Raw genomic sequence first — 144,179 nt, 5'->3', positions numbered from 1 at the left:
CTTCAAAGAGGGCAGGGGTACCACTCAACTCTGTTTGTGGTTCCGAAACCGGACGGTTCGGTCAGACCCATTTTAAATGTAAAATCCCTGAACCTTTTTGTAAAATGGTTCAAGTTCAAGATGGAATCACTCAGGGCGGTCATCGCCAGCCTAGAAGGGGGAGATTTTTTGGTATCTCTGGACATAAAGGATGCATACCTGCATGTCCCCATATATACTCCTCATCAGGCGTACCTGAGATTGGCAGTACAGGATTGTCATTACCAATGTCAGACGTTGCTGTTTGGGCTTTCCACGGCCCTGAGAATTTTCATCAAGGTAATGGCGGAAATGACGGTGCTCCTGCGCTAGCAGGGTGTCACAATTATCCCGTACTTGGATGATCTCCTCATAAAAGCGAGATCACGGGTGAAGTTGCTGAGCAGCGTATCACTTTCACTGGATGTGTTACAGCGACACGGCTGGTTTCTCGATATTCCAAAGTCGCAGCTGAATCCTACAACTCGTCTGCCCTTCTTGAGCATGATTCTGGACACAGACCAGAAAAGGGTTTTTCTTCCGAAGGAAAAAGCGCAGGAACTCATGACTCTAGTCATGAACTTGTTGAAACCACAACAAGTGTCAGTACATCATGGCACTTAAGTTCTGGGAAAGATGGTGGCAACATACGAAGCCATTCCATACGTCAGATTCCATGCAAGGGCCTTCCAATAGGACCTATTGGCCAAATGGTCCGGGTCGTATCTGCAATTGCATCAGCAGATCACCATGTCCCCCAGGGCCAAGGTATCTCTCCTGTGGTGGCTAAACAGTGCTCACCTTCTAGAGGGCTGCAGGTTCGGCAGTCAGGACAAGATCCTCGTGACCACGGACGCGAGCCTCTGAGGTTGGGGAGCGGTCACACAGGGAAGAAATTTCCAAGGACTTTGGTCAATTCAAGAGACTTGTCTTCACATCAACCTCCTGGAACTAAGGGCCATATACAATGCCCTATGTCAAGCGGAGATATTACTTTGCAATCGACCAGTTCTGATCCAGTCAGACAACATCACCGCAGTAGCTCATGTAAACCGCCAAGGCGACACAAGGAGCAGAGTGGCAATGGCGGAATCCACCAGAGTTCTTCGCTGGCCGGAGAATCATGTAACCGATCTGTCAGCAGTGTTCATTCTGGGAATGGACAAATGTGAAGCAGATTTCCTCAGCAGACACGATCTGCATCCGTGAGAGTGGGGACTTCATCAGGAAGTCTTCGCGCAGATTGCATGTCAGTGGGGGCTACCCCAAATAGACATGATGGCATCCCGTCTCCACAAAAAGCTACAAAGGTATTGCGCCAGGTCAAGAGACCCTCCTACGGTAGCTGTGGATGCCCTAGTGACACCATGGGTGTTCCAGTCGGTATATGTGTTTCCTCCTCTTCCTCTCATACCCAAGGTGTTGAGGATAATAAGAAAATGAGGAGTGAGAACAATTCTCATTGTTCCAGATTGGCCACGAAGGACCTGGTATCCGGATCTGCAAGAAATGCTCACAGAAGATCTGTGGCCTCTTCCTCTAAGGCAGGACTTGTTACAACAAGGTCCCTGTCTGTTCCAAGATTTACCGTGGCTGCGTTTGACGGCATGGCGGTTGAACGCCGGATTCTAGCGGAAAAAGGTATTCTGGATGAGGTCATTCCTACGCTAATAAAGGCTAGGAAGGACGTGACATCTAAACATTATCACCGAATATGGAAAAAATATGTTTCTTGGTGTGAGGCCAGGAATGCTCCTATGGAAGAATTCCACCTGGCCGTTTTCTTCACTTCCTACAAGCTGGAGTGAATTTGGGCCTAAAATTAGGCTCCATTAAAACTTCAGATTTCGGCCTTATCCATTTTCTTTCAAAAAGAATTGGCCTCATTACCTGAAGTTGAACCACTTAAGACAGTGGAGTGGAAATATCTCACCTGGAAGGTGGTCATGTTGTTAGCCTTGGCTTCGGCTAGGCGAGTTTCGGAATTGGCGGCTTTATCACATAAAAGCCCCTATCTGGTTTTCCATATCGATAGAGCGGAATTGCGGACCCGTCCTCAATTCCTGCCTAAGGGGGTCTCATCCTTTCATATGAACACGTGACTTGAAGGATTCCGAGTCCCTTGATGTGGTCAGGGCTTTGAAAATGTACGTAGCTAGGACGGCTAGGATCAAAAAAACAGAAGCACGGTTTGTCCTGTATGCAGCCAACAAAGTTGGCGGCCCTGCTTCAAAGCAGACTATTGCTCGCTGGATCTGTAACATGATTCAGCAGGCGCATTCTACGGCAGGATTGCCGTTACCAAAATCGGTTAAGGCCCATTCCACTAGGTAGGTGGGCTCTTCTTGGGCGGCTGCCCGAGGGGTCTCGACACTACAACTATGCCGAGCTGATACTTGGTCGGGGTCAAACACCTTTGCAAAGTTCTATAAGTTTGATACCGTGGCTGAGGAGGACCTTGAGTTGCTCAATCGGTGCTGCAGAGTCATCCGCACTCTCCCGCCCGTTTGGGAGCTTTGGTATAATCTCCATGGTCCTTTCGGAGTCCCCAGCATCCACTAGGACGTCAGAGAAAATAAGATTTTACTTACCGGTAAATCTATTTCTCGTAGTCCGTAGAGGATGCTGGGCGCCCGTCCCAAGTGCGGACTTCTTCTGCAAGACTTGTATATAGTTATTGTTTACATAAGGGTTATGTTATGGTTTCATCGGTTTGAACCGAGACTATGTCGTTGTTCATGCTGTTAACTGGGTAGTTTATCACAAGTTATACGGTGTGATTGGTGTGGGCTGGTATGAATCTTGCCATTGGATTAACTAAAATCCTTTCCTCGTATTGTCCGTCTCCTCTGGGCACAGTTTCCCTAACTGAGGTCTGGAGGAGGGGCATAGAGGGAGGAGCCAGTGCACACCCAGAGTCAAAGTCTTTCTTAAAGTGCCCATGTCTCCTGTGGAGCCCGTCTATACCCCATGGTCCTTACGGAGTCCCCAGCATCCTCTACGGACTACGAGAAATAGATTTACCCAGAGCCGGCCCTAACCAATATGATGCCCTAGGCAAGATTTTGGCTGGTGCCCCCTAGCACCACTGCTGGTTCCATCTCTGACCTTGCACCTCTTTCCCAGCACCATCACCCCTCACCCATAGCAGTCCTTATTTTGGTGTTTGTACATAGGAACAGTTTGCACATTTGGAGCACAGCCCAAAAAGGGGTGTGTTTTTGCTGGCAAGGGGCATGGCCACACAGTAGTAACCCCAATTCCAATTACGCCACACAGTATTGGAACTTTATTCACATTTGATCATGCGATAGTGTCCATAATTGATATTACATCCCACAGTAGTATCACTTTACCTTATAAACATTACTCCTCACAGTAGAGCCCCTTATTTATTCACAATACATCACACTTAATTGCTCCTTATTCACATTACACCACACACTATTGCTCTTTATTCACATTAGATGACACAGTAGTGCCTTTTCTATATGCAACTCCACATAGTAAAGCACCTTATACACATAATGCCACACATTAATAATGCATTTATACATATAATTCCACACAGTAATGCCCCTTACACATATGAGACACATTAACGTCTCATAATGCGCCTTACACATGACAACCTTTCTTAATTCCCTTTTACACATAATGTACCTTACACATATGCAGCACATTATTAATGCCCTTATACACATAATGACACACATAGTGCCCCCTACACATTTGCTGCACCTTAATAGTGCCCCTATACACATAATGACACACATACAGTAGTACCCTTTTACACATATGCTGCACATTATTAATGCCCTTATACACATAATGACACGCATAGTGCCCCTTACACATATTCCGAACAATACTGCACAACCAACCCACTCACATGCACACAGCAATCACACTGCCATTAACACTGTGACCTCTGCCTCTGCTTGGATACAGATGTGTCTCAATGCAACGTCTGGCACCTTTTTTTAATCAAAATGCATCTTATTTGCATTGCTATGTGGCTAGGATGCACAAGCAGCTTCTGCTGATTAAAATTATATGCAGCATGCCTATATACTGTGTGAGACTGTGGCTGTATCTGCATATGAAATGCTACACACAAAATATAGACATGCCGCATATCATTTTAATCAGCAGAAGCTGCTGATGCCCCTAGGCATATGAAATGCCCTAGGCAATTGCCTAGTTTGCCTATACCTATGGCCGGCCCTGGATTTACCGGTAAGTCAAATCTTATTTTTCCCTGTATCAGACTTACATATTGCACATTATGGGGTCACATACAGGGTGTGTAAGATCAGTATTCTCTCTCACTATATGTAACATAACCTGTCATTCTAATGATTACATTTCTCACAGGCTGCGGCTCCTTCATGACGAGCAGATGGTTAACATCAAAGCTCAGTGTTTATTTCCCGAGGGACCTTCCAGTAATGTCTTTCTGCTGTAATTCCTGTTATACTTCTTATTCTGCAGATCTACTACTGTATAATTACACTGACCTCATGGTCTTACCACTGTAATTATGTACCTGGAGCAGAGCAACCAGGTGAGACATTGATATGGATAGATGCTGAGGTGTAACCCCAGGAGAATAAGTGGAGGGTGAGGGAACGCCCCACACACATCACATAACATTATGTTGTATTATTCACATCTAATCTGTATGAGACTCAGTCCCACTAGTTCCACACACCGGAGACCAGACGTAAAGGGCAAATGTCACTGATACATTGATCCTGCATCACAGATAAAAGTTATTGATTTTATTTATCAGTGATATCATGGCAGCTTCCAGCATTATCATATACAGTAATAAAATGAGTTACGTGACACACAAGTACGGTGTAACGTGCTAAACATTGTGCACATACAGTGACACATAGGGCTTAGGGGTAATTCAGAGTTTATCACAGCAGCAAATTTGTTAGCAGTTGGGCAAAACCATGGGGGTTATTCCGACCCGTTCGCACGCAGCGATTTATCACTGCGGTGCGAACGGGTCTGGAATGCGCATGATTGGCGGCCGCAGTGCGCATGCACGACGTTGCCCGGTGACAGGGGTCACCGGGTTACATCGCGTCTAACGAAGGAAGCAGTCCGCAGAGCCGACCGCAAAGAAGATTGATAGGAAGAAGGCGTTCCAGGGCGAATCCGGACCGTTTGGAGACATTTTCGGGAAGCGGTGAATAAAACGCAGGCGTGTCCAGGAGAACAGAGGGCGGATGTCTGACGTCAAAGCCGGCTCCAGCATCGCAGAGAACGTCGCACAGGGTAAGTATGTGCAGGGCTAGTCATCTTCTGCTTGAAACTTTTTTAGCTTAGCAGGACTGCACAAGTGATCACACCCTGCTAAGCTACAATACACTCCCCCGTAGGCGTGGACTAATGATCGCACCCTGCTAAGCTAAAATACCCCCCCCCATAGGCGTGGACTAATGATCGCACCCTACTAAGCTACAATACACTCCCCATAGGCGTGGACTAATGATCGCACCCTACTAAGCTACAATACACTCCCCATAGGCGTGGACTAATGATCGTACCCTGCTAAGCTAAAATACCCCCCCCCATAGGCGTGGACTAATGATCGCACCCTGCTAAGCTAAAATACCCCCCCCCCATAGGCGTGGACTAATAATCGCACCCTGCTAAGCTAAAATACCCCCCCCATAGGCGTGGACTAATGATCGCACCCTACTAAGCTACATTACACTCCCCATAGGCGTGGACTAATGATCGCACCCTGCTAAGCTAAAATACCCCCCCCCCCATAGGCGTGGACTAATGATCGCACCCTACTAAGCTACAATACACTCCCCATAGGCGTGGACTAATGATCGCACCCTGCTAAGCTAAAATACCCCCCCCCCATAGGCGTGGACTAATGATCGCACACTGCTAAGCTACAATACACTCCCCATAGGTGTGGACTAATGATCGCACCCTGCTAAGCTAAAATACCCCCCCCCCATAGGCGTGGACTAATGATCGCACCCTGCTAAGCTACAATACACTCCCCATAGGCGTGGACTAATGATCGCACCCTACTAAGCTACAATACACTCCCCATAGGCGTGGACTAATGATCGTACCCTGCTAAGCTAAAATACCCCCCCCCATAGGCGTGGACTAATGATCGCACCCTACTAAGCTACAATACACTCCCCATAGGCGTGGACTAATGATCGTACCCTGCTAAGCTAAAATACCCCCCCCCCATAGGCGTGGACTAATGATCGCACCCTGCTAAGCTACAATACACTCCCCCCATAGGTGTGGACTAATGATCGCAGCAGCAGCCAAAAGTTGCTGGCTGCGATCAACTCGGAATGTCCACCCATGTGCACTGCAGGGGGGGGGGGGCAGATGTAACATGTGCAGTGCAGGTGGGGCAGATATAAAATGTGCAGAGAGAGTTAGATTTGGGTGGGTTATATTGTTTCTGTGCAGGGTAAATACTGGCTGCTTTATTTTTACACTGCAATTTAAATTTCAGCTTGAACACACCCCACCCAAATATAACTCTCTTTGCACATGTTACATCTGCCTCCACCCTGCAATGCAAAGCCGGCCCTATCCAATATGATGCCCTAGGCAAGATTTTGGCTGATGCCCCCTAGCACCACTGCTAATTCCACCTCCACTTTCCAGGCACCATCTCCCCTCACCCATAGCAGTCCTCATTTTGGTGCTCCTACCGCCTATATTTTAAATAAGAACAGTGCACACATTTGGCGAACAGCTCAAAAAGCTACATGTTCTTGCTGGGAAGGGGCATGGCCACACAATGGCACCCCAATTCAAATTACGCCACACAGTAGTACAACTTTAATCACATTTTATCATGCAATAGTGTCCCTTATTCACATTACATCACACAGTAGTACAACTTTATTCACATTTTATCATGCAATAGTGTCCCTTATTCACATTACATCACACAGTAGTACTACTTTACCTTATATACGTTATTCCTCACAGTAGTGCCCCTTATTCACACTTATATCACACTGAATTGCTCCTTATTCACATTACACCACACCATATTGTTCTTTATTCACATTAGACCACACAGTAGTGTCCTTTCTATACGTTACGCCACACAGCAGAGCACCTTATACATATCATGCCACACATTAGTAATGCATTTATACACATAATACCACACAGTAATGCCCCTTACACATATGACACACATCGTTAATGTCCTTATTAGTGATGAGCGGATTCGGTTCCTAGGGATCCGAACCCCCCCGAACTTCACCCATTTTACATGGTTCCGAGGCAGCCTCGGAACTTCCTGCCTTGCTCGGTTAACCCGAGCACGCCCAACATCATCATCCGGATTCTCGTGAGATTCGTATTCTATATAAGGAGCCGCGCGTCGCCGCCATTTTCACTCGTGCGTTGGAGATGATAGCGAGAGGACGTGCAGTGTTCTCTCAGTTTCTGTGTTCAGTGTGCTGCAAATATCTGTGCTCAGTGTGCTGCAAATATCTGTGCTCAGTGTGCTGCAAATATCTGTGCTCAGTGTGCTGAAAATATCTGTGCTCAGTGTGCTGAAAATATCTACGTTCTCTGCCTGAAAAACGCTCCATATCTGTGCTGCATTGTAGTATATAGTAGGAGGACAGTGCATCATTTTGCTGACCACCAGTATATATATAGCAGTACGGTACAGTAGTCCACTGTCCTACCTCTGTGTTGTCAAGTATACTATGCATCCATACCTGTGCTGCATTTTAGTTGTGCGCAGTATATAGTAGGAGGGGACAGTGCAGAATGTTGCTGTGACCACCAGTATATATATAGCAGTACGGTACAGTAGTCCACTGCTCTACCTCTGTGTCGTCAAGTATACTATGCATCCTTACCTGTGCTGCATTTTAGTTGTGCACAGTATATAGTAGGAGGGGACAGTGCAGAATGTTGCTGTGACCACCAATATATATATAGCAGTACGGTACAGTAGCCCACTGTCCTACCTCTGTGTCATCAAGTATACTATGCATCCATACCTATGCTGCATTTTAGTTGTGCGCAGTATATATAGTAGGAGGACAGTGCAGAATGTTGCTGTGACCACCAGTATATATATAGCAGTACGGTAGAGTAGTCCATTGCTCTACCTGTGTCATCAAGTATACTATGCATCCATACCTGTGCTTAATTTTAGTTGTGCGCAGTATATAGTAGGAGGGGACAGTGCAGAATGTTGCTGTGACCACCAGTATATATATATATATATATATATATATATATATATATAGCAATACGGTACAGTAGTCCACTGCTCTACCTCTGTGTCGTCAAGTATACTACAAAAGTTCAGTAAAATGACCCAAAAATCTAAATTAAAAGCGTCTGATGAGAAGCATAAACTTGCCAATATGCCATTTACGAATCGGAGTGGCAAGGAACGGCTTAAGCCCTGGCCTATGTTCATGGCTAGTGGTTCAGATTAACATGAGGATGGAAGCACTCATCCTCTCGCTAGAAAACTGCAGTGCCACTCCTAGATGGGCCAGGTGTTTGTGTCGGCCACTTGGGTCGCTTAGGTTAGCCATGCTGCGACCTTGGTGCACCTCTTTTTTTCTTTGCATCATGTGCTGTTTGTGGACATTTTTTTTGAAGTGCCATCCTGTCTGACACTGCAGTGCCACTCCTAGATGGGCCAGGTGTTTGTGTCGGCCACTTGTGTCGCTTAGCTTAGTCACACAGTGACCTTGGTGCACCTCTTTTTTTCTTTGCATCATGTGCTGTTTAGGGACTTTTTTTTGAAGTGCCATCCTGTCTGACACTGCAGTGCCACTCCTAGATGGGCCAGGTGTTTGTGTCGCCCACTTGGGTCGCTTAGCTTAGTCACACAGCTACCTCATTGCACCTCTTTTTTTCTTTGCATCATGTGCTGTTTGGGGACTATTTTTTAAATCTGCCATCCTGTCTGACACTGCAGTGCCACTCCTAGATGGGCCAGGTGTTTGTGTCGGCCACTTGGGTCGCTTAGCTTAGCCATCCAGCGACCTTGGTGCAAATTTTAGGACTAAAAATAATATTGTGAGGTGTGAGGTGTTCAGAATAGACTGTAAATGAGTGGAAATTATGGTTATTGAGGTTAATAATACTATGGGATCAAAATTACCCCCAAATTCTGTGATTTAATTTGTTTTTGAGGGTTTTTTGTAAAAAAACACCCGAATCCAAAACACACCCGAATCCGATTAAAAATTTTTCAGGGAGGTTTTGGCAAAACGCGTCCGAATCCAAAACAAGGCCGCGGAACCGAATCCAAAACCAAAACACAAAACCCGAAAATTTTTCGCTGCACATCACTAGTCCTTATAAACATAATGCGTCTTGCACATCATGCCAAACTTTATTAATGCCCTTATACAATTCCGAGTTGTTCACTCGCTAGCTGCTTTTAGCAGCATTGCAAACGCTAAGCCGCCGCCTACTGGGAGTGTATCATAGCATAGCAGAATTGCGAACGAAAGCTTCGCTAATTTTCTCGTAACGATTACCCCGCAGTTTCTGAGTAGCTCGGGACTTACTCTGCCATTGCGACCAGCTCAGTCCTTTTCGTTCCTGGTTTGACGTCACAAACACACCCAGCGTTTGCCCAGCCATTCCCCCATTTCTCCAGACACTCCCGCGCTTTGGAACTCGAACGCCTGCGTTTTTCCGCACACTCCCATAAAACGGCCAGTTTCCGCCCAGAAACACCCACTTCCTGTCAATCACACTACGATCACCACAGCGATGAAAAAGCTTCGTAATGCCGTGAGTAAAATACCTAACTTTTGTGTAAAATAACTAAGCGCATGCGCTCTGCGTACCTTGCGCATGCACAGTAAGCAACTAATCGCAGCATAGCAAAAATCGGCAACGAGCGAACAACGCGGAATGACCCCCATAATGTCCTTTACACATATGCCGAACACTACTGCACAACCAACGCACCCGCACAAAACACTCACATGGCCGCTAACACTGTGACCTCTGCCTCTGCTTGGATACAGATGAGTCTTCATACATCTTGCCTCAATACGCCATGCAGCAGGAGAGACCTGGCGTGAGTCAGCTGGCAGCTCTGTGCCTTTTTGACAAAAATGCATCTTATTTGCATTACTTTGTGGCTAGGATGCACTAACAGCTTCTAACAGCTTCTGCTGATTAAAATGATATGCAGCATGCCTATATTCTGTGTGCGACTGTGGCTGTATCTGCATACGGAATGCTACGTTACAGTGTAAGTAATAGGATATGAGGCATGCCTATATTCTGTGTGTGACTGCGGCTGTATCTACATATGGAATGCTACATTAAAGTGTCAGTAATAGGATATGCAGCATGCCTATATTCTGTGTGTGACTGCGGCTGTATCTGCATACGAAATGCTACGTTACAGTGTCAGTAATAGGATATGCAGCATGCCTATATTCTGTGTGTGACTGCGGCTGTATCTGCATACGAAATGCTACGTTACAGTGTCAGTAATAGGATATGAGGCATGCCTATATTCTGTGTGCAACTGTGGCTGTATCTGCATACGGAATGCTAAGTTACAGTGTCAGTAATAGGATATGAGGCATGCCTATATTCTGTGTGCGACTGTGGCTGTATCTGCATACGAAATGCTACGTTACAGTGTAAGTAATAGGATATGAGGCATGCCTATATTCTGTGTGTGACTGCGGCTGTATCTGCATATGGAATGCTACGTTACAGTGTCAGTAATAGGATATGCAGCATGCCTATATTCTGTGTGCGACTGTGGCTGTATCTGCATACGGAATGCTACGTTACAGTGTCAGTAATAGGATATGCAGTATGCCTATATTCTGTGTGCGACTGTGGCTGTATCTGCATACGGAATGCTACGTTACAGTGTCAGTAATAGGATATGAGGCATGCCTATATTCTGTGTGTGACTGCGGCTGTATCTGCATACGGAATGCTACGTTACAGTGTCAGTAATAGGATATGCAGCATGCCTATAGTCTGTGTGCGACTTTGGCTGTATCTGCTGTGACAAGAACACTGAAATAGTGTTTGATGGCAGGTATGTTTGCCCCAGGTTCTTGTCTTACCTGTATTAGGAAAATGTTTTGTTTTGTCAGAACCTTTTCAGTTTGCTAAAAAAGCTGGATAAGGGCCCTGAAAGAGAGATAGGGCAAGTTCCAGACGTTGGTCCCAGTTCGGGTCTTTGGCCTCACAGAGGGCTAATCAGGCTTTCAGCTGTGTAAGAGTCTTATAGGGCTTCTAGCCTGATTGATGTGTGCAGACTGCCTGGGAAGACAGCAGGATCTCTGTGAGAGAAATACGCTTCCTTATACATGTGAGCCGTACAGTGTTGACTGGAAAACTCTGTGTTTTGTTTAGAGACAGTTAGGAACGTCTTGTCTTTAGTTAGTGCCGGACAGGCAAGGTATTTTCTTTTTATGTTTGTTTTGTTTTCTGCCTAATAAAACTGGTCGTGGACAGTTGCACTACACACTGGACTTGTGTGATTCCTCAGCTGCTGCTTGTTTACATTTACCCCACAAAATGGCACCTTGTTCCCTTACAGTGTTACACTGCATACAAAATGCGACGTTACAGTGATTTCCAGGAATGCACTGTAACGCAGCATTTCATATGCAGATACAGTCGCACACTGAATATATTCTGCATATCATTTTAATCAGCAGAAGCTGCTTGTGACCCTGGGCATACCAAATACCCTAGGCATTTGCCTAGTTTGCCTATGCCTTGGGCCGGCTATGCTGCACTGCATATGGTTTTGCCCAACTGCTAACAAATTTGCTGCTGTGATAAACTATGAATTAGGCCCTTAATTCAGAGCTGATCGAAGATGTGCAAATCCCCCAGCACGCCCCGCAGAAGTGCTATAGCGGAGGCATGCGGCTATCCACCATGTTTTTGGTTGCAGCGGCTGCGTGTGATGTCACGCAGCCACCGTGTCCCGCCTCAGCAATAGTCCGGACATGCTTGCATTGTCCTGACCACGCCCCTTAAATGGAGAGCCAATGCCCACAAAATGAAGTGTCGACACCCCGTTCCCACCCCCTCCAGGTCTTAGACTGTGTTCTGTAGAGAACGCAGTTTAGGACCTTGCACATGTACGTGCATGCGCAGATGAGCAATAATCACTACCTAGCAATTTCCATTCATCAGCAACAGGGTCTGAATTACCCCCATAGCACAGATATCAGATTGATTTAGAAATCCATGTAAACTAATATAATCTAACATACAGTATTTACATGTGATTTATCTAACTTCATTTATAAACCCTCTTTCTTCACCTCATCCTGCAGACCTCGTGAACAGGGTTAGACTAAGGTTTCCATATGTACTAACCTAATATACTGGGTAGAAGGAAAGTACAGAATAGGACAGGAGAGGGTGAAACCCCTCAGACCACCAGTGTTTATTATCCTTTGGGGTCAGACGGTAGAGGTTGTCCCTGATTTGTATGGAGATGCGGTCAAGATCCCGCCGGACAGAATCCTGGTGGTCGGAATACCGACACAGGGTTCCCGACCGGCACAATCCTGACATATTCTCCCTCTGTGGGTGTCAATGACACCCATAGAGGGAGAATAAATGAGTGTGCCGAGCGTAGCGATGCACCATGCCCGCAGCGTGGCCAGCGCAGCGAGCCCGCAAGGGGCTGCGTCGTGTTCGCCCCCCCTGTCGGGATTGTGCCTGTCGGGATTCCAGTGTCAGTATTCCGACCGCCGGGATTGCGTCCGGCGTGATTATGTACTGATCCCTTTGTATGAAGGAGCTGGCAGCTAGGTCAGCCTCTTTTCTAGAAGCTTTTGATCAGGTGGGGTTACTGTATTCTGCTGTGTGAGTAATTATGCTTATTTGCAGGTATATATTAAGCCCATCTATATTGACCCCTCTCAGCAGCTCATTGGCTACTGTATAGCGAGCATGCCCCACTCGCAGCGTTCCCCCAAGACCCCAGCACGTTACCCGTCTGAGGAGGCCAGCGCTCTGGTCCATGAGGCGCTGGCTGTTGTGCCTCCCTCTGATGGCTGCGGTGGTCGGCGGCAGGGATGCATGTTAGAGCGGCTTCCCGCTGCTGCCTCTCCCTTGCCCCATGTGACGAATCCCCTCCTCGGATGTATAGCGTGCAGCGGTGGAGGTTGTTGGTGGGGTCTGGTGTGACGAGTCTATGGCCTGCTCACACTCAGCCCTTACTGGCAGTGGCGGCAGCGGGAGCACATGGCCGGATGGGCGCTAGCAAGGGTGTCCCTCTGTCTGGTGGAGGTGGTCAGCGGGGATCTGATGCGGTGGATTTACGGACCACTCGCACTCAGCCCTCACTGGTGGCAGCTGCGGTGGGAGTGTGCAGCCAGATGGACGCTAGCATGAAACTCCCTCTGCTTTCTCAGCTGGTGCGGGGTGCTGTCCCCGGTCTGCTGTTACATACTGATATGGAAAGCCGTGGAACGGATGCTGCTGCCTGTGTTGAAGGTGGTGGCGCTCCGTTTTTGGTGGTGGGTCCACAGAGAGTGGGACCTGGTGGGTAGCCGGTTGCCTGCGGGAGGTCCTCCGAGGGGCTCGGTTGGCGGGAATTAGCGGTTGGGGGGCTTGTGGTTGTTTAGGCCAAGCTGTTGGAGGGCATGAGCCTGCTGTTCCCCCAGTTGTGAGGGGGGTTTCCAGGCACAGAAATGCTGATATCCGCCCTGGTAGGCAGGCTGCCACTGGGTGGGCAGGTGGGCAGAGCAGTCATGAAGGGTTCAGGGCTGACATTTCTGCCGACTCAGGGTGGATTGTGCCAGGTGACTCTGTGGTTCCACCAATGCCCAGTGTTGACTCCTCAGTGTTGGCATCGGATATGACGGCAATGGCCTCTGCTCTGTCTCTGACAGGGGCGGCCATGGCACCGGATAGGTCGCCCACTTCCGCCAGCTCCAGCACGGCCACTCGCTCCGGTGCTTCTGGAGAGCCTGTGGCTCAGTTGCTTAGAGCCTTCTGGGACATCGATGCGGCTGCAGCAATTCTTGGTTCTGGGGCGCCTTTGGCTGTGCCGATTGATGAAGGTACTGCTGTTTTATCTAACCCATTGTTTTCTGCGAGTGGAGCTTCGGCCCCGGTATTTTTCTCATCTATTGCTGGTGATTTGGTCAGTGACGGCATGGATGCTGAGGAAGATGCGCTCCTTTCAGCCGTGTCCGGGGCGACACACAATTATCCCCCTGGGGGTCGACTGGTGAGTCTATTGCAGAATCTGTTACTAGCCGGGGTTAATCGGGGTCCAGTCATTCTTCCAGTAGATCTTCGTTGACTGCATTGTCGTCTTTGTCGATTGCGTCTGGCAGTAGTGTGACTAGGGCCAAGAAGTGGGCGATGCAGTATGCACGATGTGAGGCCTACAGGAGAGATGGCAAGCAGTGGCGTTTGTCCTCTAGTGCGAAACGGGATAGGATGTAGCGCAACTTGGTAGGCGTGGTACATTGTGACTACACGGCGGTCTCCGTAGGTTTCATGAAATGTGTCGGAAGCGAATCCGTAGTGGGGAGTATGTAGACATGTTCACTCTTACTGACACAGCGAAGGAGTTTTGCGCATCTAAGGCAAAGAGTGGTATTGGGATTGAAGCCTTCCGGTCGTATGATAATTGACTAGCGTACTCACGGCTGGCTGTGGCCGGAGAGACCAACCAGCCACACGTGTAATGGCGGCACTGAAGGTGTTAACCCTCGTGCCCAGCGCCAGATTAAGGGACAATGGGCGCTGGGCGTCACTGTTAAACGTACTTACGGCGCTGGGCTCGGACTGTTTAAAAGTTTGTTTAATGATGTGTTTTAACATGTCATATGTAGTGCTCTATGCACAATTGCAGGATTGCATGTTTAACTATATTTATTTTATATTCAAGATGTGGTCATCTGTATATTTAAAGAGGAAAATGCACTTACTCTTATAGATGTCTGAATAATCATCTCTTATCCTCTGGGAATAGGAGACAGGGCCATTAGCATGCCACTTCCTAGCAGAGAGGTGTGAAGGACAATACCTTTTGATGTGTAAGAGATGCTAATCACTGGGTCTATGGGCTTGGAACTTGTTTCATGTACCTGACATACAAACGACCGATGCAGGAAGGAAGACTGTTTGTTTGTATTGTAGCCTTCCTGTTGTAATCTCAAACACTGGGTTTGCCTGGAGATGTGAATGAGACAGAAACATTGTATTTTGAAGCTATGTGATAAATTTATCAATAGTGAATGTTAATCTGATACCAAACGTCTGTGTCACAGGAAGGAGGATATTGTTTTATTGCACTTATATCCTTGTAAAATGTGATTTATTGGTATTTTGTAAAATAACCTGATTGGTTGGAGAAGACAGGGAGGGCTTACCCCCCTGTGGTACTGTGTGGAAAACTGACATAAAAAGGAGACCTGCGTGCCTCCAGAGTTGTAGTTGTACCATCTTTATTCTGCTGAAACATCTGATTGTATGCTGTTGCCCCTAGCAATAGGGAAGGGTTCTCTTTAGAACTATTGAGCAATAAAACATCATTGCCTCAAGAAGACTGCTTCATCTTGTGACCAACAGGGTTAGGCCAAACCTAGCCCCGTCCTCCGGCTGTCCAGGGAAACACCTAACGTCTCCAAGTTCGCCTTCTGCCAGCTACCGGTAGAGGCCTAGCAAGTGGCTACTGGGGATTCGTCGACACCACACAGGTGTGGTAAAGCAGTGCGTCGGCACATACAGAGCAGAACCGTGGTTCCAAACGCCACGGCAGGTTAGGAGTTTGGTGGTGGCAGCATAAACCCGCCCCCAGCGCAGTGGGTGGAGTCAGTAACAGGCGGTTACTGACGGTAAGCGGGAATCCCCTATGTGGTCAGGCCTCGTGCGGCTTGACCTTCCAGTCTGTGCGCAGTCAACGGGACGCGAAAGCGGCGAATGCTTTCATACGGTACCGTCCTGTCACACTTTCTATTTGGAGGATCGGGGAAATGGTCCAAAATTGCACACCCTCCAGTAATGAAAGGTGCTATGCTGCTGAGAATAAAGTAGTATACACAGACAAAGGGGGTGCAGATGCACTAAACGATCATTACAGTATAATAAAATATAATATGTCATAAGAGGTTGTTGGTCGGATGGATATTTGAATATTATTCGTTATATCCCTTTAGTACATGAGATGCAGTGCAAGTATAAGGGTACTGAATGGAGAGTATATGATGAGGCGCTTAGGCGGAAGCAGGATTGCTTGGTGGTGATGGACTTCAGCCGCAAGAACGTAAAAGTCTGGTTGGATATTTTGAGGTCGGCGCAGGGAAGTAAAGAGGTGCCTTTGGCGGCAACTGAAACGCGTCAGTAATCCTCAGGCGCATCACATTCGCTATCTGAGAATCTTCCGAAACAGCGTTCCAGTGGTGCAACGCAATCAGTTTTTCTGGCGATGGTGAATGGGAAGTGTTATGGCTATAACAATTCTTCTTGCCCCCTGGGGCAGCAGTGTCGGTTTCAACACCTCTGCTTGCATTGTAACGGGGTCCATCCCACTTCCAATTGCTTCTGATCGGGTAAGTGGGGATCCAAGCCCGGTTGTGGGCAGAACCCAAGCAGGCAAGCAGCATTGTCCCTAAATAGGGCTCCCGCCATGGTCCATTTGGCAGCTATGGCCAAATGGTTAAGTTGGTATCTAAACCGGCTTAATACCAAATTTTTGTTTTCTGGTTTTTGTTTTTGTTTTCACCTTCCAGTTGAAATGGAGGTAGTATTTAGTTGCCCCAAGAATTTACAGTCACCTCGAGTTTTTCCTGAGGCTATTCAGAAAAAAGTTGAGCTGGAGGTTAGGCTAGGAAGGATGGCGGGCCCCTTATCACATGCTCCTTTGGAGAATTTGATTGTCTCCCACATGAGGGTTGTTCCCAATAAAACTACTGACAAATTTTGGCTGATTCAGCGCCTGTCTTATTCATCGGGGTCCTCTGTTAATGATGTGATACCTCCAGGGCATTGCTCGGTGGGGTATCAGTCATTTGATGAGTGTCACGATCCGGGTATCTGGACGCCATTACCTGCCGTTTAGGTGTCTTCTGAGACTGGCCCAGCGTTCCAAGTCCGGATCTCATCTGTGTCAACACTCTGCACATCCCTTCTGTCATTCTAAGACACTACCACAGCGGCGCCATGTTTGAATCCAACATGGCGTCTCCCGTCCTCCGCGGCCTCCACCGCCGTTCCTGTGTTATTGCTGCAGGTTCTCAGAATCGTGTATCATGCCTGCCGCAGCCTCTGCTGCCCTACAAGTGTCTCGGCATGTAACTGTCATATGGCGTCTCCTGTCCTCCGCGGCCGGCGCCGCCATTATCACTATGTTTGCACATTCCATTTCAAACCAGTTTTCCCTCCAGGTTTCAGCATGGGCGCAGCCATGTTGGATTTGATCACATGCTCCAATTCCTCCAATCCACCGTCTCTGGAATCTGCATAATTGCCCAGCCAATGCCTGCATAGCTGCAGGTATAAGTATCCTGTGTCTGGGCCAGATAGATGTCAGTGCTTTGAATGTCATACCTTGTTCCAGTCTCTCTTTCCTGTGGCTTGTTTCTCCAGGTTCCAGTTCCTGTCTCCAGCATCCACAAAGAGACCTGCACCTGCTTTCCATCCTGCGGTGCAGCCTGACTCTACAGTCCTCCGTGGCTGTCCAGTTTCCAGCTATCTACTATCTGCTTCCAGCAGCCAGCTTTCAACAGATTCCAGCTTCTACTAAACACCGGTGCAGATCCAGCGGATCCTATCTTACCAGCAGTATCCACTACCACCGGTAATCATCTATCAGCTAATCTGTTTCTACGCTCCCAAGCATCTCACATCATCCACTCTGTGTTTCATCACCTGGATGGTCCCATCCAGCATCCACTCCGTGACTTCAGTACCTGGCTGATTCCATTCAGCATCCACTCCGTGTCTTACCACCTGGCTGGTTTCATCCAGCTGATACAGCAGCTTACTCAAGTTACCAGTTTCACCTGTTACAACTACTGGCATGTTCCTCGGCTATCTCCACTACTACAACCAGGCCTGGTAAGGTTATTTCATCAAAGGACTATAACATCTGTTCTGAACCTACCAGTGCTCTGTGATACCTTCCATGATTATGTGTTCCAGGAACTGTATTATTTGCCACTGTCATTGCTAACCTTGAATGCTGCTTGTCATTACACGGAGTCTGTTAATAAACTTTTATTTTTAATTTTAAACTGGTTGTCATGGTCACACCTTCGGGTAATCATTCTGCACTTACATGTCCAGGGGTCTGATTAATCCTCCCAAGTTTAATTTCATCTCAGCCCCTACAACTGAGGCTTCCTCCCGTCAGCCTAAACCCTCAGCTGTGACAGTAAGCACTGACCATATGAATCCAGCCGGAGACCAGGATCAAGCGGCCTATGCAAGAACTGGCAGCCAGACTCGAACATCAGGAGGCTGCACAAGGTCACATCATCCGCTGTCTCCAGGATCTCTCTACTCGGCTGGATGGGATTCAGACGACCCTCCGTGGACCTGGCACGTCTGGTGCGCCCACCACAGTGACTCCAGCTGTAACCCCACCCACCTTACCCATTTCCATACCACGTCTTCATCTTCCAACGCCAGCAAAATTTGACGGATCTCCAAAGTTCTGCAGGGGATTTCTCAACCAATGCGAAATCCATTTTGAGCTTCAACCTGGCAACTTCCCCAGTGACCGTATCAAAGTTGCTTATATTATTTCTCTTCTCAGTGGCTCAGCCCTTGATTGGGCATCACCGTTATGGGAGAAATCTGATCCCCTGCTGTCCTCCTATACTGACTTTGTAGCATCATTCAGGCGCATCTTCAACGAGCCAGGCCGGGTATCCTCTGCTTCATCTGAGATTCTCCGTCTATGCCAGGGAACACGTACTGTGGGACAGTATCTTATACAGTTCAAAATCCTGGAATCTGAACTGGTCTGGAACGACGAGGCCCTGTATGCTGCATTCTGGCATGGCTTGTCAGAATGCATTAAAGATGAGTTAGCTACCAGAGACTTGCCTTCTAAGTTGGATGAGCTAATTTCACTATGCACGAAGGTTGATCTACGGTTCAGAGAGAGAGCAACCGAGCGAGGAAGATCATCCGTTCCTAAATCTTCTGCTCCTCCTCCTCGTCAACCATCTCCATCCAAGGATGAGCCTATGCAAATTGGCCGTTCACGTCTATCTCCCGCTGAGCGCCGAAGACGCCTCTCCGAGTCTCTATGTCTCTACTGTACAGCTCCGTCGCACACTATCAACGCCTGTCTCAAACGTTCGGGAAACTCCTCTCCATCGCCTCATGATTGTAACCTCCCAGTGTCGCTCCAAATTGCTCAACGTTACAGGAACGTCATTGCCCTCCTTGATTCCAGAGCAGCTGGGAATTTCATAACCAAAGCTTATGTTAAATGGTGGTCCCTACCCACCGAGAGACTGTCCTCGTCCATCTCTTTGACTGCCGTGGATGGCAGCAAGATTTTTGACGCAGTCATTTCCTTAAGGACTCTTCCAGTTCGTCTGAGAGTGGGAGTTCTTCATTCTGAGAATATTTCTTTTCTAGTGATTCCAAGAGCCACACATCCAGTGGTTTTAGGCCTTCCATGGCTCCGTCTCCACAACCCATCGATTGACTGGACGACTATGCAAATACTGGCATGGGGTCCCTCCTGTGCTGAGACTTGTTTAGCCAAAGTTCTTCCTGTTTGTTCTTCCTTCCCCAGGTCATCTGATGTTCCACCTCCTCCATATCAAGACTTCACGGACGTGTTCAGTAAAGCCTCTGCTGATATTCTTCCTCCTCATAGAGAATGGGACTGCCCAATCGACCTCATTCCAGGGAAGGTTCCACCGCGAGGCCGAACTTATCCGTTGTCTCTGCCTGAGACACACTCCATGGAAGAGTACATCAAAGAGAACCTGGCGAAGGGTTTCATCCGACCATCTTCTTCTCCAGCCGGCGCAAGCTTCTTCTTCGTTAAGAAGAAAGACGGTGGTCTGCGTCCGTGCATCGACTACAGAGGTCTGAACGACATTACCGTCAAGAACCGATACCCTTTACCCCTGATTACAGAGCTCTTCGATAGAGTTAGTGGTGCAACCATTTTCACAAAGCTGGACTTGAGGGGTGCCTACAATCTCATCCGGATCCGTGAGGGTGACGAGTGGAAGACCGCCTTTAACACCCGTGACGGACATTATGAGTACCTCGTCATGCCCTTCGGATTTAGCAACGCTCCAGCTGTCTTCCAGCACTTCGTGAATGAGATCTTCAGGGACATCTTATACCGCCATGTTGTGGTTTATCTAGATGATATCCTCATCTTTGCTAATAATCTAGAAGATCATCGTTTCTGGGTAAAGGAGGTTCTTTCCCGTCTCCGTGTCAATCACCTCTATAGCAAATTGGAGAAGTGTGTGTTTGAAGTTAAAACCATTCCGTTTCTAGGTTACATTGTGTCCGGTTCCGGACTAGAGATGGATCATGAGAAACTCTAAGCAATCCAGAATTGGCCTATACCCTTAACCCTCAAAGGGGTCCAGAGGTTCTTAGGGTTCGCCAATTATTATAGAAAGTCTATACGAGATTTTTCCACCATTGTGGCGCCTATCACTGCATTAACCAAGAAAGGTGCTAATCCGTCCAAGTGGTACGAAGAAGATACGCAGGCATTTCACCTTCTGAAGCAACGGTTCATCTCTGCACCAGTTCTGAAACAGCCCGACACCGTCTCTCCGTTCATCTTAGAGGTGGATGCCTCCTCCATGGGAGTAGGAGTGGTGTTATCCCAGAGGGCCAAAAATGGTCATCTACATCCTTGCAGTTTCTTCTCCCGGAAGTTCTCCCCAGCTGAGCGCAACTATGCCATTGGCGATCAGGAGTTGCTAGCCATCAAGCTCGCTCTGGAGGAGTGGAGATACCTGTTGGAGGGAGCTTCTCATTCAATCACCATACTTACCGACCACAAGAATCTTTTATATCTCAAAGGCGCACAATGTCTGAACCCTCGTCAGGCCAGATGGGCACTTTTCTTCTCTAGGTTTGACTTTAAACTCCAATTCTGTCCGGGTTCTCAGAATCGTAAGGCCGATGCCCTTTCCCACTCATGGGAACAAGAAAATGAGTCCGAGTCTGCAGACAAGCATTCTATTATTAATCCGTTGGCATTCTCCACGGTAGGGATGGACTCTACGCCCCCGCCAGGGAAAAGTTGTGCTAAGCCAGTTCTAAGGAAGAAGGTCATGCATTGGGCCCTCGCTTCCCGTTTTGCTGGACATACAGGCATTCAGAAAATCCTGGAGTTTATCTCTAGGTCCTACTGGTAGCCAACTCTGAAGAAGGACGTTATGGAATTTATTGCCTCCTGCCCAAAGTGTGCCCAACACAAAGTCTCCCGCCAGTCGCCTGCGGGGCAACTGGTTCCATTATCTGTTCCCCGTCGACCATGGACCCATTTGTCGATGGACTTTGTTACTGATCTACCTATGTGCAACAAGTTTAATACCATCTGGGTGGTAGTTGACCGGTTCACCAAGATGGCACATTTCATCCCTCTCACCGGTCTTCCGTCAACTTCCAAGTTGGCTCAAGTGTTTATACAAGAGATCTTCCGACTTCACGGTCTTCCTGAAGAGATCATCTCGGATCATGGAGTACAATTTGTAGCCAAATTTTGGCGAAGTTTGTGTCAAACCCTCCAAGTCAAGTTAAAGTTTTCCACAGCTTACCATCCTCAGACCAATGATCAAACCGAGAGGGTGAATCAGGACTTGGAGGCCTTCCTCCGTATATATGTGTCTTCCTCTCAAAATGACTGGGTTCAACTCCTTCCTTGGGCCGAGTTCAGCCACAACAATCAATACCATTCCTCATCTTCTTCGACACCATTCTTCATCAATTATGGATTCCACCCTAAAGTCCCATAATTCCAACCGCTTCCCGCAACTTCTGTTCCAGCAGTGGATGTCACCTTGCATCAGTTTTCAAATAACTGGAAGAACGTCCGCGCAGCCCTGCTTAAAGCCTCATTCAGGTATAAGAAGTTTGCCGATAGGAAACGTAGAGCGGTTCCTGCTCTCAAGGTGGGTGATTGAGTGTGGTTGTCCACGAAGAATTTGAGGTTGAGAGTTCCCAGCATGAAATTTGCACCTCGCTACATCGGTCCCTTCAAGATTGAACAAGTCATCAATCCTGTTGCCTACAGATTACAGTTACCACCCTTCTTGAAAATACCCAGGACATTTCATGTTTCCTTGTTGAAACCGCTGATCCTGAATCGGTTTCATTCCGCACTTCCTCCAGCTCCCAAAGTTCAGACTCAATGGAGAGTCGAGTACGAGGTGGCCAAGATTTTGGACTCACGTTTCCGTTACGGTCAGTTACAGTACCTCATTGACTGGAAGGGCTATGGTCCTGAAGAACGTTCTTGGACCAATGCCTCAGACGTCCATGCTCCTGCCTTGGTCCGAAATTTCCACTCAAAATTTCCTTTAAAGCCTAAGAAGTGTCCTGGGGCCACTCCAAAAGGGGGGGGGGGTGCTGTCACGATCCGGGTATCTGGACGCCATTACCTGCCGTTTAGGTGTCTTCTGAGACTGGCCCAGCGTTCCAAGTCCGGATCTCATCTGTGTCAACACTCTGCACATCCCTCCTGTCATTCTAAGACACTACCACAGCGGCGCCATGTTTGAATCCAACATGGCGTCTCCCGTCCTCAGCGGCCTCCGCCGCCGTTCCTGTGTTATTGCTGCAGGTTCTCAGAATCATGTATCATGCCTGCCGCAGCCTCTGCTGCCCTCCAAGTGTCTCGGCATGTAACTGTCATATGGCGTCTCCTGTCCTACGCGGCCGGCGCCGCCATTATCACTATGTTTGCACATTCCATTTCAAACCAGTTTTCCCTCCAGGTTCCAGCATGGGCGCAGCCATGTTGGATTTGATCACATGCTCCAATTCCTCCAATCCACCGTCTCTGGAATCTGCATAATTGCCCAGCCAATGCCTGCATAGCTGCAGGTATAAGTATCCTGTGTCTGGGCCAGATAGATGTCAGTGCTTTGAATGTCATACCTTGTTCCAGTCTCTCTCTCCTGTGGCTTGTTTCTCCAGGTTCCAGTTCCTGTCTCCAGCATCCACAAAGAGACCCGCACCTGCTTTCCATCCTGCGGTACAGCCTGACTCTACAGTCCTCCGTGGCTGTCCAGTTTCCAGCTATCTACTATCTGCTTCCAGCAGCCAGCTTTCAACAGATTCCAGCTTCTACTAAACACCGGTGCAGATCCAGCGGATCCTATCTTACCAGCAGTATCCACTACCACCGGTAATCATCTATCAGCTAATCTGTTTCTACGCTCCCAAGCATCTCATATCATCAGTACCTGGCTGATTCCATTCAGCATCCACTCCGTGTCTTACCACCTGGCTAGTTTCATCCAGCTGATACAGCAGCTTACTCAAGTTACCAGTTTCACCTGTTACAACTACTGGCATGTTCCTCGGCTATCTCCACAACCAGGCCTGGTAAGGTTATTTCATCAAAGGACTATAACATCTGTTCTGAACCTACCAGTGCTCGGTGATACCTTCTATGGTTACGTGTTCCAGGAACTGTATTATTTGCCACTGTCATTGCTAACCTTGAATGCTGCTTGTCATTACACGGAGTCTGTTAATAAACTTTTATTTTGAATTTTAAACTGGTTGTCATGGTCACACCTTCGGGTAATCATTTTGCACTTACATGTCCAGGGTTCTGATTAATACTCCCAAGTTTAATTTCATCTCAGCCCCTACAACTGAGGCTTCCTCCCGTCAGCCTAAACCCTCAGTTGTGACAATGAGACTCTTTGCTTGGTGCGGGCACATGGCCCTGGGGCCCTGATGGCTTAGATAGATGAGGAGTCCACTTTCCAATTGCTTCCTTTGTACCTGGATTCATTTAGGTATCTTGGTTTCCAAGTGGGCAGGGAATATTTTGTCGACCAAATGCTTGCCAACGGGAGGCTCAATTTCATGCTCATTTTTTGAACGTTGCATCACTTTCTACACTGGTGTGTGGAGTTTTCCTGTGGGGGGTTGTGGGATAGTTCACTACCTCGACGATTCTCTTTGTGTGGGCCCTGTGGGTTCTATGCTTTGCAGCACTTTCTACACTGGTGTGTGGAGTTTTCCTGTGGGGGTCGTGGGATAGTTCACTACCTCAACGATTCTCTTTGTGTAGGCCCTGCGGGTTCTATACTTTGCAGCACTTTACTACACTGGTGTGTTGAGTTTTCCTGCGGGGGTTGTGGGATAGTTCACTACCGCGACAATTCTCTTTGTGTGGGCCCTGTGAGTTCTATACTTTGCAGCAGACTGTTGTTTTCCTTGCAAAATGGATATCGAAATCAATACTGTTGCCAGGGTTTGTCATTTGCCACGGGACAAGGTGACGAAGCTTTGCGATGTGATTGCTCTGTGCTCTGGTAGGTCAAAGGTGATGCTTTGGCAGGCCCAATCTCTGTTGGGTCTGTTGAACTTTGCCTGTCACGTTATTCCCATGGGGATGGTGTTTTGCAGCAATCTCGAGCGGGCCAAGCTGTATCATTTTGTCCGCCTTTTCTGAGATTCGGAGGTACCTGTTTAAGTTTCATTTTTTGGGGATATTAATGGTGTTAGAATTTGGTTGGCCCCATCCGTCGACAACTATGAGATGCAGCCTTTCACAGATGCTGTGGGATCTTCAGGTTTCGGATGTTATCTGAATGGTTCCTGGTGTGTTGCTCCTTGGCCTGCAAGTGGGCAGCAGAGAGGTCTCACGAAGGACCTCTTGCTGCTCGAGTTATTCCCTATCTTGGTGGCTTTGCATTAACAATCAGCGGGCTAAGGCTTTGCTGGTGCTTTGGGTACTTGCGCGAGTTGTGTTGATTTGCATGTGGTGAAATGTGTTGTTTCGGCCTCTGCATGTTCCCAGTGTCAATAACACAATTGGCGATGCCCTATCTAGGGGTCAATGTGAGAGGTCTAGTACGCTTGCTCTGGAGGCTGATTCAGTCAGTTTTCCTGCCTCTCTTCTGTTTGACAAGTGATCAAGCCTGATTAGAAGGGTCAGCTGAAAATGTGCTTGCCCCTGCCACTTTACATGTGTACCAATGGGCCTGGACGGAGTGGAAAGAGTTTTCCTGTGACCAAGGGCCTCGAGGTGAGACCAGTTGTTTGCTTTTGCTGTCATTTGTTTGGAAACTCTTTGTGGATAGTCGGTCGAGAGCAGCGGTTTCTCGGTACCTTACCAGGATTTAATTTTTCTCCAAACTGTGATGTATTCCGGACTACACCAAAAGTCAATGAGGGGCTGGGTGAGCCTGGCACCAGTTCCTCCTGATAAAAGGTGTCCCATTGATGTCTCCCTCCTATCTTTGGGAGCAGTTGCAGATGTGGCAGTGTCCAGTTTTGAGGTACTTTTATTCCATTTGGCCTTTTTCGTGGCATATCATGGAGAAATTTGGGTGTCGGAATTGGTGGCTTCATCTTACGGATGAATGTGACTATTTTGCATGCGGATGTTGTTAGAGGAGAGAGGTCTTTGCTATGCAGACTGCTTCGGTCCAAAATGGACCAATTGGGTCAGGGTCATTAGGTCACGATGACCCTGACCCAATTGGTCCATTGGGTGTCCTCGGGGGATGACTGAGTATGTCCGGTGGCTTTGGTCAATTGGTATGTCGGAGTACGCCTATCCCCCGTGGGGTCACGGATTCTTCATGCAGATGGTGACTAAATATCAGTTTGGTTGGATGCTCCGGCGCTGTCTTGCTGGTTTGGGCTTTTCCCCTGGAGACTTCAGCATGCACTCATTTAGGATTGGAGCTCTCACCTATGCTGCATTTGCAGGCCCCTCAGTGGACAATATTAAGGCTTTGGGCTGATGGTGGTCGGACAGTTATAAGTATTACATTTGGCCACTCCCTCAGTAGTTGTGCTGTTTTGTTTTTTTCTGGTTAATGTTCATGTAACTGGTTTTGCCTGTTTTGTCTGTGGTGTTAACATCTTGTTAGTCTACCCTGTCCATACTTTCCATTGCCTATGCTTTGATCCATATTTGTACCCCAAATTTTTAACTTTAATTTTATTTTCCCGTCAATTTTAGATAGGCTAATTGATGGTTTGGAGGTCTGGGTGGACGGACACTCTGTTGTTTATTGGTCAGCTGAATTGATGTCTTCAGATGGGACTCTGTCTTTGGTTGGACACACAGGTGTGCATTGTATTGGTGTATGGGTATGTTTTGGCAGGATTTGAAGCCCACCAATCAATGGCCAGACAGAATGCATTAATCATGGCCTGGAACAATATCTATGAATATATTCAAACTTTCTGCAAAACAATTGGGTAGAGTTTCTCACTTTCGCTGAGTTTGCTCAGTTTTCATTCATCTAGTTTTTATTCATCACCTAAAAAAAGTCCACTGTATTTGAAAAAGTTTCCAAAAATTACATAACAAATTAGAGTAAAAAAACCACTCGTCATTAATCTTCAAGATGCTCAGCAAAAATGTAAGGACCAAGGCAGATAAACATAAGACAGCTCTGTATTATTATGGTATTCAGAGTAAAATATGTCCATCAAATATCGTCAAAAGTGTTATATCATTTCAATGGTCCTCTCCCTGTTTCAATTTCACCAAAGTCCACTACCGCAATATTGATGTTACATCAACAGTTGGATTAAAACCTAAAGATACTGTAGATCCAACTTGATTAACAGCAACTTACAGAAAGCCTTGAGAAAAATGGCATAAACCTGTCTGATACTATAGAGCCGGGGTGGCCAACTAGTCAAAGGCAAAGAGCCAAAAAATATCTGTAATAAAGCCAAAGAGCCAGTATCATGTGCTCTGGCAAAAATGGGGTGTGGCCTGACTGTCACAAGGCCACACCGCTTTTTACACACCCACCTTCAGTATGACGTTTGTAGGAGCATGACCATGTGTCACACCCTCATTTTTAGGTACACTGCGGGTGAGAAACAGTGAAACATTTTACACATTACGGCAGATAGAGTCCCCTTTTACAGTGAGAGAAAGAGAGAAAGAGAGTGCATTATACTTACATTTGAAGCGGCATCCACCGGCCAGCCGTCCTCCTGCTTCTCACCCTATGCTGTGGCTCTTCGCAGTGCAGGGCACTGTGGGTGGGCTGGGGGTGGCTGGGAGTAACAGACAGAAGTGGAGAGAAGGGGGAGCAGGGAGGCTGCCATGCTCATGGATGGCTGTGGTGGCCATCCTCTGTAAGTGTAGAAAATGGAGATAAAGCTCTCTCCATCTCTCCATCAGGGGGTGTTTTGCTGCCGGTGTCAGGGAGGTGGAGGCAGGAGCTGTAGCTCAGTAAAGAAAGAGCCATAGGTGGTTTGAGAGCCACGGGTTGGCCACCGCAGCTATAGAGCATGGGCAGAAATTACATTTGTAGGTTTACTGAAGAAAAATCATTGCAGTTTAAAGAACACTGAGGAGTTTCTTACAGGGATGAAATGACCCATTCTAGTGACTCTATCTACTACTGTATGAGGAAGCCCTGAGATAAAGTTCATAGGAATATCACTTAAGGGACCGGTGGGACTAGGTGAAAGCTGTAGCAATATGTGGAGTTTAATGTCATGTACATGTAGGCTATAAAATAGGTTGACTAAGACTAGTGTATTTTGAACTCCCAGATGACCAGCTGTGGTAGCATCATGGAGCGATCACGCATACACTTCAAATTAATTGCTTTCTGTGAGAAAAGCTTGTGTTGAAAACACACAAGTATTACACACCAGCTAGATACTGTAGACAGTAATAAGGTTTGCTTTACTTTTGATCAAGTCTGACACATAAATTATTCTCTGAACATCAGAAGTACAAGAGAAAGTAAAGTGTAAAAAGATCTAGTGTGTCTAGCTCCCTCTGTTTCTGCTGTCACACCATCTTGTATTACTGCAACGACAGATGGAAGACCAGAGGGGACTACTGGAGTGGAGAGACAGTACAAGAGGGAACTTCTGCTGTCAGTATTTTTACAGCTGCTGTGTCCTGATATCTAGAAACTTTGCATGAAGTGGTTTAGCAATCTATAATGAGAGGGTGCCTGAGATTGAAAAACCTTGCCCTAGTAGATCATTTTTTCCAAGGAGAGAAGCTGGTAGTCTGGGACCACATGTGCCATCAGCACCTGTTGCACACCCCGCAATGATGTACGTTTCACCTTACATGGGCTGCAAGGTGACCAAGCTATCAAGATATCATATGCTATGCTTTATCCTGCACACCTTCAAATTGTTGATGCAGGTGCTACTACCTACATTGCCTAGGAATGCAGAAGATTTGCTTGAGCATAGTCCTCAGGCCTATCATTGATTGATTTTAGGAGTACCATAAGATGTGTTTTTATAATGTTTCCATTATACTTTCATTTTGTTTATGTTTAGCATCAGATTGTAATTATATTTTTACTCCACTTTTGTGGTATAAGGGGTTCTAATTTACATGTAGAGATGCATACTCATACATCTAGCCTCTTTACAGCAGCCAGCATGAGATGCCGGATATGAATAAGCCGCCAGGTCCTGCGCAACTCTGCTAACATTGTCCATCATTTAATATATGTATTAGTCACAACATAATGTAACTAGGATCCATAAGGAGACTGTGATGATTAATTTGAGACTGTTTTTATCACCTGTATATTGTGTGTAATGTAGTCTGTATATGGAACATAACAGAACTTGTATTGTAAAAAGCTGCAGCTGAAACATTGTAGCACTTCATACACAGATACTCGGTCACACACTGATATACAAGTGTCATATACCAATTAATTCAGCAGTCTCCTCATGCATCCTAGTTGCACTGTATTGTGACCGATGTATTTTTGACAAAAATGACCACCACCACCAGAAGATTCTCACTCGACCTTGTGTGTAGTGAGGGGCTGTAGGCATGACTGCATCAAAGATGTATGAGGACATATCTGTATAATAGTTTTCTGCTTGATATAGTCTTATTGTATAGCTCTCTCCTCTCTGGTTATACCTAAGTTGTGTTTTAGTAATTTACATCATTCTGGTGATTGGAAGTATTGAAATCTAATGGAAAGAAGGAGTCATTCAAGGACTACAAGGAATGGAATAAAAGATGCAAAAAAGCAATAAGAGCAGCTAAAATTGATAACAGAACGCAAATCGATTTGGAGAGCAAAACCAATCCTAAAAGGTTTTTTAAATACATAAACAGTAAAAGGTTAAAAAAGGAGAATGTAGGTTCAATAAAAGATGAATTTGGAGTATTGATAAATGATGATGAAACAAAAGAGGAAATACTGAACACATTTTTTTCATCAGTGTTCACCACAGAAGAACCGACGGTGGGAATAGAGCATAACGATAGTGGCAGCAATGATTTGTGGCAAGATACTTGTTCAAGTTAAGTAATAGTCTGGGAGAGACTAAGAAAAATGATGATTAATAAATCACGTGGCACAGATGGATTTGACCCAAGGGTTCTTATGGAGCTTAGGTCACAACTAGCAAGACTCCTATACTTGATTTTCAATAGTTCAGTTCAATCATATGGATTGACGTATAGCCGAGGTAGTGCCATTATTTAAAAAGGGATATAAAAATCATCCAGGTAACTACAGACCAGTTAGTTTGACATCTACAGTGGGGGAAATTTTGGAAGTAATTTTAAGGGATAGCATACAGGAGTATCTGTATACCGCTAAGATTATTAGCAAGCATGGGTTTGTGAGAGAAAGATCATGTCAAACTTAGTTAACTTCTATGGAAAATTAGTGGATGTGGTCTATATAGATTTTGCAAAAGCCTTAGATACAGTGCCTCACAGGAGACTAATCATCAAATTAAAGGAGCTTGGCCTAGGAAAAACTACTTGCACATGGATAAGTAACTGGCTGTATAGCAGGGTACAGTGAGTAGTGGTCTATGGGATGTTCTCCAGCTGGGCACCAGTAGTCAGCAGAATACCACAAGGGACCATACTCAGGCCACTACTGTTCAACGTATATATCAATGACCTAGAAAAAGGCCTTGTAAGCACAGTGTCAATCTTTGCAGATGATACTAAGCTGTGTAGGGTAATTAATTCAGAAATAGATGTGGAATCTCTACAGAATGACTTATCTAAACTTGAAATCTGGGCGTCTAAATGGAGAATGAGGTTCAATATAGAAAAATGCAAAGTTATGCATTTTGGGACTAAAAACAAACTTACAACCTACATATTAAATCGGGAAAATCTAGGGGTAACAGTATTGTAAAAATATTTGGGGGTACTCATTGATGATAGGCTTAATAACTGTATACAATGTCAAAGTGCAGTAAAGAAGGCAAGTAAGGTGCTGGCGTGCATAAAACGGGGAATTGAGACAAGGGACAAGAGTGTAATCCTGCCGCTGTACAAATCATTAGTACGTCCGCACCTGGAATATTGTGTTCAGTTTTGGGCACCTCATTATAAAAAAGATATCTGTGAGCTCAAAAGTGTTCAAAGGCGTGCTACTAAATTGATTAAAGTGCTAGAGGGACTGGAGTATGAGGAAAGGCTTACTAGGTTGAACATGTATACACTGGAAAAGAGGCATCTAAGAGGAGATGTTATTAATATCTTCAAATATGTAAAGGGACATTATAAAGAATTATCAGAGGAATTGTTTATTGAAAGAACTCTGTATAGGAAACAAGGTCACTCGCTGAGGTTAGAGGAGAAATAATTCCTTACACAACATAGGAAAGGGTTCTTCACTGTTAGGGCAATAAGGATTTGGAATTCCATGCCAGAAAAGGTGGTAATGACGGACACTGTATATGCATTTAAAAATAGATTGGATACATTTCTGACTGAAAAAGATATCCAAGGTTATAGCATTTAAAATATGGACATTGGTAATCTGGAAGGAACATGATTTACAGTGGTTAACTAGACATAAAACATTATTTCAACAGGGAAAATTATAATGAACTCAGCTTAATACAGAATACAGGTTGATCACGATGGGCATTTTGCCTCTTTTCAACATCAATAACGTTGTGACTATGTTACTGCTTGTGGTGTTGTGGTGCTAGCGGGGATTGTGCAGGAGCTTTGTTTTTTAATATAATGCTGATATAATTTGCCTTGTAGAGACCACATTATACTGTTGTCAGGTTCTTGCTCTTAAAAAACCCAGGCTGGGTGTACCATTCTATAATGAAAAAATCCACAGGTAAATAGCGCTCAATGTAGTTTCACATATAACAATAAGCAATGAATACTTAGAGTCCAAATAAAGATCAAATCAATCCCGCAGATTGGGAAATCCTGTTTTATGATCCTCAGATTATGTTCCCACAAGAAAGACCTCTGTCTCCAGTAGTCGCTCAAAATGATATAAAAAGAAAGCAATGAAAGATCATGGTGCAATACGTCCCAAACTTCTTTCAAGCAACAACAGATACAGATGTTACGAATCCAATGCGTACCCCACTCACAGTGTATAAGGTGTTTGTCCACACATAAAGGTATCTTTATCGTGATAATGGTGTGATTAATCTCTGTCAGATATTGCGTACCATACTCACTTCTCCACAAGCAAGGACCCTCGCATCAAGGTTTCTTTCGACGCTCCGAACCAAATTCCTCCTCAATAATGGAAATATAAATACTGATAAAAAAGGATTTTATTTTAAAAAAGGGCAATTTCCATTCATGAATATCCTCAACTGAAAATTATGCTTTTTGAACAGGTAAAAGCCGTTGGCCAATTACAGCAATTCCCTGCCTGGTGTTATTAACATCAATGACAGAATGAGAGACAATAATGGATAAGCCTCAAGCACTCTTCCAACGAGTTTCTACCCTCTGGGGGTCTTTAGCAAGGAACAAGAGTGTTCATACAACAGCCTTATTTAAAGCCAAACACAGGAAATTGAAACAATTAAAATTCCCCATTCAGAAAATGGGTTGCCATGGTAACGCTTTTCCACGTGTACCCAGCATTCCCAGCAATCTTTGTGATTTCCTGCTAAAAGGGATATCTTTTATTTTGCACCACAATTATTTCAATTTTGATGGGGACTTCTATAATCAGGAGGTCGGTACCGCCATGGGGACCAGGTTCGCCCCCAGTTATGCAAACATCTTTGTGTCCAGATGGGAAGATGCCACTGTCTGGATTGAGCATGACTGGTGGGCGAGCCTGGTCTCGGTACATTGACGATGTCCTCTTCATATGGAAGGGAGACTCAGATGCCTTAAATTGTTTCTGTACATATCTCAATAGCAACAATTTGGGCATCAATCTGAATTTGGATCAGAGCAAATTTAGTGTTCATTTTTTGGATCTGTGTATATATCAGGTGGAGGACCGAGTTGAATCCACGGTATATATTAAACCTACGGATTCAAATACTTACATCAGTACACGTAGTAACCATTTACCTCAGTGGCTGAGGAATGTCCCTGAAGGACAATTCACCCATATTAGGCGCAATTGCACCGACAAAGAGAAGTACATTAAAAAGGCTGAGGTTTAAAGAAGAAATTAAGTCAGAAGGGGTATAAACCTTTGTCTCTGCAGAAATCTTTGGAGAAAATTGCAGAAACAGATAGAGAAAAGTTGCTATGTAGTAGACAGGACAGAGTAGCATCAGTTGAGCAACCAAACTTGGCCTTCATTACAGAATTCACAGGACACCACAAACTAATAGAGAAGATATTCTGTCTAAACTGGTATTTGTTAAAAAAAAAGATCCAGTGCTAAAAACTATCCTATCAGAGAAACCCAAGTTCATATATACAAGAGCTCGGAATCTGAAGGATAAATTAACCACCAGTGCATTTATAGAAAGACCACTATGGGGTATTGTGAGAAACCAGGGTTTCCACAGATGTGGTGAATGTAGTATGTGTAAGAGTTGCCCCTCAAAAACACGAAAACTTGTACAGTGTATTAGAAATGGGAAAGAATTTCGCATCCAACAGTTTATCACTTGTAACAGTAAGTATGCAGTATATGCTATACAATGTTCTTGTGATAAACTCTATATAGGCAAAATGAGCAGGACATTAAAAATTAGGTGCAGTGAACATGTGCAAAACATCCGAAAGGGTTTAGTCACCCATCCCTTTTCACTCAATTTTAAGGAAACCCATGGATGCTCCACTCATCATATTCTAGCCTTTTGGGGCATTGAATTAACGAAAGATCAGTGGCACAATAATAATAAGGATAATAGGTTGGCTAAAAACGAGATGCATTGGATTTTTAATTTACAAACCATGGCACCAGATGGTTTAAACCATGAGTTTGAGTTGAGGTGGTTCTTGTAGACATTGTTGAGGTTTTTATTGTTTTTATTTTTCTATGTTTATTTTATATGTTTGTTTTTACAAATGTTGCCAAAGAGAATGGGTTGCCATGGAGATGGTACGCTCAGCTTATATTTTTACCGAGGGACTACTATGGATGCTGTAATACAGATAGCGATATCCCCATTACTGGCTAGCGGCTCATCTGAAGCCGTTTGCTGGTGACGTGCGGCGGTGTTTTGATGTAATCGGCCGCACGCGTTGCCGTGGTAATGGATCTTCAAGGAAATGGAGGGCGGGAGTGACGCTCGTCAGAGACGGAAGAGCGGACACAACCCGGAGGGCGGTTCCCATGGCAACGCACAGCGGAAGCGACAGCAACTAAGGGCGGTTCCTATGGCTACACGGAGCGGAAGTGACGGCAACTAAGGGCGGATAGACTAACTGGTGTGGTTACCAGGAGTCTGCATCCAGAGGAGGAAGTAGTAATAGCTAATGCGGGGAATGCTGGGTACACGTGGAAACGCGTTGCCATGGCAACCCGTTTTCTGAATGGGGAATTTTAATTGTTTAAATTTCCTGTGTTTGGCTTTAAATAAGGCTGTTGTATGAGCACTCTTGTTCCTTGATAAAGACCCCCAGAGGGTAGAAACGCATTGGAAGAGTGCTTGAGGCTTATCCATTATTGTCTCCCATTCTGTCATTGATGTTAATAACACCAGGCAGGGAATTGCTGTAATTGGCCAATGGCTTTTACCTGTTCAAAACGCATCATTTTCAGTTGAGGATATTCATGAATGGAAATTGCCCTTTTTTAAAATAAAATCCTTTTTTATCAGTATTTATATTTCCATTATTGAGGAGGAATTTGGTTCGGAGCGTCGAAAGAAACCTTGATGCGAGGGTCCTTGCTTGTGGAGAAGTGAGTATGGTACGCAATATCTGACAGAGATTAATCACACCATTATCACGATAAAGATACCTTTATGTGTGGACAAACACCTTATACACTGTGAGTGGGGTACGCATTGCATTCGTAACATCTGTATCTGTTGTTGCTTGAAAGAAGTTTGGGATGTATTGCACCATGATCTTTCATTGCTTTCTTTTTATGTCATCTTGAACAACTACTGGAGACAGAGGTCTTTCTTATGGGAACATAATCTGAGGATCATAAGACAGGACTTCCCAATCTTTGGGACTGATTTGATCTTTATTTGGACTCTAAGTATTCATTGCTTATTGTTATATGTGAAACTACATTGAGCGCTATTTACCTGTGGATTTTTTCGTTATTGCATTAGTTTATAAGTGTTGAGTGGCCCTTTCATCCTCAGGTGGCTGCACAGGTGTGTTTGCGCCTTGGGCAACTGATTATTTTCTTTTTCTGGGTGTACCATTCTACTCATTCTCCTAATTCTAGGGGTGTTTCTGTTCTAGTCATGAAACTACTTCATTATCAGCTGGACAAGGTTCAGATAGACCCTTATGGTATATATATTTTTCTTAAAGATTGTGTTCACTCCTCTCTACTACTTTTTCCTATTTGAATTCCTCCCCCTTTCCAAAAATGATGTCCTCATACAGGTAGCTGCTTTTATTATCTTGGCACCAGGGTGTCCTGTGATTTGTAGGGGTATTTTAACGACAACATGGATGCCTTAATTGAGAGATGGGGAGGTCTCTCAGGCTTAAACTTTTTCATCTGGTTCTACTGCTTTATCCAGATTAATCACTAACTTAGAACTTGTAGATATTTGGTACTTGCGTCACCCAACTGTTACTAAGATTTCCTGTCACACCACCATTCAACAGACTCTCTCATGCATTGATCTTGTGTTTGTTTCTCCTGTTCTAGCTGTGCATGTCACTATGGCGGAATATCTGCCTCAGGGAATATCGGACTGCTCAACTGTGCTCACCAACATAGACTTCTCTGTGGAAAGGTGAATTAGATTTTGAAAATGAAAACCTTTTTGGTTGCAGTTAATGAGGCAGGTTCTGAATTAATCTTCTCTTGGGATAATTACTTTTCTGACACATGGATAGCCCAGATATAATGGTTCTTGGAGATTTCATAAAGGTACAGTATCTTATATTCCCACACAAGCGTTTATGTCTGACTCAGAATCAGGTCCTTTATGTAGCTAGTAAATAGAGAAGAAGAAGCAGCAACTGTGTCATCAAGAGAATCACTTGGTCTTTTTTCATCTGGTTCAGATCTGGATATAAACTGCTGGAGGACTCTGTCAAGCCCATGCTGCAGATAACTTACGGACTCAAATTGAGACTGTGATGGATAAGGTGGTGAAACAAATTTAAGACTGCATTATAGTGGAAGTTATCAATAGCTAAGTCCTCCCTGTGCTCATGGGTAAAGAAGCTTATGGTGCTCTGAGAGAACCCACAGTGCAGCATTTAGAAGAGTGTCCCTGTCAGGAACATGTAAAAACTAGTGATGTGCACCTGAAATTTTTCGGGTTTTGTGCTTTGGTTTTGGATTTGGGTCCGCGGCTGTGTTTTGGATTCGGACGCGTTTTGGCAAAACCTCCTTGAAATTTTTTTGTCGAATTCGGGTGTGTTTTGGATTCGGGTGTTTTTTTTACAAAAACCCCTCAAAAATAGCTTAAATCATAGAATTTGGGGGTCATTTTGATCCCATAGTATTATTAACCTCAAGAACCATAATTTACACTCATTTTCAGTCTATTCTGAACACCTCACACCTCACAATATTATTTGTAGTCCTAACATTTGCACCGAGGTTGCTGGATGGCTAAGCTAAGCGACACAAGTGGCCGACACAAACACCTGGCCCATCTAGGAGTGGCACTGCAGTGTCTGACAGGATGGCACTTCCAAAAAATAGTCCCCAAACAGCACATGATGCAAAGAAAAAAAGATGCGCACCAAGGTTGCTGTGTGGCTAAGCTAAGCAACACAAGTGGCCGACACAAACACCTGGCCCATCTAGGAGTGGCACTGCAGCATCAGACAGGATGGCACTTCCAAAAAATAGTCCCCAAACAGCACATGATGCAAAGAAAAAAAGAGGCGCACCAAGGTCGCTGTGTGGCTAAGCTAAGCAACACAAGTGGCCGACACAAACACCTGGCCCGTCTAGGAGTGGCACTGCAGTGTCAGACAGGATGGCACTTCCAAAAAATTGTCCCCAAATAGCACATGATGCAAAGAAAAAAGAGGCGCACCAAGGTCGCTGTGTGGCTAAGCTAAGCGACACAAGTGGCCGACACAAACACCTGGCCCATCTAGGAGTGGCACTGCAGTGTCAGACAGGATGTCACTTCCAAAAAATAGTCCCCAAACAGTACATGATGCAAAGAAAAAGGAAAGAAAAAAGAGGTACAGGATGGAATTGTCCTTGGGCCCTCCCACCCACCCTTATGTTGTATAAACAGGACATGCACACTTTAACAAACCAGTCATTTCAGCGACAGGGTCTGCCACACGACTGTGACTGAAATGACTGGTTGGTTTGGGCCCCCACCAAAAAAGAAGCAATCAATCTCTCCTTGCACAAACTGGCTCTACAGAGGCAAGATGTCCACCTCCTCCTCATCCTCCGATTCCTCACCCCTTTCACTGTGTACATCCCCCTCCTCACAGATTATTAATTCGTCCCCACTGGAATCCACCATCTCAGGTCCCTGTGTACTTTCTGGAGGCAATTGCTGGTGAATGTCTCCACAGAGGAATTGATTATAATTCATTTTGATGAACATCATCTTCTCCACATTTTTTGGAAGTAACCTCGTACGCCGATTGCTGACAAGGTGAGCGGCTGCACTAAACACTCTTTCGGAGTACACACTGGAGGGAGGCTAACTTAGGTAGAATAAAGCCAGTTTGTGCAAGGGCCTCCAAATTGCCTCTTTTTCCTGGCAGTATACTTACGGACTGTCTGACGTGCCTACTTGGATGCGCTCACTCGTATAATCCTCCACCATTCTTTCAATGGTGACAGAATCATATGCAGTGACAGTAGCAACAGTAATCGTTGCCAGGTCCTTCAGTCCGGACCAGATGTCAGCACTCGCTCCAGACTTCCCTGCTTTACCGCCAGCCGGTGGGCTCAGAATTCTCAGCCTTTTCCTCGCACCCCCAGTTGCGGGAGAATGTGAAGGAGGAGCTGTTGTTGGGTCACGTTCCGCTTGACTTGACAATTTTCTCACCAGCAGGTCTTTGAACCTCTGCTGACTTGTGTCTGCCGGAAAGAGAGATACAACGTAGGTTTTAAATCTAGGATCGAGCACGGTGGCCAAAATGTAGTGCTCTGATTTCAACAGATTGACCACCAGTGAATCCTGGTTAAGCGAATTAAGGGCTCCATCCACAAGTCCCACATGCTTTGCGGAATCGCTCTGTTTTAGCTCCTCCTTCAATCTCTCCAGCTTCTTCTGCAAAAGCCTGATAAGGGGAATGACCTGACTCAGGCCGGCAGTGTCTGAACTGACTTCACGAGCGGCAAGTTCAAAGGGTTGCAGAACCTTGCACAACGTTGAAATCATTCTCCACTGCGCTTGAGTCAGGTGCATTCCCCCTCCTTTGCCTATAACGTGGGCAGATGTATAGGCTTGAATGGCCTTTTTCTGCTCCTCCATCCTCTGAAGCATATAGAGGGTTGAATTCCACCCCGTTACCACCTCTTGCAGGCTGGGCAGGTTCAGGACTGTTTGCTGGTGCTCCAGTCTTCGGCACGCGGTGGCTGAATGTCGAAAGTGGCCCGCAATTCTTCGGGCCACCGACAGCATCTCTTGCACGCCCCTGTCGTTTTTTAAATAATTCTGCACCACCAAATTCAATGTATTTGCAAAACATGGGACGTGCTGGAATTTGCCCAGATGTAATGCACGCACAATATTGGTGGCGTTGTCTGATCTCACAAATCCCCAGGAGAGTCCAATTGGGGTAAGCCATTCTGCGATGCTGTTCCTCAGTTTCCGTAAGAGGTTGTCAGCTGTGTGCCTCTTATGCAAAGCGGTGATACAAAGCGTAGCCTGTCTAGGAACGAGTTGGAGTTTGCGAGATGCTGCTACTGGTGACGCCGCTGCTGTTCTTGCAGCGGGAGGCAATACATCTACCCAGTGGGCTGTCACAGTAATATAGTCCTGAGTCTGCCCTGCTCCACTTGTCCACATGTCCGTGGTCAAGTGGAAATTGGGTACAACTGCATTTTTTAGGACACTGGTGAGTCTTTTTCTGATGTCTGTGTACATTCTCGGTATCACCTGCCTAGAAAAGTGGAACCTAGATGTATTTGGTACCGGGGACACACTACCGCAAACAAGTCTCTAGTTGCCTCTGAATTAAATGTGGATACCGGAACCATGTTTCTCACCACCCAGGCTGACAATTCCTGAGTTATCCGCTTTGCAGCAGGATGACTGCTGTGATATTTCATCTTCCTCGCAAAGGACTGTTGGACAGTCAATTGCTTACTGGAAGTAGTACAAGTGGTCTTCCGACTTCCCCTCTGGGATGACGATCGACTCCCAGGAGCAACAACAGCAGCGCCAGCAGCAGTAGGCGTTACACTCAAGGATGCATCGGAGGAATCCCAGGCAGGAGAGGACTCGTCAGACTTGCCAGTGACATGGCCTGCAGGACTATTGGCTTTCCTGTGTAAGGTGGAAATTCACACTGAGGGAGTTGGTGGTGTAGTTTGCAGGAGCTTGGTTACAAGAGGAAGGGATTTAGTGGTCAGTGGACTGCTTCCGCTGTCAACCAAAGTTTTTGAACTTGTCACTGACTTCTGATGAATGCGGTCCAGGTGAAATATAAGGGAGGATGTTCCTAAGTGGTTAACGTCCTTACCCCTACTTATTACAGCTTGACAAAGGCAACACACGGCTTGACACCTGTTGTCCGCATTTCTGTTGAAATAATTCCACACCGAACAGGTGATTTTTTTTGTATTTTGACCAGGCATGTCAATTGCCATATTCGTCCAACGGACAACAGGTGTCTCCCCGGGTGCATGACTTAAACAAACCACCTCACCATCAGAATCCTCCTTGTCAATTTCCTCCACAGCGCCAGCAACACCCATATCCTCATCCTGGTGTACTTCAACAGTGACATCTTCAATTTGACTATCAGGAACTGGACTGCAGGTGCTCCTTCCAGCACTTGCAGGGGGTGTGCAAATGGTGGAAGGTGCCACCTCTTCCTGTCCCGTGTTGGGAAGGTCAGGCCTCGCAATCGACACAATTGGACTCTCCTTGGGGATTTGTGAATTTAGAAGAATGCACAGTTCTTTGCTGTGCTTTTGACATCTTAACTCTTTTAAGTTTTCTAGCAGGAGGATGAGTGCTTCCATCCTCATGTGAAGCTGAACCACTAGCCTTGAACATAGGCCAGGGCCTCAGCCGTTCCTTGCCACTCCGTGTCGTAAATGGCACATTGGCAAGTTTATGCTTCTCCTCAGCCGATTTTGATTTAGATTTTTGGGTCATTTTACTGAACTTTTTTGGGGGGGATTTTACATGCTCTCTACTATGACATTGGGCATCGGCCTTGGCAGACGACGTTGATGGCATTTCATCGTCTCGGCCATGACTAGTGGCAGCAGCTTCAGCACAAGGTGGAAGTGGATCTTGATCTTTCCCTATATTAACCTCCACATTTTTGTTGTCCATTTTTTAATGTGTAGAATTATATGCCAGTATCTCAACAGCAATGGCCTACTACTATATATACTGCGCACAACTGAAATGCACCACAGGTATGGATGGACAGTATTCGTGACGACACAGAGGTGGGTAGAGCAGTGGCCTTCCGTACCGTACTGCTATATATACTGGTGGTCAATGTGTCAGCAAACTGCAAAACTAAAATGCACCACAGGTATAGAATCTAGATGGATAGTATACTTAACGACACAGAGGTGGGTAGAGCAGTGGCCTTCCGTACCGTACTGCTATATATACTGGTAGTCACTGTGTCAGCAAACTGCAAAACTAAAATGCACCACAGGTATGGATGGATAGTATACTTGACGACACAGAGGTGGGTAGAGCAGTGGCCTTCCGTACCGTAATGCTATATATACTGGTGGAAATCTAACAGAATAACAGAGAATAATGATGGCTACAGAGAATATACATACGTGGGGAATCGTTCGCAAGGGCAACCTGGATCCAGTCCTCAGCTATTCAGGTAGAAAGCCTTCAGAGTCATGCGTCCGGCCAGGCAACAGTGGTCTTTATAAACACAACACACATTCACAATACAATGGTCCCTGTAATCTCATCGTTCATTGGACACAGGGATGTGTCTCTACATTACAGGAAAGGTCAAAGGTGGATTTGAATAGGTGGGCTGTGTCTTTCCCCAACTGCTCTTGTGGGTGGTATCCTCTGGATTCCCGCAGCATGTGTAATTAACAGCAAATACAGTTAATGTTCATAATCTACTTCTGCACATAACTATACGCAGGAGCTAGCGATCCTTTCCTAACTAACACCAGAACGTTACCCTAAAAATACCCTACAGCTGGATACTAGACACCACCTTTCATCCTTTATCTGACCCTTCCTATTATGCAAAGAGGAATCTCTCTGTCCAGGAACTGTTTAAACTAACATTACTCGCTGACATGGTCTAGGGGAACAATATCTACAAAATGCACTATTTGGGTTAAATATGCTACGTATGAGTCGCACGCTACACGCACACAAACTCCGCCATAAATACACATATCATGCGCACGAGTCGCTGGAGCGTCTCTTACGCAACTTGCGGGTATGTGTACGCACGGGGGATCAGGTGCACGAGCAGCGTGTATGTACATGAGGGGTTAGTACAAGGGATATGTATCATGATATTTTTCGACTTTGACACTAGATGGATCGTATACTTGACGACACAGAGGTGGGTAGAGCAGTGGCCTTCCGTACCGTACTGCTATATATACTGGTGGTCACTGTGTCAGCAAACTGCAAAACTAAAATGCACCACAGGTATGGATGGATAGTATACTTGACGACACAGAGGTAGGTGCAGCAGTGGCCTTCCGTACCGTACTGCTATATATACTGGTGGTCACTGTGTCAGCAAACTGCAAAACTAAAATGCACCACAGGTATGGATGGATAGTATACTTGATGACACAGAGGTGGGTAGAGCAGTGGCCTTCCGTACCGTACTGCTATATATACTGGTGGTCACTGTGTCAGCAAACTGCAAAACTAAAATGCACCACAGGTATGGATGGATAGTATATTTGACGACACAGAGGTGGGTAGAGCAGTGGCCTTCCCTACCGTACTGCTATATATACTGGTGGTCACTGTGTCAGCAAACTGCAAAACTAAAATGCACCACAGGTATGGATGGAAAGTATTCTTGACGACACAGAGGTGGGAAGAGCAGTGGCCTTCCGTACCGTACTGCTATATATACTGGTGGTCACTGTGTCAGCAAACTGCAAAACTAAAATGCACCACAGGTATAGAATCTAGATGGATAGTATACTTGACGACACAGAGGTGGTTAGAGCAGTGGCCTTCCGTACCGTACTGCTATATATACTGGTGGTCACTGTGTCAGCAAACTGCAAAACTAAAATGCACCACAGGTATGGATGGATAGTATACTTGACGACACAGAGGTTGGTAGAGCAGTGGCCTTCCATACCGTACTGCTATATATACTGATGGTCACTGTGTCAGGAAACTGCAAAACTAAAATGCACCACAGGTATAGAATCTAGATGGATAGTATACTTGATGACACAGAGGTGGGTAGAGCAGTGGCCTTCCGTACCGTACTGCTATATATACTGGTGGTCACCGTGTCAGCAAACTGCAAAACTAAAATGCACCACAGGTATGGATGGATAGTATACTTGACGACACAGAGGTAGGTACAGCAGTGGCCTTCCGTACCGTACTGCTATATATACTGGTGGTCACTGTGTCAGCAAACTGCAAAACTAAAATGCACAACAGGTATGGATGGATAGTATACTTGACGATACAGAGGTGGGTAGAGCAGTGGCCTTCCGTACCGTACTGCTATATATACTGGTGGTCACTGTGTCAGCAAACTGCAAAACTAAAATTCACCACAGATATAGAATATAGATGGATAGTATACTTGACAACACAGAGGTAGGTACAGCAGTGGCCTACTGTACCGCAATGCTATATATTATATACTGGTGGTCACAGGTCAGCAAAACTCTGCACTGTACTCCTCCTATATAATATTATACTGGTGGTCCCCAGTCCCCACAATAAAGCAGCACACTGAGCACAGATATGGAGTGTTTTTCAGGCAGACAAAGTATACTGGTGGTCACTGTCAGCAAAACTCTGCACTGTACTCCTGCTATATAATACAGCTGCTCCCCAGTCCCCACAATTAAGCAGTGTGAGCACAGATATATGCAGCACACTGAGCACAGATAAGGAGCATTTTTTTCAGGCAGAGAACGGCTAAAACTGGTGGTCACTGATCTGCGAAACTCTGCACTGTACTCCTCCTATATTATACAGCTGCTCCCCAGTCCTCCCCACAATTAAGCAATAAAGCATATTCAATTTCAACAATAAACGGAGAGAACGCCAGCCACGTCCTCTCCCTAACATTTCCAATGCACGAGTGAAAATGGCGGCGACGTGCGGCTGCTTATATAGAATCCGAACCTCGCGAGAATCCGACAGCGGGATGTTGACGTTCGGGCACGCTCGGGATAACTGAGCAAGGCGGGAAGGTTTTTTAGATTTTTTTTTTTTTCTATTTTTTTTTCTTATTTTTTTTTTTTTTTCTTTTATTTCTTTTCTTCTATCTATTTTTTATTTTTCTTATGTTTTTTATACGTTTTTGGGTACCAGCAATGGGGATTATCAAATCAACCAGCTGGAGTGATCCTAAGTAACGTTGGTGACTATTTGAAGAACCTTGATTTCTAAATACTGTACTACAATTTTTCCACTTGCAAATACGTCCATGTCCTCTGTGGGAACAGCAATGTACTGCAATGTTTCCTGGTCTGAAAGTGTTTTTTTTATAGTTAGAAAAGATTATTTTAAGGCCACTGTTTGCTGTTGTCAGTTTGTTTTTAACTCAAACATGAAATTCGTCTTCTGTGTCTCTCTATCTTCATACTGACTGCCCATTCAGCTCATTTCTCCTTGAAATAAATAACCCTTAATATTAATTGTTATTTTACATTTCAACATGTACATTTTATATATAATATTTCTTTATATTAAAATAAACTTAATTTGTAAGACTTGGCGTCACGTCCATGCAGGAAAGTGGACGTAGTCATCCATGTTGGGTTAATGATTATGCCTGAAGGTGATTTAGAGCATGCGCACATTATAATCTCATCTGCAAGTTTAGATGTAAAATGTTACTACAATGACCAGAAAAGTAATCCAGAATATCTTGTGACATTAGCACAAATCTTATAATGTATGCCGCTGTGCATTCACTCACAATATAGATTCACACCTACTGTCATTTTACAAGTCCTTACAATGACCCCAGACAACAGGATGAGGAAACAATTATTCAGTCATTTACCGAGTGCAATTAATTTACAATTAAATCCCTGATTCAATAGCAATGACTGGAATTATATTTGTTTTATTTGGTAATTTTAGCACCACCAGATGTTACAGTTAATTAGAAGATATTTATTCAGTATATTTATTTATTATCATGTATGTATATAGTGCAGGTATATTACATTGTACTTATCAACTGAGAACACAGTAATAAAACAAGACTTGGTAATAACAGACAGACAGGTAAGATTAACGAGCCCGCAGGCTTTAAATCAGTATTGCAAACAAACATGGTAGCTGCTCAATCATTCCTGTAGATAATTATATATTAGGTGCTATAAAAGGGGAGGGGGTTACAGGTAATTTTTAGCATGCCGGGGGGATAGCAGGGGGAGAAAAAAAGCCCCCCCCCCCCTCTCTCTGTCTGCTGTTTAAATCAGTATTGGAAATGTAATTATCGTATTTCTACTTTTTTTTAAAATAACCGCATTGCCCCTCTATCAGATCTTTTATTAATATATAGCTATATGAAATAAAGGTAATATTTTATTAAACAATGGGGTATATTTACTAAGCTCCCGATTTTGACCGAGATGCCGTTTTTTCATCAAAGTGTCATCTCGGTCAATCTCGGTCATTTACTAAACACTAATCACGGCAGTGATGAGGGCATTCGTAATTTTTTGCTAGTTCAGGTAAAAAATTACGAATGAATACACCATCGGTCAAATTACGCCTGTTTAGATACGAATCTCGGTCATTTACTAAGCAAAAAAACACAAAACACTGCCGTGAAAAATTACAATTCGCAAAAAAGTCCTAAAAAAAAACAGACCTGCTTTTTTTATTCGTGATTTGAGATGCATGCAGGGATCCATGAGATCCGTGCATGTATATCAATGGGAAGGGGTGGGAAAGTGCTTTTTGTTGCTAAAAAAAATTGCGTGGGGTCCCCCCTCCTAAGCATAACCAGCCTCGGGCTCTTTGAGCCGATCCTGGTTGCAGAAATATGGGGAAAAAAATGACAGGGGTTCCCCCATATTTAAGCAACCAGCATCGGGCTCTGCGCCTGGTCCTGGTCCCAAAAATACGGGGGACAAAAAGAGTAGGGGTCCCCCGTATTTTTAAAACCAGCACCGGGCTCCACTAGCTGGACAGATAATGCCACAGCCGGGGGTCACTTTTATACAGCGCCCTGCGGCCGTGGCATCAAAAATCCAACTAGTCACCCCTGGCCGGGGTACCCTGGGGGAGTGGGGACCCCTTCAATCAAGGCCCCCCCCCCCCCCCCAGCCACCCAAGGGCCAGGGGTGAAGCCCGAGGCTGTCCCCCCCCCATCCAATGGGCTGCGGATGGGAGGGCTGATAGCCTTTGTTGTAAAATAAAAGATATTGTTTTTAGTAGCAGTACTACAAGTCCCAGCAAGCCTCCCCCGCATGCTGGTACTTGGAGAACCACAAGTACCAGCATGCGGCAGAAAAACTGGCCCGCTGGTACCTGTAGTACTACCACTAAAAAAATACCCCAAAAAACACAAGACACACACACCGTGAAAGTATAATTTTATTACATACACACATACATACATACTTACCTTATGTTCTCACGCAGGTCGGTCCTCTTGTCCAGTAGAATCCAAGGGGTACCTGTTGAAGAAATTCTACTCACCAGATCCAGTGGTCCAGGCTCCTCGTCAAATCCAGGGATAATCCACGTACTTGAATAAAACAAAAAAACGGTTGCCCGACCACGAACTGAAAGGTGACCCATGTTTGCACATGGGTCACCTTTCCCCGAATGCCAGAAACCCACTTTGCCTTCTGGCTAAGTGGGTTTCTTCAGCCAATCAGGGAGCGCCACGTTGTAGCACTCTCCTGATCGGCTGTGTGCTCCTGTCCTGACTGACAGGCAGCACACGGCAGTGTTACAATGTAGCGCCTATGCGCTACATTGTAACCAATGATGGGAACTTTCTGCCCTGCGGTTGACCTAAAGTGACGTCACCGCTGAGCAGAAAGTTCCCATCATTGGTTACAATGTAGCGCATAGGCGCTACATTGTAACACTGCCGTGTGCTGCCTGTCAGTGAAGACAGGAGCACACAGCTGATCAGGAGAGTGCTACAACGTGGCACTCCCTGATTGGCTGAAGAAACCCACTTAGCCAGAAGGCAAAGTGGGTTTCTGGCATTCGGGGAAAGGTGACCCATGTGCAAACTAGAGATGAGCGCCTGAAATTTTTCGGGTTTTGTGTTTTGGTTTTGGGTTCGGTTCCGCGGCCGTGTTTTGGGTTCGAACGCGTTTTGGCAAAACCTCACCGAATTATTTTTGTCGGATTCGGGTGTGTTTTGGATTCGGGTGTTTTTTTCCAAAAACACTAAAAAACAGCTTAAATCATAGAATTTGGGGGTCATTTTGATCCCAAAGTATTATTAACCTCAAAAACCATAATTTACACTCATTTTCAGTCTATTCTGAATACCTCACACCTCACAATATTATTTTTAGTCCTAAAATTTGCACCGAGGTCGCTGTGTGAGTAAGATAAGCGACCCTAGTGGCCGACACAAACACCGGGCCCATCTAGGAGTGGCACTGCAGTGTCACGCAGGATGTCCCTTCCAAAAAACCCTCCCCAAACAGCACATGACGCAAAGAAAAAAAGAGGCGCAATGAGGTAGCTGTGTGAGTAAGATTAGCGACCCTAGTGGCCGACACAAACACCGGGCCCATCTAGGAGTGGCACTGCAGTGTCACGTAGGATGGCCCTTCCAAAAAACCCTCCCCAAACAGCACATGACGCAAAGAAAAAAAGAGGCGCAATGAGGTAGCTGTGTGAGTAAGATTAGCGACCCTAGTGGCCGACACAAACACCGGGCCCATCTAGGAGTGGCACTGCAGTGTCACGCAGGATGGCCCTTCCAAAAAACCCTCCCCAAACAGCACATGACGCAAAGAAAAAAAGAGGCGCAATGAGGTAGCTGACTGTGTGAGTAAGATTAGCGACCCTAGTGGCCGACACAAACACCGGGCCCATCTAGGAGTGGCACTGCAGTGTCACGCAGGATGTCCCTTCCAAAAAACCCTCCCCAATCAGCACATGATGCAAAGAAAAAGAAAAGAAAAAAGAGGTGCAAGATGGAATTATCCTTGGGCCCTCCCACCCACCCTTATGTTGTATAAACAAAACAGGACATGCACACTTTAACCAACCCATCATTTCAGTGACAGGGTCTGCCACACGACTGTGACTGATATGACGGGTTGGTTTGGACCCCCCCCAAAAAAGAAGCAATTAATCTCTCCTTGCACAAACTGGCTCTACAGAGGCAAGATGTCCACCTCATCTTCACCCTCCGATATATCACCGTGTACATCCCCCTCCTCACAGATTATCAATTCGTCCCCACTGGAATCCACCATCTCAGCTCCCTGTGTACTTTGTGGAGGCAATTGCTGCTGGTCAATGTCTCCGCGGAGGAATTGATTATAATTCATTTTAATGAACATCATCTTCTCCACATTTTCTGGATGTAACCTCGTACGCCGATTGCTGACAAGGTGAGCGGCGGCACTAAACACTCTTTCGGAGTACACACTTGTGGGAGGGCAACTTAGGTAGAATAAAGCCAGTTTGTGCAAGGGCCTCCAAATTGCCTCTTTTTCCTGCCAGTATAAGTACGGACTGTGTGACGTGCCTACTTGGATGCGGTCACTCATATAATCCTCCACCATTCTATCAATGTTGAGAGAATCATATGCAGTGACAGTAGACGACATGTCCGTAATCGTTGTCAGGTCCTTCAGTCCGGACCAGATGTCAGCATCAGCAGTCGCTCCAGACTGCCCTGCATCACCGCCAGCGGGTGGGCTCGGAATTCTGAGCCTTTTCCTCGCACCCCCAGTTGCGGGAGAATGTGAAGGAGGAGATGTTGACAGGTCGCGTTCCGCTTGACTTGACAATTTTGTCACCAGCAGGTCTTTCAACCCCAGCAGACCTGTGTCTGCCGGAAAGAGAGATCCAAGGTAGGCTTTAAATCTAGGATCGAGCACGGTGGCCAAAATGTAGTGCTCTGATTTCAACAGATTGACACCCGTGAATCCTTGTTAAGCGAATTAAGGGCTGCATCCACAAGTCCCACATGCCTAGCGGAATCGCTCCGTGTTAGCTCCTTCTTCAATGCCTCCAGCTTCTTCTGCAAAAGCCTGATGAGGGGAATGACCTGACTCAGGCTGGCAGTGTCTGAACTGACTTCACGTGTGGCAAGTTCAAAGGGCATCAGAACCTTGCACAACGTTGAAATCATTCTCCACTGCACTTGAGACAGGTGCATTCCATCTCCTATATCGTGCTCAATTGTATAGGCTTGAATGGCCTTTTGCTGCTCCTCCAACCTCTGAAGCATATAGAGGGTTGAATTCCACCTCGTTACCACTTCTTGCTTCAGATGATGGCAGGGCAGGTTCAGTAGTTTTTGGTGGTGCTCCAGTCTTCTGTACGTGGTGCCTGTACGCCGAAAGTGTCCCGCAATTTTTCTGGCCACCGACAGCATCTCTTGCACGCCCCTGTCGTTTTTTAAAAAATTCTGCACCACCAAATTCAAGGTATGTGCAAAACATGGGACGTGCTGGAATTTGCCCATATTTAATGCACACACAATATTGCTGGCGTTGTCCGATGCCACAAATCCACAGGAGAGTCCAATTGGGGTAAGCCATTCCGCGATGATCTTCCTCAGTTGCCGTAAGAGGTTTTCAGCTGTGTGCGTATTCTGGAAAGCGGTGATACAAAGCGTAGCCTGCCTAGGAAAGAGTTGGCGTTTGCGAGATGCTGCTACTGGTGCCGCCGCTGCTGTTCTTGCGGCGGGAGTCCATACATCTACCCAGTGGGCTGTCACAGTCATATAGTCCTGACCCTGCCCTGCTCCACTTGTCCACATGTCCGTGGTTAAGTGGACATTGGGTACAACTGCATTTTTTAGGACACTGGTGAGTCTTTTTCTGACGTCCGTGTACATTCTCGGTATCGCCTGCCTAGAGAAGTGGAACCTAGATGGTATTTGGTAACGGGGGCACACTGCCTCAATAAATTGTCTAGTTCCCTGTGAACTAACGGCGGATACCGGACGCACGTCTAACACCAACATAGTTGTCAAGGACTCAGTTATCCGCTTTGCAGTAGGATGACTGCTGTGATATTTCATCTTCCTCGCAAAGGACTGTTGAACAGTCAATTGCTTACTGGAAGTAGTACAAGTGGGCTTACGACTTCCCCTCTGGGATGACCATCGACTCCCAGTGGCAACAACAGCAGCGCCAGCAGCAGTAGGCGTTACACGCAAGGATGCATCGGAGTAATCCCAGGCAGGAGAGGACTCGTCAGACTTGCCAGTGACATGGCCTGCAGGACTATTGGCATTCCTGGGGAAGGAGGAAATTGACACTGAGGGAGTTGGTGGGGTGGTTTGCGTGAGCTTGGTTACAAGAGGAAGGGATTTACTGGTCAGTGGACTGCTTCCGCTGTCACCCAAAGTTTTTGAACTTGTCACTGACTTATTATGAATGCGCTGCAGGTGACGTATAAGGGAGGATGTTCCGAGGTGGTTAACGTCCTTACCCCTACTTATTACAGCTTGACAAAGGGAACACACGGCTTGACACCTGTTGTCCGCATTTCTGGTGAAATACCTCCACACCGAAGAGCTGATTTTTTTGGTATTTTCACCTGGCATGTCAACGGCCATATTCCTCCCACGGACAACAGGTGTCTCCCCGGGTGCCTGACTTAAACAAACCACCTCACCATCAGAATCCTTCTGGTCAATTTCCTCCCCAGCGCCAGCAACACCCATATCCTCCTCATCCTGGTGTACTTCAACACTGACATCTTCAATCTGACTATCAGGAACTGGACTGCGGGTGCTCCTTCCAGCACTTGCAGGGGGCATGCAAATAGTGGAAGGCGCATGCTCTTCACGTCCAGTGTTGGGAAGGTCAGGCATCGCAACCGACACAATTGGACTCTCCTTGTGGATTTGGGATTTCAAAGAACGCACAGTTCTTTGCGGTGCTTTTGCCAGCTTGAGTCTTTTCAGTTTTCTAGCGAGAGGCTGAGTGCTTCCATCCTCATGTGAAGCTGAACCACTAGCCATGAACATAGGCCAGGGCCTCAGCCGTTCCTTGCCACTCCGTGTGGTAAATGGCATATTGGCAAGTTTACGCTTCTCCTCCGACAATTTTATTTTAGGTTTTGGAGTCCTTTTTTTTCTGATATTTGGTGTTTTGGATTTGACATGCTCTGTACTATGACATTGGGCATCGGCCTTGGCAGACGACGTTGCTGGCATTTCATCGTCTCGGCCATGACTAGTGGCAGCAGCTTCAGCACGAGGTGGAAGTGGATCTTGATCTTTCCCTAATTTTGGAACCTCAACTTTTTTGTTCTCCATATTTTATAGGCAGAACTAAAAGGCACCTCAGGTAAACAATGGAGATGGATGGATTGGATACTAGTATACAATTATGGACGGACTGCCACGGTTAGGTGGTATAAAAAAACCACGGTTAGGTGGTATATATTGTAATACAATTATGGATGGACGGACTGCCTGCCGAGTGCCGACACAGAGGTAGCCACAGCCGTGAACTACCGCACTGTACACTGGTTGATAAAGAGATAGTAGTATACTCGTAACAACTAGTATGACTGACTATGACGGTATAAAGAATGAAAAAAAAACCACGGTTAGGTGGTATATATTGTAATACAATTATGGATGGACGGACTGCCTGCCGAGTTCCGACACAGAGGTAGCCACAGCCGTGAACTACCGCACTGTACACTGGTTGATAAAGAGATAGTAGTATACTCGTAACAACTAGTATGACTGACTATGACGGTATAAAGAATGAAAAAAAAACCACGGTTAGGTGGTATATATTATAATACAATTATGGATGGACGGACTGCCTGCCGACTGCCGACACAGAGGTAGCCACAGCCGTGAACTACCGCACTGTACACTGGTTGATAAAGAGATAGTAGTATACTCGTAACAACTAGTATGACACTATGACGGTATAAAGAATGAAAAAAAAACCACGGTTAGGTGGTATATATTATAATAATACAATTATGGATGGACGGACTGCCTGCCGAGTTCCGACACAGAGGTAGCCACAGCCGTGAACTACCGCACTGTACACTGGTTGATAAAGAGATAGTAGTATACTCGTAACAACTAGTATGACTGACTATGACGGTATAAAGAATGAAAAAAAAACCACGGTTAGGTGGTATATATTGTAATACAATTATGGATGGACGGACTGCCTGCCGACTGCCGACACAGAGGTAGCCACAGCCGTGAACTACCGCACTGTACACTGGTTGATAAAGAGATAGTAGTATACTCGTAACAACTAGTATGACTGACTATGACGGTATAAAGAATGAAAAAAAAACCACGGTTAGGTGGTATATATTATAATACAATTATGGATGGACGGACTGCCTGCCGACTGCCGACACAGAGGTAGCCACAGCCGTGAACTACCGCACTGTACACTGGTTGATAAAGAGATAGTAGTATACTCTATGACGGTATAAAGAATGAAAAAAAAACCACGGTTAGGTGGTATATATTATAATAATACAATTATGGATGGATGGACTGCCTGCCGAGTTCCGACACAGAGGTAGCCACAGCCGTGAACTACCGCACTGTACACTGGTTGATAAAGAGATAGTAGTATACTCGTAACAACTAGTATGACTGACTATGACGGTATAAAGAATGAAAAAAAAACCACGGTTAGGTGGTATATATTGTAATACAATTATGGATGGACGGACTGCCTGCCGAGTTCCGACACAGAGGTAGCCACAGCCGTGAACTACCGCACTGTACACTGGTTGATAAAGAGATAGTAGTATACTCGTAACAACTAGTATGACTGACTATGACGGTATAAAGAATGAAAAAAAAACCACGGTTAGGTGGTATATATTATAATACAATTATGGATGGACGGACTGCCTGCCGACTGCCGACACAGAGGTAGCCACAGCCGTGAACTACCGCACTGTACACTGGTTGATAAAGAGATAGTAGTATACTCGTAACAACTAGTATGACACTATGACGGTATAAAGAATGAAAAAAAAACCACGGTTAGGTGGTATATATTATAATAATACAATTATGGATGGACGGACTGCCTGCCGAGTTCCGACACAGAGGTAGCCACAGCCGTGAACTACCGCACTGTACACTGGTTGATAAAGAGATAGTAGTATACTCGTAACAACTAGTATGACACTATGACGGTATAAAGAATGAAAAAAAAACCACGGTTAGGTGGTATATATTATAATACAATTATGGATGGACGGACTGCCTGCCGAGTGCCGACACAGAGGTAGCCACAGCCGTGAACTACCGCACTGTACACTGGTTGATAAAGAGATAGTAGTATACTCGTAACAACTAGTATGACTGACTATGACGGTATAAAGAATGAAAAAAAAACCACGGTTAGGTGGTATATATTATAATACAATTATGGATGGACGGACTGCCTGCCGACTGCCGACACAGAGGTAGCCACAGCCGTGAACTACCGCACTGTACACTGGTTGATAAAGAGATAGTAGTATACTCGTAACAACTAGTATGACACTATGACGGTATAAAGAATGAAAAAAAAACCACGGTTAGGTGGTATATATTATAATACAATTATGGATGGACGGACTGCCTGCCGACTGCCGACACAGAGGTAGCCACAGCCGTGAACTACCGCACTGTACACTGGTTGATAAAGAGATAGTAGTATACTCGTAACAACTAGTATGACACTATGACGGTATAAAGAATGAAAAAAAAACCACGGTTAGGTGGTATATATTATAATAATACAATTATGGATGGACGGACTGCCTGCCGACTGCCGACACAGAGGTAGCCACAGCCGTGAACTACCGCACTGTACACTGGTTGATAAAGAGATAGTAGTATACTCGTAACAACTAGTATGACTATGACGACGGTATAAAGAAAGAAAAAAAAATACCACGGTTAGGTGGTATATAATTATACAATTATGGATGGACGGACTGCCTGCCGAGTGCCGACTGCCGACACAGAGGTAGCCACAGCCGTGAACTACCGCACTGTACTGTGTCTGCTGCTAATATAGACTGGTTGATAAAGAGATAGTATACAACAATATACTACTATACTGGTGGTCAGGCACTGGTCACCACTAGTCACACTGGCAGTGGCACTCCTGCAGCAAAAGTGTGCACTGTTTAATTTTAAATTAATATAATATTATGTACTCCTGGCTCCTGCTATAACAACCTGCAGTGCTCCCCAGTCTCCCCCACAATTATTATAAGCTTTTATACATTGATGTGCAGCACACTGGGCTGAGCTGAGTGCACACAGACTGAGTCACACTGTGTGACTGCTGTGTATCGTTTTTTTCAGGCAGAGAACGGATATAGCAGAGAACGGATATATTAAATAAAAGTTAACTTAACAACAACTGCACTGGTCACTGTGGTAAACTCTGTCTGCACAATCTCTCTCTCTTCTAATCTATTCTAATGGAGAGGACGCCAGCCACGTCCTCTCCCTATCAATCTCAATGCACGTGTGAAAATGGCGGCGACGCGCGGCTCCTTATATAGAATCCGAGGCTCGCGAGAATCCGACAGCGTCATGATGACGTTCGGGCGCGCTCGGGTTAACCGAGCAAGGCGGGAAGATCCGAGTCGCTCGGACCCGTGAAAAAAAAAGTGAAGTTCGTGCGGGTTCGGATTCAAAGAAACCGAACCCGCTCATCTCTAGTGCAAACATGGGTCCCCTTTCAGTTCGTGGTCGGGACAGCGTTTTTTTATTTTATTCAAGTACGTGGATTAACCCTGGATTTGCTGAGGAGCCTGGACCACTGGATCTCGTGAGTATAATTTTTTCAACAGGTACTCCTTGGATTCTACTGGACAAGAGGACCGACCTGCGTGGGAACTTAAGGTAAGTATGTATGTATGTGTGTATGTATGTAATAAAATTATACTTTCACGGTGTGTGTGTCTTGTCTTTTTTTGGGTATTTTTTTAGTAATAGTACTACAGGTACCAGCGGGCCAGTTTTTCCGCCGCATGCTGGTACTTGTGGTTCTCCAAGTACCAGCATGCGGGGGAGGCTTGCTGGGACTTGTAGTACTGCTACTAAAAACAATATCTTTTATTTTACAACAAAGGCTATCAGCCCTCCCATCCGCAGCCCATTGGATGGGGGGGGACAGCCTCGGGCTTCACCCCTGGCCCTTGGGTGGCTTGGGGGGGGGACCCCTTGATTGAGGGGGTCCCCACTCCCCCAGGGTACCCCGGCCAGGGGTGACTAGTTGGATTTTTGATGCCACGGCCGCAGGGCACTATATAAAAGTGACCCCCGGCTGTGGCATTATCTGTCCAGCTAGTGGAGCCCGGTGCTGGTTTTAAAAATACGGGGGACCCCTACTCTTTTTGTCCCCCGTATTTTTGGAACCAGGACCAGGCGCAGAGCCCGATGCTGGTTGCTTAAATATGGGGGAACCCCTGTCATTTTTTTTCCCATATTTCTGTAACCAGGATCGGCTCAAAGAGCCCGAGGCTGGTTATGCTTAGGAGGGGGGACCCCACGCATTTTTTTTTTTAATTTTACATAGTTTAATTTTTTTTTTAAAAAATACGAATCCCAGCACGGATCACACAGATCCAGCCGAGATTGATTGTAAAAAAAAACGGCAGTGTTTTGCTAATCACTGCCGTAAAATTAGGTAAAAAAAAACACGAATGACATCGACATCGGAAGCAAAGAAAAACACGAATACGACAGCTTAGTAAATTAGTCGTAATCAATTCAAAAAGTTGCAGTTTTACACTGTCGATGTCATTCGTGATTGAACTTTGACCTTTTTTCGGAAATTACGAATCTTAGTAAATAAACCCCATTGTATGTTTTACACTCCTGTCAGGAATCCGCATTCTCCATTGCATCACTTCCAGTGAACAGGCGTCTCCTGGCTTCAGTCCTCTGTTTTCAGAGTATTCCCTGTGAATTGGACATGTGGAACTACAGGTCCCAGCAGTTCCAGTCTTCAGTCTCCTGCAGCCCACAGCTCACTGTGCTCCTCCTAACCAGTTCTATCCTTTGGTAACCACTGGTTTCAGCCAGCAGCCTGGAGTACACAGTGCTTCTAGTTAAACAGCATTAACTCCCAGTGCACTACTGATCCCAGCCAGCAACCAGCAGTGCATTGCATTAACTGCCTACAGAATTATTCTCCCGGTTAATCACCAGCTCCAGTTAACTCTCAGCTGATCTGGGCACCCAATCCTGGAGGGTGTGTTCTCACAGAGATTCATCCTATCATCACAGAGCAAGGTGTATAAACTCCAGTTCCTGGCTCATTCTCATTGCCTTGGACAACGAATCACATTGGTGTGTCAAGTCTCCAGTGGTTCCCCATGTTCCTGTCTCCAGTAGTTCCCCGTGTTCCAGCCTCCAGTGGTTCCCCGTGTTCCTGTCTCCAGTGGTTCCCCGTGTTCCAGTCTCCAGTGGATCCCCGTGTTCCAGTCTCCAGTGGTTCCCCGTGTTCCAGTCTCCAGTGGTTCCCCGTGTTCCTGTCTCCAGTGGTTCCCCATGTTCCAGTCTCCAGTGGTTCCCCGTGTTCCAGTCTCCAGTGGTTCCCCGTGTTCCAGTCTCCAGTGGTTCCCCGTGTTCCAGTCTCCAGTGGTTCCCCGTGTTCCAGTGGTTTCCCGTGTTCCAGTCTCCAGTGGTTCCCCGTGTTCCAGTCTCCAGTGGTTCCCCATGTTCCAGTCTCCAGTGGTTCCCCATGTTCCAGTCTACAGTGGTTCCCCGTTTTCCAGTCTCCAGTTGTTCCCTGTGTTCCAGTCTCCAGTGGTTCCCCGTGTTCCAGTCTCCAGTGGTTCTCCGTGTTCCAGTGGTTCCCCCGTGTTCCAGTCTCCAGTGGTTCCCCCGTGTTCCAGTCTCCAGTGGTTCTCCGTGTTCCAGTCTCCAGTGGTTCTCCGTGTTTCTGTCTCCTGTGGTTTTCCGTATTCCTGTCTCCAGTGGTTCCCCCGTGTTCCAGTCTCCAGTGGTTCTCCGTGTTCCAGTCTCCAGTGGTTCCCCGTGTTCCAGTCTCCAGTGGTTCCCCGTGTTCCAGTCTCCAGTGGATCCCCGTGTTCCAGTCTCCAGTGGATCCCCGTGTTCCAGTCTCCAGTGGTTCCCCGTGTTCCTGTCTCCAGTGGTTCCCCATGTTCCAGTCTCCAGTGGTTCCCCGTGTTCCAGTCTCCAGTGGTTCCCCGTGTTCCAGTCTCCAGTGGTTCCCCGTGTTCCAGTCTCCAGTGGTTCCCCGTGTTCCAGTGGTTTCCCGTGTTCCAGTCTCCAGTGGTTCCCCGTGTTCCAGTCTCCAGTGGTTCCCCATGTTCCAGTCTCCAGTGGTTCCCCATGTTCCAGTCTACAGTGGTTCCCCGTTTTCCAGTCTCCAGTTGTTCCCTGTGTTCCAGTCTCCAGTGGTTCCCCGTGTTCCAGTCTCCAGTGGTTCTCCGTGTTCCAGTGGTTCCCCCGTGTTCCAGTCTCCAGTGGTTCCCCCGTGTTCCAGTCTCCAGTGGTTCTCCGTGTTCCAGTCTCCAGTGGTTCTCCGTGTTTCTGTCTCATGTGGTTTTCCGTATTCCTGTCTCCAGTGGTTCCCCGTGTTCCTGTCTCCAGTGGTTCCCCGTGTTCCTGTCTCCAGTGGTTCCCCGTGTTCCAGTCTCCAGTGGTTCCCCGTGTTCCAGTCTCCAGTGGTTCCCCGTGTTCCAGTCTCCAGTGGTTCCCCGTGTTCCAGTCTCCAGTGGTTCCCCGTGTTCCAGTCTCCAGTGGTTCCCCATGTTCCAGTCTCCAGTGGTTCCCCATGTTCCAGTCTCCAGTGGTTCCCCGTTTTCCAGTCTCCAGTGGTTCTCCGTGTTTCTGTCTCCAGTGGTTCCCCCGTGTTCCAGTCTCCAGTGGTTCTCCGTGTTCCAGTGGTTTCCCGTTTTCCAGTTCTCACAGAGATTCATCCTATCATCACAGAGCAAGGTGTATAAACTCCAGTTCCTGGCTCATTCTCATTGCCTTGGACAACGAATCACATTGGTGTGTCAAGTCTCCAGTGGTTCCCCGTGTTCCTGTCTCCAGTAGTTCCCCGTGTTCCTGTCTCCAGTGGTTCCCCATGTTCCAGTCTCCAGTGGTTTCCCATGTTCCAGTCTCCAGTGGTTCCCAGTTTTCCAGTCTCCAGTGGTTCCCCGTGTTCCAGTCTCCAGTGGTTCCCCGTGTTCCAGTCTCCAGTGGTTCCCCGTGTTCCAGTCTCCAGTGGTTCCCCATGTTCCAGTCTCCAGTGGTTCCCCGATTTCCAGTCTCCAGTGGTTCTCCGTGTTTCTGTCTCCAGTGGTTCCCCCGTGTTCCTGTCTCCAGTGGTTCCCCCGTGTTCCTGTCTCCAGTGGTTCTCCGTGTTCCAGTCTCCAGTGGTTCCCCCATGTTCCAGTCTCCAGTGGTTCCCCCGTGTTCCAGTCTCCAGTGGTTCTCCGTGTTTCTGTCTCCAGTGGTTCCCCGTGTTCCTGTCTCCAGTGGTTCCCCGTGTTCCTGTCTCCAGTGGTTCCCCGTGTTCCTGTCTCCAGTGGTTCCCCGTGTTCCAGTCTCCAGTGGTTCCCCGTGTTCCAGTCTCCAGTGGTTCCCCATGTTCCAGTCTCCAGTGGTTCCCCGTGTTCCAGTCTCCAGTGGTTCCCCATGTTCCAGTCCCCAGTGGTTCCCCGTGTTCCAGTCTCCAGTGGTTCCCCGTGTTCCAGTCTCCAGTGGTTCCCCGTTTTCCAGTCTCCAGTGGTTCCTCGTGTTCCAGTCTCCAGTGGTTCCCCGTGTTCCAGTCTCCAGTGGTTCCCCGTGTTCCTGTCTCCAGTGGTTCCCCGTGTTCCTGTCTCCAGTGGTTCCCCGTGTTCCTGTCTCCAGTGGTTCCCCGTGTTCCAGTCTCCAGTGGTTCCCCGTGTTCCAGTCTCCAGTGGTTCCCCATGTTCCTGTCTCCAGTGGTTCCCCGTGTTCCAGTCTCCAGTGGTTCCCCATGTTCCAGTCCCCAGTGGTTCCCCGTGTTCCAGTCTCCAGTGGTTCCCCGTGTTCCAGTCTCCAGTGGTTCCCCGTTTTCCAGTCTCCAGTGGTTCCTCGTGTTCCAGTCTCCAGTGGTTCCCCGTGTTCCAGTCTCCAGTGGTTCTCCGTGTTCCAGTCTCCAGTGGTTCCCCCGTGTTCCAGTCTCCAGTGGTTCCCCCGTATTCCAGTGTCCAGTGGTTCTCCGTGTTTCTGTCTCAAGTGGTTCCCCCGTGTTCCAGTCTCCAGTGGTTCTCCGTGTTCCAGTCTCCAGTGGTTCTCCGTGTTCCTGTCTCCAGTGGTTCCCCCGTGTTCCAGTCTCCAGTGGTTCTCCGTGTTCCAGTCTCCAGTGGTTCTCCGTGTTCCAGTCTCCAGTGGTTCCCCCATGTTCCAGTCTCCAGTGGTTCCCCCGTGTTCCAGTCTCCAGTGGTTCCCCCGTGTTCCAGTCTCCAGTGGTTCTCCGTGTTCCAGTCTCCAGTGGTTCTCCGTGTTCCAGTCTCCAGTGGTTCTCCGTGTTTCTGTCTCCAGTGGTTCCCCGTGTTCCTGTCTCCAGTGGTACCCCGTGTTCCAGTCTCCAGTGGTTCTCCGTGTTCCAGTCTCCAGTGGTTCTCCGTGTTCCAGTCTCCAGTGGTTCCCCCGTGTTCCAGGCTCCAGTGGTTCTCCGTGTTTCTGTCTCCAGTGGTTCTCCGTGTTTCTGTCTCCAGTGGTTCCCCGTGTTTCTGTCTCCAGTGGTTCCCCGTGTTCCTGTCTCCAGTGGTTCCCCGTGTTCCAGTCTCCAGTGGTTCCCCGTGTTCCAGTCTCCAGTGGTTCCCCGTGTTCCAGTCTCCAGTGGTTCCCCGTGTTCCAGTCTCCAGTGGTTCCCTGTGTTCCAGTCTCCAGTGGTTCCCTGTGTTCCAGTCTCCAGTGGTTCCCTGTGTTCCAGTCTCCAGTGGTTCTCCGTGTTCCAGTCTCCAGTGGTTTCCCCATGTTCCAGTCTCCAGTGGTTTCCCCGTGTTCCAGTCTCCAGTGGTTCCCCCGTGTTCCAGTCTCCAGTGGTTCCCCCGTGTTCCAGTCTCCAGTGGTTCCCCCGTGTTCCAGTCTCCAGTGGTTCCCCCGTGTTCCAGTCTCCAGTGGTTCCCCCGTGTTCCAGTCTCCAGTGGTTCTCCGTGTTTCTGTCTGCAGTGGTTGCCCCGTGTTCCAGTCTCCAGTGGTTCTCCGTGTTCCAGTCTCCAGTGGTTCTCCGTGTTTCTGTCTCCAGTGGTTCCCCCGTGTTCCAGTCTTCAGTGGCTCCCCGTGTTCCAGTCTCCAGTGGTTCCCCATGTTCCAGTCTCCAGTGGTTCCCCATGTTCCAGTCTCCAGTGGTTCTCCGTGTTCCAGTCTCCAGTGGTTCTCCGTGTTCCAGTCTCCAGTGGTTTCCCCGTGTTCCAGTCTCCAGTGGTTTCCCCGTGTTCCAGTCTCCAGTGGTTCCCCGTGTTTCTGTCTCCAGTGGTTCCCCGTGTTCCAGTCTCCAGTGGTTCCCCGTGTTCCAGTCTCCAGTGGTTCCCCGTGTTCCAGTGGTTTCCCGTGTTCCAGTCTCCAGTGGTTCCCCGTGTTCCAGTCTCCAGTGGCTCCCCGTGTTCCAGTCTCCAGTGGTTCCCCATGTTCCAGTCTCCAGTGGTTCCCCATGTTCCAGTCTCCAGTGGTTCCCCGTGTTCTAGTATCCAGTGGTTCCCTGTGTTCCAGTCTCCAGTGGTTCCCCGTGTTCCTGTCTCCAGTGGTTCCCCGTGTTCCTGTCTCCAGTGGTTCCCCGTGTTCCAGTCTCCAGTGGTTCCCCGTGTTCCAGTCTCCAGTGGTTCTCCGTGTTCCAGTCTCCAGTGGTTTCCCCGTGTTCCAGTCTCCAGTGGTTCCCCCGTGTTCCAGTCTCCAGTGGTTCCCCCGTGTTCCAGTCTCCAGTGGTTCCCCCGTGTTCCAGTCTCCAGTGGTCCTCCGTGTTCCAGTCTTCAGTGGTCCTCCCGTGTTCCAGTCTTCAGTGGTCCTCCGTGTTTCTGTCTCCAGTGGTTCCCCGTGTTCCAGTCTCCAGTGGTTCCCTGTGTTCCAGTCTCCAGTGGTTCCCGTGTTCCAGTGGTTCCCCGTGTTCCAGTCTCCAGTGGTTCCCCGTGTTCCAGTCTCCAGTGGTTCCCCGTGTTCCAGTCTCCAGTGGTTCCCCGTGTTCCAGTCTCCAGTGGTTCTCCGTTTTCCAGTCTCCAGTGGTTCCCTGTGTTCCTGTCTCCAGTGGTTCTCCGTGTTCCAGTCTCCAGTGGTTCCCCCGTGTTCCAGTCTCCAGTGGTTCCCCCGTGTTCCAGTCTCCAGTGGTTCTCCGTGTTCCAGTCTCCAGTGGTTCTCCGTGTTCCTGTCTCCAGTGGTTCCCCGTGTTCCTGTCTCCAGTGGTTCCCCGTGTTCCTGTCTCCAGTGGTTCCCCATGTCCCAGTCTCCAGTGGTTCCCCGTGTTCCAGTCTCCAGTGGTTCCCAATGTTCCAGTCTCCAGTGGTTCCCCGTTTGCCAGTCTTCAGTGGTTCTCCGTGTTCCAGTCTCCAGTGGTTCTCCGTGTTCCAGTCTCCAGTGGTTCCCCCGTGTTCCAGTCTCCAGTGGTTCCCCCGTGTTCCAGTCTCCAGTGGTTCCCCCGTGTTCCAGTCTCCAGTGGTTCCTCTCATCATTTCATTTCATTCATCATTCTGAATTTCTCCTGCTTGCTCCAGACTCCAGCCACAGTTCATCAGCAGTAAGAGACTCTCCTCAGGTGTTATTCATTGCCTAACTTGTGCACCTTATTACCAGCATTACATTCTGTGCATTGCATCCAGCACTTAACAAGCATGCTGAGTTAGGACTGTCTCCTGCCTGGGCCTTGCTTGGCTAAATAACTTTTATGTTACAGAGACTGTGTGCTTTTACAAGTATAACCGGAGTTCTGTTTTCTAAACCATTTACATTTATCAAGTTATTTCACGTTACCAGAGTTTTGCTTTGTTTCAATTATTTACACATCCATTTACATCCAGCTACCAGGTTATTTCACATTTGTGTTACCAGTGACTTTATTTTGCTTAAAACCGTTTGCATCCAGTTATCAAGTTATTTTCACATTTTGTTGTCAGAGACTTTATTTGCTTTAAACCTTCTGCATTCAGCCATCAACTTATCACCAAGATATATCTGTGTTGCCAAAGACTTTTTATCATTACCTTGGATTCAGTTACCGTTTATCATTTCATTTCTGCTACGTCCCATCTATTATTATATTATTGTTCTGCGACTTTTATGTTTATTAAACATATGCGCAGGATTTTATTCAGTCTCCACGTTTCATGCGTCATTCCAATACTGACCCACTAGTGCCCCCCCCGGGAACAGACTAAATCAGAATCCTGACAGCCTGACAACTCCAATACACGGTAATGATTTTAGTTGTTTCCTGGGGTGATTTTGTATGTGGGATTTTTTTTTTGGGTAGTGCACATGATCACAAGGTGAGAAATATATCAATAGGATTGTTAATGTCAGTGAGAGATAAGTAATTACTTTATACAGATCTCATGCGGTAGATGGAATAATGTTCATATTTCTGCTATAATCTAATATCATAGATGTTTATTTTCATAGAAGCAGATAATATTATAAATGTTGTGTCTCATTCATCAGTATGGAATCACATAAAGATTATTATTTATTATTATTATTATTACTACTACTACTACTATTTTTATTATTATTATTATTATTACTACTACTACTACTACTACTACTATTACTATTATTATTACTATTATTATTGTTATTATTATTATTATTATTATTATTATTGATGTTATTATTATTATTATTATTATTATTATTATTATTGTAGAAGTACAGTACAGTACAGTATTATTGTTATTATTATTATTATTATTATTATTGTAGAAGTACAGTACAGTATTATTATTATTATTATTGTAGAAGTACAGTACAGTATTATTATTATTATTATTATTATTATTATTGTAGAAGTACAGTATTATTATTATTATTGTTATTATTATTATTGTTGTAGAAGTACAGTATTATTATTATTGTAGAAGTACAGTACAGTATTATTATTATTATTATTGTAGAAGTACAGTATTATTATTATTATTATTATTATTATTATTGTAGAAGTACAGTACAGTATTATTATTGTAGAAGTACAGTACAGTATTATTATTATTATTATTATTATTATTATTGTAGAAGTACAGTACAGTATTATTATTATTATTATTGTAGAAGTATAGTATTATTATTGTAGAAGTACAGTACAGTATTATTATTATTATTCTTATTGTTGTAGAAGTACAGTATTATTATTGTAGAAGTACAGTACAGTATTATTATTATTATTATTATTATTATTGTAGAAGTACAGTACAGTATTATTATTATTATTAATATTGTAGAAGTACAGTACAGTATTATTATTGTAGAAGTACAGTACAGTTTTTTTATTATTATTATTATTATTATTATTATTATTGTAGAAGTACAGTACAGTATTATTATTATTATTATTATTATTATTATTATTGTAGAAGTACAGTACAGTATTATTATTATTATTATTGTAGAAGTACAGTACAGTATTATTATTATTATTAATACTGTAGAAGTACAGTACAGTTTTGCAGTGGACAGGGCATTGCCCTTTGTGTTAGGATTCTTATTGTTCTTTCTTTTTAGGAGACAAAGGGGGTAATTCAGACCTGATAACTGCTGTGTGTTTTCGCACAGCGGGCGATCAGGTCCAAAATGCGCATGCATATGCACCGAATTGTCAGGTGCGTTGCACGGGTACAAAGCGGATCACATCTCAGCGATGGGTTTGTGCGACAGATCTGTTGGCACGGGCGATCACAAGGAGATTGACAGGAAGAGGGCATTTGTGGGTGTCAACTGACCATTTTCATGGAGTGTCTGGAAAAGCGCAGGCATTTCCAAGCATTTGCAGGGAGGGTTTCCGGTCCCGGACAGGCTGAAGTGATCGCAGCGGCTAAGTACGTCCTGGGCTGCACAGAAACTGCACAAAATCTGTATGTACAGCTCTGCTACACATGCGTTCGCACACTTACACAGCTAAAATACACTCCCGCTGTAGGCGGCGACTATCTAAACGCAGCGCTGCAAAAATTGCTTTTTAGTGATAAGGTCTGAATTAGCCCCAAAGAGTTTAATAGCTTGGCCCACTCTTTCTTAGTAAACTGCTCTAGTTGTCTTAAGTTGGTTCCAATATATAGATAGACAGTCCATAGGTCGACAACATATGGTCGCCAGTCAAAACATAGACTGACTCAAAAGGTCGACATGAAAAAGTCTGACACACATATGGTCGACACATGTTTTTAAATGTTTTTCTTGCTATACAGATGGGTCCTCCATTTTCTTGACTGTTTCTGCGCCTAGACAGAGGTTTAGTCACGCTTAGGTGATAGCTTAGCTTGCTGAGTTTAATCACGGACAGGCGCGTTGAGGCGATACTAGATACTCAGCATGCATTACACATATCCACCACTGGGTGGCTAATGCTCCACTAATCCAGTACTTTAGATCGTATAGCGGCGGATTGATCTACAGCTCTGACAAATGGTCAGTGACGACTGTAATGTTAATAGATGGTGACCAATGGTCAGACAGTGAGAGTTCTCAAAATAAATAGCTTATACAGACACAAACGATCATGTTAAATCACTTGTGTATGCAGACGCAAGATTGTGTATGCAGACACAACTAACTGTGGCCCTCATTCCGAGTCATTCGCTCTGTATTTTTCATTTCATCGCAATGAAAATCCGCTTAGTACGCATGCGCAATATTCGCACTGCGACTGCGCCAAGTAATTTTACAATGAAGATAGTATTTTTACTCACAGCTTTTTCATCTCTCCGGCGATCGTAGTGTGATTGACAGGAAATGGGTGTTAATGGGCGGAAACACGGCGTTTTAGGGGCGTGTGGATGAAAACGCTACCGTTTCCAGAAAAAACGCAGGAGTGGCTGGAGAAACGGGGGAGTGTCTGGGCGAACGCTGGGTGTGTTTGTGACGTCAAACCAGGAACGACAAGCACTGAACTGATCGCAGATGCCGAGTAAGTGTGGAGCTACTCTGAAACTGCTAAGTAGTTTGTTATCGCAATATTGCGAATACATCGTTCGCAATTTTAAGAAGCTAAGATTCACTCCCAGTAGGCGGCGGCTTAGCGTGTGTAACTGTGCTAAAATCGCCTTGCGACCGATCAACTCGGAATGATGGCCCGTGTAAAAGGAAGAATGTACAATGCATAAACACCGTGCTGTTGAAATACATGTATGAGCGTTCAAGTCCCCTAAGGCATAAACCAACACTAATGGGAAGGGGTCGCTCTTTGCAGTACGTAGATACCAGTTAGTTAAGAAATATTGGGCTCACATGGGCCCACATTTGGAAAAGGAGGGAAATGGACATTTGTCTCCATTACATATAAGCGTATGAGGATTGTAGATTTCTTTGGAACAAATACATACTACAAAATAGAGTGTGACATTTTTTAAATGTGTATGAAGAGAACACCAAGAATGTGTTGTATATTTATTACTAATGAAACAAATAATGCATAAGAAGTGGTTCATAGAGATGTCCTGGTTAGTGAAAACCCAGCTAATTGGTTTAGCGGGATCAAAGGATAGATTGTTAGAGTTGTGATGTTTTTTTTATAAAAAATTGTTGGCTTAGCAATTTGCATATATCTGTGTTTTAAGATACTATTCTGTTTCTTTTCACCTTGCGAAGAGTCTATCAACTCAAGACTCGAAACCTCCATGTTTAAGAAACTACAGAAGAGCTTGGCAAGAAGTAGCCGTGAGCAGTCTACCTTAATGGATATGATGTGAACGGTCATTGCCTTCCGTGGGATAGAGTGACAAGCACGGTCCTATGGGAACAAAGCCTTTAGCACCATTATAGCCTGACTGTTTGCCTAGACTCGTTAGGTAGAGATTTTTGTAATGCCTTGTAGCTCATCTGTAATGTCATATTATTATGAAAAGGAGGGACTGAGAGAGATGTGTTTAGCTTAACCTGCTATCAGCCATTTTGTATAAGTAGCAGCCATGTTGTAGTGAATAAGGAAGATGCTTTGTTAAGAAACCATAAGAATGCTGACATTTCATAGTTAGTTCATTCAGTAAGAAGCAAAGTCATAGCTATAGTCTTGGAAATATGTTATTAGACAGTGTCTCTTGTGTTTAGACTTCTTCTGAAGGGGGTCAGCTAGGGAGGATTTCTGAGAGAAGATGCATTTTGTTTTACTATGTGACGTGTATCAAGTGTCCATGCAAGTAACTTTCTGCTATATAACGCCCTGTTGAATAAACAAGCTTTAGTCTCATCTTGCCGACATAACCCTGTGTGTTGTCTGCTTTCTGGGATTCCCAATCGATTGGTAAACAAACGGTATCAAACAGACAATTGAAGGGAATTGATAGGAGGAGGCTTATCTCCGACACCAGCCGATTGAAGTTGTTGGATATGAAGAGGTCATGTATGGATGTTAGTTTGTTACAAACAGAGCGTGCATTCCATAAGGCACATTGTAGTGATCTGGAGGGTGATGGAAGACATGGGATGTTTATGAGGTTAGCTGGATTTCTATGTTGCTGGGAATCAGGTGAATGTGAGCGATGCACGTGGCTTGGTCCTGGATTTGGTGAAATGTCACCAGCTATCAGAAGCAGAAGAGAGAGATAAATGTGGGTGTCAGAGGTTTGTGAAAGTTTTTTATGGTGAGAGGTTGTAGATGTTATTCTCAATGAGTATAGGGAAGTACAAAGCTCATGAGTGCTAATAAGAGGGGAGTGTAGAATTGAGGGGGCAATATGTACAGAGGGGAGAGTTGCTGGGAGACTGAATGATGCAATGGTCTTTATGAATACTCCATGAAGAGCAATGCAGAAGATCAATTTGTGGGACATTGTTTGAGATGAAACCAGAGTTATCTAGGCTGAGAGTGTAAGGTTTCAATTGTTAGAGTATAAAGCTCAGGTGCCTATTACTGGTGTTGTTCTGCTGGATGTTATCTGTGCATGATAGAGTAAAATGATAAACTGGTATGTACAGTCACATGCAAATCCCAATGTAACTGGTTTTATACAGAATTGGTTGCATTCTGTTCTTAGAGGTCATGAGGATTATAGTTGGAAAGATATATACATACGCTGACATGCACAGATGATTTTGATTGGGAATAAAAGGAAGGGTGGTTGTTTTTCTGCAACGTTGGTGGGATGTTTCCTTCTATTTTCATCCTGGTAAGCCCTGGATAAGTCTACAGTATATTGTGTTATTTTCTTAACTCTTCTAAGACAACCCAGATCATCCCGGCTGATCAGCCTAGCATCTTTCCTTATGAGTGAAAAGTATCCATGTGTGTCTGGTAATTGCAATCAGGGCCTAACACCCCACCCCCAGTTACAGAGCATGCCATAAAACTTAACTAAAACAAACACTGAGACAGTAGTTACCAACTATTCCAAAGTTGCAATAAAGTATCATCCTAGAATACAATATTGATCTGGGTGGGAAGAGCAAGTAACAGGCTCGGATGGGGACCACTGCTTTGAAGTCAGATATCTCCGGTTCCCCAGGGCCGATTTTCAAAAATCTGGTACCCCTGGAAAGAGGAGACCCTCAGCTATCAGTCTAGGGTGCTTATACTCCTGGGGCCCTTGGACAAGAGCCCACTGAGCCCATACAAAAATACGGCCCTGTCTGCAGATTGTCCCAGCACGTGGCCGGCTCTGTCTCTCACCGACTGTAGCGAGTCCTCATCAGTCCCACACTCTATGCAGCCGCGTAGTCAGTGTATGCGTAAGGCCGGGCCTGTTCGGGCAATCTCCCTAACTTGTACTCTCAGTGGTCTGTGAGTGGCGTGCTGTTATTGTTGTTGTAGGTGATGTCAAGTGTTGTTAAAATGAACCCTACAATGTACAATCCCTCGGACTGTGAAGTGAAGAGTGGTATTCGATTCTTGACTGTGCAGAAAGTGACCTCTGGCAAAATTAAAGGTGATGTGAGAAAGTGGAGTGAAATGTTCAATAATGGACAAACAAACATGACTGAGCGAGATCGATTGGAAGGTCCAGTCCCTTCTACTGTGTCTCAATCTGATGTAGTAATAACAATAGGATGGTGGAGGATTATATAATCACAATGTACAAATTAGCATTTTACCCAGGGGGTTATTCAGAGATGTTAGCAAACCAAAATAGTTAGCAATTGAGCTACAGTAAACCATGCTACACTGCAGGTGGGATAGATGTAACATGTGCAGAGAGGGATAGATTTGGGTGGTTTATATTTTTTTCTGTGCAGGGTAAATACTGGCTGCTTTATTTTTACACTGCAATTTAGATTTGAGCACACTCCATGCAAATCCAACTTTGTGCACCTTACATCTGTCACACCTGCAGTGCACACAGGGGCGAAGGGGGCAGCAATGGTGCCGCAGCGGGATAAGGAGGAGAGGTGCCATGCGGCCCGAAGGCGCGAACGCCGGGGGAGGGGGGGTTGGCCGCAGGGAGGCGGGACCCCCTCCCCTTTTCGTCACCTGCAGGGAGCCCTGGGCCAGTAAAAGGTGCGGCCCAGAGGCGGGGGGGGGGGGTGAGGAGGGAGAGGCAGATAAAAGCAGCAGCCGGGGGAGAGGGAGTTAATAGCTCCATTTTCCCCACATAGGAAAGGAAGCCCACCCACCCACCCGCCCTGAGTTGCCAAGGAACAGGGTCGGTAGTAGCTAGGACAGGGGAACGGGCCAAGGGAGCGCAGGACTTAGGCAGTTTTTTTTTTCATCACTTGCTAATAAATGACACGTTGTGAGAAGTTATTACGGTGTTTTGTTTTATCGCAATAATCATGGTTTGGTGTAAATCGCTTGTATTTTCTTGTCACAGCGGGTTGCGGGGAAGCAGCGGTGCACAAGGCATGGTAAGGGGGATTGTCAGAATGCCTCGCATAAGTCACCAATTAGTAGGCCGTACGCCTGGTTGCAGCTAAATGCGGCAGGGGCCATACGGGTTGCGCGCCGTGGTAGGATGTTATGCGCATGGTAGCTGGTCCCCCAGCGCAGGGGGCGTGGTCCGTCGGCCCGCAAGTGCGGGCCGGGTACGCCTCAGGTGGGGAGGGGGCATGGCCGTCACCAGTAAGGTGGCGTAAGGCACGCCCCAGTCGTTTCTCTAAACAGCGGGAGAGCCGTGCACCGCTTCCTCTCCTTTTTACCCTGCAATGGTGTTTTTGGTATTAGGTGGAAATAAAGCTGTAACCATTTATTCTTTGCACAAAATAACAAGTCTCGTCTCCAGTTATTTGATTAGAGCAAGCCGGCAGGGCACCGGAAGGTCACCCTCTCCATCCTTAATGGTTTTGCCCAGTTGCAAACATTTTTGGTTTGCTAACAACTCTGAATAACTTCCACAGTCCTTTTGAATACCTTGTGGATAAAAGGTGATTTGGAGCCCCTTGTACAAACTCACTTTGGTGCTGCCCATCCTCCAGTGTGTATTCAGAAAGAGTCTTTAGCACAGATGGAAACCTTTTGAGCAATTTCTATAGGATAGTTAGAAAAAAATGTGGAAAAACTGATTAACTACAAACGTAAAATCAATTGCAAACTCTAGGAGGAAGACCTGTGCCACCAATTATAACAGAAACTTCTGTCCAGTTGGATTCCAGTGAGGATGAGCGAATATTGGCCCTCATTCCGAGTTGATTGCTCTCTATGGATTTTCACTGCGCAGCGATCACGGTGGCTAAACGTGGCTAATCTGCGCATGCGTATGCCCCATGTCGTACGGGTACAACAAATGACGTGGTTTTTCACAGGTTCTAGCGATGCTTTCAGTCGCACAGCTGAACGCAATGAGATTGACAGGAAGTGGGGAGTTTCTGGGTGGCAACTGACCGTTTTCAGGGAGTGTTTGAAAAAACGCAGGTGTGGCAGAGGTGTTCGCACTCCTGCTATGCTAAAATACACTCCCCCGTGGCTGGCGACTATGCATTTGCACGGATGCTAAAAGTAGCTTTCGAGCGATCAACTCAGAATGAGGGCCTTTGTGTGGTGTGGTGGTGGTGGTGGTGATGATGATGATGTTGATGATGATACTAACAATAGTAAGGAGGGTTATAATGAGGATTATGATGAGTCTGATATGTTCCAGATGTGATTAATAACAACACTGTTAAGCCCACTGTTGTCTAGGTTTGTTTGGACTTAAAGAAACCAAGCACTTTAGCCACAAAAGTGACAGATCCTGTTGCTGAAGTGCTTGGTTTGTTAAGCTGTGTTAGTTCATTTTACTATACAACATAAGGTACTTTTCTGGGCTGTACTTTCCTAGGGCATTGTTTGTGGTTTCTGGGTTTTCCAGACCCATGTCTATATTTTTCTTTTCTCTGTGTTTATTTCTAATTATAACTGCTTCTCTGTTGTTAATGGTGCATGCCACTAATCAAATCATAAATCAATCAATCAATCAAATCAATCCATCAATGACATGCTTAACCTGGCTTCTTCTTCACTATATGTTTTCCAGGCTCAGGTAGTTTATTTTATCATAATTATAACTGCTTCTCCATTCTTATTGGTGAATGCTTCTATTTGAATCATTAATCAATAAAACAACTAATGCTTTACCGGGCTTCTACTACATAAATGTTATTAAATAAACCCTCCCTCCACTTACCTGAACTGGCCTCGGCCTCTGATGTAGTTCTTGATTAGTGAAAACATTCTGTGGGGTCAGATAGTTTATTGAACCGCCATCCTGACTGCTGTTGCTGTGCTGCAATGGTTCATAGATGTTCTGTAATCCTTTAAAGTAGAGATGAGCGGGTTTGGTTTTACTCGGATTTACTCGGATCTCAAAATGGCATCTTATTGGCTCACAGATGTCACGTGGTTTGGTTAACCCATAAGAAAAATCCGGATAAAACTGAACTGGCGGTAATTCTGGCGTTAAATCCGAACCGGCTCATCTCTACTTTAACGTAACCTCTGTGTGTTTGTGACTCTGCTCTGGCACTTCATTTAGCCAGACAGCTCACTGCAGCTTTTAGTCAATATTGGTGAACACTATTGTGTGGTGGTCAAAATTGATGGAAAACCGGGAGGAAATTAATGTATTTGATATTAGTAATACTGTGGGAACTAAAACAGTACCAAAAATAAGTCCAAATGACATGATATATGGTATAATTACGTGGATATAATATATTCAGACCCTGTCAGTGTGGCATTACCACCTGGGATCCCTGCCAATGGCTAATGTCACTTTCTATGTCACAGGAATTCAGGAAAGTAGAACATCTACATTTGGTATAAATGTATCCAATAAATGAAATTAGGCTCAAATACATTAACCTCAAATATAAAGTGTCGGGAAACTGCTTCAAATAAATTCATGTTTAATAGAAATGTGTTTATTGTTAGTTTTGTAATGGTGGCCTGGGTTTTAAAGTGTGTTCTATGCAACTACACATCGAAAGTTTTGCTTAATGGGTTGTCTCAAAGGGATACTGTAGATTTACTAAGACTTCTAAAAATGAAAAATGGAGGTGTTGCCCGTAGCAACCATTCAGATTCCAACTATCATTTCTCTTTTACATCCTAGAAAATGAGATACAAAACGTTATTGGCTGCTATGGGCAAAATCCCCAATTTCAATTTTAGAAGCTTTAGTAAATGTTCCCCATAGTGTTTCACAGTAGCTGCTCTATCACAATTATAGCCTGCTCAAGTGTAGAGATAATTACTAAAGTGGGCGTGAGTATATTCACTACATCTGTTACTGTGTTTATAAATTACAGGAATCGACACATTTGTTACCAGACTTCTTGCTATAATGTATCAAACGTCTACTTCAATGTCTGCCTTTATTACAGATGATGCAATATCTCTAACCATTGAATTTCATTATATATTTGTCATTTAAAAATATTTGCCCAAGTTTATGAGAATGGAGCATGTATAACAAATTGGTTTGTTAAATGTTGTCATGAATATCTTGTATTAGAAATCCCCCCTCTTTTCAGGCAATGTCTTATGTAATGTTGTAGAATATTATTAATACCTTTTCAAAATCTTTTGGATGATAATTTTAGATTCTTTCTTTTCAATAGGATGTTCAACATGAATGACCTTATACAAAGTTTCCATTTTACTCTTTATTTAGCACTTCTTATTATATTAATAACATGCAAATACAAAAAGCTATGTAATAATATATACATTGTAGACACAAGTGATTGGACACTGACGGCAGATAGATCAGCGAGATTTTATTGGCATCAGTACTTTTTAGGTCCACTACGTGCAGTGATTACTGCAGACACCCTGCTTGGCAAATTGACCACAAGCTCCTGGACAACAGCAGGCGGTATGTTTTGCCATTCCGCCTTAAGGACAGTGACCAGTGGTGACAATGAAGGTCAAGTCGACCTAGAAAACACACGTCATTCCAATTTATCCCAGAGGTTCCCAGTAGGGTTACGATCTGGACTCCATTCAGGTGGCCACATTTTCTGTATACCAGCCCAGCATCGCCCTGGAAACATGACAGGTGGCATTGTCGCCCTATAAAACATTTGTCATTTCAGTAGAACTGGCACAATGTAGGGAGCACAGAGTTATCGAGAACATCTCTATACTGGTTTTCTCCATGTTATACCTTCACAAACATGTGTCTGCAGCAGGAGCACACCATTCGCCTTAGTCGGGGGTGTCCAATCACTTTTGTCCTCAAAGTGTATTTTCTTATTGTAACCTGCTGCAAATAGATATAAATGTTCACTACAAGAGAAGAATATCATTTATAATTTAAAAAGACAAAAACATTAATTAGCTCTACAATTATCCTTTCCCTAGGAGGTGTCTTTTACTGTTAATTTCAGGTCTCAGTAGAATATTGTAGCATTTAGGGAAAAATATACAGCTCATTACTCCAATGCCTGAAGCCAGAATGGCAAATATCTCTACAGTGACCATGTGTTTCCCCTTACTGCTCAGGTAGGCTGGTATAGCACAGACCCAAACACTGCAGAAAACCAGCAAGCTGAAGGTGATGTATTTGGCTTCATTAAAGATGTCAGGTAATGTTCTCACCATGAAAGCCAGAATAAAGCTCATAGCTGCCAGAAACCCCATGTAACCCAACATGAAATAAAAGGCAAGGGCAGAACCCTCATTACATTGGATGATAATCAACCTAGGATAAGTATTCCTATCATATTCTTGAAAGGGAGGAGAAACTGACAACCAAGTAGCACTGTTGAGAACTTGGACAGATGAGCAGATGAACACTACAGAATACGACAATTCAACACCAAGACATTTTCTCCAGGAGCATCCAGGTTTAGTGGCTTTGAAAGCAATGCAAACCATTACAGTCTTGGCCAGGACAGAAGACACGGCAATGGTGAATAGTATTCCAAAAGATATTTGGCGTAGCAAGCAGGTGATGTCCACTGGACGGCCGATGAACAGATGCACACAGAGTAGGCTCAGTTCGAGGGAGATGAGAAGAATGAAGCTTAGGTTTCTATTATTGGCTTTTACTATTGGAGTGTCCCGGAATGAAACAAATATTCCATTTATAAAGATGGTTAAGATAAAATATAGGACAGATAGTGCAGAAAATGCTATCGCTATCATGTCTGTCTTGTATGATAGAAAGTCTAATATTCTGGGAACACAAACATCTTTTTCCTCATTAGGCCAATCATCATCAGAGCACTTCTGGCAGTTTTCACTGTCTAAGAAAGTAAGAAAACAATGTTATGATAAGAAATAGTAATAATACTGTACATCTCACTTACCCAATGGTGTCATTAAGAAGCCTTGAGGAATAGTCCACTACAATATTTATCATAAGATTTCTGGCTGTGCTAGTAACTTATACATGAGTGTTATTCATTTGCTAAATCTATAGAGATGTAAATCTGAGATGTGTTAATATAAGTAAATATTACTCAATGGTTCTTGGCGTTACCCGAGGAGCATCCGTAGTAGATAAAGTAAAAAGTGACAGGACCTTATTTGTAGTTTATAAGATTCTACACACTGGAGGTGCAATCCAAATTTTGATCCCCTTAAGTAGCCACAATTCCCATGTGCCAAACATGCCTGGAATTTCTGTACTGGAAGTGCCATGGGTTCCACCCTCCAACATGCATGGTCCATGACTGGAAGTACTGCATAAATACTCACATAAGACAATAAAGGAGCTCATCAGTCACCGCAAGCACCACCAGTGTCTACGTAAACATCCAACACCTAGCAGCAGTCCTCTATAGACAGGACACACTCAGTAATGCTGCATGTTGTGTAGTAGTAGGGCAATGATGTCATTGCTAGGTGCCATAGGTACCTAGCAATAAATGTTGTATTTCAATTAAAGCCAACCATTCCTGTTCAATGAGAACATGCTCCTGGCAGCAATATGGACCATGGGAACAGGGTTATTAGCCACAGACAATATAGTGTATCATACGTTAGGCGCTGTTCCATGTGAGCCATGGAGTACATGTGCATGTGTCAACTTTCTGATCAATGTGGTGCATACTATAGTATTAAAATAAGGGATGTATTCATGTGACCGATGGGCACATAAGCTCCACCTACATCCCGCCCCCTCACTATCCCGACGGTCACATGACCTTCATCTACATCCTGCCCCCTCACTATCCCGACGGTCACATGACCTCCACCTACATCCTGCCCCCTCACTATCCCGACGGTCACATCACCTCCACCTACATCCTGCTCCCTCACTATCCCGACGGTCACAAAACCTCCACCTACATCCTGCCCCCTCACTATCCCGACGGTCATATTACCTCCACCTACATCCTGCCCCCTCACTATCCCGATGGTCACATTACCTCCACCTACATCCCGCCCCCACACTATCCTGACGGTCACATTACCTCCACCTACATCCCACCCCCGCAATATCCCGACGGTCACATTACCTCCACCTACATCCTGCCCCCTCACTATCCCGACAGTCACATTACCTCCACCTACATCCTGCCCCCTCACTATCCCAACGGTCACATTACCTCCACCTACATCCTGCCCCCTCACTATCCCGACGGTCACACAACCTCCACCTACATTCCGCCCCTGCACTATCCCGACGGTCACATTACCTCCACCTACATCCCGCCCCCGCACAATCCCAACGGTCACATTACCTCCACCTACATCCCGTCCCGCACTATCCCGACAGTCACTTTACCTCCACCTACATCCCGCCCCCTCACTATCCCGACGGTCACACAACCTCCACCTACATCCTGCCCCCTCACTATCCCTACGGTCACATGACTTCCACCTACATCCTGCCCCCTCACTATCCCGACGGTCACATTACCTCCACCTACATCCTGACCCCTCACTATCCCGACAGTCACATTACCTCCACCTACATCCTGCCCCCTCACTATCCTGACGGTCACATTACCTCCACCTACATCCTGCCCCCTCACTATCCTGACGGTCACATTACCTCCACCTACATCCTGCCCCCTCACTATCCCGATGGTCACATTACCTCCACCTACATCCTGCCCCTTCACTATCCCTACGGTCACATTACCTCCACCTACAGCCTGCCCCTCACTATCCTGACGGTCACATGACCTCCACCTACATCCCGCCCCCTCACTATCCCAACGGTCGGCATGCCGACCTACAGGGACTATTCCCACTTGTGGGTGTCCACGACACCCATAGAGTGGAAGTAGAACACGTGGCGACTTCAGGTCACCACCGAGCCCACAGCGTGGCGAGCGCAGGGATCCCACAAGGGGCTTGTTGCACTTGCCCCTCCCCGCCAGGATCCCGGCATCGGTATGGTGACCGCTGGTCAGTCATACCACACCCTTAAAATAATACATTTAATTAGTGCATAAAAATGTATCATGACATGACATGAATGAAGATAAAAAATAAATGATGAAATAATAATGAAAGAAATTAAAAAAGATAAAAAACACTTTCAAAGTTATGAGTTCATTTCTTTTTTTTAAAGTATAAATGCAGCAAAAGTTTCAGAACTAAAATGACTTTGTGAAAGAGTCATAATACTAAAAGGTATTGCAAATAGACGGATAATACCCCATGAGGAAGGTGAGAGCAGTGGGTGTTAGTGGAGTGCAGGGTGCCAGTATAGCATGTATTTGATCCTTCAACTTCTACCAGGTGAGGTCGAGTCCAGGTATGGTGAAAGTCCAGATAATGCAGGTAAGTTGGTCCATTGCGTTTTGAGACCTTTAGAGTCTCTTCTTCAAAGCTTGTACTCACCTGTCCGTGTTGTGTCCTTTTATTGTGTCCTGTGTTTGAGAATGAGGCAATGGGGCCTGTGACCGCCTACTTCTGGTTTCAGTTACCGGAAGTGACTATATAATGTGATCAGAGATTTACTCTATCTTATTCTGTAGACCAGCAGGGTCTGCGGTTAGCAGTTTTTACTTGAAAATGTCCTGGATTAGAGATCACAGTGATTATCAGTCCCATTTTCTGTGGGTATTTTCCGGAAATGGAGAAGGATACCAGAAGTTCTCCGGCAGCCATTTTGTTGAAGATTCATGTCCTCATTTTAGGCAGTTTGCTATTGTAACCCTCTCCCACTCGTCACCACCTGAGACACTAGAGTTACGAAATATTAGATACCAGCCGTGCCTCCACCCAAGCTGTTTATATACTGTGACAACACAGCCGGCGCGTTGTGTCGCACAGTGGTAACAGACATGCAGCTACTTCCCTAGCCCTGGTCTGACCCATGGACTACGCTGATTGTTGATTTGTATTTTGGCTATGTACTAGGCAATATTGTATTATATTGTATGATGTTATTGTTACAAGGGTACAGTTATGTTTTCGATGTATATATATGAATGTATTGGTTATTGGGTTATAGTTTGTAAAATAATGTTCCCCCCAATGTGACTGCGCAGATAACCTGTGTGTTTGCTGTTGTGTAGATACAGCCAGTCTCAGATGTCAGGCCATTCAACCCCCCCTCATTCTTCCCCACACAATGGATTCCAGGCCACACAATCAGATTAAGTAAGGTTACTTTAGTTAACATCTATTGTGACCTATGAATTGTCGTGTAGAATTGGATCACAGAAGTGTGCTGAGCTGTTTATAACCCATTCTGTTCAATAAACCACTGTTGGTTTTTCATCTACCACCGTGACTGAGTGATTTTGAACCCAGTATCCTCACATTTGGCGTCAGCAGTGGGATCACTCAAGACACCAGCAGAAAGGAATAAACCACAGCAGGCAATGGATTCTGCCCCGCTATGCTACCGATACATCAAGAAGGATCAACTACAGGACCTCTGTCGAACAAGACGGATTGAGTTTAATGCATCGGACACCAGAGCAGTCTTAATGGCAAAGCTATCTGAATGGGACCAAGAACACCCTGGGCAGGAGGATGATGAGGAGGAATACATCCCAGAGCAGGCCGAGGGTCAAGGAACCACTGGAACTGCTACAACGAGCCCTGCACTGGCCGTTGGAAGTACAGACCAGTTGCGGGAGTTGCTGGCAGCACTAGGACAAGGAGCATCAGTACTGGGAGCCGCATTGGGGGCGCAGACCGGTATAACCGCCCCGGCAGTAGCGGTAAGGCAGACATCCCGGCTGAGGTATAATGAGGTCCCACCTTTTGATGAGGTCAGTTCGGATATTGATACTCATTTGCAGATGTTTGAATCTGTTATGATAATGCATGGAATTGAGGCAGCAGAGTGGCCTCAATATTTGGTACCCAGTCTGAGAGGGCGGGCACTGGAGGCATTCCATGCCCTGAGTCCAGAGCAGATCCTGGTATATGAGGAGGTACGGAGTGTGCTGCTTGCCAGATATGCGGTGACCGCTGAATCGTATCGCATAAAGTTTCGGTCTATGGCGCGGAAAGGAGATGCCTCATTTATAGAGTTCAATAACTTGCTGCGGAGGAACTGTGATAAGTGGCTGGCTGTGAAGAATGCCCTTACTGTAGCAGACATTAAAAATGCTTTTATATGGAGCAGCTGCTAAACAAGATGCCTCCAGAGATCAGGGAGTGGGTGGCAGACCGGAACCCTACCACTCCGGAAAAAGCAGCACACCTACCAGATGAGTTCATAGCTAACAGGCCTCGGTGGAGAGGTGCCAATACAGAGGAGAGGACAACCCTCCGACGGCCCCAGCAGGATCGTGATCTACCATTGCTCCCCCACCGTCCGGACCCAATACATACCCCAGCTTCCCTAGCCAGAAATTCAAGGTCTCGGGGACCAGCGTCACCTGCAAGCCGACGCTGCTACAACTGTGACCAGGTGGGGCATTTACTTCGTGACTGTACACGGGTAAGACGGCTATTCCCAGGTACCCAATCTGCCATGTCGCGGGTGGCTGTGTGCCACGAATCATTTGGAACGGGCGAGGCGGACTACTTTCCTGATGCACCAGAGGTGGAGGAAGTAGCATACCAAGTAGAGGTGGTAGCAGCTATTGGGAAATCCACCCCGGATAATATGAAGACCCACCTACAACCTGTAAAAGTTAATGGGAAGGAGCTGCAAGGGTTGAGAGACTCTGGAGCTTCTATCACCCTTATCCGGCCAGAATTAATTCCCACCTGCCAAATACTGAAGAAAAGGAAAGTTAAAATTTCCATGGCAGGAGGGCAAATCACTGTAATACCTATGGCAAGGGTACACCTGGACTGGGGCCTGGACTCTGGAGAGGTAAATGTGGGACTTTTGGATGGATTACCCACTCACGTCATTCTGGGCAATGATCTGAGTGCTGGATTGGCTAGTTACTTTGTGGGAGCTATCACCCGAAGCCAAGCACAAGCATTGGAGACAGTGCATGAGGACCCTCTCATGCCAGCACCAGGAGTCTCTGTGGAAGTGACAGCCACAAACCCTGAACCGTTGGCGGTGAGTAACCCTGTACCAGACTTGCCTGACTGTGATGAGAATCTGGGGGAAGTAGATAGGGTAGCCTTTAGGGAAGCCCAACGGACCGACCCCTCCCTAGCTAGCCTCCGCAGGGCAGCGGGACAAACAGATTGGGGACCTCAGGAGGATCGCATTATGTGGGAGGAGGGGAGACTGTACCGGGTGCCAGCAAAAGCAGACCCATTAGAGCCCGGGTCCTAAGAAAACAGTTGTTTGTTCCACAGCAGTACCGTGCCCGGTTGCTAGCCCTTGCCCATGACATTCCCTTAGCAGGCCACTTAGGGGTTCGGAAAACCCATGCCCGGCTGCTGCGACATTTCTTCTGGTCTGGGGTTAACCAGGAGGTAAAACAGTATAGAGAGTCATGTGAGGTCTGCCAACGCCTCGGGGGACCCCCACGCCGGGTTCCCCTACAACCCATGCCTGTCATAAGTGAGCCATTTAAGAGAGTGGCCATGGACATTGTGGGGCCTTTTAAAAAACCGAGCCGAACAGGAAAGAGATACATACTGACTGTAGTTGATTACGCGACTAGATACCCTGAGGCAGTGGCACTGGCATCCATAGATGCTGAACATATCGCCCAGGCTCTTATGGATATTTTTAGTCGCGTAGGATTTCCCCAAGAAGTAGTTACTGATCAGGGTATGCAATTTCAAGGGGAATTGCTGCAGACAGTATGGGACAACTTTGGGGTCCATCCCTTACGCACCACCCCTTATCACCCCCAGACTAATGGTCTCTGTGAGAGATTCAATTCGACCCTAAAGCAGTTGCTGCGGGCATTTGATGAATCGGAGGGGGGAGACTGGGAGATGTCCTTGCAACAGCTATTATTCGCGTACCGCGAAGTGCCGCAGGATTCAACCGAATTTTCTCCTTTTGAGTTACTATATGCCCGAAGGGTAAGGGGACCACTTGTCCTAGTCAGGGAAAGCTGGGAAGGGTCATTTCAGGAACCTGAGGTTCCCATCTTGGAATATGTAGTCCAAATGAAGGAGAAACTGCACAGGCTGATGCAGCTTGCGCATGACCACACCCTGGGTGCGCAGGAAAGACAGTGCCGGTACTATAACCAACGAGCGCAGGACAGGGAACTAGAGGTTGGACAGAAAGTGATGGTGCTAGTACCTGCCCAAAAGCATAAGTTACAGGCGACCTGGGCAAGGCCTTATACTGTAGTGGATCGGCAGGGACGGGTAGATTACATTATTGCCCTAGACCAAACAGGGAAGCGGGTGGGTACCTACCACATAAATAGGTTAAAGAAATATGTCACCAGGGAGATAGGGGCGGTGGCAATCTGTTGCCCATCTATGGATGACCCAGAGACTGACCCCATCACTGACATTCTAGCAGCCACCAAGAGGGACCTAGGAGTGGAGGCGGTGCCCATAGGCTCACAATTAACCGAAACCCAGGCCCTACAGATGAGGGAGGTATTGGAGGTAGAGAGGCCACAATTCACAAGCAGGCCAGGGCGCACTCATGTAGTGGCCCATCATGTCAACACCGGGGAGGCTCAGCCAACTAGGCAACCCGCTTATCGGGTGAACCCCAGGGTGATTGATATGATCAATAGGGAGGTAGATGAAATGCTGGCGCTTGGTGTTATTGTACCGTCCCATAGTCCCTGGGCCGCCAGCGTAGTCCTAGTGCCCAAGAAAGATGGCAGTACCCGCTTCTGCGTGGACTATAGGAGGCTGAACGAGGTGACAGTGACAGACGCATACCCCATGCCCCGGGTAGATGAGTTGTTAGACAGGTTGGGAATGGCACGCTATGTATCCACTCTGGATCTTAGCAAAGGATACTGGCAGATACCCCTTACCAGGGAGGCACAGGAGAGGTCTGCATTCAGCACCCCATTTGGGATCTTTGAATTTACTGCCATGCCCTTTGGGATGAAGAATGCCCCAGCCACCTTTCAGCGTACCATAGATCACCTACTGACAGGGTGTCAGGACTTTGCCCAGACATACCTTGATGACATAGCCATTTTTTGTCAGACATGGGAGGAGCATCTGCAGCATGTGGCCCAGGTGTTGGCACGGATCAGCAAGGCAGGGTTAACAATCAGACCTGACAAATGTCAGATGGGGATGGCAGAGGTGTTGTACCTCGGGCATAGGGTTGGCGGAGGCCATATTCGTCCAGAGCCAGCTAAAATTGAGGCCATCCTGAAATGGCCTCGGCCCACTAACCAAAAGCAGGTACAGGCCTCCCTTGGAACAGCAGGGTACTACCGTAAATTTGTGCCCCAGTACAGCACCATTGCCAAACCCCTGACTGACCTAACGACAAAAAAGTACACCCGACAAATTGACTGGAGCCCAGAGTGTGAGCAGGCTTTTTACCAGCTGAAGGACATTTTGTCCCAATCCCCAGTGTTAGCAGCCCCCGACTTCCGCCGGCGGTTCATTGTGCAAACAGATGCCTCGGGTTGTGGAATAGGAGCTGTGTTGAGCCAAGTAGGGGAGGATGGTTGTGAACACCCAGTTGCCTTTCTCTCCCGAAAACTTATGGACCGTGAGATAGCCTATGCCACTATTGGAAAGGAGTGCCTGGCCATAGTCTGGGCACTCAAGAAATTGCAGGCATATGTGTACGGGCGCGAGTTCTCAGTGGTAACAGACCACAGTCCCCTTAGTTGGTTACAGCGCACTGCCGGAGACAATGGACGACTGCTGAGATGGAGCTTAGCCCTACAACTATACAATTTCTCTATCTCTCACAAAAAGGGCAGAGATCACGGGAACGCAGATGGCCTGTCCCGTCAGCAGGAACCAGACCCAGCGCCGAGCAAGCCCAGGAAACCCCTCGCTACAAATACCCAGGGTACAGGAGAATACCATTACTCTCAGCAAGCTTAAGCCACCCAGGACACCGGGCTTGGAAGTAGAGGGAGGAAATGTGACAACACTAAACCACTGTTGGTTTTTCATTTACCACCGTGACTGAGTGATTTTGAACCCAGTATCCTCACATATACTTTCTGTATAGTAGGGCTAGCTTGGGAAAGCCCTTTGTTAATGTTTCCCTTCTTTTTAGTGTATGCACCTACCAAATGGTGATCTAATGTTGGTATTCTTCATTTTCTAGCTCCTATTCGGAAACCTTCCACCGGAATCACAAGTTACAGGTAAGTGTTAAAAGATCAATAATACAATACCCCTTACTAGGGAATAAATCTGCCACCGTAGAATATTTTATAGAAGTAATGGTAAATAGTAGGTTAGTCTATGCCCTCCCCTCTATACAATTAAATTGCATGCATTACAAAAAAAACCTTGGATCCTAAAACAACTCTGTAAAGGAAAGGTACCGTGGTATTCACTGCACATACAGTTAATAGTTTAGCAGAATAGTCTATTCAGTTATACTGTTGGTGAACATGTTGGGGCCCAGGATAATTAGATAATTTCAGGTTCATTTGTGGTAATTATATTATGGCAGTCAACTTCCTGTATTGCTAGGTGCTAATGCACCGACATTTATCCTACTAAAGGGAATTGGTACTTCCTTGTGAGTAGAGAACTGTACTTAAATATCCACAGTCTCTGATGGTTGTGTTCCTGCCAGATCTAGTAGTCGGTACTTTAATCGGGCATAAAGTGGCTCCTACTTTACCATTGTGCGGTAGACGATCAGCGATATCTCTGGGGAGGGGATAAGCAGTGCTCCTCAGTGCTCCTATGACGGGGGTATTTTATCGGTGAAGGGAGGTATGGGTCAGACACTAGGATACAGTTAAGGTTTATCACCTGGATTTTAATGGATTTTAATGTCTTTCCATTCAGCATTATGGTGACCTAGCAGCCTTTCCGTATCAGTTCTGGAAAGAGTTCCTTCCTCGGGTATTATGGGGCACTGTGTGTGATCATGTATACGTATACTGTGATAATGATATTATTATACTGTACTCCTACTTCTCTTGTTCATCGGAGTAGTGTTCCTCAGCATAAGTCTAGAACTGTAAAGGATGTCCTGGCTTTAGACTCCTATGCATTGCTGTCTCTACTCCCTAGGCTGAAGAGGAGGGGCTGTTGCCAGTTACTTACAGTCATAGCCACAGCATCCTCCCTGTGCAGCCAAATGGAGGTCGTCCTGGGAGTTCAACCCCTCTTTGTATCCAGTAAAATGGGAGGAGTCTAGGCTCGGCCCAGCCCTCTTGAGAGTAATACCTAGACAGCCTCTAGTCTACTATATCCGATCCTTGCCAGAGTCCTCCTTTCTGTGGTGACACTTATGCCCCTGGACTCCTCCCCCGACTTGCTCGTACCCCAACTATATCCCTTATTCAGCCGGTAAGTGTCCCCTCTCTCTCTCGTAGGCACTCACTATTGTCTCCGCTACTGCACTTCCACCCGTCGCGGGGGGAACAACAGCAATCCACCGCTATGCTGTGTACCTTGGCCTGCACTAGCTGGAGCTGACGGGCAGGCGGATGGAATCTCCGGGGTATAGCGGGGTTGTTTGCTGGCGATACTCCGGTACCACGGTTCACGAGTGTGCCCGGCTCTCTCACGTCACCTTCCTACCCCGAATCGGTTTTACAGTCCCGCTGCTATATGGAGCCTTCCTTCTTCCGTCTGAGTTTCCACTTCTACTCTCGATCCTCGCCGCTCACCCGTACCTCCGTCTCCGTTGCTCCTCCGCTTCATTCTGCGCCACCAACCGTCCTCCTTCTTCCTCCTCGCACGCGATCCCTCTTTCTTTGCGCGAGGGGCTTCTGGAAGTCTCTCTACAGCCCCTCGTGCCATGTTAGTATTCTAACTCCTGTGGTCCCGGTTTACCCACTGTTATTACATGGACCAGTCCAACAGCCCCCCTATACAATCAAACATCTAAAGTTATATATATATACCGTATATTTCCTGACTTTTTACAATTGTCCACTGTATTTCATTATATACACATTACTCAGGGGTACATTTGAACTATCCCCCTTTTTCCTTTCCATAAGATGCTAGGGGCTACACTATCACCATCTTTCTGAAGACAGGTGTCAGGTTGAAAGGCAGTAGTAGTTTGGCACCCATCTTATGGTTGGTATGTGTCATCATGTTATGGAGTCCAAAAAGTCCTTTTTCATAGTTTACAAATGGAAATGTGGATGCTGTCAGGTTCGGTTGGGTTTCTGTCCCCCAGAGGGGGCGCTAGTGGGTCAGTGGAGGTAGGATGGAAGAAGTGAGGAGGCTGGATTGGATTCCTGCGCATGTGCGCAATGTTGTTTATTAAACAAAAGGTAAAACAATATGGCAGCAGGAATACTTGCAATAACAGAAAATAAATGCAGTGGTAATGGAGCAGCGTGGAAGCTGAGAGTCTATGGCAATAACTGTATGGTTGAATAATCGATCAGGGGATCGATATGTCGGTATGGGAACCGAAGGTAGTTAGACCGTGGATCCAGCAGAGATGGTAATAAGGGTAGCAAGCCTGGTAGCAGATGCAGGAGACAGGTGAAAAGTTCACAGTGCTTTTGGGAATCACACTGGCAGCTTGCAGGCTGATGCACAGGTGTAGATGATGAGATGCACCTGGAGAAGAGTCTCTACTGCAGAGGGCTGGAGCACACTGTAGCTCTTAAAGGTGTGGAGCTTGATATCAAATGCAGGGATTGCTGGTGCTTGTGGTTCCATGGTGGTATCGGAACAGGCTGGAAGGCAAACTGGAACACAGGGGAACTGGAGAGCGGAGCCAGACACACGAGTCGCAGGGTTGACACGAAGTCAAGGACAAGGACTGACTCACCCTGCTTCTCCTAATATACCCCTTGGTCTGCAGGCATTGGCTGGAATGGAAACGAGGAGGTGCGCTGACAACAGGAGCGTTCCTAGGCCCAGGATGATGTCCAGCGACAGAGAGACTAGCGACAGCAAGACGTAGGGACCCCGGACGGAGACCGCACCGATGGACAGATGCAGCTGTGGTAAGTCGATTCCTGACAGTACCCCCTCCTTTATGGGTGGGCACCGAACACCCACGTGGCTTGGAAGGAAGAGTTCTGTGGAAGACAAGGACCAACCTTGGAGCATGGACATCTGTAGCATTTACCCAACTCCTCTCCTCAGGACCATAACCGGACCAGTCGGTGAGATATTGCAGATGACCGTACCGGCAACGGGAATCCAGAATCTTCTCTATTTCGAACTCAATGCCCCGCTGGGTTCGTATTCTGGGACCAACTGGAAGAGCTCTTTGGAAACGATTCAGGATTAAAGGTCTGAGGAGAGAGAAATGAAAGGCGTTAGGTATTCGTAAGGAAGGAGGCAATTTGAGTTTGTAGGCCACAGGACTGATAACTTTTTCAATGGAGAAAGGACCAATGAAGTGTAGTGCAAACTTCATCGACGGCACTCTAAGACGAAGGTTCTGAGTGGAAAGCCAAACCTTATCATAGGGTCTTAGGCTAGGAACTGCACGTCTTTTGCGGTCGGCAAAGAACTTGTATCGACTTGAAGCCTTTTTAAGAGAAGCATGAATCTTCCTCCAGATTGATGAGAACTGACTTAAAACAGAGGTGGCTGCAGGAATATCGATGTTAGGAAGGTCTTAGAAATCTGGAACACGAGGATGTTGTCCATATACGGCAAAAAACTGAGTAGTTTCTGTGGCAGTATGGTAGCGGAAGTTGTGAGCGAATTCAGCCCACGGGAGCAGGTCTACCCAGTCATCTTGGGAAGAAGAAACATAGAGTCTTAAGAAGGTTTCCAACTCCTGATTTACCCTCTCCGTCTGCCCATTCGTCTGAGGGTGGTAGGCTGACGAAAACTTGAGGTTGACTTGCATGGCAGAACAAAGGGCTCTCCAAAATTTTGCCACGAACTGAACTCCACGGTCAGATATAATTTCAGTGGGTAGTCCATGTAAACGGAAAATCTCCCGTAGGAAGATTTGAGCAAGTTTCGGAGCAGAAGGAAGACCCTGGAGTGGAACAAAATGGGCCATTTTGGTAAACCTGTCGACAACTACCCAGATGGTATTAAATTCTTTAGAAGAGGGAAGGTCAGAGATGAAATCCATGGACAAGTGTGACCAGGGATGGCTGGGAACTGATAACGGCTGTAGTTGACCTGACGGAGACTGCCGGGGAGTCTTGTGCTGCGCACACTTGGGGCAGGATGCCACGAAGTCCTTGATGTCGACCTTCATTTTCGGCCACCTGTAAGTTTTGGAGAGGAACTTGAAAGTCTTTAGGACACCAGGATGCCCAGTGAATTTAGACTGATGAGCCCAAGACAGCAACTTGAAACGGAGCTCAGGAGAAACAAAAATCTTGCCAGAAGGCGGAACAGGAGTAACTTGAGATGAGGCAAACACAACTGGACTCAGAATGGAATGCGGAACTGGATCGGACGTCTCTTCTTCGGTTACCATAGATCGGGACAGAGCATCTGCTTTGGTATTCTGAGAACCGGGGCGGAAATGAAGCTTCAAGTTAAAACGGGAGAAGAACATAGCCCACCGGGACTGGCGAGGATTAAGACACTGGGCTGCCTTTAAGTAGAGCAAGTTCTTGTGATCCGTGTAGATGTTGATTGGAAACTTTGTCCCTTCCAGGAGATACCTCCACTCCTTGAGGGCCAACTTGATCGCCAGTAATTCTTGATCACCGATGGAATAATTAGCTTCTGCAGGAAGGAATTTGCGAGAGAAGAACCCACAAGGATGAATCTTCCCAGCCAGTCCCTATTTGGGAGAGAACAGCTCCAACTCCCACTGTGGAAGCATCTACCTCCAACTCCAATGACTTGTTAACATCTGGTTGCGACAGAACTGGGGTGGACATGAAAGCCTGCTTGATTTTTTGAAACGCGGCCAAGGCATCTTCTGACCAGTTGGAATGATCTTCCCTGCTTTCGAGTTAAGCTGGTAATAGGAGCAATGAGAGTTGAGAATCCTCTGATGAACTTCCTATAATAATTAGCGAATCCCAGGAATCGCTGAATGGACTTGAGAGTACTCAGAATAGACCAATTAGCAATAGCTTCTAATTTTGTCGGGTCCATCTGGAGATCGATCCAGAAATTATATACCCTAGGAAGGGTATGGAAGGAACTTCGAAGATGCATTTGGACAACTTGCCGTAGAGATGGTTCTCACGAAGACGTCGGAGGACCTCACGGACTTGTAGACGATGTGAAGAAAGATCTTGAGAGAAGATAAGGATATCATCCAGGTAGACTATGAGATATTTGTACAGAACGTCACGGAAGATTTAGTTAACAAAGTGCTGGAACACTGCTGGGGCATTGCTCAACCCGAATGGCATTACTAGGTACTCGGAATGACCATCGCGAGTATTAAAGGCAGTCTTCCATTCATCACCACTTTGGATTCTGATGAGATTGTAGGCACCGCGGAGATCTAACTTAGTGAAGATGCGGGCTCCCTTGACTCTGTCAAACAATTCAGTGATGAGAGGTAATGGAAAGCTGTTTTTGACGGTAATATCGTTGAGCCCCCGGTAATCAATGCATGGACGTAATCCTCCATCTTTCTTTTTAACAAAGAAAAAGCCTGCACCAGCGGGTGAAGACGAAGGGCGGATGAACCCTTTCTGTAATTTCTCTTTAATGTATTCACTCATTGCCTCAGTTTCAGGTATGGATAACGGATAAGTACGCCCTCTAGGTGGCTTCTTGCCAGGAAGGAGATCAATGGGGCAATCCCATTCTCTATGGGGCAGCAGAACATCAGCGGCCTTTTCACTGAAGACGTCAGAGAAATCTTGGTAGACCACGGGAAGACTTGACTGAGTTTTAACTTCTGAGGACCATACAGGACAAATTTGAGCTAGACAGGACTGACGGCAATGTGAACCCCAGGAAGTCAGTTGCAACGTGGACCAGTCAATCTGCGGATTATGTAGCTGGAGCCAGGGCATACCCAAAACGATCTCCTGGGTTGCCTGAGGGATGACTAGGAACTTAATTAACTCTGAATGCATGAACCCGACTCCCAACACCACTGGCCTGGTTTGATGAGAGATGTAACCCTTGGAAATTCGGTTACCATCCAGTGTAGTGATATAGACTAGATAGGTGAGTTCACAGACAGGTAGACGGAACTTATCAACTGCAGCTTGAGTAATGAAGTTTCCAGCAGATCCACAGTCCACAAACGCGGTTACAGACTGGAGTCCAGCCGTAGTCTCTAAGGTCACAGGAAGAATAAGGTCTTGGTTTGAAGGAGCTTGTCTAGAAGATCCCAAATTGACTCCTCCTTTACAAGTCAGGATCTGGCTTTTTCCGAACATGCTGTACAAAAATTAATTTGGTGACCTGTAGCAGCACAATAAAGACACAGTCTCTCTCGAAGTCTTCTTGACCGCTCCTCAGGGGTTTAGTGGGACCTATTAATTTGCATAGGCTCATCAGAAGGTGGAGGCTGAAATTGTGCTGAAGGTACCATTCTTGGCTTGCGAGGCTCACTACGAGCACGCTCACTATTGCGTTCGTGAATGCAAGAGTCCAACTTGATGCACAAGGAAATTAACTCTGGTAATTGCTCAGGAATGTCACGGGTAGCCAGTTTGTCTTTGATCCGATCCAAGAGTCCATGCCAGAAGGCTGCTACCAGGGCTTGGTTATTCCACTGAATCTCTGCGGCTAACGTCTGGAACTGGATGACGTATTGACCCATATTTCGGGTACCTTGACGAAGTTGGATAAGGTCTGCAGAAGCTGATGTTGCTCGACCCGGTTCATCAAAGATGCGTCTGAAGGTTGACACAAATTCGGTATAGTTATTCATCAGGGGATCAGCACGCTCCCACAGAGGAGACACCCAACTCAAGGCTGATCCAGAGAGCAGTGAAATAATGTAGGCAACCTTGGATCTTGGCGTGAGGAAATTGTGTGGTAACAACTCAAACTGGATTTCACATTGATTAAGAAACCCGCGACATAGCTTCGGACTGCCATCATACTTGCTGGGCACAGGCAGGTGCAAGCGTGACACTGGAGTTATTGCAGCCGGTGAAGGAGAAGCCACAGCACTTGCAGGGTTAACTGGAACTGAAGAACCAAGTACACTAGGCAGAGATTGTTGTAGTGTATCAAGGTAGAAGGACATTCCTTGCAGGAACTGGAACATCTGCTGCTGCAGGAACTGGAACATCTGCTGCTGGTCTCCCGTTTGGATGGTCAAATGCAGGGATTGCTGGTGCTTGTGGTTCCACGGTGGTATCAGAACAGGCTGGAAGGCAAACAGGAACACAGGGGAACTGGAGAGCGGAGCCAGACACACGAGTCGCAGGGGTGACACGAAGTCCAGGACAAGGACTGACTCACCCTGCTGCTACTGATATAGCTCTTGGTCTGCAGGCATTGGTTGGAATGGAAACGAGGAGGTGCGGCCAATCTCCGGATTGGCTGTCACACTAGTCTGAGGAAAACTGTCATAGCGGCGCCCATGCCGCGGCCCGGCGGGAACGCGGCGTGCTTGCACGCCCGCTAACAACAGGAGCGTTCCTAGGCCCAGGATGACATCCAGCGACAGAGAGACTAGCGACAGCAAGACGTAGGGACCCCGGACGGAGACCGCACCGACGGACAGATGCAGCTGTGGTAAGTCGATTCCTGACAGATGCTATCTTATGCATAGTATATGTCCTCCTATTATGAAATCCATTTCTTTATGGCTATCAGTTTAAATTTGTATAGTGGACATTTTCTTAGTCTTGACAAAGAAAGGATCTTGGTCTGTAATTTTCTTGGAGTTCATTTTTGTTTTGAATGATGATTTCAATAGTTCATTGCATCCAGATTGTGAGCCATATGGAGAACAGAGAGAAATGATTATAATTTTATGTCACACAATTAAGTTGTTATTTTAAAATGGAGATATGTTCTGTATGTTGCTTATTACAGGAACCATTTAATTTTGAAGTCTCAATTGATTCCAGAAGGTTCTAAAGTTTGAAGTCAGTATATGATTTTCATTTCTGTGTTTGCCAAGATTTTCTCTGTATCTTTATTTTGCTATGTCGGCTTAATAGTTGGTAAGCCCATGAAGTGTTTAATCTGGTCAGTGGAACATTGGTGGTGAGTTTGGAAATGTTCAGATAGATTGTGAGTAGTGAGACCTTTTCTAAAATTTCTCAGCTGTTCCCCTAATCGTATTTTAAGAGACCTTGATGTCCTACCTATAGTATGTAGCTTTTGTTACACATGCATGTAATTGTGAATATGACATTTGTGGTATGGCATGTGATAAAGTCCTTTATTTTCCATTCAGTGCCATTTATTTGAGCTTTCATTTATTTGGTAGCACTGTCTTTTAGATGTCTATAACCCAGACAGTCACCACATCTGTGAAATCCTTTGGTTCTGATTGGATTCAATAGTTTGGTTGAAAAATTTCAAGTTGGCCAACTTTTTGTAGGTAAAAGTGGGGTGCTTGGGAATGATGTCTTTAAGAATAGGATTTTCACACAGTATGTGCCAATGTTTCTTGATGGTGGCTTCCACATGTATGTGTCCTGAGTCATATTCAGTTATAGAAGACCATTGATGCTTTAAAATTGATGGCTTTAATGTTTTTTGGTTTGTATGTCAACCATGGCTGTAACTAGGGAGGGGCTAAGGAGTCACATGCCCCGGGCGCTGGGATGTGGGGGGTGCTAGGGAAGCCGGTTCCTGTGCCAAAATTATTTGAGGGCACTGTGCGCTGCCCGCAGACTTCAAAAGAGCAGCGCTGTCAATACCTAACAGCCCGTTGGGTGCCGGCTTCAGGGAGGCTTCCGGGTCCTGAGTGCCGTATCGTCATGACGTCAGATGCATTGAGGGAGGAGAGGGACGGAGGTGGGAATCTGGACGCTCTGGCGGGAGTGAAGTGAACCCATGCACACACACAGACGATAGGTTTGTGCTGAAAGGCAAGGCTTCTTTTAAAAATACATTTTTGTGTGAATCAGACGCTGCACATGTTATTTCTATGTGCTGCAACGTATTAGTATACAATTGATTACATTGAGAGACACAGCATATGTTATGTTTGCTACAGTACTTATACATATTAAGTTTGCAAAGAAGTTTTTTGTGTTTGCATTCTGTAATATTTGAAGTGTTTTATATGTGTTTGTACATATAGTTTTGTCATATTATTGTTGGTGATTTCCTCATGGTGAGGTCATTTCCTACATTGTGAATGTTGATGACTGGAAATAGTTATAGTTAGCTGTCGGACACCTTTGGCAGGGTGAGCTATTTAATGTGGTGAGTGTACATTGTGTGTTGTATTCTGGCTTGACAAAAGCATAAAACGTTGCTAACACAACTATACAGCTATGGAGTAATTGTTTTTATCTGAACGGAGGGCCGTCGCAGTGGATGGTTTTATATATATATATATATATATATATACACACTGAGTCACACAGTCATAAATGGACGGCACTCAGGGAATTTTGCATTATTCTCAGAGTATATTTATAAAGTCATATCAAAGCCTATATTGACATTTCTGTGCTGACAGGCACCATCTTCAGGATGCACCTAAACAAACATAACGTGATATCTATGTTTAGATGTTGTACATCCTGAGGACGGTGCTCGTCAGCACAGAAATGTCGATATAGGCTTTGTTATGACTTTTTAATATACTCTGAGAATATTGCAAAATTCCTTGAGTGCTGCCCATTTATGACTGTATCCACTCGGCCAACCAGTGTTGGACCAGGTCGCTGAGGAAATGATTTGAATTTATAAAGTACCGGACCAGATTACTGTGTAAGTTTCAATTGCCCCGCACTCCAAATGATTGCTTACTATTCCTGTGGCGGTGCCATCCTAAGCTCAATTAGAGCTATAATAGGTGCATGTAATCGGCTGCACTCGCCAGTCTTCCTTATGCATATCAAAAAATACTTTTTTTTCTCATTTGTTTTTTTTTTTTTTTTTTTTGGAGGGGGGGGGGGGGGTTGTGGGGGGAGGGGGTGCAAAATTACTGTCTTGCCCCGGTGAGAGAAATCCTAGTTTCGGCCCTGATGTCAACAAACTGGGTCTTTCCAAATTGAAAGATGTGGGGGCCGCTGTACTCAGATCGTTTTTTTTTTTTTTACTTTTTTTTAAACTTGGTCTTCAGTTCTTTCATTTGTTCCAAGCAAACTGTGTCTTCACTACAATTTCAATTGATTCTGATGAATTGATTTTTGGGGATTCCATTTAGCCAGTTATGGTGGTGTTCGCTGTTGATGGGGATATCATTTTGAGTATCCGTGGGTTTATAATGGTTCCTGGTTTGGATGATATTGTTTGTTATGTAACTAGCTAGGAAGTGGATTTCTTCTTTATTGCAAGTGAGGGTGAGTATGATATTTTTGTTGTTCTGCTTAAAACCGTCATAGAAAGTTTGGAGGGATACGGCTGTTCCTTTCCAAATAAAGATGATGTCATTAATACAGAAGGAGCCACACTCATCTAGCGCGGCTCCATCGCACACATGCGCTCGCGGCGGGACTAGGTGATACGGTGCCTAGCCCCGCTACGGAAGTGCACAGAGATGCTCCCATTGTAGTGAATAGGGTGTGCGCTCCATCTGTATATCTGTTCCATTTTATGATGTCATTTTTCCAGACTTCTTTACAATGGATTTCATTCAATTCCCAGTAAGACATGAATAAATTTGTATAACTGGGTGCAAAGTGCATTTCCGTTGCAGCCGCCTGTCTCTGCCGGTAAAAGTCCCGGTCATAAAAGAAAATGTTATTTCTGAGGGTGAACATGATGGATTCTTTTATGAAATCTTTGAATTCTGTGGTGTATTCTGATTGCTGTAAGAACCATTGTCATTATTATTACATTTTATTTATAGGGCGCCACAAGTGTTTGGCAGCGCCGTACAAAGGACAGTACAGGGAGACAAAACTTAACATTACAGTAAATAAATAACAAAAATGGAGTGCAGGTAACAAAGAGCACCACAATTCTCATACACAATACAGCTTAGATGTAAGTAGTGAGGGAGTAATCATTGTACTACTTGGGGCTGGCGGCCATAGATAGAGAGGAGCCTTTACCAGTAGTAGAAAGAGCAGGTAAAGATGGTCGCTGAGTGAAATGTGTCGAGAAGAGGGCTTAGACAACAGGAGGAAAGAGGCCCCTGCTCTGAAGAGCTAACAATCTAGTCGGGAGGGGCGACAGACAGATGACATGAGGTGCAAGCAAGCAGGAGGAAGCCTGATGGCGCTATGCAAGCAAAGGAGAGATGTCCAAGGCATGGGGCAGAGGGATGTAGGAGCAGCCTAAGGACTAGGTTATGCATTAGAGGGGTATGCTTTAGTAAATAGGTGGGTTTTCAGTGCCTGTTTGAAGCTTTGCTAGGTCGGGGAGTGTCTAATGGAGCGGGGGAGCGCGTTCCACTGAATTATGAAATGGCTTCCTCTCCTTGTTGATGTTCTATGATGGTATATAGAGGGGTTATATCTGCAGTGACTAGGAACATGTCTTTATCCCACGTGATGTCTTTTGGTTTGTTAATTGCGTCCCCTTGTATCTTTGAGGTATGATGGAGTTTCAGTCACTAAGGGTTGTAATAGGGGATCTGTGACGGTGGAGAGGTTAGGCGTTTGGCTCTCAGTTCCTGCTATGATGGGCCTTCCAGGGGTGCAGTGATGTTCTTGTGTACTTTTGGTAGTGTATATACGGTAGGGGTTATAGGGTCTTCTATGTTGATGTATCCATGTTCATCTTCTGAAACCACACCTGCTTCCACATGAGATCTGATGAGTTTTTGAAAGTTTGATTGTGATTGAGGGGTTGCTTTTTAGTTTTTGATATGTGGCATTGTCCAATAATTGAGAATTTAATTTCTGTAATCTTGTTTAATCAGTGTGGTGATGCCGCCGCCTTTATCACATTTGGATATAATCGGTTTTAGAAACCTATTATTATTGAAATGTGAGAATAGCTGGATTCACCGGCTTGATGTTCTCAATGAAACTATTTCATGTCCAGATTTTTTGTTATCTCTCTCTCTCTCTCTCTCTCTCTCTCTCTCTATATATATATATATCTATATATCTATCTCTCTCTCTCTCTCTCTCTCTATATATATATATATATATATATATATATATATGTGTGTGTGTAATATAATCTTTATCTGTTGGTTTACTTGTACTGGTTTATTGCTAATTATGTGCAATATGAAACTAGGTTTTACATCTTTTCAAAAACCATATTTCTGGCACGTTATGTTTTTTGATATTGCATGCTCTGTTCAATCTCTACTATTATCTTGTATGTTGCTAAACTGTGTTTGATAAAATTTAACTTTTATTGGTATGTATTACTAGATTTTTAAATCATGGGTGAAATAATTAAAATATAGGGTGATAGAAAAGACAGAATGTGTGATTAAAAACTTTACGATCTCCGGCTGTGATCCTAATTATTGTGACCCTTTATGCTACCTGTTTCTGCTATATTGCATGTGTTCTGTAGCTCGTGCTCTATCTGCTACAATTGTATCACTTTAATAGTCGGCCTCTTAATTTTGCAAAATGTTGCAAATGTCCTTAGATGTTTCCACTAAAGAGTTTGTGTTTAGATGTTTCCAATAAAGAGTTTGTGTTTAGATGTTTCCAATAAAGAGTTTGTGTTTCCTATGGGCTGTGTTTGCAGACCAGACTGCTGTGTAGTTTGTTATCAGGGATAAATGAACACTGTGATATCTTTATAGGCAAACCCCTATGGGGCTTAAATTTTTGGAGCTTGCGTATTAATTAATATCCCTTTTAAACGGATGAAGTTTAGTAATCAGAATCCTATAATAGACATTCATGTACCAAAACACCTCCTTTTATTTTATTGTTTGTAGGAGCAATAGTTTTCTCTCCCCAGTGACAGTATACATATTTATTACAGTATATTTTATATAGTACCTTATGTGACATGTATATCCTAATAGGTATACAATATGCTATAATGACTACCGCTGACAACAAGGGACACTAAGAGTGTTGAGTGTGTTTGAATATATGATGTTTATCCTGGCTTTTTATATAGGAGCCGATTGGTATATACAGTATATCTATTGTCTTTCTGTGTATCTCTCTCTTGTATACCTTGTTTGTTTTAATGTATGCATTTGTTACTATCCTGCTGTCTCCATGGTGACGGGATTACACTGACGCGCTGCATGGATGTTGCAGTGACGTCACTAAGACACGATAGCAACAGGAGCTCCGGTACGCTTCTGGTGTGGCGGTAGATGCTGGCGCCATCTCAGAGCTGAGAGGGGCCACCTTCCCTGTCCCAGTTACATGTGTTATATACAGGGTGTAGCTACCATAGGTGCAGGGAGTGCAGCTGCTATGGGGCCAGAGCTGAGAGGGGCCACCTTCCCTGTCACAGTTACATGTATTATATAAAGGGTGTAGCTACCATAGGTGCAGAGAGTGCAGCTGCTATGGGGCCCAGAGCTGAGAGGGGTCACCTTCCCTGTCACAGTTACATGTGTTATATATACAGGGTGTAGCTTCCATAGGTGCAGGGAGTACAGCTGCTATGGGGCCCAGAGCTGAGAGGTCCCACCTTCCCTGTCACAGTTACATGTGTTATATACAGGGTGTAGTTACCATAGGTGCAGGGAGTACAGCTGCTATGGGGCCCAGAGCTGAGAGGTCCCACCTTCCCTGTCCCAGTTACATGTGTTATATATACAGGGTGTAGCTTCCATAGGTGCAGGGAGTACAGCTGCTATGGGACCCAGAGCTGAGAGGAGCCACCTTCCCTGTCACAGTTACATGTGTTCTATACAGGGTGTAGCTACCATAGGTGCAGGGAGTGCAGCTGCTATGGAGCCAGAGCTGAGAGTAGACAACTTCCCTGTCACAGTTACATGTATTATATAAAGGGTATAGCTACCATAGGTGCAGAGAGTGCAGCTGCTATGGGGCCCAGTGATGAGAGGAGCCACCTTCCCTGTCACAGTTACATGTGTTATATATACAGGGTGTAGCTTCCATAGGTGCAGGGAGTACAGCTGCTATGGGGCCCAGAGCTGAGAGGTCCCACCTTCCCTGTCACAGTTACATGTGTTATATACATTTTCTGCCATTGGGTGGTACGTAGGGGTTCTTACAAACTTTTTCCAAGGGGCCTACAATATATCTAGGTATGCCCCTAGACCTGCTCATTGCAGTGTGGTATAATATGAACTGGAGGGCTTTATAATGTTATATAATATGAACCAGAGTTCTGTAATGAGGCACAATATGAACGGGGAGCACTATATATCATAATGTGAATTGGGGGTACTGTGCGGCATAATGTGCATTGGCGGTACTGTGTGGCATAATGTGAATTGGGGGTACTGTGCGGCATAATGTGAATTGGAGGTACTGTGTGGCATAATGTGAATTGGGGTACTGTGCGGCATAATGTGAACTGGGGGTTCTGTGCGGCATAATGTGAATTGGGGGTACTGTGCGGCATAATGTGAATTAGAGGTACTGTGCGGCATAATGTGAATTGGAGGACCTGTGCGGCATAATGTGAATTGGGGGTACTGTGCGGCATAATGTGAATTGGGGGTACTGTGCGGCATAATGTGAATTGGGGTACTGTGCGGCATAATGTGAATTGGGGGTACTGTGCACCATAATGTGAATTGGGGGTACTGTGCACCATAATGTGAATTGGGGGTACTGTGCGGCATAATGTGAATTGAAGGTACTGTGCGGCATAATGTGAATTGGGGTACTGTGCATCAAAATGTGAATTGAGGGTAATGTGTGACATAATGTGAATTGGGGGTACTGTGCGGTATAATGTGAATTGGGGTACTGTGCGGCATAATGTGAATTGGGGGTACTGTGTGGCATAATGTGAATTGGGGGTAATGTGCGGCATAATGTGAATTGGGGGTACTGTGCGGCATAATGTGAATTGGGGGTACTGTGCGGTATAATGTGAATTTGAGGTACTGTGCGGCATAATGTGAATTGGGAGCAATGTGCGGCATAATGTGAATTGGGGTACTGTGCGGCATAATGTGAATTGGGGTACTGTGCGGCATAATGTGAATTGGGGGTACTGTGCGGTATAATGTGAATTGGGGGTACTGTGCGGCATAATGTGAATTGGGGGTACTGTGTGGCATAATGTGAATTGGGGGTACTGTGCGGTATAATGTGAATTGGGGTACTGTGCGGCATAATGTGAATTGGGGGTACTGTGCGGCATAATGTGAATAAGGGGCACTGTGCGGCATAATGTGAATTGGGGGTACTGTGCGGCATAATGTGAATTGGAGGTACTGTGCGGCATAATGTGAATTGGGGGTACTGTGCGGCATAATGTGAATTGGGGGTACTGTGCGGCATAATGTGAATTGGGGGTACTGTGCGGCATAATGTGAATTGGGGTACTGTGTGGCATAATGTGAATTGGGGGTACTGTGCGGCATAATGTGAATTGGGGTACTGTGTGGCATAATGTGAATTGGGGGTACTGTGCGGCATAATGTGAATTGGGGGTACTGTGTGGCATAATGTGTACTGGCAGCTCTGAAATGTGACATAGGGGGAACTTAAGCACAACTACGATTTATTAAAGACCTGGCACACCACTATGGGGCACAACACTAAATAAGGCTCTGCTATGGGTCAGAACATGAACTAGGGCACTATTACAGGGCATAACATTAACAGCTGCTGCAGTGAAGCATCTCTCTAGAAGCATCGGGACGGGGCACTTCAAAATGTTGCTATGTAGCCCACAAAGTTCTTGCTACGCCACTGCCTATAGCGCTCGCCAACAAGCCCGCAGCATGGTGAGAGCAGCGTGGTGAGCGCAGCTAGCCTACAAGGGGCTTCATTGCTCTTGTCACGGTGTTGGTATGGTGACTGGTGGGAGCCCAAGTGCTGGTCACACATACCTGACCCATATATATATATATATATATATATATATATATATATTTATATATTTATTTATTTAGATATCTAGGTACTTACTTCTTGCAGCACACAGAAAAAGAAGCCTGCATGTCAGCTGCAGCCAACCACATCACTATATATACAGTATATATATATATATATATATATATACTAGGTGCTTCATCGTGCCCTACGGGCGCTCTTCACACCGTCGCAAGGGGCTACGCCCCCTTAACCCTTGCATGCCTTTCTGGGGTTCAATATTTGTGTTATATGGAGTATCACCTGCATTCCTTTGTTAGTGGTTAAATATTGCACAATGAAAGGGCGTGCGATGGTGAAGGAGGCGCAGCCCCTTGCGACGGCGTGAACAGCACCTGCAGGCCACAATGTACAGAATGTAGCGGGTGCGGGGGGTACTGCGGATGGTGTCTGTAGATGCTGCGGATGGAGGGGGGGCGGAAGTGGGGGTGGGGCCCGGATGGGGAAGGGTTGGGAGGTGCTGCGGTGGGGGAGGGGCAGAGGAGTGGGGGATGCAGATAAGGGAGGGGTCCGGAGGCACTGAAGGTGGGGGAGGTGTGCCAAGGGTGGGGGAGGGGCTGGTGTGGGGATGTTGCAGATGGGTGAAGGGTTCCGGAGGTGCTGTGGGATGGAAAGGGATGGGAGTGCTGCTGGTGGGGTAGGGGTCCGCAGGCGCCATGGGTAGGGGAGGGGCAGGTACGGGTGTTGCGGCAGATGGGGAAGGAGGTCCGGAGGTGCTACAGGTGGTGGAGGGGCAGGTGCGGGGGTGCCATTGGTGGGGGAGGGGTGGGTGAGGGGGGGACCGCGGATGGAGGAGGGTGTCTGTAGATGCTGCGGGTGGAGGGGGCAGGTGTGGTGGAGACATATAAGGGGGGTGAATGGTGGAGGGGGCCTGGAGATTGCTGGGGGTGGTGAAGGGGCGGAGGAGTGGGAGCCGCAGGTGGTGTAGGGGGTCTGGAGGCACAGCATGTGGGGGAGGGTTGGAGTGCCGCATGTGGTGGAGGGGAAGGTCCGGAGGTGTGGTGCATTGGGGAGAGGTCTGGAGGTGCTGCGGGTACTGTACCTGCCAAAAAGGTAGTTGGAGGGTATGCAGTAACAGGGCCAGGACAGGGGTGACAGGGTCAGAACAGGGTTGACTGGGCCAGGACAGGGGTGACAGGGTCAGAACAGGGGTGACGGGGCCAGGGCAGGGGTGACGGGGCCAGGACACGGGCGACGGGGCCAGGACAGAAATGACAGGGACAGGATAGGGGTGACAGGGTCAGCGTAGGGGCGGCAGGACCAGGACAGGGGTGACAGAGCCAGTATAGGGTTGACAGGGCAAGCACAGGGGTGACAGGGCCAGGATAGGGGTAGCAGGGCCAGCATAAGGGTGACAGGGCCAGGATAAGGGTGAAAGGGCCAGGATAAGGGTGAAAGGGCCAGGATAAGGGTGGCAGGTCAAGGCCAGGGGTGACATGGACATGACAGAACACAGGGCACGGGAGAGATTGGTATTAGGGACAGAACAGTGGTGACAGACAGATGTGTCTTACCAGAGTCACTGCTGCTGGCTGCTGCTGTTCCACTCCAACCTGTTGGGATCTGCTGCTGGTGGAGACTTGGCATGGCTGACTCTCTTAGGCTGTAGTACTGCTTCCTCTGCCCGTCCGCATCACTCCCCCCCTCCTCAGTCACACACCGCAGACCTCGCGCAGCTGCCGGGCACTGTGGTAAGGTGAGACTGGGAGTGACTGGTTAGCCCCCAGGAGATGCTGCGGCTGGAGGGAGAAGGGGGTCATAGCATGCACGTGGTGCGGACGTCACGGCTGCTGGGCACTATGGTAAGGGGAGACTGGGAGTGACTGGTTAGCTCCCAGGAGACGCTGCTGCTGGAGGGAGGAGGGGGTCAGAGCCTGCAAGCAGCGCGGACTTCTGCAGCGCTACCCGCCGGCTAAAGTGTGTGAAGGAGCTGGGCGCACCTCACTGTGGGTGGCAGCGCTGCAGCTAGCGGTGGGGTTGCCGGGGCTGGAGATAACAGAGGCAGTACGGAAAGTGCACAGCGGCTGGTGACCCACAAAACTACAGCTAAGAAGCGTGGAGTGTGCCAGAAAGTGACGCTCCTCCGCGCCAGAGAGACCCTGCTGAGTATGCTGATGTGGGGGTCAAGTATGGCATACCCCCTCACACACCCCCATACCTCCCAAATGTCCCAATTTTCGCGGGACAGTCCCATTTTTTGGGGTCTGTCCCGCTGTCCCACCCGCGGGTCGCAGTGTCCTGCGGTGTGGGGGGGGGGCAGTTGGAAAGCTCCTGTACTCGCTGTTCTGCTTAGCAGAGCAGCGGTGAATAGTGGAGACAGAGGGGTTACGGATTAAGGGGGGGTTCAAGCAGCCGAGACGGATTAAGGGGGGGGGGCAGGTGGTACGTACCGTTGGCCCCACCGTTTTAGGGGTCCCCCCGGCTCGAGTAGCTCTGTCCCAGCTCAGAAGCTCCCCCAGCAACAGCGGCAGCATTGTGCTACAGTCAGCACATGCTGCTGCGTGTTGGCAGGTCTGTGGTGTTGCAGGGAGGCAGCAGTCTCCCTGCTTTCTTCTGCCTGTGTGGGTGTGTAGGGGGAGCGACCACCTCCTCTGGATTTAGCCCTAGCTGAGGGGCCAAAATTCCGGAATTTGCATAAGGGGACGTGGCCTCGCGTAGCGCGATTAGGCCACGCCCCCAATCCCACAGCAGGCACAGCAATGAGATAGGGCTCCCCTGTCTCAAGTACCCTGTGCCCCCCGGACTCATAATCAGCCCCTGGGGGCATGCCAGAAGCTCACAGAGCGCTGGGCATGTCCCTCACTGACGAAAACGGGGCCCTCCCGTGAAGCCACGCCCCCTTTTCGCTGTGTGTGTGTGTGTGTGTGTGTGTGTGTGTGTGAAAGCTGGGAGGTATGCACCCCTGCAACAGAAAAAGAGAAAAGAAGACTCTTTTGTGGGCGCACTCTTATATGTAGGTGTATAGAAGTCTCAGAAGAAACAAATGATAAAAATTATATGCAAATTTTATTAACAACAATCGGTAAAATGCTAGTAGAATATACTATCAAAAGTATCAAAAAGAGGAGGGAGGGGTTGGGAAAAGGGGAACACAGAACAAATTTTTACAGTGTAAATACTGAGTAATAGTTCTGGACTGCCTGGGTACGAAAATGCAGAAAATAACAGCTGGAGGCCTGCAAAAAATCTCTATAAGAATCCTAGGTAGGTATGTAAATATAAGGATATTAGGTTGATGATAAGTCAGCTAGATCTCTTATGAGTAATAATGAAGAGACGGATGGGGTAGATAAAGATGGAATGAGTAAGATGAATCTGCTGTCAGTGTTAGACGCTGAGCAAAACCGTCCAGGAACTTCTACTAAACTGAGTATTCCTCAAGAGTCTCCCACTTGAGTACTAACCCAGCCCGACACTGCTTAGCTTCCAAGATCGGAAGGATTCGGGCGTTGCCAGTGTGGTATGAAAGTAGAAGAGATATTTAATATCGAAGGCTCGGGAATCACTGATGAGAGTTCACGAAATGGAGAAGAAAAGAGTAGATATAGATTGGAGAAGAAAATAGGGGATCTGCTGCCAATGTTAGACAGAGATGGTTACCCCTGAATCAGTGGTGATAGTCCTGAAATTAGAGGAAGTTGGAAAAAGATCGGGGGGGGGGGGGAGGGAAGGAACAATGCTGGTCTAAGGTAGTTTTGGAAGGGTTGATCTCCTGTGTCGGAGATGAAGGAAGAAGGAGCGCAATGTCCAATGTCCCGTCGCGGCAGTGTGTGGCGGCTTGTTGATGTAGCGGCTGAATGAGACGGAGCTGCTCGAGGTTCAGGCTGTCCGGAGTCGGCTGTCCCCCAGGCAGTGGGGTTACGGAAGACGCGTTTCGCCCGTTCACCGGGCTTGGTCACTTCCTGATCATCTTGACTTTCTGCCAATTTTTACAATCTGCTTTCTACAACATCAAGTATTATTAATATCACAGGTACCATCAGCACCCTGTAATTGGTAGTTTATCAACCATCAACCCTTCCAAAACTACCTTAGACCAGCATTGTTCCTTCCCTCCCCCCCCCCATCTTTTTCCAACTTCCTCTAATTTCAGGACTATCACCACTGATTCAGGGGTAACCATCCCTGTCTAACATTGGCAGCAGATCCCCTATTTTCTTCTCCAATCTATATCTACTCTTTTCTTCTCCATTTCGTGAACTCTCATCAGTGATTCCCGAGCCTTCGATATTAAATATCTCTTCTACTTTCATACCACACTGGCAACGCCCGAATCCTTCCGATCTTGGAAGCTAAGCAGTGTCGGGCTGGGTTAGTACTCAAGTGGGAGACTCTTGAGGAATACTCAGTTTAGTAGAAGTTCCTGGACGGTTTTGCTCAGCGTCTAACACTGACAGCAAATTCATCTTACTCATTCCATCTTTATCTACCCCATCCGTCTCTTCATTATTACTCATAAGAGATCTAGCTGACTTATCATCAACCTAATATCCTTATATTTACATACCTACCTAGGATTCTTATAGAGATTTTTTTCAGGCCTCCAGCTGTTATTTTCTGCATTTTCGTACCCTGGCAGTCCAGAACTATTACTCAGTATTTACACTGTAAAAATTTGTTCTGTGTTCCCCTTTTCCCAACCCCCCCTCCTCTTTTTGATACTTTTGACAGTATATTCTACTACCATTTTACCGATTGTTGTTAATAAAATTTGCATATAATTTTTATCATTTGTTTCTTCTGAGACTTCTATACACATACATATAAGAGTGCGCCCACAAAAGAGTCTTCTTTTCTCTTTTTCTGTTGCATGTTTCATTACTGACTCAGGGTGCACCACCAAATTTAAGATTAATTAGAAAACATTGGTTTTCTCTTTGTACTCATTATATTTTGGTCTTAATAATATCTATTAGATACATTATTATTTTCCAGTGCGGTATACCCCCGATACATTTAGGTATGCACCCCTGCCTGTGCCATGTCCATACCATCTGCTTCTGCAGCTGCTCCTAGTGTCCTATAGATTTGGCCAGATCTGTGACTCATTTGACTAACTCCACCCACTGTTGTGACTCCGCCCAGCGTTAGCAAATGAATCACAAAATCACAGATCTGGGCTATTATATAGGAGATGAAAGGGTGTGCGATGGTGAAGGAGGCGCAGCCCCTTGCGACGGCGTGAACAGCACCTGCAGGCCACAATGTACAGAATGTAGCGGGTGCGGGGGGTACTGCGGATGGTGTCTGTAGATGCTGCGGATGGAGGGGGGGCGGAAGTGGGGGTGGGGCCCGGATGGGGAAGGGTTGGGAGGTGCTGCGGGTGGGGGAGGGGCAGAGGAGTGGGGGATGCAGATGAGGGAGGGGTCCAGAGGCACTGAAGGTGGGGGAGGGGCAGGGGTGCCAAGGGTGGGGGAGGGGCTGGTGTGGGGATGTTGCAGATGGGTGAAGGGTTCCGGAGGTGCTGTGGGATGGGAAGGGGCGGGAGTGCTGCTGGTGGGGTAGGGGTCCGCAGGCGCCATGGGTAGGGGAGGGGCTGGTACGGGTGTTGCGGCAGATGGGGAAGGAGGTCCGAAGGTGCTGCAGGTGGTGGAGGGGCAGGTGCGGGGGTCCCATTGGTGGGGGAGGGGTGGGTGAGGGGGGGACCGCGGATGGAGGAGGGTGTCTGCAGATACTGCGGGTGGAGGGGGGCAGGTGTGGGGGAGACATATAAGGGGGGTGAATGGTGGAGGGGGCCTGGAGATTGCTGGGGGTGGTGAAGGGGCGGAGAAGTGGGAGCCGCGGGTGGTGTAGGGGGTCTGGAGGCACAGCATGTGGGGGAGGGGTGGAGTACCGCATGTGGTGGAGGGGAAGGTGCGGAGGTGTGGTGCATTGGGGAGAGGTCTGGAGGTGCTGCGGGTACTGTACCTGCCAAAAAGGTAGTTGGAGGGTATGCAGTAACAGGGCCAGGACAGGGGTGACAGGGTCAGAACAGGGTTGACTGGGCCAGGACAGGGGTGACAGGGTCAGAACAGGGGTGACAGGGTCAGAACAGGGGTGACGGGGCCAGGACAGGGGTGACGGGGCCAGGACACGGGCGACGGGGCCAGGACAGAAATGACAGGGACAGGATAGGGGTGACAGGGTCAGTGTAGGGGCGGCAGGACCAGGACAGGGGTGACATGGCCAGTATAGGGTTGACAGGGCAAGCACAGGGGTGACAGGGCCAGGATAGGGGTAGCAGGGCCAGCATAAGGGTGACAGGGCCAGGAAAAGGGTGAAAAGGCCAGGATAAGGGTGAAAGGGCCAGGATAAGGGTGGCAGGTCAAGGCCAGGGGTGACAGGGACATGACAGAACACAGGGCACGGGAGAGATTGGTATTAGGGACAAAACAGTGGTGACAGACAGATGTGTCTTACCGGAGTCACTGCTGCTGGCTGCTGCTGTTCCACTCCAACCTGTTGTGATCTGCTGCTGGTGGAGACTTGGCATGGCTGACTCTCTTAGGCTGTAGTCCTGCTTCCTCTGCCCGTCCGCATCACTCCCCCCCTCCTCAGTCACACACTGCAGACCTCGCGCAGCTGCCGGGCACTGTGGTAAGGTGAGACTGGGAGTGACTGGTTAGCCCCCAGGAGATGCTGCGGCTGGAGGGAGGAGGGGGTCATAGCATGCACGTGGCGCGGACCTCACGGCTGCTGGGCACTATGGTAAGGGGAGACTGGGAGTGACTGGTAAGCTCCCAGGAGACGCTGATGCTGTAGGGAGGAGGGGGTCAGAGCCTGCAAGCAGCGCGGACTTCTGCAGCGCTACCAGCCGGCTAAAGTGTGTGAAGGAGCTGGGCGCACCTCACTGTGGGTGGCAGCGCTGCAGCTAGCGGTGGGGTTGCCGCGGCTGGAGATAATAGAGGCAGTACGGAAAGTGCACAGCGGCTGGTGACCCACAAAACTACAGCTAAGAAGCGTGGAGTGTGCCAGAAAGTGACGCTCCTCCCCGCCAGAGAGACCCTGCTGAGTATGCTGATGTGGGGGTCAAGTATGGAATACCCCCTCACACACCCCCATACCTCCCAAATGTCCCAATTTTCGCGGGACAGTCCCATTCTTTGGGGTCTGTCCCGCTGCCCCACCCGCGGGTCGCAGTGTCCTGCGGTGTGGGGGGGGGCAGTTGGAAAGCTCCTGTACTCGCTGTTCTGCTTAGCAGAGCAGCGGTGAATAGTGGAGACAGAGGGGTTACGGATTAAGGGGGGGTTCCAGCAGCAGAGCCGGATTAAGGGGGGGGGGCAGGGGGTACGTACCGTTGGACCCACAGTTTTAGGGGCCCCCCTGGCTCGAGTAGCTCTGTCCCAGCTCAGAAGCTCCCCCGTCCTGCCAGCAACAGCGGCAGCATTGTGTTACAGTCAGCACACGCTGCTGCATATTGGCAGGTCTGTGGTGTTGCAGGGAGGCAGCAGTCTCCCTGCTTTCTTCTGCCTGTGCGGGTGTGTAGGGGGAGTGACCACCCCCTCTGGATTTAGCCCTAGCTGAGGGGCCAAAATTCCATTAAAAAAAAAAAAAATCCCGGAATTTGCATAAGGGGCGTGGCCTCGCGGAGCGCGATTAGGCCACGCCCCAAATCCCACAGCAGGCACAGCAATAAGATAGGGCTCCCCTGTCTCAAGTACCCTGTGCCCCCCGGACTCATAATCAGCCCCTGGGGGCATGCCAGAAGCTCACAGAGCGCTGGGCATGCCCCCTCACTGACGAAAACGGGGCCCTCCCGTGAAGCCACGCCCCCTTTTCACCGTGTGTGTGTGTGTGTGTGTGTGTGTGTGTGTGTGTGTGTGAAAGCTGGGAGGTATGCACCCCTGCCTGTACCATGTCCATACCATCTGCTTCTGCAGCTGCTCCTAGTGTCCTATAGATTTGGCCAGATCTGTGACTCATTTGACTAACTCCGCCCACTGTTGTGACTCCGCCCAGCGTTAGCAAATGAATCACAAAATCACAGATCTGGGCTATTATATAGGAGATATGTGTGTATGCTGGGAGATTTAGTTCTACCTGCTGCGGCCTCTGGAAGTGGTCACACACATACAGGGGTCACACACACACGTGATTACACAGTCACACACATACATACACTCATCTCTGCTACAGGAGACCGGTTCCCAATGCTGGATGAAGAAGACTCCACTTCGGATGGTAAGTCAGAAATGACTTATTAAGTTAATTGGAAACTTCCAATTGCTTAATTAGTTGTTAGGGGAGTGTAGAAAGGATGTCAGAGCTAGTCCAGCTAATTTTTCCTAAATATAATGATCAGACTTTCTCTGGGGGTGCAAAACAAATAAATAAATAAGATATGGGGATTTCTCTAGAAATCACTGCATCTCATTTTATCTCCTTTAATTGAATAGGGAAATCCCATGGCTGTGCACAAAAAAAAAAAAAAACAGTGCTGCAATGTTTTCCAAAGCACTCCCTCTCAATTGAATTCCTCCCTTTCATTTTAAGCCAAAGTGTAACCTTTGTTTTATTTGAAGTTTACATGTTTTTAATGACCTATGAAGTCAATGATATCATCTACACTTCCCTCCGCACATGAGCACAGATAAAATGATGAAAAATAAGATGATTACCAGACACATTGGAGATCTCCCCCTCTGAGCACGGGACACAGTCAAAGCAGCAGGCGTGAGAGCCTTTCTTCAGTGCCCGTCTGGTACCCGGAATACACACTGCAGAGCACACACCCCGCGGTACCTGGGAAATAAATATATTAAAGCTGTTCCCATAATGTCTGCTTATTGATTTGTATTTTTAAACATGTACATTGTTATCTCCTGGGTATTGGGCTTTGGTAAACATAAAATCTTATTGCAGCAACAATCACAATGCATCTTCTCCATAATGACAACAAGAGGGGCGTATGTCCAACTTTTGCACTCAACATAACTTGTCTCCTCTAATATGCATACAGTATGACCTAGTAATGATATAAAGTAACAGTATTATGTAACGTGATGAGTAAAATAACAACACGTCATATGCCATTAGTAAAACAATACAATACACTCCTTGGGATGGGTAAATTCCCATTTGTGGACAAGGCCTTAGTAATTGGGTTTAATGGTATAAAGGAAAGTCACCATTTAAGTCCAGAGGATGAGAAATTCCTGACACCTGGTCATCAGCTCAGACGGAGTAGCCCCCCACATCAGGAATTCAGGAAAAATCCAGAAGAACCTCCCACAGAGAGACATGGACTCTGACTATAACCCAAAATGATAAACCCCGATAGGGATATTTCAGAGAGAGGGATGGATGAAGAGATTATCCTAGGTACAGAGCAAACCACATAAGATCATTTCAGTCACCTGAATACAAAGTAGGAATAGATGACAGACCTAATCCTTTTAGACCCCATCCCACACCCAGGTTTACCACCAGATTGTCTGACAGATTTAACCAATTTAAGGGTCTTGGAGAGGATGACAAGAGTTTTGCACAGCCCTGCCAGACGTTGAAATATAGAAGAGGGAAATGGGGATTGATTTCTTCATAAAAACATTATAGTAAGTATAACATCACAAAGATAAGGAAAAGAGCAGAGAAGAGGAAGAAGAAGAAGGAAAAAAAAAACGACTTAAGGAGACTTAACCATCATACCTCCAGAAATGAAGGAGAACGATACTGAATATACCAGGATCTATATTCTCAGAATCCACACCCTGACTGAAGATGAGGAGAATGGACTCAAAAGAGGACTCAAGTACACACCAACAACCTCCACAGTTTCATTAGGAAACTCACTTTAAAAAAATAATTCCATGATCTGGAACAGGATACAGAAATAAAAGAAGCAACTACATTCGTCTTCAAACCCAAATCAATATTCTTCTCAGCATTCAAAAAGGATTGTTTCAATAAAATCTTTGAGAAGATGATTAAGGATGAAATTGAGAATAAGACCTTTAAGAACATACAGAGACCAAATATGAACAGAAAAAAAGAGAAGCACTGAAAAGACTCAAAGAGAATAAACTGATTACAGTGAAATGAACAGTCAAGGGTTGAGCAGTCAATGTACAAAACACAGAAGACTACAAGAAGAATATAGAAAGACAATTATGCAATAACCATACATACAAGTATTTAAGAGGGATCCCTTCGGAAGGTATTAATAAGAAATTGCTCAATCTTCTTGAAAAATAAGAACAGAGAAAATCCATCTTGAAGAATGAACGGAAATACATTTTTATCCTACTTCCATTGATACCTGTCATCTATACTCTCCCTAAGATCCATAAGGATAAGGAACACCCACCAGGAAGGCCTATTAGGGCTGGAATGGAATCCATTGCTTCAAACCTGTTGCAATATATCAATCATACCCTACAACCCTTGGCATGGAAGACAAGATTCCACCTTAAAGATTCCACAGAAGTAATCCTTGAACTCAATTTGGTCAACTGGGAATCAAATTACATTATGGTAACGGCTGATTTTACCTCTTTGTATATGGCCACAGACCATCAACATGGCCTAGAAGCCATTACGTACTTCAAGGATCAAAAACATTTTAACCCAAATTTCAAATCCTTGATTTTGGAGAGTATTGAGTTAATTTTGTCTAACAACCATTTCTGGTTTGACAATTCCTATTATCTACAATTATGCAGGACAGCTATGGGCACCAGGTTCACCCCGAGTTATGCAAATCTTTTCATGGCCCACTGGAAGGATTAATCTGAGTATAGTGAGCATGACTTTGGGGCGAACCTGGTACTATTGAAAAAATGCATAGATTAAATCTTATTCATTTGGAGTGGAGACTCCACATCACTAGAAACATTCTGTGAACAATAATAGAAACATCTAGTTATCTTTTGAAAAAAGCAAGGAGTTAATAATTTTTTTGGACTTGTCCATATTCATCGGAGAAAACAAGCTCCAGACAAAGAAATACATCAAACCGACCAACTGCAACTCATACATTCCACATAACAGTAACCACCACCCCAATTAGCCGGCGTCAGTCCCCAGCAGTCAATTTTATAGAAAAAGGAAGTAATGTTCATAATTGGAGGACTACCACAAACAAGTCACACATTCAGGAAAAAGGGATATGATACCGCCACACTAATAGACCCATATGAGAAATGTGGAGAAATTAACAGTGGGAAACTATGATCCAATCTGTTGATGCCAGGGAAAAAGAAAAAGCAAAAATAAAAAAATAGAGCCTGGAGTTACCTTTATAGTAAAGTATAACAGTCAGTATAAGGAGTTCACTTCAAACAGATTCTAAATAAACATTGGGGATTACTACTCCCGGTCATAAAAAACTACCTTCCCCAAAAAAAACAGGTTTATATATCGCAAGCTGATGGTATAAGGAAACAAGCAGTGAAAAGTGCATTAGAGACCTCACACAAGACCAAATCCATCAAGTCAAAGGCATTTTTCAGATGTAGTTCATGTAAGATGTGTAGGAATTGCAAAAGTAAGGATTCAACTATCACCAAATATACGTCTACAGGTAACACAAATAATTCAAAATTAAGGACTTCATCACCTGCGACAGTAAGAATGTAGTTTCTACTACAATGTACCTGAAACAAACAATACGTAGGGAGGATAACATGAAGACTAAAAAACAGGAAGGGTGAATATATGCGGAATATTAAGAAGGGACTGGCCACCTATGGAGTAGCAGCACACTTCAAGAAGGAGCATGAATGTAAAATAACGAGATGGTCTGCTTCTGTGGGATACAATTAGTCCTGAACAATGTGAGGAAAAACAACACAGAGAGACCAGCAAGGACAGAGGAGCAGACCATCTTTAATCTAGGGACTTTACACCCAAAAGGTCTCAGATTGGACTTTGAAATGAAATGGTTCTTACAGTTGTGTCCACAATGCTACACCTTCCCAATCCTACCTAGCCTACTGTTACCCATTTTCTGCCCTCTATTTGAACACATCAATGCATCTGTATGTTCAAGGCCAACTATATACTGGGCTTCCTACATCAACTGTATTGTTCACTTTGTGTGTGTGTATATATATATATATATATAGAGAGAGAGAGAGAGAGAGAGAGAGAGAGAGAGAGAGAGAGAGAGAGAGAGCAAACACTGCAGGTGGCCCTCGGATAATATCCACAGGAACAGCAGGATGTGAATCAACGTTTTGAGATTTAATCTATCTTGTCACCAGGATACAAAGTAAGTGAAAAACCATACCTTTAAAAAGAGTGTCCATAACACGTGAGGACGCCAGACAGCATGGGTCCGTTATGCCAACACTCACAGATGACATCACCATACCTCGCCCGTATGATAACTCTACGTTTTGTGAGTACGGTACAAACACCTTTTAACCCTCGATTAAAAGACACTCATAGAAGAACTAATATAAGCTCCACTTTTTGTGAGGGCACCTAGCAATCCCCCACCACCCTAATGAAGCTGTGACATACTACACGATCGGTCCTTTCTGTCCCTCTTTCTCTTTTGTGAGGTACATCGGATCCCACAAGATACCTCCCCACCAGTGTGAGGAGGATCCATCTCTACTGAAGATTACCTAGCACAAATGGACACAATTCCAAAGACTCTTGCCTTAAATGATGACTTCCCATTACCATTAAACCCCACTACTAAGGCCTTGTCGACAAACGGGGGTCTTACCAATCCCATGGAGTGTATTGTATTGCTTCACTAATTGCATAACCCGTGTTGTTATTTTACTCATCACGTTACATAATACTGTTTACTTTATGTCATTGCTAGATTGTCTGCATATTAGAGGAAGCAATTGAGGTTGAGCTCAGAAGTTGGATATACACCCTCTTGTCAGTGTTTGTGTTGAGTCATATCCTGTTGTATATCCTCCCTGCAGTCACCCAGGACACAGTAGTTCTCTATTCTCCCTTTTTTCCTATCTTCTCTATAATGGCAGAAAACACTTCACATAATATTCTGGCACTACATAAGCAAGTAATAATAATAATAATAATAATAATAATAATAATAATAACTTTAGAAAACACAAGACTGAGACATATTGTAAAAACTGTCCTGGTCCCTTACTCTCACAAGCACTTATATCAGGGGTGGCCAACCAGCCAGAGGCAAAGAGCCAGAAAAGATCTGTAGTCAAGAGCAAGAGTCGCTATCGCGAACGCAGTGAAGAAGCGCGTGCAAATATGGGGGCGTGGCCTAGTTGTCACAAAGCCACACCCCATTTTTGTATGCACACCTTTCGGTATGACGTCTGTAGAAGTATGACCTTATATCATAACCTGTTTTTTGTCATGTTGTACAGCGCCACATACATATAATGCCCCAGTACAGTGCCACATACATATAATGCCCCAGTACAATGCCACATACCTATAATGCCCCAGTACAATGCCACATACATATGATGCCCCAGTACAGTGCCACATACATATAATGCCCCAGTACAATGCCACATACATATAATGCCCCAGTACAGTGCCACATACATATAATGCCCCAGTACAATGCCACATACATATAATGCCCCAGTACAGTGCCACATACATATAATGCCCCAGTACAATGCCACATACATAAAAAAAACGCTAAAAATGGCCACCTCCACAGTGACGGTTGTGCCCCTAGTGCCAGATACACATGTCCCGACCGTGCCTGCTATGCCCCCAGTGCCAGATATGCCCCCAGTGACAGATATACATGTCCCCACAGCAGGGCCGTAACTACGTGTGTGCCAAGTGGGCTTGGCACACAGCGCAGTTGCCCTGAGGGCGCACGGACAGCAGCATGTAATGAGTCAAATTGACTCATTACATGCCGCCTGTTCTGTGCTGTGTGCCACCGCACTGTGGAGGGAGAAGACAGCAGCGCCGGGCAGGTGAGAAGGAGGAGGAGGGAGGGGGACTGGAGCTGCAGCAGCGCTATTTCATTGGTAGTAAGCGCCGCTGCAGCTGTCCCCTCTCCTTCCGTATTGGCTGCCCGGCACTGCTGTGGATGCTGGGATGTGGTTCCTCCATCCCAGCATCCACAGCAGCGCCTGGCAGCCAATACGGAAGAAGAGGGGACTGCTGCAGTGGCGCTTACTACCAATGAAATAGCGCTGCTGCGGCTCCAGTTCCCCTCCCTCCTCCTTCTCACCTGCCTGCACCGAGGAAGCTGCACGAGGAGCCTGTCAGTGGGGAGATGTTCTCTCCCTCTCTCTCTCTCTCTCTCTCGGATACCGTCTGCCATAATGTGTAAAAAGGGGGCCTGGCTGCCGCAATGTGTAAAAGGGGGGACTGGCTGCCGCAATGTGTAAAAGGGGGGACTGGCTGCCGCAATGTGTAAAAAGGGGGGGCTGGCTGCCGCAATGTGTAAAAAGGGGGGACTGGCTGCCGCAATGTGTAAAAAGGGGGACTGGCTGCCGCAATGTGTAAAAAGGGAGCCTGGCTGCCGCAATGTGTAAAAGGGGGGACTGGCTGCCGCAATGTGTAAAAAGGGGGACTGGCTGCCGCAATGTGTAAAAAGGGGTACACCATCTGCCGCAATGTGTAAAAAGGGGGACTTCCTGCCGAAATGAGTAAAAAGGGGTACACCATCTGCCGCAATGTGTAAAAAGGGGACGCTGTCTGCTGTAATGTGTAAAAAGGGGGACGCTGTCAGCTGTAATGTATAAAAGGGTCTCTACCTGGTGTAGTGGCGCTACTGTGCAGCGTAATTTGAATAATGGAGACTACTGTGCACCGTAGTATGAATTGCTATTACTTTGTGGCCACGCCCCTTCCCCACAAAGCCACGCCCCTATATATTTTTCCCGCGCCTACGGCGCGCACTGCCCCTATTTAGTGCTGGGATTCAGCCGGTTCGCACCGGTTCTACAGAACCGATACCAAATGTACTATCGGTTCTGCAGAACCGTTTGCTGGCCTGCTGAATTCCACCACTGACCCACTGATACAACCCGGGTGCCTGCTGTTAATTTTATTACTTTTTTTGGCCACCGCAGCTTGCCCTGGCTTGGACAATGATTATAAATTAATATAATGGCTGCCTGCCTGGCTCTGCTCTTCTGGGCTGGGCAGGGCTGTCCAGGCTGTCAGACATCCTGTGTAAGCCCCACCCTGCCTCCCTTGTTGTTGGCAAGGATTGGCTCCCCCTGCACACGTGTTCTTAACTTCTGTGCAGACTGTGCAGAGGAGAGGACTCAGAGGCGGAGCCACCATCAGCCATCACGCGGTAGCGGACGGTGCGCAAAAGGGCAGCCTGGAAGACAACAAGTCATCATCACTTGGGACGGAGTCGGGACTCAGGAGTGCCAGAGCAGGGACAGACAGACGCACGGCACGGGCACAACACTGTTCAGCCAGTTCCTATCGGCCCGGTGGCCGTGACATCACATCAGCGTCTGAGGCGGAGACTGCGGCACAGACAGAAGAGCAGAGACAGGCAGCCCAGGAGCACGGACAGTACTGGGTCACCGACCGTCGGCATCTGGGTGAGTTATGCTGCTGTGCTGAGCCTGTCACTGCAGTGTTTAATGTGGCAAGGGAGGGGCCAGGCGGTCCCGCCGGGGGCATCAAAATGGCGCAGTTATGCAGTATGAAGAAGGAGGGGAGGGAGGCTGTTGCTAGCTTGCCGAGGATGAGTAGCTCAGGGGCTGCCAGGCCGCTGCACAATGCTGTTGGTGTTGGGGAGAGACAGAGAGGAGCCAGTATGGCTGGACTCGGTTGCTGGGCTGGCTGTGGGCTTGCCATAGAGGAGAGGAGCCATTATTAGCCTGCAGTGGTGGAGGAGGGAGGGGGGCATCAAAATGGCGCAGTATGAAGAAGGAGGGGAGACTTCCAGGAAGGGCCCCTGAGGGAGATGGGAGTGGTCAGAGAGGCTGCATTTTGGTAATGGCGCTTTACAGAGAATATTTGAGCATTCACATTGGGGCAGATCAATGTATTAAGCCTGGTGAAGAGATAAAGTGGACAAAAAGTGAGATAAAATGGAAGGAGACAACGCACCAGCCAATCAGCTCCCAACTGTCATTTTTCAAACACAGCTGATTGGCGGTTGAATTATCTCCTTACACTTTATCACCACTTTATCTCATCACCGTGCTTAATACATCTGCCTCATTGTTTGTATCCTTGTTGTATGGATGTACAGTACCATTCTTCATGCTGCCATGGAACCATGATTTCTGTACTTAGGGTGAGACTGAGATGTATGCTTCTACTTACATGTCCATAAATAAATGTTATTATTATATTTTTAAAGATTTTTTTTTTTTTATGACTGATTTTAAAAACACTGCCCCACAGTACCAGATATGCCCCAGTGCCAGATACACATGTCCCCACAGTGCCTGCTATGCCCCCAGTGCCAGATATGCCCCCAGTGCCAGATACACATGTCCCCACAGTGCCTGCTATGCCCCCAGTGCCAGATATGCCCCCAGTGCCAGATACACATGTCCCCACAGTGCCTGCTATGCCCCCAGTGCCTGCTATGCCCCCAGTGTCAGATATGCCCCCAGTGCCAGATACACATGTCCCCACAGTGCCTGCTATGCCCCCAGTGCCAGATATGCCCCCATTACCAGATACACATGTCCCCACGGTGCCAGATATGCCCCAGTGCCAGATACACATGTCCCCCAGTGCCTGCTATGCCCCCAGTGCCAGATATGCCCCCAGTGCCAGATACACATGTCCCCACAGTGCCTGCTATGCCCCCAGTGCCTGCTATGCCCCCAGTGTCAGATACACATGTCCCCACAGTGCCTGCTATGCCCCCAGTGCCAGATACACATGTCCCCACAGTGCCTGCTATGCCCCCAGTGCCAGATATGCCCCCATTACCAGATACACATGTCCCCACGGTGCCAGATATGCCCCAGTGCCAGATACACATGTCCCCCAGTGCCTGCTATGCCCCCAGTGCCAGATACACATGTCCCACAGTGCCAGATATGCTCCCAGTGCCAGATACACATGTCCCCACAGTGCCTGCTATGCCCCCAGTGCCAGATACACATGTCCCCACAGTGCCTGTTATGCCCCCAGTGCCAGATACACATGTCACCACAGTGCCTGTTATGCCCCCAGTGCCAGATACACATGTCAACACAGTGCCTGCTATGCCCCCAGCAGGAGTGGTTCTTGGTGCGGGCAAGCAATGCCTTCATCCAGGGTGCTGCAACCTGGGGTAGCAGCCACAGTCACCCCGCAGGCACCGCCGCCTACCCGCACCCCGCTCCCCGGCTGCAGTGGACGCCGTGGGCTGTGTGGGCATCTGCTGCAGCCGGCTCCAGGGACAGACACTAGAGGTCAGTATTGACCTCTAGTGTCTGTGCGGCGCTGCTATGGGAGAGACGTCATGACATCTCTCCCATAGAGAGAAGCCGCGGGCGGCCAGACGGAGCAGCAGCGGTTGGGAAGCTGGAGCGGGGCAGTGGTAAGTATTGTTTTTGTTATTTGTGTGTGTGTCTTTGTTTGTAAGTGGCTACAGGGGGCACAGCAACAGTGGGCAAAGCAACAGGGGGCACAACTACTGGGGGCAAAGAAAGAGGGGGCACAACTACTGGGGGCAAAGAAACGGGGCACAACTACTGGGGGAAAAGAAAGAGGGGGCACAACTACTGGAGGCAAAGCAACAGGGGGCACAACTACTAGGGGCAAAGCAACAGGGGGCACAGCAATGGGGCACAACTACTGGGGGCAAATCTACTGGGGGCATAGCTATAGTTGGCGCAAATACTGGGGCATATCTACAGGGGACATATCTACTGGAGGCACAGCTACAGGGGGCATAGCTACAGGGTGCATAGCTACAGGGTACATATCTACAGGGTACATAGCTACAGGGTACATAGCTACAGGGTACATATCTACAGGGTACATATCTACAGGGTGCATAGCTACAGGGTGCATATCTACAGGGTGCATATCTACAGGGTGCATAGCTACAGGGTACATATCTACAGGGTGCATAGCTACAGGGTACATATCTACAGGGGGCATAGCTACAGGGTACATATCTACAGGGTACATATCTACAGGGTACATAGCTACAGGGTACATAGCTACAGGGTACATATCTACAGGGTGCATATCTACAGGGTACATAGCTACAGGGTACATAGCTACAGGGTACATATCTACAGGGTGCATATCTACAGGGTACATATCTACAGGGTACATATCTACAGGGTGCATATCTACAGGGTGCATAGCTACAGGGTGCATATCTACAGGGTGCATATCTACAGGGTGCATAGCTACAGGGTGCATATCTACAGGGTGCATATCTACAGGGTGCATAGCTACAGGGTGCATATCTACAGGGTGCATATCTACAGGGTGCATAGCTACAGGGTGCATATCTACAAGGTACATATCTACAGGGTGCATAGCTACAGGGTACATATCTACAGGGTACATATCTACAGGGTACATAGCTACAGGGTACATATCTACAGGGTGCATAGCTACAGGGTACATAGCTACAGGGGGCATATCTACAGGGTACATATCTACAGGGGGCATATCTACAGGGTGCATATCTACAGGGTGCATAGCTACAGGGTGCATATCTACAAGGTACATATCTACAGGGTGCATAGCTACAGGGTACATATCTACAGGGTACATATCTACAGGGTACATATCTACAGGGTGCATAGCTACAGGGTGCATAGCTACAGGGTACATAGCTACAGGGTGCATAGCTACAGGGTACATATCTACAGGGTACATATCTACAGGGTGCATAGCTACAGGGTGCATATCTACAGGGTACATATCTACAGGGTACATAGCTACAGGGTACATAGCTACAGGGTACATAGCTACAGGGGGCATAGCTACAGGGTACATAGCTACAGGGTACATAGCTACAGGGGGCATAGCTACAGGGTACATATCTACAGGGGGCATATCTACAGGGTGCATATCTACAGGGTACATATCTACAGGGTGCATAGCTACAGGGTGCATATCTACAGGGTACATATCTACAGGGTACATAGCTACAGGGGGCATATCTACAGGGTACATAGCTACAGGGGGCATATCTACAGGGGGCATATCTACAGGGGGCATAGCTACAGGGTACATAGCTACAGGGTACATAGCTACAGGGTACATAGCTACAGGGGGCATAGCTACAGGGTACATAGCTACAGGGTACATAGCTACAGGGTACATATCTACAGGGTGCATAGCTACAGGGTACATATCTACAGGGTACATATCTACAGGGTGCATAGCTACAGGGTACATATCTACAGGGTACATAGCTACAGGGGGCATATCTACAGGGGGCATATCTACAGGGTACATAGCTACAGGGTACATAGCTACAGGGGGCATATCTACAGGGTACACAGCTACAGGGGGCATATCTACAGGGGGCATATCTACAGGGTACATAGCTACAGGGTACATAGCTACAGGGGCCATAGCTACAGGGGGCATATCTTCAGGGTACATAGCTACAGGGTACATATCTACAGGGTGCATAGCTACAGGGGGCATATCTACAGGGTGCATAGCTACAGGGTACATATCTACAGGGGGCATAGCTACAGGGGGCATATCTACAGGGTACATAGCTACAGGGGGCATATCTACAGGGGGCATATCTACAGGGTACATAGCTACAGGGTACATAGCTACAGGGGGCATATCTACAGGGTACACAGCTACAGGGGGCATATCTACAGGGGGCATATCTACAGGGCACATAGCTACAGGGGGCATAGCTACAGGGTACACAGCTACAGGGGGCATATCTACAGGGGGCATATCTACAGGGTACATAGCTACAGGGTACAACGCTACAGGGGGCATATCTACAGGGTACACAGCTACAGGGGGCATATCTACAGGGGGCATATCTACAGGGTACATAGCTACAGGGTACATAGCTACAGGGTACATAGCTACAGGGGGCATATCTACAGGGTGCATAGCTACAGGGTACATAGCTACAGGGGGCATATCTTCAGGGTGCATAGCTACAGGGTACATAGCTACAGGGTACACAGCTACAGGGTACATAGCTACAGGGTACATAGCTACAGGGGGCATATCTACAGGGGGCATAGCTACAGGGTACATAGCTACAGGGTACATAGCTACAGGGTACATAGCTACAGGGGGCATATCTACAGGGTACATAGCTACATGGGGCATATCTACATGGTGCATATCTACAGGGGGCATAGCTACAGGGTACATATCTACAGGGTACATAGCTACAGGGTACATAGCTACAGGGCACATAGCTACAGGGTACATAGCTACAGGGGGCATATCTACAGGGTGCATATCTACAGGGGGCATAGCTACAGGGTACATATCTACAGGGTACATAGCTACAGGGTACATAGCTACAGGGCACATAGCTACAGGGTACATAGCTACAGGGTACATAGCTACAGGGTACATATCTACAGGGTACATATCTACAGGGTACATATCTACAGGGGGCATAGCTACAGGGTGCATATCTACAGGGTACATATCTACAGGGTACATATCTACAGGGGGCATAGCTACAGGGTACATATCTACAGGGTACATAGGTACAGGGTACATAGCTACAGGGTACATAGCTACAGGGAGCATATCTACAGGGTACATAGCTACAGGGCACATAGCTACAGGGTACATAGCTACAGCAGTAATATCTACAGGGTGCATATCTACAGGGTACATAGCTACAGGGTACATAGCTACAGGGTACATAGCTACAGCAGTAATATCTACAGGGTACATATCTTCAGGGTACATAGCTACAGGGTACATAGCTACAGGGTGCTCAGCTACAGGGGGCATATCTACAGGGGGCATATCTACAGGGTACATAGCTACAGGGTACATAGCTACAGGGGGCATATCTACAGGGTACATAGCTACAGGGTACATATCTACAGGGGGCATATCTACAGGGTACATAGCTACAGGGGGCATATCTACAGGGGGCATATCTACAGGGTACATAGCTACAGGGGGCATATCTACAGGGGGCATATCTACAGGGTACATAGCTACAGGGTACATAGCTACAGGGGGCATATCTACATGGTACACAGCTACAGGGGGCATATCTACAGGGGGCATATCTACAGGGCACATAGCTACAGGGGGCATAGCTACAGGGTACACAGCTACAGGGGGCATATCTACAGGGGGCATATCTACAGGGTACATAGCTACAGGGTACATAGCTACAGGGGGCATATCTACAGGGTACACAGCTACAGGGGGCATATCTACAGGGGGCATATCTACAGGGTACATAGCTACAGGGTACATAGCTACAGGGTACATAGCTACAGGGGGCATATCTACAGGGTGCATAGCTACAGGGTACACAGCTACAGGGTACATATCTACAGGGTACATAGCTACAGGGTACATAGCTACAGGGCACATAGCTACAGGGTACATAGCTACAGGGGGCATATCTACAGGGTGCATAGCTACAGGGTACATAGCTACAGGGTACACAGCTACAGGGTACATAGCTACAGGGTACATAGCTACAGGGGGCATATCTACAGGGTGCATATCTACAGGGGGCATAGCTACAGGGTACATATCTACAGGGTACATAGCTACAGGGTACATAGCTACAGGGCACATAGCTACAGGGTACATAGCTACAGGGTACATATCTACAGGGTACATATCTACAGGGTACATATATACAGGGGGCATAGCTACAGGGTGCATATCTACAGGGTACATATCTACAGGGTACATATCTACAGGGGGCATAGCTACAGGGTGCATATCTACAGGGTACATAGCTACAGGGTACATATCTACAGGGTACATATCTACAGGGTACATATCTACAGGGGGCATAGCTACAGGGTGCATATCTACAGGGTACATATCTACAGGGTACATATCTACAGGGGGCATAGCTACAGGGTACATATCTACAGGGTACATAGGTACAGGGTACATATCTACAGGGTGCATATCTACAGCGTACATATCTACAGGGGGCATAGCTACAGGGTGCATATCTACAGGTTGCATAGCTACAGGGTACATAGCTACAGGGTACATAGCTACAGGGTACATATCTACAGGGTACATAGCTACAGGGTGCATATCTACAGGGTACATATCTACAGGGGGCATAGCTACAGGGCACATAGCTACAGGGTGCATAGCTACAGGGTACATAGCTACAGGGTACATAGCTACAGGGTGCATATCTACAGGGTACATAGCTATAGGGTACATAGCTACAGGGTGCATATCTACAGGGTACATATCTACAGGGGGCATAGCTACAGGGCACACAGCTACAGGGTACATATCTACAGGGTACATAGCTACAGGGTACACAGCTACAGGGTACATATCTACAGGGTACATATCTACAGGGTACATAGCTACAGGGTGCATAGCTACAGGGTGCATAGCTACAGGGTACATAGCTACAGGGTGCATAGCTACAGGGTACATAGCTACAGGGTACATAGCTACAGGGTACATATCTACAGGGTACATAGCTACAGGGTACATATCTACAGGGTACATAGCTACAGGGTACATAGCTACAGGGTACATAGCTACAGGGTACATATCTACAGGGGGCATAGCTACAGGGTGCATAGCTACAGGGTACATAGCTACAGGGTACATATCTACAGGGTACATAGCTACAGGGGGCATAGCTACAGGGTACATATCTACAGGGTACATATCTACAGGGTACATAGCTACAGAGGGCATAGCTACAGGGTACATAGCTACAGGGTGCATAGCTACAGGGTACATAGCTACAGGGTGCATAGCTACAGGGTACATAGCTACAGGGTACATAGCTACAGGGTACATATCTACAGGGTACATATCTACAGGGGGCATAGCTACAGGGTGCATAGCTACAGGGTACATAGCTACAGGGTACATAGCTACAGGGTACATATCTACAGGGTACATATCTACAGGGGGCATATCTACAGGGTGCATAGCTACAGGGTAGATATCTACAGGGTACATATCTACAGGGGGCATAGCTACAGGGTGCATAGCTACAGGGTACATATCTACAGGGTACATAGCTACAGGGTGCATAGCTACAGGGTACATAGCTACAGGGTACATATCTACAGGGTACATATCTACAGGGGGCATAGCTACAGGGTACATAGCTACAGGGCACATAGCTACAGGGTGCATAGCTACAGGGTGCATATCTACAGGGTACATAGCTACAGGGCACATATCTACAGGGTACATAGCTACAGGGTACATAGCTACAGGGTACATAGCTACAGGGTGCATAGCTACAGGGTACATAGCTACAGGGTACATAGCTACAGGGTACATATCTACAGGGGGCATAGCTACAGGGTACATAGCTACAGGGTGCATATCTACAGGGTACATATCTACAGGGGGCATAGCTACAGGGTACATAGCTACAGGGTACATAGCTACAGGGTACATAGCTACAGGGTGCATATCTACAGGGTACATATCTACAGGGGGCATAGCTACAGGGCACATAGCTACAGGGTGCATAGCTACAGGGTACATAGCTACAGGGTACATATCTACAGGGTACATAGCTACAGGGGGCATAGCTACAGGGTACATATCTACAGGGTACATATCTACAGGGTACATAGCTACAGAGGGCATAGCTACAGGGTACATATCTACAGGGGGCATAGCTACAGGGTACATAGCTACAGGGTACATAGCTACAGGGTACACAGCTACAGGGTACATAGCTACAGGGTACATAGCTACAGGGTACACAGCTACAGGGTACATAGCTACAGGGTACATAGCTACAGGGTACATATCTACAGGGTACATAGCTACAGGGGGCATATCTACTGGGGGCACAGCTACAGGGGGCATAGCTACAGGGTACACAGCTACAGGGTACATAGCTACAGGGTACATAGCTACAGGGTACATAGCTACAGGGGGCATATCTACTGGGGGCACAGCTACAGGGGGCATAGCTACAGGGTACATAGCTACAGGGGGCATAGCTACAGGGTACATATCTACAGGGTGCACAGCTACAGGGTGCATATCTACAGGGGGCATATCTACTGGGGGCACAGCTACAGGGTGCATATCTACAGGGTACATAGCTACAGGGTACATATCTACAGGGTACATAGCTACAGGGTACATATCTACAGGGTGCACAGCTACAGGGTACAAAGCTACAGGGTGCATAGCTACAGGGTACATAGCTACAGGGGGCATATCTACTGGGGGCACAGCTACAGGGGGCATAGCTACAGGGTACATAGCTACAGGGGGCATAGCTACAGGGTACATATCTACAGGGTGCACAGCTACAGGGTACATAGCTACAGGGTACATAGCTACAGGGGGCATATCTACTGGGGGCACAGCTACAGGGTGCATATCTACAGGGTACATATCTACAGGGTACATAGCTACAGGGTACATATCTACAGGGTACATAGCTACAGGGTACATATCTACAGGGTGCACAGCTACAGGGTACATAGCTACAGGGTGCATAGCTACAGGGTACATAGCTACAGGGTACATAGCTACAGGGTACATAGCAATAGGGTACATATCTACAGGGTACATAGCTACAGGGGGCATAGCTACAGGGTACATATCTACAGGGTACATAGCTACAGGGTACATAGCTACAGGGTACATATCTACAGGGGGCATAGCTGCAGGGTACATAGCTACAGGGTGCATAGCTACAGGGTACATAGCTACAGGGTACATAGCTACAGGGTACATATCTACAGGGTACATATCTACAGGGGGCATAGCTACAGGGTGCATAGCTACAGGGTACATAGCTACAGGGTACATATCTACAGGGTACATATCTACAGGGGGCATATCTACAGGGTGCATAGCTACAGGGTAGATATCTACAGGGGGCATAGCTAAAGGGTACATAGCTACAGGGTGCATAGCTACAGGGTACATATCTACAGGGTACATAGCTACAGGGTGCATAGCTACAGGGTACATAGCTACAGGGTACATATCTACAGGGTACATATCTACAGGGGGCATAGCTACAGGGCACATAGCTACAGGGTGCATAGCTACAGGGCACATAGCTACAGGGTGCATATCTACAGGGTACATAGCTACAGGGTACATATCTACAGGGTGCACAGCTACAGGGTACATATCTACAGGGTACATAGCTACAGGGCACATATCTACAGGGTACATAGCTACAGGGTACATAGCTACAGGGTACATAGCTACAGGGTGCATATCTACAGGGTACATAGCTATAGGGTACATAGCTACAGGATACATAGCTACAGGGTACATAGCTACAGGGTACATAGCTACAGGGTACATATCTACAGGGGGCATAGCTACAGGGTACATAGCTACAGGGTGCATATCTACAGGGTACATATCTACAGGGGGCATAGCTACAGGGTGCATATCTACAGGGTACATATCTACAGGGGGCATAGCTACAGGGCACATAGCTACAGGGTGCATAGCTACAGGGTGCATATCTACAGGGTACATAGCTACAGGGTACATAGCTACAGGGTGCATATCTACAGGGTACATATCTACAGGGGGCATAGCTACAGGGCACATAGTTACAGGGTGCATAGCTACAGGGTACATAGCTACAGGGTACATATCTACAGGGTACATAGCTACAGAGGGCATAGCTACAGGGTACATATCTACAGGGGGCATAGCTACAGGGTACATAGCTACAGGGTACATAGCTACAGGGTACACAGCTACAGGGTACATAGCTACAGGGTACATAGCTACAGGGTACACAGCTACAGGGTACATAGCTACAGGGTACATATCTACAGGGTACATAGCTACAGGGGGCATATCTACTGGGGGCACAGCTACAGGGGGCATAGCTACAGGGTACACAGCTACAGGGTACATAGCTACAGGGTACATAGCTACAGGGTACATATCTACAGGGTACATAGCTACAGAGGGCATATCTACTGGGGGCACAGCTACAGGGGGCATAGCTACAGGGTACATAGCTACAGGGGGCATAGCTACAGGGTACATATCTACAGGGTGCACAGCTACAGGGTACATAGCTACAGGGTACATAGCTACAGGGGGCATATCTACTGGGGGCACAGCTACAGGGTGCATATCTACAGGGTACATAGCTACAGGGTACATATCTACAGGGTACATAGCTACAGGGTACATATCTACAGGGTGCATAGCTACAGGGTACATAGCTACAGGGTGCATAGCTACAGGGTACATAGCAACAGGGTACATATCTACAGGGTACATAGCTACAGGGGGCATAGCTACAGGGTACATATCTACAGGGTACATAGCTACAGGGGGCATATCTACTGGGGGCACAGCTACAGGGGGCATAGCTACAGGGTACATAGCTACAGGGGGCATAGCTACAGGGTACATAGCTACAGGGGGCATATCTACTGGGGGCACAGCTACAGGGTGCATATCTACAGGGTACATAGCTACAGGGTACATAGCTACAGGGTACATATCTATAGGGTACATATCTACAGGGTACATAGCTACAGGGTACATATCTACAGGGTGCACAGCTACAGGGTACATAGCTACAGGGTACATAGCTACAGGGTACATAGCTACAGGGTACATATCTACAGGGTACATAGCTACAGGGTACATATCTACAGGGTACATATCTACAGGGTACATAGCTACAGGGTACATATCTACAGGGTACATAGCTACAGGGTACATAGCTACAGGGGGCATATCTACAGGGTACATAGCTACAGGGTACATAGCTACAGGGGGCATATCTACAGGGTACATAGCTACAGGGTACATAGCTACAGGGGGCATATCTACAGGGTACATAGCTACAGGGTACATAGCTACAGGGGGCATATCTACAGGGTACATAGCTACAGGGTACATATGTACAGGGTACATAGCTACAGGGGGCATAGCTACAGGGTACATATCTACAGGGTACATAGCTACAGGGTACATATCTACAGGGTACATAGCTACAGGGTACATATCTACAGGGTACATAGCTACAGGGTACATATCTACAGGGTACATAGCTACAGGGTGCACAGCTACAGGGTACATAGCTACAGGGGGCATAGCTACAGGGTACATAGCTACAGGGGGCATATCTACAGGGTGCATATCTACAGGGGGCATATCTACAGGGTACATAGCTACAGGGGGCATATCTACAGGGTGCATATCTACAGGGTACATAGCTACAGGGTACATAGCTACAGGGTACATATCTACAGGGGGCATAGCTACAGGGCACATAGCTACAGGGTACATAGCTACAGGGGGCATAGCTACAGGGTACATAGCTACAGGGTGCATATCTACAGGGTACATAGCTACAGGGCACATATCTACAGGGTACATAGCTACAGGGTACATAGCTACAGGGTACATAGCTACAGGGTGCATAGCTACAGGATACATAGCTACAGGGTACATAGCTACAGGGTACATAGCTACAGGGTACATATCTACAGGGGGCATAGCTACAGGGTACATAGCTACAGGGTGCATATCTACAGGGTACATATCTACAGGGGGCATAGCTACAGGGTACATAGCTACAGGGTACATAGCTACAGGGTACATAGCTACAGGGTGCATATCTACAGGGTACATATCTACAGGGGGCATAGCTACAGGGCACATAGCTACAGGGTGCATAGCTACAGGGTACATAGCTACAGGGTACATATCTACAGGGTACATAGCTACAGGGGGCATAGCTACAGGGTACATATCTACAGGGTACATATCTACAGGGTACATAGCTACAGAGGGCATAGCTACAGGGTACATATCTACAGGGGGCATAGCTACAGGGTACATAGCTACAGGGTACATAGCTACAGGGTACACAGCTACAGGGTACATAGCTACAGGGTACATAGCTACAGGGTACACAGCTACAGGGTACATAGCTACAGGGTACATATCTACAGGGTACATAGCTACAGGGGGCATATCTACATGGTACATAGCTACAGGGGGCATATCTACTGGGGGCACAGCTACAGGGGGCATAGCTACAGGGTACACAGCTACAGGGTACATAGCTACAGGGTACATAGCTACAGGGTACATATCTACAGGGTACATAGCTACAGGGGGCATATCTACTGGGGGCACAGCTACAGGGGGCATAGCTACAGGGTACATAGCTACAGGGTGCACAGCTACAGGGTACATAGCTACAGGGTACATAGCTACAGGGGGCATATCTACTGGGGGCACAGCTACAGGGTGCATATCTACAGGGTACATAGCTACAGGGTACATATCTACAGGGTACATAGCTACAGGGTGCATAGCTACAGGGTACATAGCAACAGGGTACATATCTACAGGGTACATAGCTACAGGGGGCATAGCTACAGGGTACATATCTACAGGGTACATAGCTACAGGGGGCATATCTACTGGGGGCACAGCTACAGGGGGCATAGCTACAGGGTACATAGCTACAGGGTACATAGCTACAGGGTACATAGCTACAGGGTGCATATCTACAGGGTACATAGCTACAGGGTACATAGCTACAGGGTACATATCTAGAGGGTGCACAGCTACAGGGTACATAGCTACAGGGTACATATCTACAGGGTACATAGCTACAGGGTACATATCTACAGGGTACATAGCTACAGGGTACATATCTACAGGGTACATATCTACAGGGTACATAGCTACAGGGTACATATCTACAGGGTACATAGCTACAGGGTACATAGCTACAGGGGGCATATCTACAGGGTACATAGCTACAGGGTACATAGCTACAGGGGGCATATCTACAGGGTACATAGCTACAGGGTACATAGCTACAGGGGGCATATCTACAGGGTACATAGCTACAGGGTACATATCTACAGGGTACATAGCTACAGGGGGCATAGCTACAGGGTACATATCTACAGGGTACATAGCTACAGGGTACATATCTACAGGGTACATAGCTACAGGGTACATATCTACAGGGTACATAGCTACAGGGTACATATCTACAGGGTACATAGCTACAGGGTGCACAGCTACAGGGTACATAGCTACAGGGGGCATAGCTACAGGGTACATAGCTACAGGGGGCATATCTACAGGGTGCATATCTACAGGGGGCATATCTACAGGGTACATAGCTACAGGGGGCATATCTACAGGGTGCATAGCTACAGGGTACATAGCTACAGGGTACATAGCTACAGGGTACATAGCTACAGGGTGCTCAGCTACAGGGGGCATATCTACAGGGTACATATCTACAGAGGACATATCTACAGGGTACATATCTACAGGGTGCATAGCTACAGGGTACATAGCTACAGGGTATATATCTACAGGGTGCATATCTACAGGGGGCATAGCTACAGGGTACATAGCTACAGGGTACATAGCTACAGGGTACATAGCTACAGGGGGCATATCTACAGGGTGCATAGCTACAGGGTACATAGCTACAGGGTGCATATCTACAGGGTACATAGCTACAGGGCACATAGCTACAGGGTACATAGCTACAGGGTACATGTCTACAGGGTACATATCTACAGGGTACATATCTACAGGGGGCATAGCTACAGGGTGCATATCTATAGGGTACATATCTACAGGGTACATATCTACAGGGGGCATAGCTACAGGGTACATAGCTACAGGGGGCATAGCTACAGGGTACATATCTACAGGGGGCATAGCTACAGGGTGCATATCTACAGGGTACATATCTACAGGGGGCATAGCTACAGGGTGCATATCTACAGGGTACATATCTACAGGGTTCATATCTACAGGGTACATAGGTACAGGGTGCATAGCTACAGGGTACATATCTACAGGGGGCATAGCTACAGGGTGCATATCTACAGGGTACATATCTACAGGGGGCATAGCTACAGGGCACATAGCTACAGGGTACATAGCTACAGGGTACATATCTACAGGGGGCATAGCTACAGGGTGCATATCTACAGGGTACATATCTACAGGGGGCATAGCTACAGGGCACATAGCTACAGGGTACATAGCTACAGGGGGCATAGCTACAGGGTACATATCTACAGGGTACATAGCTACAGGGTACATAGCTACAGGGTACATATCTACAGGGTACATAGCTACAGGGTGTATATCTACAGGGTACATATCTACAGGGGGCATAGCTACAGGGCACATAGCTACAGGGTGCATAGCTACAGGGTACATAGCTACAGGTTACATAGCTACAGGGTGCATATCTACAGGGTACATAGCTACAGGGTACATTGCTACAGGGTGCATATCTACAGGGTACATATCTACAGGGGGCATAGCTACAGGGCACACAGCTACAGGGTACAAATCTACAGGGTACATAGCTACAGGGTGCATAGCTACAGGGTACATAGCTACAGGGTACATAGCTACAGGGTGCATAGCTACAGGGTACATAGCTACAGGGTACATAGCTACAGGGTGCATAGCTACAGGGTACATAGCTACAGGGTACATATCTACAGGGTACATAGCTACAGGGTACATATCTACAGGGTACATAGCTACAGGGTGCATAGCTACAGGGTACATAGCTACAGGGTACATAGCTACAGGGTACATAGCTACAGAGTACATAGCTACAGGGTACATATCTACAGGGGGCATAGCTACAGGGTGCATAGCTACAGGGTACATAGCTACAGGGTACATATCTACAGGGTACATAGCTACAGGGGGCATAGCTACAGGGTACATATCTACAGGGTACATATCTACAGGGTACATAGCTACAGAGGGCATAGCTACAGGGTACATATCTACAGGGGGCATAGCTGCAGGGTACATAGCTACAGGGTGCATAGCTACAGGGTACATAGCTACAGGGTACATAGCTACAGGGGGCATAGCTACAGGGTGCATAGCTACAGGGTACATAGCTACAGGGTACATAGCTACAGGGTACATATCTACAGGGTACATATCTACAGGGTGCATAGCTACAGGGTAGATATCTACAGGGTACATATCTACAGGGGGCATAGCTACAGGGTGCATAGCTACAGGGTACATATCTACAGGGTACATAGCTACAGGGTGCATAGCTACAGGGTACATAGCTACAGGGTACATATCTACAGGGTACATATCTACAGGGGGCATAGCTACAGGGCACATAGCTACAGGGTGCATAGCTACAGGGTGCATATCTACAGGGTACATAGCTACAGGGCACATATCTACAGGGTGCACAGCTACAGGGGGCATATCTACAGGGGGCATAGCTACAGGGTACATAGCTACAGGGTACATAGCTACAGGGGCCATAGCTACAGGGGGCATAGCTACAGGGTACATAGCTACAGGGTACATAGCTACAGGGTGCATAGCTACAGGATACATAGCTACAGGGTACATAGCTACAGGGTACATATCTACAGGGGGCATAGCTACAGGGTACATAGCTACAGGGTGCATATCTACAGGGTACATATCTACAGGGGGCATAGCTACAGGGTACATAGCTACAGGGTACATAGCTACAGGGTACATAGCTACAGGGTGCATATCTACAGGGTACATATCTACAGGGGGCATAGCTACAGGGCACATAGCTACAGGGTGCATAGCTACAGGGTACATAGCTACAGGGTACATATCTACAGGGTACATAGCTACAGGGGGCATAGCTACAGGGTACATATCTACAGGGTACATATCTACAGGGTGCATAGCTACAGGGGGCATAGCTACAGGGTACATATCTACAGGGTACATATCTACAGGGGGCATAGCTACAGGGTACATATCTACAGGGTACATATCTACAGGGTGCATAGCTACAGGGTACACAGCTACAGGGTACATAGCTACAGGGTACATAGCTACAGGGTACATATCTACAGGGGGCATAGCTACAGGGTACATAGCTACAGGGGGCATAGCTACAGGGTACATAGCTACAGGGTACATATCTACAGGGTACATATCTACAGGGGGCATAGCTACAGGGTACATAGCTACAGGGGGCATAGCTACAGGGTACATAGCTACAGGGTACATATCTACAGGGTACATATCTACAGGGTGCATAGCTACAGGGTACACAGCTACAGGGTACATAGCTACAGGGTACATAGCTACAGGGTACATATCTACAGGGGGCATAGCTACAGGGTACATATCTACAGGGGGCATAGCTACAGGGTACATAGCTACAGGGTACATAGCTACAGGGTACATAGCTACAGGGTGCATGTCTACAGGGTACATATCTACAGGGGGCATAGCTACAGGGCACATAGCTACAGGGTGCATAGCTACAGGGTACATAGCTACAGGGTACATATCTACAGGGTACATAGCTACAGGGGGCATAGCTACAGGGTACATATCTACAGGGTACATATCTACAGGGTGCATAGCTACAGGGTACACAGCTACAGGGTACATAGCTACAGGGTACATATCTACAGGGTACATATCTACAGGGTACATAGCTACAGGGTACATAGCTACAGGGTACATAGCTACAGGGTACACAGCTACAGGGTACATAGCTACAGGGTACATAGCTACAGGGTACACAGCTACAGGGTACATAGCTACAGGGTACATAGCTACAGGGTACATATCTACAGGGTGCATAGCTACAGGGGGCATATCTACTGGGGGCACAGCTACAGGGGGCATAGCTACAGGGTACACAGCTACAGGGTACATAGCTACAGGGTACATAGCTACAGGGTACATATCTACAGGGTACATAGCTACAGGGGGCATATCTACTGGGGGCACAGCTACAGGGGGCATAGCTACAGGGTACATATCTACAGGGGGCATAGCTACAGGGTACACAGCTACAGGGTACATAGCTACAGGGTACATAGCTACAGGGTACAATTCTACAGGGGGCATATCTACTGGGGGCACAGCTACAGGGTGCATATCTACAGGGTACATAGCTACAGGGTACATATCTACAGGGTGCACAGCTACAGGGTACATATCTACAGGGTACATAGCTACAGGGTACATATCTACAGGGTGCACAGCTACAGGGTACATAGCTACAGGGTACATATCTACAGGGTGCATAGCTACAGGGTACATATCTACAGGGTGCACAGCTACAGGGTACATAGCTACAGGGTACATAGCTACAGGGTACATATCTACAGGGTACATAGCTACAGGGTACATAGCTACAGGGTACATAGCTACAGGGTACATATCTACAGGGTACACAGCTACAGGGTACATAGCTACAGGGTACATAGCTACAGGGTACATAGCTACAGGGGGCATATCTACTGGGGGCACAGCTACAGGGGGCATAGCTACAGGGTACATATCTACAGGGGGCATATCTACAGGGTACATAGCTACAGGGGGCATAGCTACAGGGTACATATCTACAGGGTACATAGCTACAGGGTACATATCTACAGGGTACATAGCTACAGGGTACATAGCTACAGGGGGCATATCTACAGGGTACATAGCTACAGGGTACATAGCTACAGGGGGCATATCTACATGGTACATAGCTACAGGGTACATATCTACAGGGTACATAGCTACAGGGGGCATAGCTACAGGGTACATATCTACAGGGTACATAGCTACAGGGTACATATCTACAGGGTACATAGCTACAGGGTACATATCTACAGGGTACATAGCTACAGGGTACATATCTACAGGGTACATAGCTACAGGGTGCACAGCTACAGGGTACATAGCTACAGGGGGCATAGCTACAGGGTACATAGCTACAGGGGGCATATCTACAGGGTGCATATCTACAGGGGGCATATCTACAGGGTACATAGCTACAGGGGGCATATCTACAGGGTGCATATCTACAGGGTACATAGCTACAGGTTACATAGCTACAGAGGGCATAGCTACAGGGTACATAGCTACAGGGTACATAGCTACAGAGGGCATAGCTACAGGGTGCATAGCTACTACTGTATGTATCATTATGTGTATAGGGGCACTATGTATGTCATTTTGTGTATAATGGCATTAATAATGTGCAGCATATGTGTAAGGGACATTATGTGTAAAAGGGCATTAATAAAGGTTGTCATAATGTGTAAGACGCATTATGTTTATAAGGACATTAATAATGTGTCTCATATATGTAAGCGGCATTACTATGTGTATAAGGTGCTTTACTATGTGGCATTGCGTATAGAAAGGGCACTACTGTGTCGTCTAATGTGAATAAAGAGCAATAGGGTGTGGTGTAATGTGAATAAGGAGCAATTCAGTGTGATGTAATGTGAATAAGGGGCTCTACTGTGAGGAGTAACGTTTATAAGGTAAAGTGATACTACTGTGGGATGTAATATGAATTATGGAAACTATTGCATGATCAAATGTGAATAAAGTTGCAGCACTGTGTGGCGTAATTGGAATTGGGGCTACTATTGTGTGGCCATGCCCCTTGCCAGCAAAAACACACCCCTTTTTGGGCTGTGTGCCAAATGTGCGAACTGTTCTTATTTAAAATATAGGGGGTACAAACACCAAAATAAGGACTGCTATGGGTGAGGGGTGATGGTGCTGGGAAAGAGGTGCAAGGTCAGAGGCGGAACCAGCGGTGGTGCTAGGGGGCACCAGTCAAAATCTTGCCTAGGGCATCATATTGGCTAGGGCCGGCTCTGGTCCCCACAGTGCCTGCAATGCCCACAGTGCCAGATACACATGTCCCCACAGTGCCAGATATGCCCCCAGTGCCAGATACACATGTCCCCACAGTGCCTGCTATGCCCCCAGTGCCAGATATGCCCCCAGTGCCAGATACATATGTCCCCACAGTGCCTTCTATACCCCCAGTGCCAGTGGCGTAACTAGAAATTTTTCTTCCCCAAGCCAAAAAATCCTTCGGCGCCCCCCCCATAATTGGCACTAGTAAAGGGACAAATATGCGCGCGCCGCCAAAAGGGTGTGTGGCTTGGGGCGTGGCTATGCTGGGCATGGAGTAGCACGTACTGTGCTGAGCTCTCCTGCCTGAACATCCTTAAAAACACCCTGAAGTCTCCCCCCCGGGGTTAAGAGGTGCCCTGGACCTACCTTAACGTCTGGTGCACCCATAGGAGTGATTCTGGCTCGCTCCGTTGTGCTGCCTGGTCGGCGGGACGGCTCCGGTCTGGCTGCTGTCGCGCCACGTGGGACGCGGTGTCCGTGGTGGCGGGGATCGGCGCGTTGGGTCTGCACTGCCTGTCGGGCTCCCGGAGAGTGATCTGCGGCGGTGAGCGCTCCCTGCTTTCCTACTTCCTGCTGCCGCCTGAACCCGCTGCCGTAAGTGCGGTCTCCCCTGCTCCGGCCGCGGCTGGCCCTGCTACTTCCGGTCGGCGGCTGGGAGACACGCACGGAGTGCACCTCCTCGCTCTGCTGCAGTCCGCTGGGTTGAGCGTGTCCTCCTTGCCTGACGCTCTCTGCCTGTCACTGCTCTCCTGCTCCACGGGCTGGGGCACTGTGGGGGGGAAAAAAAAAATAAAAAAATAAATAAATAAAAAATAAAAAATAAATAAATAAATAAAACGAGCTCTATCAGAGGCTGCACAGGCACTTCCGGCTGCAGTCTCTGAGAACCCCTGCTGGGGCTAATATATAACCTTCCAGTGTGGGGCTTGGGAGATGAGGAATTAGGCTCCCACCCATTGTCCTAACAACTGCTCAGTGCCCCCGGATCACGGCCCCCTCTGCTGCTTAATCCCTGTCAGAAATATATTAATGTGACTTTCTCTCTCTTCATTATATATATCCAGCTGGAGGCTGCTGGTATACCACTGTGTGATTCCTGATTTGTCGATATAGCACTGACTGGAGGCTTGCCTGCCTGGTTTACCACAACTCTCTCATATAGTGCTGCAACTCCCTGTAGGGGTGACTGTAACGAATACTATGGGGAAGACTTCTCAGGCCGCGGCCAAGCTTGAAAAATACGCTAGAAATCCTCCCGCGCAAAATAAGAGAATGGGGGGGTCGCAGGATGGTTCTTCTCCCCCCTCTCCGGTTACAAGTGCTGGCTCCAGCCCCCCGGAGGCTTCAGAGGATGCTATCCAAAGGGTACTGGACGCAGTTAATGCCAGCGAATGCAGGCTGGCCGAAAAGATCACCCAGGTGCAATCAGATCTTTCTTTAATTCACCAGGATCTACAACGAGTTAGAGAGAGAGTGGGGGAGGCGGAAACCCGCATTTCTACTGTCGAGGACACTGTGGCCCCGCTTGGCCGACGCACCACTGCCCTTGAATCCCAGATGACGGAGGTGCAGAAAAAATTGACCGATATGGAGGGGCGTCTGAGACGGAATAACATTCGGTTTGTGGGCTTGCCGGAAAAGGAGGAGGGTGATGCTCCTGAGCGGTTTTTGGAGAAGTGGCTTACAGATTTCTTTGGGACGGATGATTTTACGTCACACTACGCGGTGGAACGAGCACATAGAATCCCTATGCGGCCATTACCGCCGGGGGCTCCTCCCCGTACATTTATAGCTAAATTCCTCCACTTCAAGGATCGGGACATGGTACTCACCCTGGCACGCACCAAAGGCCCACTTAAATGGAATGGTACCCGGATCTCTGTGTTTCCTGATTTTGCGGTCGACGTCCAGAAGGAGAGAGCCCAGTTCCTTCCAATTAAGAGACGTCTCCGGGAGCTCAATCTCCCTTATGCTATGCTCTTTCCCTCAAAGTTGCGGGTAGTCGCAGGAGGAGAGACTAAATTCTTTTTGACCCCGCGGGAGGCGGCGACGTGGCTTGACCGGCAGTTCCCGGCGGGGCGTGCTCTGGCAAATGACTGAATGTCGCAGCTGCCCGCTGACTGGGCTGTGATTTATGTCATTAAGTATTTGTGTGTAATACCCCACTATGTGAGTTATCCTTTCTGACATTGTTCCTCATGCTACAGCACATAAATTATATACAGTATGTCATTGTGGAGACTGATAGCATTTCCCAGCAGCCTCTGCAGCTGCTCAGGGGGTCAGATGTACATCACATGACCAGTGTCAGGTGGTACAGCAAGTGACAGTTGAAAAGTGAGCGGCAGTTGGGCAGAGGGGCCCTGAGGTAAACGCTGTGGGAGACTGACTGTGCTGTGAGGGGACAGCTGGCGGTGCCTGTGAGTGAGAGCAGAGTTTGAGCTGTGACCCTCTCAGGAGTCCTGGTGACGTCGGGCGTAAGGGGTCACTGATCCGCCCCAGAGGGCAAGTAGATGTAGAGCCCATCGACCGAGGACCAGTACGGAGGAATGGCCTGCTCCAGTTTGATAGCTGCAGGCTGAGAAACTGAGAGAGGCAGATTGTGAGGCGGAGCCGCTTGCCATATAAGGCTGCAGGAGGCCAGTTACTGCCTAGACAACTGGAGAGATATACTGAAAGCAGCGTTAACGCTATACCGCAGTGTAACAACATTATTTTCCCAGCAAGTCACCTTCAAACACCAGAGTATAAATAAGTGCACTTATTATATTGACTGTAAATCAGCTAGAGTTAACACTGCAGTGTATAAAATGCTATAGCAAACCCATCTCATATAACAGCGCAGGGAAAAACAGGCAGACAGACTTCATAGTGAGCCTATGACATACTCTCAGTCTACAGCGTTCTGCATTTCTGTCAGGAACCATTTGCCTGTGATAATTCAGCTATAACAGCAGTGATTTGGTAAATCAGTGTACTGTGCCATAATCTCTTGGATAATTAATTTGGTACCAACAGTAGGCAAGAGAAAGGGAGAAGAGAGTCTGACATTAAGACTACCCATCTCAGTTAAAGTCAGCATTAGCCATACAGACTAACTTTGTCCTGTGGAAGCATCTTGGATAGCCACAGCCTCAGCGTACCATTATCTACATTTGTCAATCCTATCCTAGTCTGTCTGGAATAAGAAATTATCCTATTGTATATTACAATGACTTAAAAGGAAGGAACTAAAGTGTTAATAAGCAATACCTTAAACTGGATTTATTTGGAAAAGCCCCAACAGTTTCTTCATTTATCACACGGGTATTCTAAATGACACTGGCAAAGTAGTACCCAACCGAACTGTATTGTGGGGACAGTCTTGGGGTAATCGTAAACACTAATAGAATCGTATCGATGTAAAGTTAAAGTATATGCATAAAGTAATACTGTTTCATATACCCTCAACGGGGTTACGTAAGATAGCATTTATGGTCACATATAGCCTACTGTATATGCTTAAATTCAGGTATTCACTCATTGAGAATCTGGAAGCAGTTTAGTAAATGACCTTAGTGTGAAATACATTGTTACAATTAAAAAATTGATGTATAGTACTGTAACTGTTCTTTTACAAGTTAGTGTTTATTCAACTTTCACATAGTTCACTATTGCAATCTGTATGCTAAATAAACTGGTATTTAGAGCTATATAAGTAGTTCATTATGTGGAAACTCCTGTACTCACCTCTCAGTTAAGAATCAAGAACCGGAGAGTCCTAAGGGAAAAGAGATGTCATAAGCAAGTACCTGAATACTTACCTAGTTATTACATAAATTGTCGCAGCTGCCCGCTGACTGGGCTGTGATTTATGTCATTAAGTATTTGTGTATACAGCTATTGCATTAATGTTTGTTGACTTTTTATTTTTTCCTACTAGGGGGTCAATACAGCCTTTAGTGGTAGTATACTAAATGTTGCACTTGATATCGGGTCCCTGCATGTTGGGGGGTTGGGTGCTTATTTGGCCCTGGGGGGGGTTAGGTTATGGCGGGGGAGCAATGCCTGCTTTTGACCGCTGTATTTTTTGTCCTCTTTACTAGTTGTTTAGTTGTTGGGAGGGTTTTTTGGGATTAGGTATGCCACAGTTCGGGCCGGTATACAGGGTGGGGGGTTGTATGGGGGGGAAGGGAGGATTTAATGGGTGGTTGTTTTATAAGCATTGCTGTGGCGACATGTTTAGAGAAATTTTTCGCAGGCGGTTACTTTTCTGTCTCTTTCAAATACCTTCAATGTTGTGGGCACATTTAGCACTTGGTGCTATTATGTATTATGGCATCACTTAGTCTAAAAATGTTATCCTGGAATGTGCGGGGCCTTAATGATAAAATGAAAAGGGCCCTGGTGCTTCGGCAGATTAGGCAGTACTCCGCAGATGATGTTTGTCTTATGGAGACGCACCTGGAGGGAACCAAAGTTCTATCTCTTAAAAAGCCATGGATTGGGTGGCTATACCACTCCACTCATACCTCCCACTCCAGAGGCGTCTCCATTCTGATCCGTAGATCTGTCCCGTTTGTTTTGGACCAGGCCCAGGTGGATCAATGGGGACGATATATTTTTCTTAAATGTCAGATAAATTCCATGTCTTTATTATTGTTAGCTATTTACATTCCTCCACCGTACTCCCCGGAGGTTCTACGCAAGGCTGCTGATTTTATGTCCCTTTACCCCAATATTCCCACTGTCTGCATTGGGGACTTTAATAATGTCATGGATCTTAGAGTGGATAGATTCAGCACCAATACTACTGTGCCTCGCCCACGTCCGGGTAACTTTGCTCTGTTAGTGGAGGGTATGGGTTTGGTGGACGTCTGGAGGGCGCGGCATCCAGCTGCTCAACAGTTCTCCTGCTTCTCCCCTACTTACTCCTCCTTTTCTAGGATTGATATGGCCCTAGTCTCCCCCTGTTTAATTCCCAAAATTGTTGATATCCAGTATGCAACTAGAGGTATCTCTGATCATTCACCAGTACTGTTGAATCTGGATACTGGGGGTACCCGGGGACAGTTGTTTTGGAAATTTAACTCATTCTGGCTGTCACAGATGGGCACTGGAGCGGAGCTTGAGCTTGCTTGGCGGGAGTTCTTGGAGCTGAATGGGGGTACTGCTGGACCAGCAATACTCTGGGACGCATTTAAAGCATTTATACGTGGTTCCCTAATTAGACGGGTTGCTACCTTAAAAAATGGTTACAAACGCCAAGAAATGGAACTTGAAGCGTCCTGTAGGTCCCTAGAAATACAATATTTGCAAGATGGATTGATTGCCTCCAAGGACGCATGGTTGCTTGCGCAGTCCAAATGGAGGAACTGTCTGTCTGATAAAGCTAAATACCGTTTGCTGTATGCCCAACACTCTTATTATGCTACAGGCGATAGACCTGGTACTTATCTAGCACATTTAGCGGCGGCAGATAAATTCTCTAATACTGTCCTGGCGATAGGTGGGGATGACGGTGTAACTTATGTAAAAACTCCGGAAATAGCGGACCAATTTGTTGCTTATTATAGAAGTCTGTATAGTACAAGACTATCGGCTGATTTAACCGAAATAGATGATTATCTTGCTGGTATACCATTGCCCTCGCTCTCTAATGTGGCGGTTGAATTCCTGGACTCCCCTTTGTCATTGACGGAGATTGAAACAGCCATCAAATCATTTCCTGGAGGCAAGGCACCAGGGCTAGATGGAATTCCTATTGAACTATATAAGAAGCATATTTACTTTTATGCCCCTAGATTACTTACTCTGTTCAATGACTTGTTGAAGTTGGGGTCGCTGCCAGATTCCATGACTGAGGCTTTGATAATAGTGCTATTGAAACCGGATAAGAACCCAGAGCGGGTAGATTCATATAGACCTATCTCGCTACTTACAACTGATGTCAAGGTGTTAGCAAAGATCCTGGCACTTAGACTCAACTCCGTTATTACCCAAATTATACACACAGATCAGACTGGTTTCGTGCCGGGGCGGTCCACTCTAACTAACCTTAGGCGCTTGTTCACGCACTTACAGGGCCCTCGCGGGGACGCCGACACTTCTGTTGTAGTGTCTCTCGACGCTGCTAAAGCTTTTGATTCAGTGGAGTGGGCGTTCTTGTGGGGGTCTATGGCCCGCTTCGGTATCGGACCACGCTTTATACGGTGGGTCAAGTTACTTTACTCCACCCCATTAGCCAGGGTCTCGATAAATGGATTTATTTCCTCTGCATTCCCTCTGGCCAGGGGTACAAGACAGGGCTGCCCGCTATCCCCTATCCTTTTTGCTCTAGCAGTGGAGCCCTTGGCGTGCTTGGTGCGTTCTGACCTGCGGGTGGGGGGGTTTCGGGTGGGCCCCACCACGGACAAGATTGCTCTATACGCGGATGATATTCTGCTGTTTATATCAGACTACTGCAACACCATGCCGCACGTGTTGCGTATTATTGACACCTATGGCGGGTATTCAGGATTGTCCATAAATTGGGATAAGTCCTGCATATTGCCCTTCCGGGGTGCTTGTCCTGGGGTCCCGCCCGTGGCCCTCCCTCTTCGCTGGGTGGACTCATTCAAGTACTTGGGTATCTGGGTCACAAATAATCCTTCTCAATACTTTTCCCTTAACATAAAACCTCACATGGATTATTTGCACTCCCGTATTGCGGTGTGGGGGACTCTACCTCTAACTATAACGGGTAGAATTAATTTAGTGAAAATGGTGGCCCTGCCTAAGTTGCTGTATGCGTTACAGCACTCCCCTGTTTATCTCCCATTAAAAACCTTTCGGAGAATAGATAGTCTTCTGTCCTCTGTCGTATGGTCTAAACGTCGGGTCAGAATAAAATTAGACACCCTCACGCGCCCACGTGACTCTGGGGGCCTGGGCCTCCCTAAATTCAGATTATATTATCTAGCGGCACAAATGGTACATATTAGTAAGTGGTTACATGATCCTGGTAGAGATGAATTGATTTCCCGAATTCTCTATGTAACTGATCGGAATTGCACCCCATTACAACTACTCTTGAGTGACAATGTAGCGCTACTTAACCTTCCCATTGTCAAACAAGCAATTATGGTATGGAGACAGACGCATAGATTGCTCCAGGGAGAGGGATGGGATCCGGAAACACCTCTAGCCTACGCACATTCTTTTAATGAGCTTACATCGTTGCAGATGAGGGAGGTCTGGAGCAGCTGGGGAGTGCAGTCTCTTGGGCAACTGTATCATATGGGGGTATTTAAGTCTTTCCAACAATTGCAGGAGGAGTATAATATTCCTACCTTCTATTTCTATCGATATCTACAACTCCGCCATGCTTGTCAAACTCAATTTGCAAACACTCCCCTGATGATCCGGGACACACCAGTTAGGGAACTATTTGTTAAGCTTCAAAATTGTACTATTTCCATATTCTATTCGGCTCTACTGTGTGCTTATCATTGTGAGACCCTTCTTTCTCTTAAATCTAGATGGGAAAGTGATTTGGGGCCCATATCTAATGATACCTGGGAGGATGCACTGGGTGCTTCTAGACTGGCGACCACAGCGGTCCGTTACCAACAAGTGCATCTTTTTGTTTTACATAGAGTCTATATTACTCCTGAGAGGTTGATGAGATTCGGAGGAAGAATGGATTCTAAATGTCCCAAGTGCACTCTAGATGGGGGCACCTTTTGGCACATGATTTGGTCCTGTAGGATAGTTCATGCCTTCTGGCAGGATGTACTCAAGATTGTGGTTTCCACTGGTATACCTGCTGATGTGCTGACCCCCCCTGTGTGTGTGCTGGCGGTGGTGGATGAGGAGTTGCTGGATGCCCCCTCCAGGCGCTACGTTATCAACATGTGTGCTCTTGCACAGGTTTCTATAGCCCGGTCGTGGATGGCACCCGATGGCCCAGATATTGACTCATGGATTGCTTTAGTGAATACTACAGTGGCGCATGAAAGATTTGTCTATGTATCCAGGAAAGCCATTAATAAATATTATGCGATATGGGATAGATGGTTGTCATCACCATATGTTGGGGGTACCTGCACTACAATATCTGCGGATGCAAGTTTAGCTTTAACATAATCACCCCGAAGCTACCTGATGAGGCTAGGAAATTGTACTGCTTGCACAATAGTATTATTTACTATATAGCTCACCCGAGGCACTACTTCCTGTATTGGATATGGTTGTATTCAGCGGTTCTGCAAAGATATATTCTTTTCTTTTGTGAGTATGTATTTGTAGGTATGTGTAAATATGTGTATATATATGTGCATAGGTGTATGTGTGCATATAGATATATATATGGGTGAAGTGACGTGTCGGCCAGGTTCAATAACAGATGCCAACCGATTAAAATATATGTCTGTGCGTGATATGCTATATGTTGCCTGATAATATTGTCGTCAGTAATGCTTTAGGTTTATGTTGTATTTTTGTTTTGTAACATGTACAAAAAAGGAAACAAATTTCAATAAAAATTGTTGAATTAAAAAAAAAAAAAAAGGGTGTGTGGCTTCAGTGAAAGGGGCGTGTCATTGCAGGAAAAGACTACCTTATACCCCAGTTTTGCAACCTGCACGCCCAGACGTTAGACACCACAGGAAAGAAAAATAATCCTGATTCATGCCCCATACATTATTTGTCATTTTTCCTCCTTATAGTAATGCCCAGTATACATTATGCCACATACTGCAATGGCCTTAGCCATTATGCCACACACAATAATGCCCATGACACAATATGCACACACCATAATGCCCCCGACACATTATGCCACACACCGTAATGCCTGTGACACATTATGACAGGAATCGCAATGCCCGTTATACATTATGCTACACACTGCAATGCCCGATACATTATAGCACATACAATGTCTGTGACACATTATGACACACACTGCAATGACCCTGAGACATTATACCACATACCACAATGCCCGTGATATAGTATACCACACACCGTAATGCCTGACTCATTATGACACACACCGCAATGTCTGTGATACATTATGCCACACACTGCAGTGACCCTGAGACATTATACCACATACCATACAATGCCCGTGATATAGTATACCACACCGTAATGCCCATTACACATTAAGTTCTACAGTAAGGCTTCCAATTACTTTTAAATTACCTTAAGTTGCCAGGAGTTTCATGCTCTTGGTTCCATGCACGGTGTGAGGGGTTTTCATGCTCAGGGTGTCATGCTCGTTGCCAGGGGTTTCATGCACTGGGTGTCATGCTCGTTGCTAGGGGGTAGTGCTTGTTGCTAGGGCCGTGCTCCCAGTGCCACATATGCTCCCAGTGCCAGATATTCCCCCACAGTGCCAGGTATATGCACCCAGTGCCAGATATTCCCCCACAGTGCCAGGTATATGCCCCCCCCCGAAGTGCCAGATATTCCCCCACAGTGCCTGCTTCCCCCCCAGTGCCAGATATTCCCCCCCAGTGCCAGGTATATGCCCCCAGTGCCAGATATCCCCCCACCAGTGCCAGGTATATGCCCCCAGTGCCAGGTATATGCCCCCAGTGCCAGATACCCCCCCCCCCCAGTGCCAGGTATATGCTCCCAGTGCCAGATATTCCCCCACAGTGCCAGGCATATGCCCCCGGTGCCAGATATTCCCTCCCAGTGCCTGCTTCCCCCCCAGTGCCAGGTATATGCCCCCAGTGCCGGGTATATGCCCCCCAGTGCCAGGTATATGCCCCCAGTGCCGGGTATATGCCGCCCCAGTGCCAGGTATATGCCCCGAGTGCCAGGTATATGCCCCCTATGCCGGGTATATGCCCCCCCCCAGTGCCAGGTATATGCCCCCAGTGCCAGGTATATGCCCCCAGTGCCAGATATTCCCCCCCAGTGCCAGGTATATGCCCGCAGTGCCAGATATTCCCCCACAGTGCCAGGTATATGCCCCCAGTGCCAGATATCCCCCCCCCATTGCCTGCTTCCCCCCCAGTGCCAGGTATATGCCCCCAGTGCCGGGTACATGCCCCCCCAGTGCCAGGTATATGTCCCCAGTGCCAGGTACATGCTCCCCCAGTGCCAGGTATATGCCCCCACAGTGCCAGGTATATGCCCCCAGTGCCAGATATTCCCCCCCAGTGCCTGCTTGCCCCCCAGTGCCAGGTATATGCCCCCAGTGCCGGGTATATGCCCCCCCAGTGCCAGGTATATGCCCCCAGTGCCGGGTTTATGCCCCCCCAGTGCCAGGTATATGCCCCCAGTGCCAGGTACATGCCCCCAGTGCCGGGTATATGCACCCCCAGTGCCAGGTATATGTCCCCAGTGCCGGGTACATGCCCCCCCAGTGCCAGGTATATGCCCCCAGTGCCAGGTACATGCCCTCAGTGCTGGGTATATGCCCCCCCAGTGCCAGGTATATGTCCCCTGTGCTGGGTATATGTCCCCAGTGCCTGCTTCCCCCCCATGTGTTGGAGGGACACGGAGCACATAGCGCGTCTCTCCTGTGTCCCTCCTGGCTCTCCCCCGGCTGGTCTAATAAAAGAAGTGCCGGTTCGTGAGCCAATCAGAGCCAGATATGCCCCCAGTGCCAGATACACATGTCACCACAGTGCCTGCTATACCCCCAGTGCCAGATACACATGTCCCCACAGTGCCTGCTATGCCCCCAGTGCCAGATACACATGATCCCACAGTGCCTGCTATGCCCCCAGTGCCAGATATGCCCCCAGTGCCAGATACACATGTCCCCGCAGTGCCTGATATACCACCAGTGCCAGATACACATGTCCCCACAGTGCCAGATATGCCCCCAGTGCCAGATACACATGTCCCCCAGTGCCTGCTATGCCCCCAGTGTCAGATATGCCCCCAGTGCCTGCTATGCTTCTATTCCCTGATATGCCCCCAGTGCCAGATACACATGTACCCACAGTGCACACCAGATACCCCCCCCCCCCACTCACTGTGCTGCTGCTGCTCACTCTCCGGCGGCGGTGTCTCTCTTCAATTAGGCGCTGGTCTGTGAGCCATCCAAAGCTCGCGGTCCGGCAGTTAATCAGGAGCCTTAAGCTGCCGGTCCGCGAGCTCTGATTGGCTCACGGGCCAGCGCAGAATTGAATCGAGACACCACCGCCGGAGAGGCGTGCGTGTGTCTGGGGCCGGTGGCAGCAATGGCCAGGAGCCGACCGAGCTGCATGCGGCGGATGAAAGAGCCGTGGGTTGGCCACCGCTGACTTAGATATATTAGTCTGATAGTGAATAGAATAAAACCCCAAAAAGATAAAAAATGGAACAAGTAATTGTGGACCTTTGTAAAGCCGTGCTGCACTGTGGGCAGATGTAACATATGCAGAGAGATTTAGACTGAAACGGGAGTGTCCAAACCAAAATCCAGCAACTGTGGGCTATATGCAAAAGTGTTCAGTATTTACCCTACATGCAAAGCCAATATATGTGTTTTCTTTAGAGATGAGTGGTTTGGTTTTTCTGAATACAGAACACACCCAAAATTGTGGATTTGAGTTGAACCAAGTCCAGGCTCAGATCACCTTGGAGTTCAGAATCAAACTAAGGGGTAAATTTACTAAAGTGGGAGTTTTTTTTAGAACTGGTGATGTTGCCTATAGCAACCAATCAGATTCTAGCTATTATCTTCTAGAAGCAGCTTGATAAATGTTAAGTAGAATCTGATTGGTTGCTATGGGCAACATCACTAGTTCTAAAAAACTCCCACCTTAGTAAATTTACCCCTAAGTCCCAGTTGGGGTCATCATGCCAAGGTCTGCTGTTCTCGGATCTAAAATGGATGTCATGTAAGTCCCTCCCCAATGATCTCAGGTGCCAGTTCACAATGGAAATGGCTGGAAATGTAGATTATGGAAGCTATTAAAACCATAGAAACAAAACTCGATCCAAATTACATGATTTTAGGTGTTTTTATATTATTTTGAAAAATCCAGATCCAAATCCAAAACACTTGAGGGTGGTATGCCAAAACCAAAACAGGACAATCATTTAGAACCCAAACCAAAATGTGGTGGTCTACCCACATCTCAAGTTTTCCTGCCTTGCGTTGCAGCATGGTTTGTCCAGGTGCAAATTGACTTTCTCCTTTTGTCTTTACACCTACCTTAGAACCAGGCCACATACAGTATGTGATACAGTATACTACTGTACATTGCAACTAATGCGCACTCTTACCACATCGCCAATGTCTCATCTATACAAAGCAGTGGCTCTCAAACTCAGTCCTCAGTACCCCAAACAGTTCATGTTTTCAGGTCTCCTCAAAGAATCACAAGTGAAATATTTAGCACAACTGGTGGATGTTTTACAATGTGTCAGTGAGTAGTGAGAGCATCTGTGCAAGGTCACCTGGAAAACAGAAACTGTTTGTGGTCCTGAGGACCACATCCGAGAACTCCTGATATAAAGGATAATTGTGCTTCTCAAAATG

At 46.9% G+C, this 144,179-nt stretch overlaps 1 protein-coding gene and 2 pseudogenes across 2 annotated transcripts; 1 reads left to right on the top strand and 2 right to left on the bottom strand.

Annotated features, from left to right (window-relative positions):
* Nucleotides 1–71,293: 71,293 nt before the first annotated feature.
* On the bottom strand, nt 71,294–134,030 carry LOC135030795 (vomeronasal type-2 receptor 26-like). 2 transcript variants are annotated; one of them, XR_010238544.1, is made up of 5 exons: nt 133,558–134,030; nt 132,092–132,494; nt 105,619–105,742; nt 71,785–72,868; nt 71,294–71,690 (listed from the first exon to the last, which is right to left on the bottom strand). XR_010238544.1 is itself a non-coding variant. In XM_063954395.1 (4 exons), exons 2-4 carry the CDS (start codon nt 132,110–132,112, stop codon nt 71,967–71,969), a joined length of 1,047 nt encoding a protein of 348 aa, XP_063810465.1. In that variant the 5' UTR covers nt 132,113–132,494; nt 133,558–134,030; the 3' UTR covers nt 71,294–71,966. The 2 variants fall into 2 exon arrangements, 1 of the variants encoding a protein (XP_063810465.1); XM_063954395.1 differs by having other exon boundaries at nt 71,294–72,868.
* LOC134949647 (5S ribosomal RNA) lies at nt 100,377–100,495 on the bottom strand (annotated as a pseudogene).
* LOC134949642 (5S ribosomal RNA) lies at nt 101,263–101,381 on the top strand (annotated as a pseudogene).
* Nucleotides 134,031–144,179: the final 10,149 nt, after the last annotated feature.

This window comes from Pseudophryne corroboree, chromosome 1 (genome assembly GCF_028390025.1).
Source record: "Pseudophryne corroboree isolate aPseCor3 chromosome 1, aPseCor3.hap2, whole genome shotgun sequence".
In the NCBI taxonomy this organism is placed as follows: Eukaryota; Metazoa; Chordata; class Amphibia; order Anura; family Myobatrachidae; genus Pseudophryne; species Pseudophryne corroboree.
The sequence above is the reverse complement of the archived record's forward strand: the minus strand, read 5'-3'. Positions and strand labels throughout refer to the sequence as shown.

Bases quoted from the DNA above. Each gene is read 5' to 3' on its own strand.
- LOC135030795 (XM_063954395.1), bottom strand. From the start codon at position 132,112: ATGGGTGCACCAGACGTTAAG. The intron at 105,743-132,091 runs GTAGGTCCAGGG...TTTATTTCCCAG, and splicing joins TGGGTGCACCAGACGTTAAG to GTACCGCGGGGTGTGTGCTC. The intron at 72,869-105,618 runs GTAATCATCTTA...TTACTTTCTTAG, and splicing joins GGAGATCTCCAATGTGTCTG to ACAGTGAAAACTGCCAGAAG.